A 116,193-nucleotide genomic window follows, 5' to 3' on the forward strand; every position below is an offset into this window, starting at 1 on the left:
GTACCCCAAGCCTAACAGTGAACTTTTCTGAACTCATCACAAATGTCTTTAATACCATAATAACATTCATAACATTCATAGGGTCAAAAGTAGAGTGCCCACTAGTGATGACCCGTTTAAGCTGATGGAACAGAAATCATTAGCTGTGCAGTCATTGACAGTGTTGAGCAGTGTGTCAGCACTCAGACTGAAAGGCTCTCTGTTCCCCTCAAATCTCATTTTTGTATTGTGTTCATCTGGATGCTTTTCCAAGCTAAGCCTGGGACAGGCCTGGATTTCCGGAGACCAAAATGTGAGCCCAGGGAACTGGGCTCCTTCAGAAAAAGGGGGGAGATAGAGCACCACTCAGAAGCCAAACAAACCCAGAAATCAGAGGTTTATTTAAAATCCCCTGTCTTATATTAACAGCGGTGCTACAGGCTAGTGATTAGCCACACATGGGTCAGGGGTTCCAAAACCTCACTTAATTTCCTTTGGAATACATATTTTGTGTTTATTTTGAGATCCATAATACGGGCATGGGTTGGACTCATATATGGTCATTAAAAACATATTATTGGTATTTAATGCTATGAAACAGACTAAAAAGTAGCTTTGGGACAGATAGAAGACTTTTTTGTTTGTTCAGTTTTTTTTAGTAAGTAAATGGAATTGCATGTACTGTAGATACTATACCATAGTATAGTATCTACAGTATAGTAGCACAGGTTATTGTCAGCACCGAGCATATGATCTCTGCAGTAATCTTTGACATTGAGGGATTCACACTTGTTTGATGTCATACAGTTTAAATGCCCTGCGCAGGAAGGAAGTGCTCACCCACTGGCCGTCTGTTCCATCTTCGGGAGCTCTATGGGAGGGCGGGAGGATTTCAGTGCAATATTTACAGTGACCTTTTCCTCTCACTGGCCAGGGGCCCATGGGAAAAAACTGGAGAAGACAAACAATGAACAATAGGGTTCGGGGATGAGCAATGGTGCCAGCGCAGCATGTGCCATTACGAGATGTAGATTACAGAAGGTTAGGGGTCAAAGCAAGGATGGGGGCACCAATCGTCTCCCTCAGGAGCACACCTGCTCAGAAAGCCTGCACTATTTAAAAACGCAACATGCAATCGCATGTTCCTCATTAAATAAATCATTTTGAATGGAGAGTATATTTCTTTGGCACTTTGGGATATTGATGAGAAGATCAATACGACTGATATATTCCCAGATGGGAAACAGCTAGTCTGACATCTGAACCAGACTAGCTGTTTCCCCGCTCTTTCCAGTTGTTATGCTGGGCACACACCACCACATGCTGGCATGACCTTCATCTTTAACAGACAGACAGGACAGTGGTCTTCTCATTTTATCACTGAGAAGCAAAAGTTTATTCCCCAAGATTGTGAAATATTCCTTCAACTAAACATTTGGTGCAAAATTGTGAGTATATTAATATACATATTAATTAATATGTACAAATGCACAACATTTATATTACAAAACATATATAATATCTGTTCAATAACACAATAAAATATGTGATATATACTGCCACTTATTTCTGTATTCACCAGGTGATATGTGTGATATACTGCCAATGTAGTCAGTCATTGGCAAAGACTGTACCACTGAGACTGAGATCAAAATCTTCCACCATCATTGCTTTAAGTAGATGTTTATGTAGACAAACAGCCTCTGTGTTACATCAGCATCTGTGCAAACTCCCCAGTCACAGTTTGATCCCTCAATTATCAGATTAGTCAGTCTAATTGGACAATATGCTTTCCCTGGGGATTGGGCCTTGCCTTATCACAGAAATTCTTTCTGCCCTGCACAATTTGGTGAGATAAATGTAATGCCATCAGTGTTCTAGTGTGTGCCTGGGTGGTCTCTGTTGCATTTCTAATGATGCTGCGCCTTTCCCAGAACAAGTGGAAATACCTCAATGATGCACCGTGAAAAGAGAGATGAGGAAAGGAGCAAAGCTCCCAATGGGCTTCAAAATTCTCACACAATGGACAACCAACACTTCAGAAGAGCAGGCTGGTTTTATTGCTGCATGGAGACTTAGATCCACCCTGGATACATGATTACATTAAAACCTTGGTCAGCAAAAAAAATATTATTTGTGTGTGTGTGTGTGTGTGTGTGTGTGTGCGTGCCTGTAGGTTTTCACAGGTAATTAGGATATCTGCTGAGAGACTAAAGTGGCTTCTATAAAGATTTTAATGAATCTGTATGATCACGCTGTTTTCTTACATTTATCCTTTATCCCGTTCGTTTATCGATTTTATTTATATAGCACATTTAATTACAACAGCAACGTTGACCAAAGTGCTGTACAGAAATTCAAAATAACTAGTACCAAAGAACTTTATTTATTTATTAAAAGGCCTGAAGTGTATAAAACAAAACATTAAACTCACTATGTTACAGAAGCTTATTTGAAGTTATGGAGATCGCTGAGTTAAACACATTTATAGTCAAAAATATAAATGTGCATTTACAAAGTAATTCGTTTTATTTTGAAGGCTGCATGAAAAACGGAAGACCGGAAATAGTTAAACGATACAGGAAACACCGCAGAAGGCAAGCGACTGTAAGTTAAATATTTCCCTTTATATCTTCTACTTTTTCTACCCCAAATAGCTCGCTATAATTATGCTATGTCCTTTTGAAATCTAAGCCCTTTTTGTGGTCATGACGAACGAGAATGACAGCCTCTAACTCCAACATCATTCTAGCATAACAAATCCGGTTAATGACAAACGCTAGCATAAGCTAACTGCAGCTGTCAAATTTCTCAGTCAACCTTGTATTCTTTTCTGTAACAAAACGAAAGAGCTATTTAACTATTGCAGCAGTTGGCTTTAACGTGTCTGACGAAAAAAAATAACTGGGAAATGGCCTATTTGTGTCATTCTGCAGTGTTAGCGACATTACGATTAGCTGTGCCAAACTCCGTTAAAATTTCTGTCTTATTAAAGTAAATTTGGTGTTGCGTTGTGTATGTAGCGATACACGTAGTGATGAAACTTCTTACTAGTAATCATTGACTTCTGGTAAATTCGGGAAGGTGATACTACGTTAATAGCTATAAAAATCATCTTCTTGTCTTGCTTAGCTGTGACCCCTCCTTTGTTTTGTTTACTTTTCGATTAATGCTGAATAACAGCTGGGTTGTTCATAAAGCAGATGTATTATTAAAATGAAAACCCGTGTGATGCTCAAAGCACTAAATTGGCACTTCATTTACCAGATGCTGTAATAAACAGCGCTATATTCAACGGGTGCTATTCTCTGCAAATATAGAAATGCTTTATGAAGATTTCATTCAGAAACCGCCTTCTTTCTTACGTCGACCCCACCTTGCAACTAATATCTTCGGTTTTTGTTTTATAAATAAATTTATAAAATCTGCAGTAGTGACTCATTGCCAGGTGGTATGATTACTCCTAATTGCCTTTGAAGTAGTAAGAAGTGATTGGTAGTGTGATGAAATTACACTTAAAACACCTTAGTGGTACTTGGAGAACAAAAAAGAAAACACTTGGAGAGTGAAAATAAGAAAAAAGAAATAAAGTGATCACACTCAGTTACCTCATGTGACAGAGAAAGGCACTGACTGGAAAACAAACTGATAAGACTAAACATTAGTATATTTCAGATTAGGTAACTTGACTTGTTTTTGAGAATTAATTTGGTATGATTGTTACGTTCTCTCAGAATGCTCATTCAGTTCATGTGAGAATCATATTCCCTCATTACCCCTGCATGAATGGCACACTTATCTTGGATGATTATGAGGTATAATTACATGGTAATGTGGCGCATCAAAGATAATCACTTCTTGTGGTTGAAGCTACTGTTAGTTCTGATTTAGGTCAGTGCACCTGTGAGGCTTTTATGAATATTTTCTGTATAGTTAATGATTATTTATTATTGATTTGTGTACCCATTACAGCTTTTATATTTGAGAGGGTGAAATCAGTGAATTTTTGTTTGTTTCCTGAAATAGACCACAAACACACTAATTCTCGCTGAGTGGATTGTAAGATGAACTGATTTAAGTGGTTGTATTATGAAAGCACATCTTGAATTTCAACAGCTAAGCAATTGCAACAATTTGACCCTTAACAGGAAAACACATTGTTTTACTACAAGGCTGTAGTGCTGAAAATTCTCAACGCTCGGGTCTGAATCAGTGCAGGATGTAACTGACCTACGATATATTTAGTGTTTATTCCTAATTCTGCTCGTCTGTCGCACTACAAAGTTACAAAGTGAAAAATCACGTTGTTCAGAATCACTTTTGTCATTCACCTCAAGAATCCTTAGCATAATGCTGCCTCAATGATGAGCATTGCTTCTTTCTGTTTTCTAAATATTCTAACCAGTCTGTGTTAGTCAGAGATCAAGAAAGTGCATTTCAACATTTCAAGCTGTGGCTGCACATACAATCACTCCTAGTATATGTAAACAGTGAGATACAACTTAATATACATAAAGACCTCCCAGATATTATGTAAACACTCATTAAGTTTAGTGTTTTCAGACAGAACACAGTTTAAGCCTCTGTAATCCTTTTTCTTGTGTGCTTTTTAATGTTGTTACACATACTTTCTTTAAATAGCTCTATCGCAGGGAAGCAGTTCTTTACCATGTGTGTTAGTTTAACTGATTGATTGTATGACAGAGTGAATGAGAGCAATTTGATTGACAAGTCAACAGCAGGCTGTTGCCGTGTCTTAGAAATAAGATGTTGATCATTCGAGTTGAGGTCCACGGTAGCAATTCTACAGTTAGAGCCTACAGAGCTCTGTGTATCACTTCTCTTTCTTTAGTCCAGAGTCAGCATTGGTGACAGGGGAAGGTGGGGGGTGGCTACACTGATCCATTTCCTGTCCCCTCCTGGGGCTCTAATTGAAAAATTTGGGTGGCCCTGTTGTTTGTTTTGGTGGAATGTGGTGGGCTGCGTTTTTTCTTTTTTTTCTTTTTCTCTTTAGAATTTCCTGAGTGACGCTGCTCCGTAGACCTCGGGGTGAATCAAGTGATGGGGGCTGGGCTAGACTTTGTTTGTAGCCGCAATTCTTGCTTACCCCTTTCTGCTTTCTGCCCCACCTGGCATTACCCAGCCTACACACAGAGCTTGCTGGGCCACTGGTCTTCACTCTGGGGTTTCTGTGACCTTGTCAGATCTAGACAGGCAATGGGGCTTTGGCCCCCCGTGAAAACAAACATGACATAAGTTCTGTCAACTCTTTTTTTTTTTTTTTTAAATAATTTTTTTACGTATTTTAATACAAAATGAATAGGTCAATGATTATTTGTTAGCTTGGTAATCAATTTTGTTGCCTGCAACTTTTTATTTGGACTTTAATATATATTAGCTCTATGCTGATTTTTTGAGATTTTAATTTATTTTAGACTGAAATGATATAAACTCTTCTTAAACATCATATGAGACTACAACAGAGGTGAGTAACATTATTCTCTAGAATGCAGATAAAATCCCAAAGGCTCTCTTATTGGAGAAGTGAACTGAAACCCGTTTACAGGTTACAATTGTATCATAAAAAAAACCCAAACACTCAACAATGTATGAACATTTAAAGGACCTAAAATCATGCCAGTTGTCTGACATGTACACCAACATAGATGAAACACTGGAATCACGTCATTCAGACTTGCTGCCGTCATTCACCTCAAGATTGCTTACTATATTGCTGCTTCGTTGATTTGTTTATTTTATGAGGTTTATTTTACTTTTTTTTTTAACTAGTACCAGCAGTCACCAAGTGTAGTAAAAGTAAAGTAAAATAAATGTTAGCTACCCTGTATAATTGGTCAGTTTGGGGGTTGTTTTGTTTGTTTGTTTTGTTTTTTGACAATACACTCCCCAGCTAATGGGGTAAAACGTTTAATGTGAGTTATGATTTGGCGAAAAATATAACTTATTATTATTATTATTATTAGTAGTAGTAGTAGTAGTATTAGATTACCTGCATGATTTTATAAAATGAAGTCTTCCGTCAGTATTCACAATATAATAGAGAAATATATATTAATTTAAACATGGATTATCATCACAACATCATTTGCCCTAAATTCAAATACAAAAATGATGACTCAAAAACAGGAAATTGGTTTTAAAGAGTAAATATTGCATTTTTGGGACAAAACATTAGACTTATTTTATTTATTACATTAACTGAAATGCTACTATTTTGGGGAAAAATACCCTAAATTGCACTCTTTGAAAATTGCTTAAGTGGATTTTGTTTTTAATCATGATTTGGCTTTGAAATCAAGTAATTGTTCAGCGTTGTTCTGTGGTACTAAAATAAATATTGGTTGTTTATAAGACAAAATATAGGTTTAAAACTTGAGCATAGGGAAATAGTGATAGACATATATCAATATTCATATGCTAGACCAGGGATGTCAAACATAAGACCTGGGGGAAAGAATCCGGCAAAGACTCCAGTCCCACCCGCTGGACGGCTTTGGGAAATATGATGGAGGGGGTAAATTTGTGGACTTCTAACTATATATTTGTATCATTTTTACAGCTTTTCCTGCTGATAATGACTTCCCCACAGCCATTCATAGTACACCAAAGTAGTCAAATAATAAACAAGTAAATGGCAAAAAAGTTCATGTTTTTCACTGTGTACAGAGATTTCAGCTTAAAAAGTATTCTTTATAAATACACTTTTACTGTAATTTTACACATTTTCATGTAGAAAAACTGAGGTGTGCTGTTTCACTCATCTAGCCCATTTAAAATCAAAATGTGTGGGGCAGTCTGTTGTCCTCGAGGTAAAAATGAGTTTGACTGTATCCCTGTGCTAGACAGACCGAGTGTAAATTCAACACAATATTGGCAGCTTTGTGAAGCATTAGACATAGTAAATGACTTGATGCTGTAAACCTTAATAATTAATTACAAGCCCACCAAAGTGCTTTAGTGTAAACAGCGGTCTTTGTATAACTCCTGGTAGTATATGAGTGGATGTTTCTCACGCTGGTGATGTGTTGTTTTTAAATGTGAAAAAGCTGGGGCAGCAGTGTTATAACCTGGCTTATGAAGGTTCAAACTGCTCAGTTTCGCCTTGTCATTGGGCAGAGCCGCCTGTCTCCAGCCTGTTAATCCTCTGAAAACATTGTCTTGCATTTGCAGGCCTATATTTCATGTTTGTGTTTATTAGTACAGGATTTTTATATGGGAAATTGGGGACTCCGCTTCATTAGGCATAACTTAGTAAAGCACTTGAGACTGACAAACAAATAAACAGATAGCCCTAAAGATAACAGACCCTGTAGGCAGACATCATGATGCTTGGCCAGTGAACCAGAAGCACACATCTGATCATTTGCTCTCCTTCTCTGTCACGGAAAAGTCTCAGTGAGGGCTGAGACTGGCTGCTCGCAGTAGAAGTGCTGACTCATTGTCAAAATGACTGGTCAGTAGTTCCAGCATTTGTTAGCATTTGGTCCCTTTCTGGCTTTGAGCTGCATGGCCCTATCTACACCTTAGAGGTATGCAGTAGCCTGGGTGTGAGCAAACACCGAGGAGGTTTTTTTTTTCAGACTCCACCCAGGCTGTGTGATCAGGCCAGTCATCTCAAGCTGGGTGATGTTTGGCCGGCTCTGTGCATTCAGAGGAGTGGGGGGGATCTTTGATGGAATCTGATGTTTGGGTTACGTTAGAGAGCACAGCGTGAAATGGTGAATGTGTGTCTGGAAGAGGTACCGAGCCACTAGAACAGCCTGTTAGATTTTCTAATGATTTGGGGGGGGGGGGGGGGGGGGGGCTTTGAGTGTGATGAGCTGTCTAAATGGGACCCTTTGTGCCCACTAAACCTATCACACTCTTCCTTTGACACACACATTCACACACCAATCACTGCCATATGTGGATCACCTTTAAATACTCAGTAGCTAATTATCTGCGGTATAAACGCTGTAGTCATGACGTGTTCATATGCCTGGTCAGATACCATAGATGGTCACCCATGGTAGACATAACTGTTCTGCCTTATATCAATAGCAGTTATGTCGTCGTTATATCGGCCTCGTTTAGTGATATTGGCATATCTTCAAATAATTTTTTTGGGTACCGGCACCGGATATCCCCTCCAAATTATTTTTAATATCTATATTAGCCCAGAATTTTGCAGTCATTTGTAAAAATGTTCATACCAGTCATTCAGACGTGAATTAGATGGTTTCACATTCCTTTGTTTGTGTAAACCAGTACCACCAGTGTAAAATCCAAATATCACAGAAAAGCTACAAATCCTCACTTTTGAAGAGCTGGAATTAGCCAATGTCTGTTTTCTGTTTTATATTTGCCTTAAAACAACTTCCTGTTTTTTACCTGTATTGTTTATTTGTGTATATATATATATATATATATATATATATAGACAAATACACATCATTTACAGGCTAGGCTGATTTGTAATATCAGTATCAACAATAAAAACAGACAATGGAGCACTTAACAAAAAACTGAAGTACAGTGAAACTATGTCAGTTGAGAAATTCTTTTCGAGTCTATCTGTCAGACTGATTCTTTACATTTTGAGCTCATTACAACTACACGTCAGTTCTAAGGTTCTAGTGACATCAGATGACAGTTTATGAATCCATTTCAATGGATTCTTTTTTCCACTAATTTGAAGTAACAGTAAAGTGTAGTCAACATGAGTTGGACTGTTTATGCTTTTAACTGTAATTATGTTAAAACCAGAAATTAATTCTTTAACTGTTATACATTTGATCATAATACATAATAAAACCCGATTTAATCCTGTTTGAAAAATACTGGAAATAGTAACATACTTGCTGGTAGCCTGTTGATTTAATGCATCAGATCAGAACGTGCACCCAATAAAAAATATCATTCCATTGGGATTCTAAAATGTATATCTTTTCCGTTTTTTTTTTTTGTTGGATCAAGAAATGTTACAACGAAATGGTTTTATCTGACAAAACTATTTTAGAGATTTAATGGAAAGTCTTTCATTTGTGTCTGCATTTTCCAGCGCTGAGCCAAGGAAGGGTGGTCACTTGTTAGTGGTTCTGCAAAAAGATCCTAAACCTTGAAGTTCCACAGCTTCCATACAGATTAGAGCCAACCCTGCTGTTTGTTAGTGAGCCTCCAAGGAAAACAAACCTGCCTTTTAAGTACTAGAGAGAGAAGGGTTGGAGTTGGTGGTATTGAAGGCGGGGAGGAGGTCATGTTGGAGGAGACTCGAGCAGGACGAAAGAGGCTAAATCTGTTAATGTATCATCATTGTTTGTTGGCCTCACTTGTTAGAATTAAGTGGGGTATCATCTTAAGGATCTTAATGCCCCCTAGAGGCTGATACCTCTGCAAGTCTTGCAGAAAATGTTGCCTGCCTCATAAGTTTCCAGTTGGAGATTAAGATTTTGTTTTTCTTTTCATGCTACTTTAAGGAAAATCCATTCACAGTAAAGCCTCTGCCCGTATGAAGTTATAGTTTCTATTACCTTGTTTGCAGTTTATTTGTAGTGGTGCATGACATGAGACTTGTGCAGAGGTCTCCGTAGTTTCTGTGTGACTCTGTGCATCGCATGTGTGTGCGTGCACGCTGCTGCTATAGAGAGGGGTCTGGGCAGTGTTCCCGTGTCCATGCACAGCCCCCAGAGTAAAGTAAACACAGCGGCTCTTTTCTCATCCAAGCCGTCAGCAGGCTCTCCCCAGGCCCGCGCCAGAGACCACACACCCAGACCACACACACACATGCACGCACGCACGCACACACACACACACACACACACACACGAGCTGCTTGGACCTCTTTTCAGATCCTTCCACACACTTGCATACGCAGAGACCACACAACACCAGCTCGGGCCCCTCGCACGCAACCTAGTTGAGCTGTCATTCTGCCCAGTGTGTGTGTAGGTGTGTGTGTGTGTGTGGGGGGGGGGGGGGGGAAGGCTATCAGTGTGTTTGTGCACGTGTATTTCCAAGATTAGTGGGGAAAGGATAGAAACACTCCTGAATGCAGAATTAGAATTATAGAAAATAAAGAGCTCTGTCCTCTGCACCCTTGCTGCTCCCACTCTAAACATGTGGGATTGATGAAGGATATACCAAGCTCTTGTTTTAGACCTGTTAACCTCTTATCTTCTGCATGTCACACCCATAGCCCCTCCATTTCCTCTGACAAGCACAGGGCAGCAGCAACAACATGAGGTAAATCCCGCTGGAGGTTTTATGTTAACTGTTCGATGTCAGGGTAATTGGGGACAGGGGCTGTAGTGTGTGTGTGTGTGTGTGTGTGTGTGTGTGTGTGTGTGTGTGTGTGTGTCAGGGGGGTGAGATGAGGTTGCTTTGTGCTCCTGTATTTTTGCTTTTTCATGAGCCATTTTTTTAAATATAATTTCCTTAAACCCTAGTGTTACATGTCCAATATTCAGCAACTGTTGAGTTGTGAGTTGCATGTGATTAGTACTGCACTGATGCGTCTCAACCGTAATTGCTGCTACAGAATATTTAGACATTAATTTAGGTTATTGATTATTATTATTATTATTATTATTATTATTATTCCAGGAAGTTTCACAAGTTTTTAATGCTACATGGGCATTTTCCTGAGTTGGTCCAAAATATTTTGCTGTTCAATGTAGGACTGTCACCATGTCAGATTTTTACTCTAAGTAATTGAGTTTGAAAAAGTGCTTGGATGTTGCAAAACGGTCATTACTTTACTAAACCTCATCAATTATACATTTATTAACAATATTTAATAATAATTACTGACACTGGCTATTATCAGTACACACATGAAGCACATGTTGAAAGAAAGGTTTATTTGCACTCACCATGTCAAATCAAAAGCTATTGTGAATGTAGATATAACTAATGATAATTGATAAATATGTCTTTAGTTGAATTAAATTCAACTAAATGAATAATAAAATTAATTTAGTTGAATTTTATTATGTAATCTTTTAAAAGACAGCAACTTGATTGGGTATCTTCAGCATACATATCAATAGCATATTATTATTTTAGGATGGTTTTAGATTTTCAGATTTGAATAAAGAAGTTTGCACACTTTAGATATTTATTTATGGTTATGACTGGAGGGGTGAATAACAATATAAATTACATGAAATTATTTAGTTAACTAAATCTAAAGTGTGCAAACTTCTTATTCAATAAGATATTAATAATAATACCTAAATATATAAATATATATATATATATATATATATATATATATATATATATATATATATATATATATTCATTTAATATATTCATTAAATTCATTTAATATATTCATTAAATTAAGATAAGCACAAGCTGCACCCATAAATGTAGTTTATGGTTCCTGATGTAGGGTTTCTGCCTTTTTTGGCCCCGTGCCAGGATTATGTGTGAATATTTATTCATGTTTTTATTTTTATTTTTATTTAGAACAAAACTACAAACATTAAATTTAACTTATCTTATTATCTTGCTATTCTTGATAAACTGAGGTGAATAAAAAAACAGCTTTAAAACTTAAAGAAGTTAGAAATGGGATTTAAAAAACAGGCAGATGTTATTTTATGTAGGCTAACAGAATAAAGTAAATGCTGGAAGTGGGAAATCATCATCTTGTGTCTTAACAACTAATAGTTAGCGTTATAGTCATAGTTAGAGTTAAATTATTTGAGTGCAGTATTAAATCCTAGCGAATCCCAGCCCATTGCCCCTTGGTGTTTCAGGGCTAACAACTTTTCTGTTGGAAACCTTGTGTCATATGCAGAGCCTGCTGCAGGTGTTGAAAGTTTCACTTTTTTGTTGTAGTCTTTGTAACAAGCAGAGTAACCAAATGTTGTGCTCTGTCGATTTTTATTTCCTTGACTTTAAGAGCCTCTGTTCATTCTTGGAAGCCTAACTTGTACACCTACAACTAATTATTGACCATATAACTGTGCAAAGGGTTACCAGCATGAACACACTGAAGGTCCAGTCCGTGTGAACTCCTGAATTGTTTGTGGAGAACGTGTTTTGGCTGCCGAGCAAACGGGCGGAAGCCTTTCTCAAGCTGTTTCAGAGAGTCTTGACTGGTCAGCCTTTTTGAGACCTGGCAGTAATTTATTAGCAAACATCTGTGCTGCTGAAATACATCCTTTCATATCTTTTTTTCCTTCATTTGGAACCTTTCCTTGTCTTCCTTTACTCAGGCCCAACATGAACTGATTTGCATGGGTGCTCCTTCTTTGGTGCCATAATCTGTTCAGCATTGTGTGGGCTTATGTGGAATGATTGGGGAGGCCAGGTTTATTTATCCTGTTCTGTGAGGTTTACATTCTTCCTTTCCTCCCTGCTCTCTGTCTGCTCCTTCATTCTTGGCTAGCGTCTCTATTTTTCCTATTATCTGAGAGATAACTGCTGCAATGCATACATTGTTTGGAGAAGTTCAGGGTGGAAAATGAACCCTAGCTGCCAGCCAAAATGTTACTCATATTTTACCAACTCTAGTCAGTACTAAATAACATAATATTGGGTTGCCTGGAAATTTAGTAAGAAATGTTTGGGGAATTTCAGAAAGAAAAAAAAGCTTAAATTTTTTGTTATTAGGATAATGTTTTTACATTCACTTGCTATGGTTTTATGTTGACATACAAAGATGTTTTTCTTCCCCTGATCTTCAGATTCATGCTGGGAATGCTTGTACATTGCAGTCATTTGACAATACTTTGCCCAGTCGTGGGGCAGTAATTATTTAGTATTATAAATTTTTTCAGTCAGTTTAAATCAATATGTTATGCTTTAAATATGTCAAAATGATAGCGGATTGCTTTTGCTGTACATTACAAGCTGAAAAGCTATAAATGGTTTTTATGATGAATAAACAGTGGTTTAAAAAAAACAAAAAGGTGTCAGACTAACAGTAGAAAATCAGGCAAAAATATTCACATGTTTTTACTTTAACACTGCTTTCATTTGAACTAATTAACTGATTGTCTAAACCTCTGTTTAATGTTCTGTCTGTAGGCTGCTTCATTGATTTTTACACAGATTGCTCTGTCAGTGTGCAGCGTTCCGTGTTACTGACCTCATTCTGTTGTGTATGCCTCTTTCTTTTGCCATGTCCAGGTGCTGATTGACCCAGATTACCTGTTCACCTCAGGTCAACATGTCTCGTGCCCGGCAGCCCCCGCTCGTCACGGGCATATCGCCCAAAGAAGGTGCAGCCTGGACCAAAGTCACGATCCGTGGAGAGAACCTGGGCACAGGCCCAGCCGACCTCATCGGTAATCCATTTTCTAACCACATAGCTAACCACACAGGCGGCTCTGTCTGTACTGTACTGTGTAACATAAATGTCTGTTACACAGTATTGATATTTTTATGGGGAGTGACATCCGTATTTAACTTGGTCCTGTTTTGCATGCTAATTATCCATATTTCTTTTGTTTTTTTTTTCCATACTCAAATGTGCACATGTGTATTTCTACAAATTAATATAATACAGAAATATACAGTTTATCAACATTTTTAGATCTGTACACAGAACTGTCTACACAAGATATCAACACATTAACTAATTAATTAACAGGAGTGAAAATAAAACTATAAATAATGAATGATGACTTATTTTCATATGTTTATTTACTATTTGTATTACTATGTGGTTCACTGAGAGAAAGTTGCTGGTTTGAATATTTTGTAATTAACACTTGCATTCACTTCTTTTATTGATGTAGCCCCAATCCCTATTTTTAAAGCAGCTGCTGTTGAGTTTGTTTTGCATTATTTATTATGTAAAACAGGAACTATACCTGTTTTTTTTCTGCTCTGGAATAAGAAATTCATGACCAGTTCACAACAGTTTCATAAGTTGAGCACAGAGCTGTTTAAACTTTACTCAGATAATCCCCAAATATACAATCAATATTGTATCAAATTTTTAACACATGTGAGCAACACTCAACTGTTAATTTCTGACAAATATTGAAAGCATTGAAAAATATGGAAAAATAGAAGTCTTTCCAAAAGTTGGCCAACACCGTTCATAAAGTCCTTAAAATATAATACTTACTAAATTAGTTTTCACATTATTTTTCATTAAACAAAAAACATAATTCTACAGCTATTCAGGCAGGTGGGCTACCACCATCTTGTTGTCATCGCACCGATATCCTACTTCTGTGATTTTACTGGGGGTGAGGAAAGGAGGGGGGCAGTCCAGAAGACTCACACACTTGGCAAGCCGTGAACTGGCCAGTGATAGAGGTCTATTTCTAACCATGAATGCCCCAGGGCCTGGAATTATACAATTAGATATGCACAAATGTGTATGAGTGCTTATGTATTCAAACAAAGTGGCCAGTAGAGAACAGAGGCAGGAAATGGGGCTCTAATGGGCATATTATTCACGGTTTTATGGACTATTTGTTGATCGGCTCTTGTGGGCTTTTGTAACGTTTGATTATACACACGTGAAGCTTTCTGAATCCCCTCAGCTGGAAATATCAAACTAATCCTTGTGTATTCCTTCTAGTGCCTAAATAGTATTAGTAAGGGGTTTTAAAAAAGGATGACAGATGCAGGGGCATAGTGCACATTGTGAAAGTAATGAGCCACTTAGCACTGAAGTGGCACTCATTAGCTTCAAGGAGCTGAGTGAGAGGAAGGAAGATCAAGGCCACCCACACCCATCGCAACCCCAACTTGAACTTTGACCCCGGGTGACTAAACTCGCTGATAGACGTCAGAGCTGCCTAAAGTGAGCTCCTCTTGTTTTAGATTGTGTGTCTGCGTGTGCTGCAGTTTGTTTGTTTGCCCTGTCACTGCATGTCTGTATTTTTCACTCCTTCCACCTTTTCCCTCTCCCTTCCATCTCAGGCCTGTCCATCTGCGGTCACAACTGCCTGCTGACAGCCGAGTGGATGTCGGCCAGCAAAATAGTGTGCCGCGTGGGACCTGCCAAAGACGACAAGGGAGAGATCATCGTCACCACCAAGTCCGGAGGTCTCGGCACCTCTACGGTCTCCTTTAAACTAATAAGGCCAGAGAGGATTGGTAAGATTGAGATATCACCCTCATGGCATTTGTTATGTGCGAGCCTGGACAAAAAGAGCTGATGCAAGTTTAAATAAGGGCTGCAGCTAATGATTATTTACATTAGTTTAGCATTAAATTCTCTTTATTCATTGTGTTTCTCTTCTTGTATATAAATGTCAGAAGATATTCAACATTATTTAGCCACAAATGGCACTCATTGCTAAAGCATTTGAGTAAAGCTAAAAACAACCTTACATGGAGGAAAAATGAGTGACCTGAGGGAGAGGACATTAAAAAATAGCCATAACTGAAAAAAACATAATAATAATTTTGACAAAACAATTAATGATTTTTAAGAAAAAAAATAGGACTAACTGAGCATGTGTGATTCTCTAAAGCCAGCCACACATCAGTGATGTTTTTTAGATGAACTCACATTGTTTATTTAACTTGAAACATTCTGACCAGAAACTGATGAAAAGGCACAGGCACGTGTGATTGGCTGAAGTCGACCACACATCAGCGATGTTGCTCAAATGAGCAGACTGTGTTTATTCTTTTGGCTGTAAAGTTGGCATTAGCGTTTAACTAAGGCCGGCCATGTTCGTCAGTTTTTCATACCACAAAAGAATGTGTGTTTTCAACACATGCTTTGTGCCATGTATATGTTGCATGTTTTTAGTGAAGTTGCAAAGTTTTGAGTCACTATAAATTCCTTGACAAGAGCCTCCAAGTGTACTGTGTAATTAATTAGGTCAGGTACTGTATCTTCAGAGTACAGTGGTCAGAATTTGCACTAAATTTAAGTTAAAATAATTTACAACTGAAAGATAAATGCATATTTGTCGTGCATTTGCTTGTTTGAGTCACTGTCTTTGTGTGTGAGTACATCTGTAGTATGGAGGATATCTCGGTCACAGCGTCTCGCCTGTCCTGTCTCGCAGGTATCCTAGATCAGTCTGCAGTATGGGTGGATGAATTAACCTTCAGGACAGACCGCAACAAAGGAATCTCTCCACTGTCACTGCGCCCCAGCAACCCCCTGGGCATCGACATAGACAAGTATGAACCAAGAGCGTACAAATACACACGCAGAAAAATGGCTCGGCACGATCCCACCGCCATAAACACAAGTGCTCCAGCCATTGAGTCATGGTTTACATCCCTAAACAGAAACAAACTCTCCCCATATGCCAGCGTTTGAAATATTATGCCAGCACAGCAATGGCTGAACAGCCTCTAACCGCTCACACAGGCAGTGGAAACACAATAATTGTGTATAAAGCAGACAGGACGACGATAAAGAGATAAAAGCTAAGGCAGCAAACCCACACATTTGTAGAGCGCCTGAGAGCAGCGAACATGCTGCTGCCTCCCACGTGCCTGGCAGGGAATACACAAGTTGTAATGTATAGTTTGCGTTGTCATGTTCTGGCATTTCTAGCTTAGTGTTTGTTTGGTTTAGGGGCCGGGGGCAAGTGACCGCTCATGGTCAGGAGCAAGACCCCCATAAACAGGCTGTAGCATTCACTTGCTCCTAGGGATGCATTAAGCAGGCACTATGTGAAGCATACAAGTTTCTCTTTGATTATAATATACAAACACGCTATTGCTATCTGTGTCCCAGCAGTTGCTCTTAATTTGTTACACAAAGGCACTCAGAAGGTAGAGATGTTTTTGGTTCATCATAAAGCATCACCCTGTTGTCTGTCTGGTCTGTGTGTTTGTGTACATTTTTGTGTAGTGACATCCCTGGAAGGTTACTCAGCTGGGCTGTTTGCACCAGCTGTTCATAACGTAATTCTTGGACTAGTTAAAACTTCCAAGTGTTTGAACAACTTCAGACAGATTGAGCATTAAATGGTTACACTCACTGAATATTAACTGTTTGTTATGTGTGCTGTATTTCCTACCAGGGGTACAATGCTTGGGTAATACCTGTTAATATCCAAGCTTATAAAAAGCTACCTGTGGAGCATTACAAAGACCAGTAAATTAAGGGTTCACCAGCTTTGTTGACTGAGCATCTTGTCAACATATTGTCAAATATAACATTTACTGTTGTCAGTGGTGATATTTCAAGGTTTACTAACAAAGTTGGCCCTAGCTAAATGTTCAAAGGCAACTTGATGAGGAGCTGAAAAACTGCTTGTTTAGTGTTTGCTTGCCGCAAAAGATGGAGAAGTTACAAAGACAAAATAAAAGAAAATGGTGTCGGCATCTGCATGTGGTCAGATTCCTGCATACTTAAATATTAGCATTAATAGCAGAAGTAAATTACAGTAAATTCATTACAGGATGAGCACGGTTTATCACAAGTTGAAGCCAGAGCTGCTGCAATCCATGCTCCGAGTGGAATCAAGCAGGCTAGGAAGTAATTCAGTTTTATGTAGATGTCATGCCCGTTCACAGCAAAAGTCCTCTCTTTATGAGAGATAAAATTTCCCAAGCCATCATACAGGCCCCCAATGAGCAATGGATGGTGCGAAGGGAAAAACCCCGATTTACAGGAAGAAGGCTCCAGCTGAACTAATAAAAGAGGTGCATATAAGGACAACAAACATGACAAAACATCAACTACAGCAGAGAATAGGAAAAAATTATAAGACATGCAAAAGAAGCATGTATATTAGATTTAAATAGGTGCATAATGAGAGCAACACTGGAGTGTGTGTGTATGTGTGTGTGCACGTCTGCGTGCGAGTACGTCACCAAGTGTGTTCTTTTACATGGATTTTGTGTTTCTGTTACTTAAATGCTGCACTGTTTATGTGGGTTTTGTACATATGTGTGACTGCAGAGTGGGTGGTGGTGGTGCTGGTGGTGGGGAGGGGTTTAGTTTGTGTAGGCCACAGGTCATTAGTAAAGATCAAGCTTCCTTAATGAGTACTGGGTCCTCCAGGGGGAACCAGGCGTCACACACTGCACTTCCCACGCCAAGCTCTCCCAGCCACAGTACATCCCCGCCGGATACTGCCCCCTGCTGGAGAACTTGATCTCCCACACGTCACATTTAAAAATGACTTCAATTGTTTTACGAAGGTCTGCTCACACACAGTTTACTATAAAAACATTTATACGGGTATTTTCTTTATTTTAATTCCACCACAGTTTTTACTCTGTTCTTTTGTTTTATTTAACTGTCGAGTTTTATCTTCGTCTTTTTTCTCTCGGTCTTCTTTCAGAGGCAAAATCTTACCTAAAGATTTGGAGCTGACATTTCCAGGAATGAGCGCAGACTTCACCAGTGAGAACTTCTCTGCGACCTGGTATCTCATAGAAAACCACGCAGGCTCCAGGTACACAAGCTCCTACTTTGTCACTCATGTTAAGCTACCATCTCTCATAACTAACAATAGGAAGGAGGAAAGGAAAATAGAAAAACAAGCAGTAAAATATCTCTACCTTTCACAGAGGTCCACCAAAAATTGAAGCTCATATTTTCTTTAACTCAATTAATTAGACACAAGACAGGAGCTTACAGCGTAATACATAAGGTGCATCAGTAAAACTCACACTAATCCTGGTATAGGAGCAAACTCAAGGCTCGTATATCATTTTCAGCAACTGCTGCTGGTTTTGTTGTGCCTCTTTGACTGAACTCTTCCAATATTACTCCTTGCCAATAGGTGTGATTAGTGCTGCTATGATCTTATGACTTTACTAACTACTGACTTGGATAAAATAATCAGAGGGCCACACATTACTAACACTAGTATGTTAACAGCTGATTTAAAATATGGTTGCAGGTTACAAGGAAAACTATAACATTCCAGTGTAACAATCTGATCATTATGTTGGAATTGAGTTAAGTAGCAGTTCAGGCTGGATTTAGGTTGTCTGCAGGCTAGTCCCAGACGCCATCATGTTTGACAATTAGCTGAAACAAGTCAAATATTCCTGTATAAATCAGTGCAGTAATAATAATCATAATTTATCACCATATAGTGCAATCTAGGGGATGGCAATGAATAAACTGAAAAATGTACACATAGGCTGAATCTGAAGTCATTCACTATTTACTATATAGTCAGTTTTGTTAAATAGGTTTAATGTACTGCTTATCACAAAATTGCATATCTGTCTTTTCTCTTATCTGTTACGTTCTAATTGTGTGACAGTAACAACATAATTATTATAGAGAAAATTACCTAAGAAGATGCAAAAGTGGGGTGGGTTGTTTGTTTTTAATTTTACAGATGAAATCATCACAGAGTAATTTACATAAATAGGTAGTAGTTGTTTTGTGCCATTGAAATGAGGTTATATTTTCTTCACTAAGTTTCTACATGTAGACAAGGCAGCCTGCTGACCCAAAAGGCTGTCAGGGCAGAGAAGAGGAGAGTTATTTTGGACTCTCCTGGCTTCCTCTCCCCCTGCTTAGCCTTCCAGTAACCCAGACCCCGGGATTCAGCATTAGCAGGGGCCTCTGTTTGGACCTCACTGGGTGACTGTTTCTTCCTGCGGAGGAAACCTCACCGAGGAGACTGACACACAGACACACGCACTCAAAGTGCCCCCAGATGTGCGTGTGTCTCTGCGCATACAGAAACACACGCACGAAGTTTCAAAAATAAGACTGTATGTTTTGGACTGTTGGTTGCACAAAACCTTCATGGTTTATGTCTTTATTTAAAAAAATGGCAAGTAATCATTAGTTGTAGCTTTGATATACTGACAGTGTCATTTTGTTGTTTTCACAGCTTCGATCAGTTGAAGATTGCAGCCAGTAATCTGAAGAAGCAGGCTACTAAGAAGAATGAGGGGAGTCTAGCTTATGTGAAAGGAGGCCTCAGTACATTCTTTGAGGCTCAGGACGCTCTGTCAGGTGAGGGAATTAACACATTTTTGTGTGCTGTGGAAGCGCCCCAAATGATGTCTGATTAATACACTACATTACAAATCATCACTCTTCACTCTCCTCTTAGAAAATGGCTCTTGATTTTTGGAAGAGTGCGTCTTTGGATTTTTTTTTTCCCAACATGCGGTTTAGCAGCAGTTGATTAAAGAGGCTCATTTGGATGCCGTGTGAAAGCCCTCTACTTGGCACTGAAGTTGCACTGGCCAACCACAACACAGTTAATTCACCTCCATCAAAATGAGATCAGCTCTCACCTGTCACACACAGTCTCTCGCTTCACTCTGAAAAGTCGGCGTAAACACACACACATGCACACACTCACTGACCTCTGCATGCAAAAAAGATTTCAAGGTAGCAGAGACCGACAGCTGTCGCTCTGCCAGGTACCTCAAATCGATTGTTCACTTCATCATTCATACTTTTGTCTGTTTACCCTTTGCTCCCGCCTTAGCTGCTCAGTTACTTCCCCTTACTATTTATATGTACACTTTTCTGCCTCCATCATTATTATTATTGCTTTCCGTATGTTTGTGCCGCGGTTGGAAGAGAGGCAATGTTTTCATTGTTAGTGGCTGAATCTAAATAAACGGAGCAGCTCAACACAATGCACGCCAGAGTATTAGGACTGATAGTGCCGATAACAGACCCAATATGACCAATGGCAACAATGCGCAGCCATTCTCACGTTCAGACTGAGCGTGCCTACTGTGTGCCCACTGCACCAATGGGAAATGTACAGTTTCCAGGGGTTGAAGGGAAGCAGTGCTCCATGGATGGACTCATGTGACCTGTGACTCACAAGCACATACTATTGTGATGCTTTCTGGCTTGTGTGAATTTTCTGAGATGGATATAAGGCAGCACCTACCAAAGACTTTGTGTCAACTGTATAGAAAATTCATTTGCGTGGCGCCAACAGAGAATTCAGGATGACTAAGTTCCCCTAAACATTCTTCAGATGTCTTAAATGGACCTTTAAAATCTTAAAAGCTTGTAGTATAGTCACATTACCACATGAATTTCCAGCACATATTACCTTTTTAAAACAGAAATAGAAGAATCTCTTTATTGTCATTGTATGACATTACGGGTGGTGCTCCTGGGTGGTGCATCAAAACACATTTAGATTTCCCAGTAGGACTGTGTTGTTAAGCTCATACTTCATAGTTTGACTAACTCTTTCTGGCTTTTTACTTATAAACAGAATTAACAGTTGGCTGACAGGATAGATTAGCCAATTAAATGATTGTAGCCAGAAAATTACCCCCCAAAATACTAAAATCCGTCATGATTTGGTTTAGTGGGTATCAATAGGCCTCTGAACTTGTTTGCCACCTGCTTGCTAATCTGTAGAAATGAGAAGCATCACATTTAATGACAAATGTCTTGAGATTAACAGTTACTTTTGTTGGTTAAAATTTTGAAATGCTGAGTAAGGAAGTTGCTCTTTGTGCCAGCCAATGATATTTCTGTTCTTTGATATTTCTATGACTCCCCAAAAATGTCACAAGTTCAATTTAAAAAGTGCTTTTAATAAGTCTTAAATTTGACTTGGTGGTGACCTTTGGGCACCCCGGGATTAGCGCGGGGCTGTCTTCATCTCCAGAGAACTGAAGACGGCTCAAATTATTCAACTCACCCGACGGTACGCCACATGGCCAACCATTTCATTGCATGCAGACACACCAAGAAACGAATTGCTGAATGTAGTGGAGGATTTCTAAGCTAACAGAAGGTCACAGGTATTTCACTGCGGGAGTATGTCTGTGAATGTAGTATATATAGTGTTACATAATCAGATGGCATGAAATGTGTCTTCAAATTACTACTAATGGTGTTATTGATCTTCCTAATGTGTAAACTAGCAGTTTTTGGTTTTTGTCATATTAACTTTCTTCCAGTTGAATAAAGAACCTTTTTTTATTAAAGAAATTCAACATCTGTGTAGATTTTTCAAGCTTTGCTTAGAGATATTTCTTTATGTTCAAGCTGTGTAACCACTGATTTTCAAAAGACATTTTTAGTGAACTAAGAACAGAAACTGTCTCATGTTTGAAGAGGAATTATGACTAAAAATTCATTTTTCAACTTCCTGAATCTTGTCTGCTCACTATGACTCATTGCAGGCCTGCAGCATCCTTTTTATGCCAAAATTTGACTTTCAGTCATAAAAAATGAAGTGGAGGCCCAAAACGGATGGCTCAAGTGGAGCTATTTTGTACATTATGTATGGTCAGCCAAACCGACATACCAGCCAGCATGCTGCTTTAGAGCCTGCCAGCTATACTGCCAGACCTCGTTAACACAGCTGTCAGAGCAACTGTGAATCCTTTCTTTGTCTCTCTTCGATGTTTGGCAGCTCTCTGCAGTTCTGAATTGGTCCAAATGAACCTCATCTGAAAAGTGTCCATTAGAATTAGAAAAAAATTAACAGTGAATAGAAAAACTTAACAGGGCACTCATGTGTTCTCGTAGTTCAGAATGTGCTGCATTAGAAGTTGCTGAATGCTTCCAAGCCTCTTCGTCACCATTACAACATTCTCGTCTCCTCTCCTGTTTATTTTCAGTTCTGCTTGCATGTGAGATTTTTATTGATGACTTTAATAGGCGACGTCTGGAGCTTTTTTTTTTTTCTTCAGTGTAAGTGTACTGCTGCCGACAAGGTGGAAACAACAGAGAGGAGCCAAATGTAGGCAAAGAAATGAGGCAGCTAGAAAATGTTTAGAACAAACAGCAGGATTCTGACTTGAACATCTGTGGACTTTCTGCCTCTCCCTCTCTTCTTCTTGTCCAAAATAATTGCCTCTTAATTGCTCTCCAGTACAGCTAAGCTTCTCCAGCACAAATGGCAAAATAAAATCTCATATCACCTTATCTAATTTAGACTTTGGCAAATCAAGAAACAAGGTTACCCAGCAGAAAACGAGCTGAGAAGAACATCTAAACAGTGATGACGATAAGTGAAAGCTGAAAAGTAGTCCTGTTAGCTTGTTGAAAACAAAATGTTTCTTTAAACTTTACTTTGGATAAACGTCCTCCTTCACACCTCTGCAGACTAATCAGACAAGCAGCAGGTTCAACTCCAGAACCTTTTTGTTATGAAGCAGCTGTGCTGCACACTGCACCACCGTGCTGCACTAGCATATTGCATGTTCACTGCACAAAGGAGCTAAAAAAAAAGCTCACCAACACATAACAAGACCGAGCGCCGAGAGAAATCTAATGTAAATAAAATGTATATAAATAGATTAAACATGTTTTTAATTTCCATTCAGTAATACTAATTTGTGAAGTCACAACCAAATAAAGTGTCAGTCAGATGCTGTTTAAAAAAAACAGATTCATGTTTGCACTTTTGAAACAAAGGCCTTTGAACACTAGCCCTGGGTAGACGTAGAATTAGGTTAATAGGGTATCAGACACAAAGTCATGCTTAACTTTGTCAAGTGTGCTTGTTACCAAGAAGTGCAAAGGTAGAAATCTTACGTTCTGTAAAGGGAAAATTTCAGTGCCTCTGAAAAAGGCTTTACCAGCTTCAAAGGTAAATATCTTCCTCACTTAATGAGGAATAAAGATTTTCTGTTTCTTGTCAGAGGGTCAGAAATGACCAGAAATTGCATGGATTCCTGTCACATAAGCTAACAGTCTAATTGCTTTTACTATACTTGTTGATCAAGCTTACTGCCAGATATACTCAGCCCTGCCAGTCCTGATGTTGGAGGCCACTTGATTTGGAATGCTGCAAATGTACATTTTTAAGCAGCTCTAAACCCTTGTAAATTTGTATGTTTCAAATTCCTTGACATGTATGAGCTCTGTTTTATAGTTAAGGTAGTGTTTTGTGTTGGTGTTATTTTTATGCTGCTGAAGAAACCCTGTTCACTTGTACATGTTTGTTTGTTTTTTGGGGTTTTTTTCTATACCACCAAATTTCTGTGGATTACAAAGTATTTTGTTTATGTTTAGAAAGAAATTGTTTAGCAGTTTAAAAAAACAAACAAACAACAAAAGAAACCCACTGCTTGTGAACCAGCACACACCGGTGAAACACATGGATGGGGTTTGGCTGTGGTGAACATTTGGTCATGGAGTCTCAGTGACAAATGTGACCAAGCCATCAGCCAGACACACACAGTCAGCCAGTTTGTCTGCGTGCTTCTGGGACGCAGACAAACTGGCTGATTGACTGACTGACAGTCCGTCAGGGACTCTGGGGTTGTTGCCACTAAAATGTTGAAATTTGTGGTTTTTCATTGTTGTGTGAAAAGGAAGTCTCCCATTGACGCAGGAAGCGGAATAGCTACCGTGTTCCAAAAATGCACGATTCCCAGGGCCTATTCCCTGAGTCCCCATCCCCTGCTGGAGTCAAAACATCTCCGACTTTAGAAACCAGGGACGCTGTATTTTTATTCTTATTCTTTTTTTTTGCCTCGACGGTTCCAGGAAGTTAAGCAGGAGCTGCAGCTCTTCCTCAGGTCCTGGCTCGTGTGTTATCCGGACCCTGACCTAATGTTTAGGTTAGCTGTGACGTCATGAGATCTTCAGTGTGCGACACATGCAGAGGACACGCAAACTGGCAGTAGGGCAAGGAGGGGTGTGGAGACATGAAGCAGACCTTCAGTGTATGCGTGTGTCTTCTTTTGTGTTTAGTCCTATTAATTCAGCCATCTCCCATATACACTCCCACGTCTCTGAGCTTTTGACCAAACCGGCATCTGGCCTCATTTTCTGCTGCTCAAGAGCAAGAAGCCAGTGACGTCCATACTGATTAGGCAATGGCATGTTTGAACTGGGTGTTTTTAGGAATACCTCGGTCTCTGCCTTGAGGCTTCTGTCTGTCAGAACGGACCCATATATTTATTTTCAGAACGCTCCCCCTTCACTTTGCCTCCCGTTCCCTCTGCTGTCAAGCTCTGCTAACAGCCAGCATCAGAACAACAGAGGGAGGACAGAGAAACGAAGAGAAGGAAACGGAGAGGTGTACTGTCCTTTTTTTGCCATCCGTTTCTATCTTGTCTTCATTCTTTAGGTGTCTGCTTGTCACATATTTGAGTTGCTTCACAAGTGTGTATTAGAAAGTCTTATAAACCCTCTCCAACTCTCTTCTACTCTGTCAATAAACCCACACTGCAGCTCTCACCACCCAGCTGCCCACTTCTTTATTTATATACTGGGGTAGCCCCGCTGCCTTCTCTCCCTATTTTTTTTTTCTCCTTTTCTCCCCACGTTCCTTTAAAAAAAAAAAAATCCCTCTCCTGCGTAAAGCTCTTCTTGCTAAGTGATTGATACAAACCATCAGAGATTTCCTGCTCCCCACCACGCTTCCAGTACAGTCATTTTTGGTATACAGACCTCAAGCTCTGCTCTTCCCAAAATTGGAAACATTTTAAGATTCACATTACCTCCAGGTCAAAGGGCTCCAAATGTCCCAAGACCACCACACTTTGTTGTTGATGGCTTTGGTTAGGTGAATTGATCCAATACAGTCGTTCGCTGGGACAAGGTCAGGTCCTTGTTGCGTGGGAACAACCATGGGGGTGTGTGGCTTCAGTAACAGCATCTGTGGGTGGAGAACCAAGGCAGTTATCTGCCATCTACCACGGGGGTAGGGCATGTTTATTTGTTTTACCTTTGGTTCCTGAAATCAAAAATGTTCCCGGGGATTGGTTACTCTGCAGCGTTGGGAACGTAAAACCAGTCTTACATTTCTCACCCCTCTATGCTTTAAGGTATGATTTTTAAATTTTGTGAAATAAGCTAACAGTGATTTATTTATTTATTGCAGCTATCCACCAGAAGCTGGAATCTGATGGCACAGAGAAAGTGGAGGGATCAATGACTCAGCGGCTAGAAAACATCCTCAACAGTGAGTGTTCAATCAGTGTGCAGATGAAAACTCCAAAAGGGCTTTTCAACAGAGCGCTGTGATGCTTTTTGAGGGGGTGTTTTAATTTAGAAATCTTAATATTACAATAAAAGTTCCAGAATTTGACAACATCTCAGTGACACGGGGCTTTGGTAATACTGCCCAGGAATAGCCTACATTAAAATACAAATCAAAAAGAGAATGAGTATGCGACGAGCAGTGCTGTAGATCACCCACCACCACAGACTCTGATGCACTGTGCCGTCAGACCAAACACGTCTACATTGTTTCACCGTTGCAGATTGTTCTGTTTTTAGCGTGCAGATCCTGCGTGTGCGTGCACGTGTGTCCGCCATTTCATGTCACACATGATAATGGGACTGCTCTAATGGAGGGTCAAGAAGCTGGTCCTTTCCCCTTTTCTAGTATAAATAAACCTTGTAGCCGGACATAGCTTTCATCCCAGACTTGAGGGCCCATGGCCCAATGGGTCCAGTCTATCGTTCACCCCCAAAAACCAAGAGATTCAAACTACCATAGGCGCCAGTCAGACTATCACGAAATAGTCTTGTGAAATGTCACAGCTAAGATTGGTGAGGGAAAAATGTTAGATGTTCCCCTGTTTGGTCTCGTGCTGTTTTTCCTTCAGGGATTTTGTTTTTGTGGGTGGAGTTTTGTTTTGATTAGAAGAACTCGAGTTTTTTTTCTATTTGACGGCACATCCAAGGCCACCCACGAAGTAAGTCAGCTGTGCAAAGGTCCCACCAAGCAGCCTGACTAAGAGATAGCCGTCACTTTCTCCTTAGCAGATCAGTCTCTGCTCCTGCTCCTCTCTCTGTGTCAAATAACATTCAGAGCGGGAAGAAAACCAGAGACCAGCAATAAGAGGGAAATGTGGTATCAGCATTTATTTATATAGGATCCTAGTTTCTCATTTTCTTCAGCCTCCTTCACTCTCTCTCACTCTTTCTCACTTTGTCTTTCTTGTAGGAGCGAGCAATACTGCCGATACTCTCTTCCAGGAGGTCTTGGGCCGGAAAGACAAAGCTGACTCCACACGCAATGCACTCAACGTCCTGCAGCGTTTCAAGTTTCTCTTCAACCTGCCACTCAATATTGAACGGAATATTCAGAAGGTACTTAACCCTGTTTTCAGGTGTTAATGGGCACATTTTAACCTGAACCGCAATCATTTCCTAAACCAAGTACTCTTTAGTTCTTAAACCTAACTAGTGAGAGAAAGAAAAGGTAAAAAGCCTGTGTGGACAATGTGAAACAGCAAAACAAGTGCAAATAATACACAGCTCTAAACAGGACGTGAACCATCCTCTGGGTGATAACCCACCTTTACTCAGTTTGTCTGCCCTCAGCACCAACGTTTGTTTTTTGTTGAGTTATGGATTAGATGAAAATCTGTTTTATAGTCTGCACCTGAAAACTCTGGCCAATGTTTAGGACTGGTTATTTGTTATACCATTCATTTAATCCTGTTTCAGTTAATGTAGCTATCAAAACGTAACAGTCCGGTGACTTATTATTGTTTAGTTGGTGGAAAAATAAAAACTAATGCCCCCCATGAGATGCGCTACCTCATTTCACTTCACTTAAGCTACTTCCTCAGATGCAGCCCTCATCAGATAAGCTGGATGTGGAAACACAAGCGCCTGACTTAATGTATGCCATAGCAACATCATCACCACAAACTCCTCTAAAACCCTACAGCGTAACCTAACGTGCACCTCTCTAGAAACGTAACTACACGTTGGGTCCAGGCAGTGCACAGCTATTGGGATTAGCCTGTTCACCAACATCAATTCTTCCTGTGCATTTCCATCTGCATTTTTTTTCATATATCAGTGAGAGAAGCACAATCACCATCTCAATTTAAAAAACTCAATATCAAAAAAATGTGGGGGCTTACAAATGTTAGCATATTCCTGGAGGGAGATTGTTGAAACTATCAGAATATATGTGAGGAAGTGTACACAAGCACAGGCGTGAATGCTGCCAATGACACAGTGCACTCACATGGGTTACATCATAGGCACTATGAGGATTTGTCAGGCCGTAGTTGAATCATACATTAAATGATCTTAAAGCTGCCAGCTGTTAGCACATCTGGAGATAGAGAAGGTGAATATCAGGAGAAGTCGCAGGAAGCCAGTGGGCTGAAGATTTTTCTCCCTTAGCCTCTAATCAGGCAGTTCCTATTTCTAAAACAAACAGAGTACTTGGCACAGTGATGCAGTGGTTAGAATTGTCACCTCACAGCACTCGCACTCTGTGGAGTTTCCATGTTCTTCCTGTGCCTGGATTTGGATTGGATTTGGTGTGGATGTGACAAGAATAAAGCAGGGAATAGCATAAAGTGCTGTAATAATGTGTGAGTAAATGCTGCTTGTAGAATAAAGAGCTTTGAATGATTAGTAAGAGTAGAAACGGTGCTTCATTTTCACTAGTAAGTGTGGGACTACAGCACAGTGTGCCCTGCTGTTTTCTAAATGAAAGAAAGGACAGTTTGGGACATTGTCCTGGTTTGGTTCTCCCGAAAAGTTTGAGTTGAGTTTCTGTGGAAATGTCTGTAGTAAGCAGCACATAAATATGTAGAGCAAAACAATGGCTCTTCAACCGTTGAAGCCACATAATGGCACAAAGTACACAATTTTTTTTCCTCTACTTCCTGATTTCCATTTTTTTGTATAAGCAAAGGTTTTAATTAAAGCAGTTTTGATCTTTACAAATGTTTATTATTATTATTGTTATTATTATTGTTATTATTATTAGTAGTATTATTATTATTATTATTATTATTATTATTATTATTATTATTATTATTATTATTATTATTATTATTATTATTATTGGGGTGTATAGGTGTCTGAATCTGATTTCTAAACTCTCCACAGGCCTTAACACGCAGCTTAAATGATTGTCAACCAGAGGGTGGAGCTAGAGAGGCTTAAATGCAAAGTGTGTCTCATGATTGATGGGTTAAAAAAACTGTACATTATGAAATGAACTATTTTTTCTTTCCAGGGAGATTACGATGTTGTGATCAATGACTATGAGAAAGCAAAGTCTCTCTTTGGCAATACTGAGGTCCCTGTTTTCCAAAAAGGTAAACTGCTTTAACTTCAACAATTGCATGAAGATCATGGCTTTTTCTAAACAGATTGTTATGGTGATTACCAATGTTTTGACTCTACTTTTCTGCAGTGTACGCTGAGGTTGAGACGAGGATTGGAGCTCTACGGAGTCTCTTGTTGGAGAAACTGCTGCAAACTCCATCTACGCTTCACGACCAAAAAAGATACATCAGGTCTCTTTACAATTCTATGACCCTGTTCAAGTTTGGATATTTTTCTTTACACGTCTACTCTGTCAGCATCCAGCAGAAAGTCATGACAAGTCCCTCCACTCCCTTTGGTTTCTTTGATGTCTGCTTGTGTCATCGTTTACCAGAACTTCAACCTCCTCCCCCCACCCTCTTTCTTTTTTTTCCCCTCTCACTTTCCTCAGTTCACCAATCATATTTCTGCTTCTATTTTTCTCTCCCCCTGTCTTTCATGTCCCTTTTTTTTCCCCACTTCATCCATCTGTCCATTCATACTTGTGGTCTCTGCCTTTTTATTATTGTGAAGACCAACCTGTCAGGATCACAGAGACCAGCTCTCAACCACATGGCAAATGGCAACATCTTTCATCCTGGTACATTAGGCACAGCTCTGAACGCCCACTCAGCTCCTGTTTACTCTTCACGTGGATGGTGGAAGCTGTGTGTGTTTGTGTGAGTGTGAGTGTGTAAGTGTGTGCGCTTGTTTTGTTCTTGTTCCTCAAACTTTTGAAAGATGCCCTCTAATGAGAAACAAATGAACGGCTGGTTTTTAGAGTGACAGCAGAGGGGGTCAGGCAAATGGTAAATGGTAAATGGACTGATTCTTATATAGCGCTTTTCTACTCTCCCGGAGTACTCAAAGCGCTCTATACAACATGCCTCATTCACCCAATCACACCCATTCTCACAAGCACTTTATCTGTACTTAGTGCTTAGTGCTTTCTAATGACATTCATACACATTCATACTCCGATGGATGCATCGGAGAGCAAGTTGGGGTTAGTATCTTGCCCAAGGATACTTGACATGCAGACTGGAGGAGGCAGGGATCGAACCACTGACCTTCCGATCAGTAGGTGACCTGCTCTACCTCCTGAGCTACAGCCACCCCAGATGATTCACCCCCAAAGCCACAGCTTTGGGGGTGAATCATCTGATGTCTTAACTTAAAAGAGCCTAGCTATTCAAACCCCCCTTTGTTTTAATAGAGGATGATAAGAGCACATGTTGGTGTTAGTCTTTTGGGTTTTTTTTTTTTTTTTTACACATATACACACATATACATATATACACATATATATATGTATGTATGTGCATATATATATATATATATGTGTGTGTGTGTGTGTATATATATATGTGTGTGTGTATATGTGTGTATATGTGTGTATATGTGTAAAAAAAAACAAAAAAAACCAAAAGACTACAATTTTATTCTGAGAGACTGACCTTGCGAGCACCAACATGTGCTCTTATCATCCTCTATTAAAACAAAGGGGGGTTTGAATAGCTAGGCTCTTTTAAGTTAAGACATCAGATGATTCACCCCCAAAGCAGAAAAGTGTGTATATATATATATATATGTATATATGTATATATGTATATATATATATTTATATGTATATATGTATATGTATATGTATATGTATGTATATATATATGTATATATGTATATGTATATGTATATATATATATATATGTATATATATATATATATATATATATGTGTGTGTGTGTGCGCTTATGCTCATCTCATTTTCATTTCTGGACTCTACCAGTGTTGCTCTGCATGATTCAGAGTTCAAAATGTCATGATGGTGTTATTGTGAATTTTTTTTTTTATTCTGATAGTCGAGAACTAAAAAACGGATAATGGGACAGTCATATCTTATGCTTAGTACTTCAAACAGCTTTTCATTTAAATGCAACTTTCCCTTTCTTCCTGCTTGGTGAGGAGTTTGTGGTGTTTGTGGAATTTTTTTTTAAAAGAATTGTGATTTGAATTAGCCGTCTTCTATGCTTTATGCAAAAAGACAAAGTGCAGTAAAACCTAATGGAGATTTTAGGCTGACATTAGTGGGCTGTCCTGCCCCGACTTCAGCCAGAGCTTTTATTGTTTTTGGCCACTTGTCTGACCTTTGACACCCATTTAAGTGTGGATTTTAATTTTGTTGATCTTTTTGTCCCATCTCATCTTCCATCTCCCTGTCCCACGCTTTCGTAGGTACCTGTCTGACCTACACGCTCCAGGAGATCCAGCATGGCAGTGCATCTACGCTCAGCACAAGTGGATCCTGCAGCTGATGCAGAACTGCAGAGATGAGTTCATCAGTGGCCAGAGAGGTGACTAAAAATGCACATTTGTCTGAGTTGACTCGTTTTGCACATGTAGTGAAAAGCCCCTATTTAGCATTTCCAATCAGGCAGCTGGTGGATGTCGTGAGCTTAGGGAAGAGAGCGGTGTCTCAGTCGTTCCAGAGCTCTGCCTACATTCCCTGCTCCTTCGCCGGCCTCCTTCACCCCAGCCTGTGCTGCTTGCTTGAGGCCTGTGTGTTTATTTTTTCATGAATGTATGAATAAGATGAAAGTGATGGAGCACTGGCTTTGGATTTAGGTTTCAGCGCTTGACATGTTACTGCACACACACAAACCCGCTTTCTCACTCACACACACAGCTTCACAGATGGATTGGAACAATTAACCCCAATTAAGCTGTTCCTCTGTTAAATCAGCCAGCAGAAAAATGTGGATCTGAAACCGTCCACTCAGGAAGACCAGTGATTCGCCAGCATGCGTGCACACTCACACTGAGGCACCCGCACAAATGCATTGTGGGGTGGGTGGCTGCTTCACATAGCACAGCTGGAACATAAACATGTCTAATGCTAAAAGTAACAGTGGTTTCCGGGGCTCAGGCTTGATGGATCTGGGGATTGGTTCGTTCCCCACTTCTCCACATTTAAATTTCATCTTGATGATTATGTCAGGGATGGCCCCTTTTACTTCACACTTACATTCCACTGCAGAGCAACATGTGGTGGAGAGGGAGTCTGAAATCTCATCCAACTCAACTGTGCAGAAAATTGCTAGTTTGCAAAAAAGAAAAAAGAGCACAGAAACACACATGCTGGCATGGACATGTATGGTAACTTATTGATAAAGTCCTCATACCTCAAAGCATCACATCAATTGTCAGTGTGTCAGTGTCATTTTTTAAAAACCAGGCTGTAAACAAGCTTCTTAGTGATGTTAGTGAAGTTGGGTCTTTTAATATTGAGGTCTGTAGGATGGCTTGCTTATTGAACCAGCCTCAAGTGGTGATTCCAGGAACTGCATTTTTGGAGGCGAACTTTGAGAGTGATGTCTGTTCTTGAGGTAACATCATTTAACATTACCGTCTGCCTCTGAGAGGACAGTAGTTACAGTCAGCATGTGACCAAAATGACCTACATTTAACTGTGCAGTCTTCTCATAGATGTGCACAGTTCTGTTGAGAGTTGGTTGAGAGCCTCCTGCAAACCCAACTTTTTGTCCAACCTGCATTCTTTAAATCCGTTTTTACGTTGCCTAGAAAAGACTTGCATGTCTGCTTGTTCCTAGTCCACTGCGATTGGAATCAGTGAAATGACAGGCAGCACTTGTGTGCAATCAGTTAGGGTTTGTATTTTTTGGGGAACAGATTTATATTGAAGATTTTGAAATTCCAGAAAAAAGGTCTTTACCTCAGCTTTTGCAGGTAATCACACCAACACCCAGTGTAACAACCTTTGATAAGGTGGAGGTTCATTTGGTCACAGTATCACCTGCAATTCAGACTGTGGCTACTGAATGCCTAACTCCTTACAAGCGCGGGGATATATTGAGGCTTGGTTAGGGTGCCAGCAAAGCACACGGTCCAAACAAGTGGAAAGCCAAGAGCACCACTACTGTGAAAAAACACTCCGTTGTGTTTAAACAAATTACCCATGCTGTCATTCTTCTGGTGAGCACAGTGTTCACACAGACATGCTGAAAGGTACACGCAATCTTTCCTGTTTTTCTCCCTGCTCTTGTTCTTTGTTACAGCTGTCTCCTGTCTTCTCTGTTGTCACACAGCGCGCCTCTTCCCCTCACATACACCTCTGGCAGATATTCAGCATCTCTGGTCTTCTCTGCTCACTTCTGGCCCAAGTGTGAAACCCGTGCCTCCACCCAGGCAATGCTTCAGCAGCCATCATTATAAAAACCACATCCACTGCATTCCCCCAGCTTCACTCTTCCTCTCCTTCCTTCCCACCCTTACCCTTCCTTCTGTATAGGACCCCCCCCCCCCCCCCCCCCCCCTTCAATGGTACCTCACAGCTACCCACTCTTCTGGTGGCCTCCTCCTCCCTTCATATACATGCATTCACTAGCTTTTTTTATGCTATTGTCAGCATCACACGTGGCAGAGATTATTCCGCTGTAAGCATCAGGCATATTTGCAGTAACTGGTGTCATTTTCTCTTTCAACTGTTGTTCCTAGTCAGGAATATAAGGCCAGAGGTCGTTCTGGTGTAGTCACGATTCCATTAATTACCCTATAAAATGCCTTAAATGTGAAATAAAACCATCCATCTTTGTTAGAAACAAAGGCCTGAAAGCTGAAGTTTTTTTTGTGAGGGAGCATAGCAAGTTGCTTCCGTATGTCTAAACACTCCCATCGTGCCCCAGTGTTGCAATCTGACTCTGCCCGATCCAATTAGAAGCTGCAGTATTTTTATTTCTTGAGCAGCACTTCTTCTGCCAATGTCAACACAATTAACAGGAGTTTTTTTCCCCTCTGGAAAAATAGGTTTTCAGTGAGTAGTTAGTGGGAATTCACTGTTCAGACACTTTGACGGTGTGTTTGGGATTTTATGCTGCAGAAATGCTGCTGTAAGAGCAATGCCGTGATAATACTGGTTAACGTCTGACAGGTGTTTGCATGGTCGTATTGACTGATTGATTCATTAGGGAACATTTTTACTTGTATTCAGAAATTTTGTGATGATTGACATCATGTACATAAAGCCTGGAATTTCAAAACTTTAAGTCACAGATTATTAATAATAGTGATTTTATTGTAAGTCCCATCTTGACTTTTCCTGACAAGATGTCCTGTTGTCTGTGCGCACATAAAATCTGGGTGAAACACTGGGGCGTTTTTCAAGAGAACAGTGGTGAAGCTTTTGTATTCTGTAGCGTGGGAATAAGGTTTGTGTCCTCTTAGACAGAAAGCAGGTATGTGTGCGTGTGGTCAAGGTCAGTGACCCCTCTGGAAGAGGAACCCATCCAGCCTGCAGAGAAGCCCCAGACCCGATGAGGAAGTGTGTATAGATGACACACATTGTCTCAGTTTATTCAACACGCATACACAGAGGCTTCTATAGTTTCCCCCTGTAAATTTGAGCAAGAAGCAGTGCAGCAGTATAGTAAATCCTTTGAACGTACAGAGCAGCAAAACACATGCACTCCTCAGAATGCAAGTGCTTGTCCATTCTGAGGATTCGGCGGCCACCTGGGTCAACAGCAGCTCTCATCCCTGTAAAAAGACAGGAAAACTTCAGAGACAGAGCCTGTATTGCACCATATGGTGTGTGTGTGTGCGTGTGTCTGTCTGTGTGTATTTGCGATATAAGAAAGCCTCGTCTGTTTACAGATAGTCTGACTCAAATGAGAATTTCCTTACATTTTCTGGCCTGGATGGGTGTGTTGTGTGCACAGCCACCTCAACCACAATTTTCTCCTCTGCTTGGGGATTTCTCAATCTTGCTTACACACTACATTCAACATTGTGACTCACCAGTACGCTTTTCTGTGTATGTGAGTGTGTGAGAGACACATGTTTTGGAAATGTGGCTCATCAGTCTCCATTGATTTAGACAAACTGGTGTGGGCGTAGTGCAGCGTTGCACGAACCTGTCCTTAAAGTTTCATTTTCATTGTAGCAATTTTGATCCTCTTAGCACCGCAGTCTTTCACTTTCATTCCTTTTCGCCACCCCTTGTTCTGTTATCATTAAGTTATCTCACAGATTCAATTTGCTAACGTTGTCTCACATGCAGAGATAGGAGTGTGTGGTTGCAGAACTTTCTCATTCATTACCGCTGCATAGCTCCCTGTTGCCATCTAGAGGAGCTCTTAAGAATCAGATGTGACAGAGCACATTGTGGCCAGCGTAAACCCACTTCACCCCAGCACTCGCAAAGACCACTGCTCTGTTTCCCCACCATGAAAACAAGGGGACATTCTCTCCGCTGAGATGGATCAGAACACAAATAAAGAAAGTAGGGAGGGATTGTTTGGTGTGAAAGCCCGTTAAGCTTATTGAGGAATGTGGAATTATGAAAATGTGATTATTTAATATGTGGAGTATGTGTTTCTTTTCCCTTCAAGCTCATTTCTCATCCCTCCCCACTTTCGTTATGTTTCTCAGTGGGTGCGGGAGCTCTGGACCCAGAGGGGGATACCCGTCCACCAGCCCTCGGAAGACTCAGCCACACTGCGTCTCTGAAGAGAGGGGGCAGTCTCCGAACGCCACGATCCAGCAGTGAGTAGTGCAACACTTCACAGATTCGCCCACACACTGAGTTCTAAGGGGGGGCTTCCCTGTCTGCGCTAAACTCTGTACATACGTTTGTTTGTTTGTGTGTGTGTAACACTTTTGGTCGTGTACAGTGTTTAGGGGAATCTTGCATCACACTGTACGGTAAAGGCACAAATAAAAAAAACAAAGATCTTAAGCTGTATGTGCCAGGAACTAAACCATTCTGATATGTGAATATTTGAACTGCACAGTCATTATGTCAATATCCTCTATCATATCACCTGTGTGCCTTTTTTTCTAGATTGGCACTTTGAGACCCCGCAGCAGGTGCAGTTTGTGGAGAAGCTTTCAGATGTTGTGATCGGTCAGCTGCCCAATTTCTGGAAGCTTTGGATCTCCTACGTTAATGGAAGTCTTTTTAGCGAGGTGAATACTCAGCAAGTAGACAGAAATCCTGCATACAGCATGTTTTTATAGCAACAGTGGTCACTTTGCCACACAAGATAATCCAGAGATGAACGTGGCCCTGTGGAGATGTAGCCCAAAAATGTAAATCTTTGGGTAAATATTTGATTGTGCTCATTTCCATTATTTTTGTAAATACAGGGGTTCAAGGCAGTGATTGTCATTTGGAGGGTCAAGATTAGAAGTGAGTCAGAATATCTCAAGTCAGAGGGGCAAGGCTGAGATGGTAGTAAAAAGCTTTGTGTAAATACTGGGAAAGTCACAGCACCACAAACCTCTCCATGGCGTGCTGCATTTTGATTTCACACATCACACAACCAGCTGCTTTATAATGCACAAATTATAATCTTCAAAAGTGTGGTTAAAGTGTAGTGAAAGCAAAAATAAAATTGTGTTTTTGTTGAAATTGTTTGGAAAGGAGTGCCATCAAGGGACCGTGTCCTGTCGAAAATCTTTAACCAGTAGATCGATACGCGTGCTAACACCACATTATGGACAACATCTGCAAAAGAATGAAAGGGACATTAGTTTTGTCACATAATAAATACAACAATTGAAATAAATGACAATAAAAACTGGTATAATAAATAAATTGCTATAAATTTAGCTCCATAGTTCAGCTTTGTTTCACTCATATTCATTCAGGATTATCTCATGAAATTTCTTTGGTGAGTTAGGTATTTAATTTGGGATTAAGAGAAGGGGAATGATTTTCCATGAGTCAACTCAGGTTAATGAGTTTCTACTGATAGGCCAAAACGAATGGTGTTGTTAGTAATACACAAATGTCTCTGTGAACAAGAATATTTCCCATGAAAACTTTAGGCTAGGCTAATAAAAGCTTTTTCTTAGAAACTCAGTTTTTTCGAAATCCTCTGCAGGTTTACATTCCATATCTGTGTTTTTCAGGGTTTCCATTTAAGAGAAATTATTTGATTATTCTCAAGAAAGGTTGAAGGAATGTCGTTTGCATTATCATAATTTGATCTAATGCAGGCACAGAAAGCAACATAAAATCTATTTTTCGTCAGTAATCTGGACTTCTCAGAGGTGACTAAGTATTTGTGTCTTCCCCTACAGACTGGAGAGAAATCTGGGCAAGTGGAAAAATCCAAGAAGAATGCCAGACAGAGACAGAATGACTTTAAAGTATGAGGATTTCTAACTCCAGTTTACTCTAATGTTAATTTGAGATAATGTTTTTTAAAGACAGATTCTGCAGCACATACTGTATGTTGTCTGTTTTGTAGAAAATGATTGAAGAGCTGACCAGTCGGCTCGTGAAGCTCATTCGGGGTGCTCTCTTACCCGCCACCTTGCCGCAAGGGGAGCTGAGTCTTTATGGAGGCTGGGAGAGCAAGACAGAGTTGGCTGGATCATGGCTTACACAAATCATACACACTGTCAGGTCCTCACACTTTGGCTGTAATTAATTTGCTTACATGTTTGGTTAAATGGAGGCATTTGGGAACCGCATGCTTACTTTGCCTTTAATAACAAACCTCTGTTCTCTGGTGTTTCTCATTCAGGGGTTGTCATGAGGCTCTGTCTGCTATGGAGATCCCAAATGATTTGCTGCATGTGATCCAGGATCTTCTGCTGGATTTGAGAGTTCACTGTCTCATGGTGACTCTGGTGCACACAACAGAAGGTGAGAGAGCTCTCAGTAATGGACAAAACATATTTTCATCAAGATCTCCATTTTAATTGACTCCAAGTTACCAAACAGTTTATTTTGTTTTCAATGTTCAGTGTGGCAGGATCATAAAAACTAAAAGCAGCTTTTGCTGTGTCTATGCAATCTTCATGTGACAGAGCCAATCATTGGACTGAGCCCATTATTGTCCAGAACAACCATCTAGTATATAAATAATGTACAATGGCTTCCTAATGAGAGCCTTCTCATCCAGTCAAAATATCACAATTTTCAGGCAGCAAAAAACATCTAACAGTTTCATATTATATGAAGTATTGAGAACTAAAATTAGCACCAGTAATAAACCTGGAGGTAGGTAGGTAAACGACATCCAGTTGCTTTAGATTACAGCCAGATAGATGCCTGTAAATCACTCTAGTCCTAGACTGAGAGGAAACCTGCTTCTTTTCTTTGCGGAACCTAGAGAAGCTAACATGCAAGAAACCACGGTTTTGTCAAAGTTTTAACAAGATCGGTATGATATTTGAGGAGAAGCTTGGCATCTGCTAGTGTGCTGATGTACAGTGAAACATGAAACACTCACTCTGGACGGGCTTATAACATCCTTAAAATCTTTATTTCTACTGTCTACATTTTACCTTGTTTTTCTGGGTTTTTAAATTAAAGATATGTATAGTATTTATTCATGTATGTATTTGTACCTAATTTATTATTGTACATTGAAAGGCTTTTAAATGTGTTGACCGAGTGTGTTAAGAAGACGTTTACTGGAAAGTATGCCTGCTTGTACCAGATACATGGGGCAAAATATGCCAGGCCCTGCTTACCCTTGCAAATAATGTATTTGTTGGTCTAAGCAAAACAGCATTGGGAATCTTTACCAGTAGAATAAAAAAGTTGTCACCATAGACACGTTATTAATCTCCACATGAGAAATAAAAAGCTGTGTCATTCTGAAATCACACTTTGATTAGCATCCGTTACTTGTGTAATCCCCTGCTAGACAAGAATGCGAAAGGACATGAACTCAAAACCTGCAGAACACGACAGATTTTTATAAAACCATGTGAATTTGTATAATGGTAAACTCTTAGTGGTCAGTGTCCTCAAGTGTCACTTTTAGCTAATTCAACTTCCAAGTTAGTAATGGAGAAAGTGTTATGAGACTAAAACCAGACAGGCTGTGTTTCACTTGTGGTTAGGTATGGTCATTTTGAGAAGAGGGACTGTTTTTTTTTCTTAACTCCCCCCACTCACACACACACAAACACACCACACACACACACCAAATTGTGGTCTGGGAAGAAAGGGTTTGATTTTAGATCATGCGGTTTTCCCTCAGAAACCTTTAAATCTGTTCATATTTCATACGACCCCTTATGAAAGTCTCCACACTCCACATGTAAACGGCTCTGAGTTCAAAAAACTGTAGCACAGTTTCAAGTGATGGCCCTTTCGATTTGTGCTTTTTATACCCCTAGATGTCAACAGGCTTGCTGAAAAGGAAGACTGGTTGGTAGATAATGAGGGAATCACCAGCCTGGTAAGGATGGGTTAATTTATCAAGCAGCACTCTGTGTCTTCATAGAAATCGATGCTTGATGTCTCACAGAAAGTTTAATATCTATGTGTACTTTCTAGCTGGCAGCGATTCATTGCATTTGTTTAGTCCACTGAGTACTTGTGGGTCTGTTTTAACTAATCTGTGTTGAAGTGCGATGTTATCTAATGTAGCCCATGTTTGTAATCTCTGTTTTTAATGTTTTTGCAGCCTTCACGCTTTGAGCAATGTATGGTCCAGATGCTGCAGTCACTCAAAGAGCCCCTGGAAATCAAACCCGGAGAAACAAATGTTCGTTCATACCCTGCAAACATCAGAGCTACAGAAGTTTTCACATGATAATCAATAGTCATGAGTTTCTTCATCCATTAAATTAACTTAAATAGCTGACACTGACACGTGAAAGTTACTTGTCATCTGTTAGACACAGGCTGTTATGGGGCTGGCATATGCCTCCTTTCAATTGCAGTAATTGTCCCTCTGAATGAATGAATGGGAATCCTGCTGTTTCTGACATTATCACAAACTTTAGCATTGCTGAGGTGATGTTGAGTTCGATGGCAGCAGCATGTCTTACAGAAAGAAAAAGACTTCTGGATAAGAGCATAAAACCTGTGTATAAAATCTGTTGTGCCTTTCCAGATGTGCAACGTGTCAGTTCCACTGACTCTTAACGCACACCCATACTATCAGAGGTGGAGACCTTTTAAATATGACTGGTTAATCTCCTCTTTAGCTGAGAGTACGCAGCATCAGTGTTCTAATAAAATAATTTCAAATTTTCATTAGTCTGACCTGAGCTTTGTTCCAGAGATGATGGCAGTGTTTCACACAGGCTTCTTCTTTTTGGTCGATGATATTGTAAACTGTTTTCTAAAAGTGTGCCTGAGCCCATGCAGTTAATTTCATTACAGAATCATGCCTGCTTTTACTGCAGCGCCACCTCTGAAACCAAAGAGCACGAGAGTCCAATACTGATTTTCAGACTTGCCCCTTGTACACAGAGATTGCTCTGCTTTTTTGGTTTTTGTAAATGATAACACGCAGCGTAGATGATAAGATATTCAGTCTTCATAATTTTACAGTAACAAACACTATTCTGTAGTTGGAGTTGTTTTTGCAGATTGGTGAAACTTTGCCTCTCTAAGACATTTATTGTTTTTTACCAGCTAACCTAATTAGTTGCAAAATGTTCCTCCAGCTCCTCCTTTAAGTACCACTAACTTTTCAATTTTTTTGTTTCTCCATCCAAACTTTTTTTGAGGCATGTTGCTGCCATTACATTCAAACTAACTAATTTTTTTTCATAAAGTAGTAGAACGTCTCAGGTTAAACATCTGATATGTTTTTGCTGTCTTTTTGTGAAAAATGTAGATTTATGAGATTTGCAAGTCATTGCATTTATTTACATTTTACACAGCATCCAAACTTTTATAGAAGTGGGTTTGTATAAAAAAAGAAAATTAAAATTTTGGTGAATATAAATCAAGCTTAGCCACATGGTCTCTGTGACCAATGTTAAAAAATTATGCTGATATCATCTTTAGTCATGTTTTGAAAACAGCAGTCTTTGTTGCACAATGAGATCCCTGCTGGAATTGTGAAGAAAAAGGATGTAAATAGATTGATGTAGAAACCAAAACAAAAATAAAAAATTAAATAAAGAAGAAAATGTAGTTTGTTTGTTGTAGCAGAAGAACAAGTAGTGGAGGAATAACTGCTGTGCATCCTGGCCTCGGTTCAGTGGATGCTACATTCATCACTCTTCTTGTCCTGCCCTTGTGCATGTCGCACAGTGCAGTAAACTTATATGAATGAAATTTCACTCTGTGGAGTTGCTTTATGTGATGATCTTTTATTTGAAGCCACGGTACTTCTGTTGCAAACAGAAATGATATCAAAACTTGGATGGTTTTAATTCAGCACTTCGCGAAGTAGTATAGTATAAGCCCTGCTGTTAACAGAAACTATGAAATAACTATCTAGGGTTCAACACAAAGAAATCCTTTATGAATTTTAGAATAAACAGCTTTAGTCACATCAAGAAAGCATTGTTACCATTGTTCTTTTCCACAGGTGTTGCAGTTGGATCAGGTCCAGGACCAGGCTGCAGAGCTCGGTGTGAGGATCATGAAGGTAAGACGTGTACACTTATTTTCAAGAACATGCATAGGATTTCGTTATGAGCAAAGACTGTTTGCATAGGATGGAAGTAGCCACCATGATGTCTACCACTGGTTTTGATTTCCACATTTTGAAGCCTCAGCCTTCATGTGTTTATGTTGTTTATCGAATACAGAAGTGGCCAAATCTGGATGAGAGTCGGGTGTAGTCAGCTACTCCTAGCAAGCATTAAAGAGCAGGCAAATAAAGAGATACATATAATTAGTGCTAAATAAAAACAATAAAATTCTATAAATGAACTTACTAAAACTTACCTTTGATGATCTGTATCATAAGGCAGGTATATATTTTTAGACAATTCCTTTAAAATGCTTTAAGCAACAGCAAAAACGCAACCATCTGGCAGCTACCAGTCACAGAAGGCTTCCTGGCAGCTCTCGCTTTGCGACTACCAGGAGCCTCCACCAAACGGTCAGGAAAGACATCATTTTCCTCTAGTAGTCAGAGGTTGCCGGGGGCGTTGCTAACCAGTCTCTGGGCCTGTTTGACTGAGGCCTACTGTACTTGGATTAGTTGAGGTGGGTCCTAGCAGGCAGCTGTAAGCTACACGTCACTGTCTTGGCTCTCCTGTCAGTCAAAGCAGCCACATCTCTAACTTTGAACATTTAACACTTGAGCACTTTACATGAATAGAATATAAAAAATAAATCAGCTACTTGTTTGGAAGGAAGAGAATATCCTTTTAATGCTGTAAGTTGGGCATTTTAGCACAGGAGACTGGCCAGTGAGGAACTGCAGTTCATTTTCTGTGTGGAGTTTGCATGTTCTTCCTGTGTCTGTGTGAGTTTTTCTTCAGGTGCCACAGATGGTCCAGAGATGTCCACTTAGTGGGTTAGGTTAAATTGGTGGTTTTAATTTGCCCATATGTGTGAACATGGTGTGCAAATGATTGTCTGTGTTACCCTGCGACAGATTGGTGACCTGTCCAGGGTCTACCTGCCTCTTGCCCTGAGGCCCTGTGCACTGATCACCAAAGTCATATATAGACCTGAAAACCTATGTGTTCTATATTTGTCTTACATCTGTTCAGTCATAGAGCGGTTGCTAAGATTTTATTTGGTCTTTTATTTACTGTGAGGTGAAAATAAAGCTACATGTTGACATGCACACACTGTCCACTTTACTGTGTTTCAGTGTACCTTAGATCTAAGTCTGTACTAACCTCTGTACTCACAGAGTAAGATATTAGTGATGCACCTAAAATTGTCTTTTCACATGTCTGATAAATGCGTCTCCATAGGTCTTTGTAAACAGTTTGGAGCAGCTGAGTACTAAGACAGATGGAGACATTAACACATCTCAGTAAGTATTTGGATGATTTTTTTCTCATCTCTGTGGTTACTGTGCTTCACTTGGACAACATTTTAAAATCTCCCCCATGTGTACAGCAACATTTCAGTGGACCTGTCCTCTCCTGATCGGTTTACTGGCATTCAAGAGGGCTTTACTCCAACATCTGTAAGCACAGTGTTTTTCTTTATTACATTCTTTAAATCGTATGAGGTTTAAACACTCGAAAACGCACATGTGGCAACTGCCAGCGTCACACCAGAGCGTGGGCTCCCTCCTTTACACAACTAGACAAACATGTGTCACTCATTCGAACCACGAAATGTTATCAGTCTGTTTCCTGGTTGTGGACAAGAAGTAGAGACGTCCTTATTTCCTGTAACTTGTTTGAGATGTTAGCAAAGGGGGTTAAGCGCAGGGGAGGACGAAGAGGAGGAAGAAGAGCAGGGCGTAGAGTGCTTCTGGTAAGGGGAAATGGAGCAAGGTGCAGAAGGGGTTTCCCCAGCCTGAATATGCCGCCAGACTTGACTGAGAGAAGATGACCAGAGTTAAGACTGGTGTCAGTCATGATACAAACGGGTGTTTTTGTGAGTTGGCAACTAGCAACCAGCACATGCAAACTTGGACAGTGCCTCACTGCTATTAACACAAAGACATCAGTTTACTTTAGGCCACTAAGCTGGTTGGTTTGCTTAATTTGGACAGCAAACTCCTGCCAGTGATGTTGTAGGCATCAGAATGTCATTCTGACAGTGTCTCTGTGCACACGTTTAATTGGCATGCTTATTGTGTGTTTGTAAGGGTGAATATAAAAGGACGGGCATTTTAACGAGTGAGCGCTTGTTAAAAGTAGTTTCAGGTTCCTACACTATGGTAGATTTGTTTTGCAGTTAGGAGGCCAGGCAACCATTCTACCAGACATCAAACACAGGCACTAGACAATATTCACAAAGACATTGTGAGAAAAAGAGTGCTCCATGCTTCACTGAAACCACAACTTTAAACCAAGGACATATTTTGGAAAGCAAAGCACATTGTGGTTGTAAGAACCTCTCCAGAATTGTACGAGGATTAAAGGTTTGTCATAGGTTTCAGGTTAGGAAGTTTAACCACAGGCTACAGAGCTCAGCCTGAGCATCACGGTGGTAAGAACGCCACATACACTGTGTATCTTTTGAACATAAATGATGTGGATTGCAACTGTCTTTGGTTAATGATGTCCCCTTGAGTCAATTGTTGCTGGTTTAGAGTTTTAAACCTTTATATCAGGAGAATGGAGTGAATGTCATGATGCTCAAATGCTAGTGTCCCAGCCTAAAGTGTACCCTGCTCACTGGTCCTTGAGCACAACCATTATTTATAAAATTAACGTCGTGTTGTATTCAGTAAGACTCGAAACTAGCAACTGAGACCCGAAACTCATCAGAGAGTGTTTGCTGAGGTCAAAGAGCGAGAAAGGTGAGGACTGTTTTCCAAGAGATGTCTATGCATTGGGGCTGCTTTATTCAACTAGAGGAGTCGCCCTCTGCTGGCCAATAGAAACAGGCTTGAGGCACTTCTGCATACACTTTTACATCCAGAATCCAAATCCAGGTCTACAGTCTGTAAGTTGAACCTAAGCTGTGACAATGTTGTGTTGTGGCAGACAAAGCATTCAAGTGTGTGTGTGTGTATGTGCGCGTGTGTATAGGAGCAGCGTCTACTGATCATCCTGAGTAACTGCCAGTACCTCGAGAGACACACATTCCTGAACCTGGCTCATCACTTTGAGAAACATGGCTTCACGGGGACAGAGAAGATCACACGGGTCAGTATCAACACTTCTAATCTGCAACTGTGCTTTGAAAAAAAGACTTCACACGAAGGAAGGAGTGCTCAGTGTTGTTGGCGAGAAATGCGTTGCGGTGTCATTAACAACAAAGCTGTCCCCTGGTCTCTTCTAAGCAGAGAGATGACTCTTCTTTAAAAGAAAAATACAACAGAAAAAATAAAGGTCGTGGTCTTGAAAGCTCAGTTCACTGTCACCCTAGTTTTTTTTTCTTTCACACGTACACACTCATCCAGCTGCACACAATGACTAATGACTGAATCACAAAGCAAAGAAGCATTCTGTTGGTTTTCCAGTAAAAACAGTTTACAGCTATTTTCTTTGAAATATCATTTTTAAACCGATTCTCATGTGTCATTTATATGTAGATACGTATGGGTGACAGTTTGTCTAGATTGTAATCTTCAAATGTTAAAATAGCTGCAAGAGCAAATCTGAAAAATAAGAATTCCCACATAACACATCTGCCACACAGCTGCCCCCTCGTGCAATCATACTGTAAAGAGTTAGAAATGCAATAAACTCTCAATGAATTCATGTAAACTTGAGAAGTCACTGATATATGCACAATCTAAATGTATTCATGCAGTTTATGAAGGATACAGGATTTCAACATGGACTGCAAAGTAAAATTACTCACAGCTTCCACACTCCATAATAAAGCCTTTAACGCCACAGCCTGCAGTTTAAAACAATAGGCATGGAAATCAGAAACTTCAGTGTTATGTGTTGATGTAAAGCAGAATCATGCATCCTGTTACAGCAGGTTTTAAAGTGTTTCTTTTGTTGTGTGACTTTTTAATGTTTTTCAAAAGTAAAGCCATGAGATAGGCAACATCACTGGCTGTGGTAGTTAAATATTGATGAAGCTCTTGAGATGCTTTTACATCGGTGTTCCTCACTGCTTCAATAAAACATATCCGCCACAGAGACAGAGAAAACTTTGAGCAAAAGCCTTGTTGTATTTGTAACGAGTGAGCAACAACTCCAGTGAAGAGTAGCCACAATTCTGAGCACCTATGAGCAGGAGCATGAATCCTTGAGGAGTAGTTTCATCTTCTTTCAGACTGGAATTGTGGGTTTGTGAGATAAAATGCTACAAAGCACTGGTTATCTCTGTTTACGGGGAATTTTCTAATGCACATGTAACTTTAGGCGTCTGTATGCATTCAGACCACTGTTAAACTGATGCATACGGCTCACAAGACAACCTTGGCAAGATTGTCATCGTGACTTAAAGTAAAAGGCAACAGGAGACACTGACATCTTCACGTTATCAACGTTTTAGTGTTAATGTTAGAACCTGCTCACAGAGATGGAATCAGTTTAATTGGCAGGGCCGGTTTCTCGGCTCGCAGCTCTGAAGCTAAAATTACAGGCATGTAAATAAGCTAACACAGCAAAGATTCAGCTAATCTGTACAACTAAGATAAAAAATACTGCATTAAAATCCAAACAAGTAGTCGTCATTGCAAAGAACGCTGAGTAAATAGTGTATTATAATATGGATCTCTTCTTATTGTGTTGTGCATGTCTAATGATGTGTGGATTGGGGATAGAGAATCTGTTACCTAGTATCTAATCATTGCAGTAACATCGTGTGTTCTTGACCTGCCAGGTAAGCGTGGACGCAGTACGGGGGCTGGACCGGAAACTCTTTGAAGCCTACATCGAGAGACGAGCTGATCCGATCGCAGGCTCCCTGGAGCCCGGCATCTACGCTGGCTATTTTGATTGGAGAGACTGCCAAACACCTACAGGTACCCAGTTACCCTGCGCTGATAAAACAGAGCAGGAAATCACCATCAGCAACCACTAACTGACCCTGGTAGAATCATATTTAAGCCCCTAGCAGGGCTGTGGGATGACAGCTCAGAGTCTCTCATGTCTAATCTTTCTAGCTGTGGTTCACATGTGTCATGTGTAAAGTACGGCCCTTTGATGACTTACTGTAAACACCACTAACATCATTTAATCAGTCTTCCCAAGGCGCTCATGGCCTTTGTGTCTAGCTGTGGGTGTGCAGCGATATGTGTGTACACTTCAGTTGTAGCTTGACTTTTTTCGCTCACGCAGTGCACCCCAAACCCAGGTGAAACTTGACTGTGAATGTGTGGTCTACCTTAGTACAGGATGTGAAGCAACATGTCAGACTCTGTGAGAGCTGCGCGAGTCGTCTCAGGTGGGCAGCAGTTCATAGCACGGCGCTTAATCTTGATGAAAAGTTGTGAGCGTTGATCTGGTTTGTCGCCTGTGAGTTTGTGTGTTTGGACTACATGTGAAAGAGGAACATTTTGGACAGAAAACCACAGTTCTAGGATATGATACTTTCACTTGGTGCATTTTTTTGTGTGGGATTCAAGTTTGTGTGTGGGGTGCTGCAAAGCATTAAGAATCCGGTTTCAGTACTTTCTTTCTGTTTTTGCCTTTGACTGTTTCACCGTCAACGTAATGTTATATCTTGAAGCTTCCACACAGCACACTAACTCATCTGCCCCTTATCCTCCTCACAGATGAGGGAAATTAAATAATGGAAAACGTTGCACTGGCACAGTGTTAGCTTGGCTAATAATGAATCCTGTTGGCACATTTCTATCAGAAATCCAGATGGACTGTTAATCAAACAGCCACTTGGCTCTGCTGTGGATGGGACTGTGATCTTAGAGAAACATGGATTTGCAGTCTTGTTGAGTTCAAATAAAGAGAGAAAGATGAGTTTTCAGTAGTCTGTTCTGCCAGAGATATAGTGTTAGAATTAGAACAGATGTTCATCTAAACATGGCCAGAGTTTCAAATAACAAGATCAACAGTATGTACAAATGCTCAGGCTCACACTGCTGAACATGCTCTCTCACATTTTCTTTTTTTTTTACTGTCGCTCTATATGATGTCAGTGAGAACAGATATCCCAAGCACACAGATGTGGCTGTGAAGCCCCACCCACCTGCTGGTTAAACCTTTTGTTTATGAGGGGCGACCAATCTGAAGAAAGCTGGCTTAAATTGAGAGGGAGAAAGCTAAACGTGGGGTTAAACTGAGGAAACTGTGGCCAAGTATAAGATGTATAGTTAAGATGAAATATACATATAAGATATAAGAAGCTGGAAATAAACAAAACAGATCCACTTTCCTTTCATGGCTAATTGTTACATGTCTGATGTTTTGCTTTTTATCTGGATCTTTGTTTGTTCACTTTGTGCCTTCTTCTTTCACAGGTGTAAGGAACTACCTGAAGGAGGCTCTGGTCAATATTATTGCAGTTCATGCCGAGGTGCTTGAATGCCATTAAAACTCATCACTCATTTGTCAGACACTGCTTCTACTAGGTGCTTTTGCCACCTCGTCCCCCATCATGACGTTTTTTTTTCTTTCTTTCTGTGTCAGGTGTTCACAGTCTCGAAGGATCTGGTTCCTCGGGTTTTGTCTAGAATCGTTGAGTCCGTTGCGGATGAAATGTGCCGTCTTATGCAGTGTGTGTCCTCCTTCAGCAAAAACGGAGCCCTACAGGTAGGTACACAGTCACACGCACATACCCGCAGTCGCAGAGCAGTTTCTCACTCATAGTAGGACCCTGACTCATAAGTCGACCACTGCACTTGGGGGGAATTACCTGTCATTTTTGATAAAGCCATATTTCAGTTCAAGGTACCATCTGGTGTCAGTTGATGATGATTACATGATTACATCTCCGTTGTTGCCCTTTTTCTGTAAACCCCCATACAGGCTCGACTTGAACTGTGTGCTCTGAGAGATGCTATAGCCACATACCTAAACGCCGACAGCAAGTAAGTGCGACAAATACAGATCCACACAGTGGCAGAGACAGGAAGTCCCACATATGTGCCCAGTGATTTATGGCTGTGGATGTCACGGACATAAATCTTAGCAGTCACACATCCCTCACTACAATCCCTATTTATGTTAGTTGGAGAGTTTTGGAAAGGAAGTGAAAGTAATCTGGTTCTGTTGTGTGCATGCACTGTGATGTGTGCCTCTGTGTGTTTGGGTGCGTGTGTATGTTCATGTATGGCAGGTTAGTGTGCCCGCATACACACACAGACCCATCTTGAACTGTGTTTTCTAGTTCTCTATTGTTAATAAATGGGTTCCTTTATGTGACATTTTTAACTAAGCTTCTCATTTTCAGCGCCAGCTTCAAACTGGCTTTGGAGTCTCTGCCTCAGTTGCACAGCGGCGCCGATAAGAAGTGAGTCTGATTCCGGTATATGTTACTAATTGGAGGGACTGTGACCTTTTGGCGTTTCCTTTGTGTCTTTGAGATTAATCTTTAATTTTAATATTATCTGCAGGTTACTGGAAGAGCTGCTGAACAAGTTTAAGAGCAGCATGCAGCTCCAGCTCACCTGCTTCCAGGCCTCCTCTGTCCAGCCCATCAAGAGATAAATCTCATCCACTCCACCACCCAAAACAGGAGTCTGTGTCTTATCTATTAGCTAATGAAATGAACTTTGCCTGTATCTCTTCAGTTATCACTTTTTTGTTTACTCATCACTTTCAATTTCTGCTTTACTCGATTAAACACAAGTGTGTATTCATCTAATCTCGAAGACACTAAATGAGTCGATTTCATTGTTACTGTGCAGGACAGTCCCTGTTACGTTGGGTATGCTAATTATGTACGGCCACTCACGTACTGACAAGTAGTGAGTGAGTGGCTAATGTGCTTGTTTCTAGAAAGTTCAGGAACAGTCTGTCAGTGGGATGTGGAGCTGCAGACTCTGAATGAAATGTGTGTCAAAGTAACACGATTTTTTTTAAATGATGACAACAAGATGGTTTTAATGTACTGTGCCATCTGTATTGCTCAGTAAGTTAACTAAACATAAGCCTTCAGCTAGGGCTGTAAAATCTCAGTCTGTGAGCTACATGGAACTGGATCAGATCCTGATCCTGTCAGGATTTTTAGACATGGTTGATGGTTTGTTTTTTTGAAAGCATTGTACTGCTTGAATCCTTTTCACGCAGCCTTATTGTCCCATCACATTTCATTGAAATCCAGCATGTTTGTCAGTAAGCTTCATCTGTGGAAACCACACTGATGTAATTGTGAGTCAGTTATATTGATGCTTTTCTTCTAATAAAACACCATCATTGGAATTTACCATCAACTCATTTTTTTTCTCACCTCATGAGACATTAATACAAAAATGCTTCTTTAAGACTGCAGTAAATTCTTTTGTATTACGCTGCCGAAAACCCAGTAATACATGAATGCTTGATTTAACATGTGTTTTAAAGAGGATGTACTAAACAGCTTTATTTAACTATGTATAAACACAGAACCTGCATGTGGCACCATATACATAGACTCGTACAAGCTAGTGGGATCAGTGGGTTATAGAACCACCTTGAGAAGCAAAAACTTGATATTTTCTCTTTATCAGTGTCTCATATCATTGTGGAGGAAATTTGCTGCACTCTTCTTCCTAACATTGCTTCAGTTCACTGATATCTGTTTACGCACAGCACTCTTAAGGTGAAAGCATTACAGTAAGGTTGAGGTCTGGACTTTTGTGTTTCATTGTAACACCATGATTCTTTCCTTTTTCAGTCATTTAAAATACTTTTTGTGCCCAGAGTTCTTGGTTGACTCAGTTTCTGCAAGGTACCTGGGTCCTGTGGCTGCAAAGCAAAACAAATCCAAATCAACACCCCTGCACCACTCGGATTTGACAGTTGGCATGAGGTGTTTGGTTTTCACTAAACATGGTGTTGTGCATTATGGCCCAACACCACCACTTTGGTCTCATCTGTCCAACATTTTTCCACAAGTCTTGATGCAATTTTGCAAGCCTTTCTTCACAAGCACAAGAACCTCACGTTTAAGCTGTATATTCAGTTTTGTCATAAACGGCAACCAAATACTGTTGAGCTGCGTACACAGCGACTTAGGTTTGACACAACAGACAATCAGTTATAAAACATTTATTTTGAATTGTCAGAATGATGTCACTCACTGTATAAAAGGAAACAACTTTAACAACCGGTGAAATACATGTCTATATACATCGTGCTTACCATATGCAAGGGCTAAAATCATGAAATTCATGCAAAGTTTAAATGAAAATGTACCAGAGCTTTCATGTCTTTAATTCATCTGACCAGACTGACCAGTTCCTTTTTTCAACAATGTCTTTATTAGTGTTTTAAGTAATGACAAAATGAGAACAGAAATGCAAGCTACACCTCTACAGATGCATGGACAATAGCAGGTGCGGCAGAAAGGCTAAACTCACATGTAACTGTTCCTTTAAAAGGTGACCAAGCATGCAGGCATGTTTTACAACTGACTTCATAAAAGCTGTTGTTTTTTTTTCTTTCTAAAAATAGAAATGTCTAAGGAACATTATTCTTTCTTTATTTAATCTTTGTACTGTGTTTGTAGGAGGTAAAGAAAAATACCCTAGTGGCCACTATATAATGTTTTAAGTTTCTTAACCAATGCCATGCCTTTTCTGCCGTATTGGATGTGATACAACTACTGGGTGCTAAGTATTCCCCAACTGGTTTGCAGTGGTTCCTGGACGTTGCTGGGTGAAAGTGGTTGCAAAGAAGCTGCGCCACTAAAAAACTCCTAGTGTTTGCTATAATTGCTAGCAGATTGCCTGTAGTTGGTCTGCAAACATTTGCTAACTACTAGTTGAGTGGCAATTTGCTTGCCTTCAAAGTTGTACCCCAGCACTGCTGCCAACACAAAAAGGCACAGCATTTATTTTGAAGGCAAACAGTCTCTATTTATTGTTTTTGTTGCACTTTTCACAGTTTAACTACAGCTCAGAGAGCAGCTGCGCAGGGTTTGTCACAAGTCCATCATTTCCATTTAAAAGACAGCTGCAGCAATATGCTAGCAACTAAACTAATCACAAGGGGTCTTTTATGAACTGATTAGGAAATACCCGTTTTCCTTTGCAACAGGTGGGTTGTTAGAGAAAACAAATGGGAGTTCGCAGACTGCCATCAACCTCTAGCAACTAACCAGTTAATGAATACTCTGCCTTACCACCCCAACTGGTTGTTGCCAAATGATCAAAAACCAGTCTCTAAGCGTTTGTGACTGGGACCTTATTAGTTTGACCCAACAGTGTCTCCGTGATTGTCCAAAAGTGGTCTGCAAGTTATTACATGGTTAGTTGTCAGACATCTGCAATATCTCCATATGTGCTGTGCAGGATTTTCCCACTCAAACTTCTCTAGGGTTTAGAGGGAATGGGTAAAAAAAAATGTCAACGTCAGAGCTCATTACAACCAAGGAGTGAATGAAGAAGCACATCTCTGAATGCACAACACGTTAAACCTTAAAGCAGATGGGCTACAGCAGTGAAGACAACTGGGCTAACAACAGGAAACTAAGGCTACAGTTTGCAGAAGTTTACCAAAATTAGATAACTGAAGATCAGAAAATCATCTCAATTACTTCTGCAACATTCACAGAATTTGTCCTATATAACATCAAACTTGGATCTACTCTATTTTGTATCAGCGGTTTCTTGGTGCACACTGAGCCCCTCAATACTACCTGAGCATTGCTTAAATGCTACAGTCTGCCTGAGTGTTGCTGCTTAACATGTCCATGTCTTCTTCAAGCAAGATAACATGCAATGGCACAAAGCATTGAGGCAATTCTGAAGGCTACTGCAAAGTGTCTCTATAGACAGTTCTCTATTCAGAATAAACCTCTACTGAAGTTCTTTAAAGATAACATCGTTGGAAGGTGCAAAATCTTTCCACTTAATTGTAGGTCTGTGAGAATGAAGGGACTTAACCTCGATTTTAACCTCAAGAGTTCATGCAATATTTTTTGTTAAAACCCCCTGAGTAAAAGCTGAAAGTTTACACATTAATCATATCTTCGTTTTGTCATTTCGATCCACTGTGGTTGGGTATAGAAACAAAATTGTGACAACTATGGTTCTGTAAGACAAGTATTTCTGAATCAGTCGGTATTGATACCCTCAGCTACAATGTAAAACAACTAAAAGCACTGCAAGGGAGGACTTGATTGCAAAAAGCAGCTTGCTGAGCAATTGTTGGCTTGGAGATGAGATTGTAAGGGTGTGACGGATATTTTTGGTCCAAACGTGATGTATGGTGACTGTTCAACTATAGTCGTTAAACTTATCTGCAGATCCAAATGTCACGCTCAGTAGTGGAAATTCTAACGAAGGCACACTTGCAGACAGTTGGTTTGTTTGCACCATGGCTCAGTAGCGGGTTTAGCTATTCATCTCTGGAGCTGCAGCTCACCAGTTCACTCATTCTGTCTGGCATGTCAGCATCTAGCTGTCAGGGAGGAGCATGAACACAGGGCGTATGCAGGGTGGGGACGGAGTGGGCCGTTACTCGGGGCAGCGAGCAGAAGACACAGATCCCAGAGGAAGAGAGCGACAACAGAAAGTGTGGTTCTGTGTGGGTGTAGGGACCTAAGCGAGCAGTTGTGGTAGGTCTAGTCGCCCGGGCAGACACGCCCACAGCTCACATGAGAAAGTTTGACGAGACACAAAGGGTTAACTGAGGACACTGTCGAGATCTGCTGTTGTGTTTTCTAGCAGGAGATGACCCATTACATTTCAGCTTTTGAATGTACAAACCACACCTGTGCATTTCTGTCTACGTTCATCGACCTCAGACTTTTTCTCTGACTTGGTTTCCCATCTACAAGTAGGGGAAAGCCGTAGAGAGCAGGCAAGAGTTGTTTTGATTCTCTGCGTTCTAAACTTAGCACTCTACCTCCCACGGATTCATTCACAAAATAAGTTCAAAACCCCAAAGCCTTATCCGCTCTCCACCAGCTCTCTGTTACAGTAACAGAGGTGAGAAAGGGGAGTTTTTTCTCTTTCTTTTTTATTTCTATTCTGTTCCATTCTGGAGACAATATGACAAGACCTGCTTTAAAAAACAACAAAACCATTTTTGATCTGCAGTTTTCTTTGCTGTGAGTGGGTAAATAAAAGGATGGAGAAATTTGACACATCACAGAAAAGTTGTCCCCTCGATTGTACCTGTTTTTAAGACAGATGTTTTACAGCTGAGCTCAAAAGAAAACATTTTATAGAAGTGGCCAAGATTAGTAAGAAGCAGAAAAACACTGGAACAAGACTGGAAAAGCGTGGCATTTAGACGTGTCCTACTTTTTGATGTGTTTTTGTTCCAGGTAATAAGATGCTGTAGCTATTGTGATTGACATCATGATGTTGGCCTATGTACTGTACATAATTTTATATATAATGTGATGTGATATTTTAGCCCGTCACAAAACCTTTCACTGATTACAACCTCCATCGATTCTATGTTAGGATGGTGTGTAAAATGTGATGGGAACTTTAGCAGTCTGGACTGTTTTTGCAACAAATGCTGTGCCGAATACATGTAAGTTGTTGCATACATGGTCTTGCTGAAACAGAAATATGTTTGACCGCTAGAGTTTGGACAAAGTTGATCATGCAACAGGACAATGATCTCAAGCGCACCAGTTAATCTACAACAGAATAGCTGAAAAAGAAAATCAAGGCGTCGCAATGGCTTAAAGGCCAGACTGCCACCTGACTGAAATGCTGTGACGGGACCTGTGCATAAACAAATGCCCGCAAATCCCAATGATGTGTAGTAAAGAAGAGTTTCACAAAATTCCTCCATAATGATTTGAAAGATAACCAACAGGGACTTTGCAATTAACTGATGCATCTTTTGCTGATACATTTTTTAAAAATATTGAAATCAGTTAAAATTGCATCAATTAAACTGAACTATAATATCTTTGGATTTTAGAAGGGAAAAAAAGATGCAATCAAAAAGATTGAGTCCAAAGCCGTGTAATTACCCACCCTGCCCTTCCTGCTGAAAAGGCATTTGTTTTCAAAGTAAGCTTTCTCAGTTGTTTTTAACCTCAAACTGATGACATCTTCCTTTCTTCCTTGCTCTTCTTCAAAAATATTTTGTGGCAGTTACAGAAATGTTGTTGTTGTGGGGTTTTATGGTTGTTTTCCATGAAAGTGGAAACAGACTCTAATCTATGAGCAGAAACCAGGAAGGCTCTCTCGAGCGCTGCACGGAAAACCAACCTCTTCCTCTCTCTCCGCCCCTCTTGATGTCATCATATTGTTTGTGATAACCAAGTGTTTGATTAACCAGTCACATCCTGCATCTGAACCACATTTCCTGTTCAGACGCTCACGCGTAGTGCTGATGTTACCATAGAGCTCACACAGTTATGAAGAGATCTTGTCACTTGTTACGTTTTTAGTCATTTATTTATTTTTGAAGGAAATGACACTTTAAAAAAAAACAACAACAAATGTTCACTTTAACCCTTTCTCAGATCTGCTATATAACAGTCACATTTAACATCACTATTTGATATAAAATTGAGTTAAAAAAGCTTATCTAAAATCAGCTCCCTGAGTTGCTCTCTCTCTCTCACACACACACATACATAAACACAGCCAGGCACAAGACTCCATTCATAATTTACTAAATGATGGTGATAGTGTCTCCTAACAGAAATGTATTTACAAGGAAAAATGTTTTTAAAAATTAACTAAAAAATACAAAAGCTCTTTTGCTTCACTTTCTTGCAGACAGTCAAATGAAGAAGTATGATAACAGACAGTTGAATACAAAAACAACAACATCAAACTGGAGCCAGTAGCTCCTTAGCTAGCAGGGGCTAGCTATGGTTTTGGTTATTAGCTTATATTAGCTTATATTACCTTAGCACAAAGTCTGAAAATTCTTCCATAGTTTTGTCCAGATATAAAATTAGATTCTTGAGTTTAATTATTTGAAAGTTATGGTCCAGATTTACTAAATGTGACAAAATAGCACATGTGCACAATCTCCAAATAGACACCTCATTGGTGTGGTTAGTTTTACAGGTGATTTACAATTGTTGTGCTCTTCTCTGAACATAGGTGCAGTTTCTGCGCTAAATAACATGTTTGCTGGTTTTCATTAGAAAGTAACAGAAGGTACATTTGGTAATTTTCAAACAGAATCTGTTTCTCTTATTTTTGTTCCTAGTCTATAACTAAGCCAAGCTAGGCTAATCTTAGCTAACCAGCTACTAGTTGTTGCCTGGATTGGAGTGGTTTGTGAATGCTAGAGATCTAATATAACTATTGGCATAGAAAGTGATTAGGTTCATTTGCTAATTTTTTTTTAAGGCACAAAACCTTCGCTCACAGTTTTCTATGATACAATCACCTCAGCTGTCAGTTTCATTTGCATAGTAAGCACATAGACAGTACAAAAATACGACCTCTGGGTCCGAAAAAATGAAGCTAAAGCGCCAAGTACCTTAAACCTGCATTCTATCTGAAAGGCACCAGGTGGCAATACTTGCGACTGCAAAAAGACTTCCTATTATATCAAAGTCTTTGGGAAAATTGCTTTCTGTCTTGACCTCTGGAAACACTTTCCTGATGTGTTTATGGTCCTAGTCACTTATTTTGGTTCACATTGAATAAAAAACACGACATTTTTTAGAAATCTTGATCACTAGGTTTAAAATGGTATGCTCATTGGCTAACAGCTTATAAGTGACAAGTCGTTAGCAAACCAAACTAGTGATAATGAAAATGTTCATCGCGAGGTTTCAAAATGGAACTTTAGAAACCGGTGGATGACATCACAATCATCTTTAATACTTTAACACCTTCATTTTTAATACTGTCTACGAGTAAGCATCAAAATACTCATTATGCCCAAAAGAATACAAAAAGGGAAAAAAATAACACTGCATTTTTGACTTAACACACACACACACACACACACATGCACACACAGATACAAAAAACATACAGGGCAGATGGTTGCTGACTTAATGTCCATCATTTTTTGTATACCACTGTCCACTTTGTCCTCATCTCAGAGTTTTCTTGCCTGTCGTGTAAAATGTCATCGTGACATTTCCAACAGTCACTTAAACCCGCAAAGTTCACTCCTGCAGGCTGCTGCTGTGGTGATGTGTGATGGCCCTCTGGTAGTCCTCGGAGGCATTTATGTGCTCTGTGACTCCTGGGTGCTCATAGCTGCGGTAGTAGTGGCTGCCCGGCTGCTGTGCATAGTACAGGAGCTGCCTGGTGAACAGAGGCTCCACCTGCAACACATGAGAGCCAAGGAGGTCAGCAAAATCCATTCAGCATAGCACTATTTTATACAGCACTATTTATTTATTTCTTTTTCAAATTCAATACACCCTTTCATTTTTCATTTAGGGCAGGGGTGGAAGTTTGCAAGTTTGATCCAACACAGCTGATATAAATGGCTCAATGGCCTCCTCAATATGTCTTGAAGGTCTCCAGAGGAACTAATCATTTGATTCAGGTGTGTTGACCCAGGGTGATATCTAAAACCTGCAGGACACCGGCCCTTGAGGCCTAGAGTTGGACACCCCTGATATAGGGTGTTAGAGTTTGGGATATATTGAAGCTGTTGCAGTTCTGTGACACACTCCCAAGCTGTTTGGCTTTTGATAGTTTATTATTTATGGGCGTTCGACTATTGACAGAGATCCAGGAAGGTTGATTCGCTATTTCAACTTTCCCAGCTTTGTTTTATGAAACCATTTTGAGAAGTCAAACTAGAGAAAGGCAAACCATTCCTCGTTTGGTTAAAGCTCAGCTACGTGGTTAGTTTGATTGAAAGTGTGTCAAAAATCTGTAGCTAAAAGGCATGAACCTTCACTTGGCTCATCCATTTTCACTTTATATAGAAATCAGAGTCTCGGGAGGGTGACAGTGGAACCAGGCTGGCCCTGAATCTCAGTGCGACTTATTTAGAAACCAAATTTTGTTATGAAGCACTGTCAACGTTATGACTATGAACAAGGTCCTACAGACTTTCAAATCTTAGGTTTAAACTTTCAAATCCTATTTTTCACTTTTCAGTCCATACTTTAAAGTTTCAGCACTCTACTTTGAACCTTTCAAATCTTAGTTTTGATTTTAAGAACACCAGTTCGAACTTATTGTCAGCTTCCCAGTAAATATTTGGCTTCACTGATCCTCATAAACAAAATGAGAAAAAAAAAAGAAAGATCTCTGGATCATAATCAGTGGTTAAACTCGGGGGCGGCAGTCACCTGCACAGTGAGGGTCCTTCTTTGTCTCTGTGGGTCCAGACACTCATCTCCGAAACACAGGAGGACCTGGAAGCGGGACGGCGGCCTTAGCCCGTAGCTCTGAATCTCTGCAAGTAGGCAAAAGGACAAAAATGCATCAGTAACAACTCTGACACCTAAAACACATCAGAATTGATGATTTCAAGCGAATTTCACTTGAAGTGGTGTGACATTTAGAGTGATTCGAATGGAAAGTCCTGGTCACACCATGTATGCAAATACAATTAGCTGTCACAGCTGGAGCTGCTTAGCATGTGGGCGGGATGATGTGGCTGTGTAGACTTCATGTGACTCTCGGCTTATCATAAAATACTTCTTTAAGAAATTATTCTTGGCTGGCACAGTATGTCATGAAGTGACTTCCAGAAAATCAGCTGAGTAATGAGTCTCAGTTTGTTCTACTGCTAATTACATTTAGTGGATTTAGTTTTGAGTTGAGGTGGATAGTTCTTGACTGAAATCCAAATTTTAGACCAGTTGGTGTTAGTCTATCTATGTACAGCAAGGTGCCAGCTGGTATGAGTTCTTAAGTGAATCAATCAGATTAAAACATATCAACCAAGCTCTGTCCAGTACACCATGCTGATGAGTAAGATACAGGTCAGGGACTTGGTGAATTAGGCATGGCACCATAGATAGGCCTTCATTTAAAAGAATAGTAACATACTAACCCAAAACAGTGAGAACTTTTTAGCCTTTCGAGCACAAGTGATTGTTGATCAAAGATCCTGAGCTGATTTGAGTTTGTGTCCTCTCACCTGTGAGGTAGTCCTGCGTGTGGAGCAGTTTACAGGTGACGTCTCTCTCCAGCTTGTTGGGTTTGTCTCCGTATGGCGACGGGCCTCCCTGCCAGTACACCCTGCTCTGGCACAGCCTCCGGGCATAGAGCCCATCTGCTCGCATCCACAGCAACACTCCCCTCTCGAGGCTGGCTGGTGGACTCGGAGGACACTCGTCTGGCCTCCTCTGGGATGATAGGCTGTCAACAGGCAGGGGCACCAACTCATGACCTCCAGGTGTCAGGTAGTGCTTATCTGGGTTGCAAGGAGTGATATGGCAGCCATCCGGGCTGGAAGTGGTCACCTCTCTCACCAGAGAGTCCCGGAAATATACGGATACGTGCAGACGGAAGTCTAAAGGAGGACACAGGTAGAAGTTAGCTGAAATTTCTTTTATTTAAAACTCTTTTATGGACTGTCTTTGTTTTATTTTTAAAAAATGAAGCACGTAAGGTTTTCAATGTTCACCACAGCCCAAAGTCACAGGGTGCTGCTGTATATTATTATTTCAGCGTTCTACATGCTGCTATGTCTTGTACTTCTATAGGAGCGTTTTGCTGAATCTGACAGCAATCTGCATTTTTTTTGGAAATGGTTTTCTGTGTATTGTTTATATGATCAAAATAAACACACACAAGCAAGAACGATTAGCATCAGATGCAAAATTCCTTCACATGTCACTAAAACTAGACCAAAAAACGAAGCTAGTTTGAACACGCTCGGTCGTCAGCTTTGTTAAAGTTGCGTTCCATTTTTTCCAGCCTCTAGGGGGCAGAGTAAATATTCAAAATTAGCCGCATGTCTCTTGAATCAAGCTACCAGCTTTACCTAAAAATAAATATATTTTAGATTATAGCCACCTCATGAAATTTCACTGATAGTGGCTCTGTAGTTGCTAGATATTTAACTGATATTCTGTCTGCTGTTTGTTATGGGCAGTCAGAGTACAGTTAATAAAAATGGCAGCCTGCAGCATGATACAGATCCATACACTAAATGCAAGATTTGAAATTAAACTGCACTGAATAAAGCCAAGGAACAAAGTCTCAGGTGAAATTAGTAGTTTTCTGACTTCTGCACAACATTACGCAGTTTCAACCTAATTGTACCTTTAAATGCTAAAATCTGTGTCATACCGTGATATTTTCAGCTGTTTTGATCTTATGTAAATATGCATTTGCTGCTTGTTCTATGTAGATGGATTTTTGCCTTTTTTTTTTTTAAAAAAATGGGACCTAAAGTTTAATTCTCAGCAGAGGATTCTGGTGAGAGTTCCTGATTTTATAGCGTGAGGGGAAAAAGTGAACTGAAAGTATTTGTGTACCTGAAAGTGCCTCTGCTGATCTGATGCTGGCGTCCAGTGTGAAAGGCGAGGGCTGACTCTCAGCTGGACCGTATGAGTAAATTGAGGCTCTTAGCTGGTATCCTGCACACAGAACAAACTATGTAGGCAATGCTAAAACTGATAAAAATGCTTTTATTTTGCACACTAAATAATAAGCCGTGTACCATTTTCCATGGATGAGCCCTGCCACGGCAGGGTGCGGGGCGGACAGGGACACTGACTGAAGGGCAGCTCGGGCAGAGAGGCCTGCTCCTGACAGTAATCTCTCCAGCCGCATTCTGGACTCGCCATGTACTGTGGCATCTATAGAGAGGAAAGCAGTTAGCTGAGTGCACATCTTTGATCATAAGATACCGACAAACAGTCTTTGCATGGTCCTTTTGTAATACATTACTCTTTTAGTAGGCTTATAAGGACTTTTTTGCAACTTGTTTTATATGATCATTGCAGAATTCTTTCTTCATCCATAGATTTTTGCTTAAGCTAGTGGTAAAATCCCTGCACCATAAACTCTGATTTGTTTTTGCATGAAAAGATAACGCCAACTCGCTGACTCACAAAAATAACTTAAATCAACTTGAGAGGAGAAAGCTGATTTGTTCATTTTGAGTGTGTAGTACTTTAAAAAGGATAGGTCACAGAGATTAATCAGTGCAGAAAAATCAATTATGGTGAGTAACATCTGAAACTACACCCTGTCCGAGAAACTGAGATCTAAGAAATAGACATCACATTACTAAAGTACGGATTTAAAACTAAGCATCTGCAGCCTTTGTAGACGTGTTCCATACTTTATGTAAACAAATGTAAATTATTAAGTAAAGCAGAGCATAACTATACTCTTCATTACCCAGGCAGGAAGTACAGATAACTTTACATAAACTAGGATAGATAAAGTTAAATGCAACAACATTTAATTTAGTAAATGAGAATTAGCATTTGCAGTGTGGCAAAAACATATTTTGCCATAAATTGTGTGCCTTTTTTAATCAGTTGCTGCCAAGAAATCTAAAAAGGACCCAAAAACTCCAGAGTTTCTATCAGCCCCTGAAGTCAGCACAAGTCGTAGTTGGGGATGCACATCATTACCCTTCACTTGTGTTTGTAAGGTCATCCATGCATGCACAATATGACACTGTCTGTGTCTTCAACCTCCCTCATTTTCTCTGTCTTACTTTAGTCCCGCCCCACTTGTTTCTATGTGCAGGAAAATCACCTGAGTCGGCACAGAGGGGTAGGAGGGATGCATCTGAAAGCTCCCTGGGCTCAGAGGACTGTCCTCCTGTCTGGGTCCTGCATGGAAAGAACATTTTTATTAGAAAAGCGCTCTAGAACATGTCTGAACACATTTTCTGTCAGTACATTTAGAAAAGTCCACATCGATGCAAGTACTTCAGCATGACTTTAGCTGGTGCTTTGACAGTTTGAGGAGTCAGAGAGTTTCCACTTTTTGTCTGATACACAACTAATTATCAGATTGTGATCATCTAATAATAATAACTACAATAAAACACATCAGTAAAACCCTTTATCCAGTTTGGTTATTGCCGCTGTAGCCCAATCAGCTTTCAGTATTACTACCAGCTTAATTCATGCTGCAGTAAACTTTTTTTAACGCTTTGTTTGAAGGGGGACTGACTTTTCTTGGCGCCCTCGGGGATGATGCGGTAAACTTTGTAGGGGTCCGAGATGTCCAGCTGGCTCCTGTCCACCAGTTCCTCAAAGTCATTGCTCTTGTTGAGGGCGCAGCGCAGGCGTGTCTTCCATGTCGGCGGGTCGGGTTTGTCGATGCCCTCCCGAAACTTGCCTTTGAACAGCGCCCAGGCCTGCAGACAGGTCCGCGGGGAAATGTTTAGAATACCTCCCTCAAGTTTAGAATCACACAGCCTGGTCTCTCCTAACTGCGACTGCACGGCCTGTAGAAGGACATCCTCCCGGTGCTGATAACTAGTTACTAACCCTTCAACAATAATTATAAAATAAAACTTTCGTTTATTTTCGTTAAGTGGCTTCTTTGGAGCACACAGTCATTTTAAAGAAGTTGTTTTGCGTCGCTCTCCCAGTAATGTGTGACTTTTTTTTTACAGCATGGAGGACATGGTTCAAATATTCTTATATGGAAATAATCGCATCCTAATGTATGGAGCGAATTTCATGAAAGACAGCAAAACCCTTTTTTATATAATGCATCAGAGAAGATTCAAACGCTACTAAGACGCCTAATCGAGTTAATTATTTTTACACACGTCATTAAAAGGCTATAAGAGAGTTTAACAGCTCTAAAGTTTGTAATACTTTAACACATATTGCTGTTGTTTTATTCTGAAAGTCGCAGCTCGCTTGTGGCTGGCGGACCCCGGAGGATGCGGGTCTCTTACCTTAAAAAGCGCGGCATCCTCATCCCGGTTGTAGTCCTGTTTCCCAGCGTGTTTCCACGGTATCCTGAAGATGGTCTTCTCGTCGTTCTCCCAAACCAGACCGGGATATTTCCCGCAGTCCACCTGCTCGATGAGCCACTGGCGCAGCTTGCCGTTGCCGCTGCTCCCGGAGCCTCCGTAATCCACGTCGGGGTTCATCTCTGACCAAAAAGACGCACGGGACAACTCCACTGTCTGCTCCTGTAACGTAGTAATATCACACGCTCTCGTGTTTGTGTGTGTTTTGAAAGTAGGCTTGTGTAGGTTTAGTAAAGAATGATGAAGTTAAGTAAAACTACTAAAGGTTAACCCACTGCGCTCCCACGCAGACTAACTTCACTGTGCGCTTCGCAGGCTGATCGAAGCCGTCTTACCTGTGAAACTTGAAAGCCGTCGAGTTTTGATATCAGTCAGGGTCAGAAAGTCCTCATCATTCCGGCGAGCCCGCTTAAATCCACCCAGCCTATGGTGAGCAGAGGGAGGGCGGAGCCGGGATGCTGTGGAGGGTGCACCTGCTGCTTCTGCTAGGCCCGCCTGCTTCCCTCCTGCGAAGCTTATCAGTGCGCACACAGCGGCCGATCTACAGTAATACACTGGGGAAACCCTGCCGGCGTCAACCCGAAGTGTCACACACCCGCACACGTGGAAAATGATAGGACGGAGACGAAAACAATTCTTTGAAATTATAAAGCTTTACGAAAAGTACTCTAGAGTGGTCCAGAGGTAGAAGCGACGCAGAAAAACATCGGCAGCAGTTTTCCCACTGGAAGATTATTCAGAACAGCTGACATAACGCCTCAGACAGGAACACAATACCACATAAGATTATCATTTGCCGTGTCAGAGCTTTAGGAGGCCTGTTAGGAGAATTCGACAGAGGATCAATTCTGTAAAAGCAATGCGGTCCAGGAGTCGGAGAAAACATGGTTTTGAAAAGTTCCCACTCATTTCCCCTCAGTATGATTTTCAGAGTGAGTCTGGCTCCTGTGGCAGTTTTGCAGTGCTGCAATAAATATCCATCAGTGCTTTCATTACTTAAGTGAAAGCAGTGATGTGAGTATAAGACAGATCTAAAAGTGTGTTAGTTACAAACTAACAACTCCCCCCCCTTATTTGCTTTCAGCTTTGCTGGGATAAGTACAAATACTGATGTGTTGCGTAACCTACAGCTGTTTAAGGTACTCAGTTTGTATTTTATATGAAATATGAGAGAGAAACGTGCCTAGAGAGTCATTAGTCGTTATGCAGCAGTTCAAGTCAGTCTTATGCTGTCAGCATTAATCAGGAATACACAAACTGACATTCTGGGCTGATAACCTGTAGTTATCCTTAAAATTTGTGGATATTTTTAACTTTTCATATGTTTTTTAATTATTCTTATGAACATATTAAATATTTATGAATAGATTTTATTTTTGTATGTTTTGAACATTTAACTCTTGGGACTTGTATGTGATGGAACAGATAAATGTCAGCCTCTGATAATGGCCGTTAACCAGGATACCGATATCAGTCTGATACCTGTACACGCCTATTATTAATATATGAATTTACCATCAGTACTGATGCATGAAGCGACATTATAATGTACATTGTAGAGCTTAAGCTCATCTCAGATTGATGTCTTTAATGGAGAGCATTAAAGACATCAATCAATCTCTTAATCTCTCTCTCTAATTCAGAAAAGTAAGTACAATTTTGTTCTAATGTCGTAAAGTAGAAATATAAAACTTTGAAAGTAGAATTATGAAGTAATATTAGATAGGTACAAGTACTTATTTGAAGCTTTACCTACTTATCAGCACGAGAACTGAAAGGAACTCATTATGCAAATGCTTCCCATCAGCGTTATACCATAGTTAATCCTAATCTATAACCGGTTGCCAGGTTACAGAAATCAGTCAAGTGTTTTTTTTTCTATGTAGTGTTCATCTTTAAAATGACAACTGTGTGAAAAATGCATATGTGGATGTATGATGCACTTCATCACACGTAATCTCAGTGCTGCTCTACATTTCACATATGGCACTTTTAAACCAACAATATTCAGCCGACAGCTGTAGCTGAACAACTTCTCATGTTGAGATTTTAAATAATTCAAAAATGAGCGTATAAAAGTGACCATGCACTGTTATATGTTAAGCCACTTGGGGAGGATTCACAAACACTTTCTAGCTCGTGGACCCCCACTAAAAGCTCTGGGCCCCTTGGTTATTGTAGTTCTGAGTTCCTCTGAGGAGTGGTTTCCACTTTTCAGCTGGTGTCATTTAAATAACTGAAAGAGGCTTGAAGAGGTAGAATTGTGCAATATTTTAAAGGGCAAAGACCTGTGACGCAGAATTTTCTCACCACCAGTTATCTGGTGACCTTTGAGCTGACTGCTACAATGTAGACCACTATATGAAGTAATTCAATTACTGTGGGGTCATAATAATGTCAGAATTTCATCGTCAGCAGAGATACTGTTCTCCACAATATGTGCGATAAACTTCTACTTAAGTCATTTATGACCTTTACCTGGATCTGAATACTGCTTTTATCCAGAAACCAGGTCAAAGATGGATTTTAGTCCCTCGTTTTGTTTCTAAAAGGCTTAAAATAACTTTTAAAAAAAGAAGATTAATACATTCCTTTGTTGCATTATTACAATCTAAATATTTTCACATGATGAGTTAAATGTCATCTCAATGCATGCATAATTAAACAAAATACGAAATGCAAACTAACATGAAAACGTTAACATAAAAACTCTACATATATAACTGCATTTCCACAGACTGTGCACATATCAAATGAAAAGTTTACATTTAGGAAGAACAGCACAATAGTTAAAAACAGCACATATGATAATTGTTTTTACTGTAAAATATAAAATAAAGCGTTCTTTAGCTCTCACACGCTCTCAGAAAGTAATAGTCATTTTTCAAGTACAAGACACAGCATAACATAACTGACGGGGGACGGCGGGGTGGGTGGGGGGGTGTACAGGAGGAGTATGTGTTCACACTGTGGACTGTATGTACATATATTTCCTTGGTGTCATGCTTGACTGCCCTTGCATGTTGTTTTGACAGTTAGAGGCAAGGACATGACATGACGAAGGGAACTGAAGACGGTGACATAAAATCCCCCCGTCACATGTCTGCTTAGCCACTCCACGCACACGAGACTGAACTTATCATCCCGACACTGAACTTTTTGTGAGACAGGTGTTCCTGGCGCAGTGCGAGGTCGGGGGCAAAATGATTTTAAAATGTGCACCCGGTCTCTGTGGGATTAAAGGGCCAATCAGAAGCCCGCTGTCCTCTGCTTCTTAAGTTCAGGTGAGAAATGACTGAAGATGCAGAAATGAGTTTCTTTATTTGCTGCTTGTGGCCAGCGCAGGAGTGATGCTGGTTGTTATGGCATCGCTGGTGCTGGATTTCCGGTTTAAAAGGGCCTCGATCTCCTCATCATCACTGAACGTGCTCTTCCCGTACAGCTCCTTCCACCAAGCTCGATACTGCGGGGAGCAAGTCAAAGACAATGTCTCTGTTTAAGACAGGCACTGGACACGTTTTACATCGGACAGTTACTTAAAACAACACCTCACTGCTGTATAAAATCAGCTTACAGGCTGCTGATTGCCTTACACGCATCACTGCACAGCTTACAGATGAAACGCTGCGTTATGTTATAAATTTGGATTCAAGAGTACATGCCTGCATGAATGAAGCCAAAAGTAATAAAAATCCGCAGACATTAAATACAAACGATATTTCTAATTAAAAATGCAATAATTATAATCATAAAAACTAAATCATGACTCATCCTTTTCTGTTATTTGTGTAATATTTGAGACTGTATGTACTTTTGTACACCTGCATTAGTGAACTGATGAAGTATTAGGCTAATTGCTATTATTATTCATGACTAATGCACTGTTTTGTATGTATTTTATATATAATATATTTTAATCATTTGAGGGAACTCATCATAGAGGCGGAGCATCTTCAGTTGTTTGTAATAGCAGCACTATTCATTCCTAAGTATTCATTACCACCGTTGCCTTTTATTGTTTTTTTGTGTGTGTGATGTGATTAAAGTGCAGACTTTATTTAAGGCTTTTATATTAACTGTTTATGAATTACAAAGCATTTTATACCCAGTCCTCCCTTTTTTCAGAGACTCAAATATAACTTGACACTAATATAATTTAAAGTATAAGGATTTTTTAAAAATACCTTTATGAAAAGCCTTTGCAGCTCATGTCTGCCTGAAGTGTAGAACCCACGGATATGACATCTCCCTGGAGATGCTCTGTTAGGTCTCTACTGCCACACCTTCTGCTGCTGGTTATTTGTAGGTCTTTGCCTTCAGTTTTGTATTTAATAACTGAAAAGCGTGCTCGTTACCCATTTGCACTGTGAAGTGAACTCTATCAACAGTCACATCGATATTAACCACCGTTTAAACTGGCAGCCATATGTGATGTGGTATGTTCTGGATCATGAACTGTTCTTTTTCTTCTCCTGGTTTCATCTCTCCAAAGAATTTTTTTCTACGGCTGGGCAAGTTTTTCAGATGTCTAATCTGTTCTTATTGTTCTTGAGTGTAACAAGTGGTTTGAGCAGATTGTTCATTTGGAAGCTCTTAAAGACCTCACATCCACTGAAATCTGCTGCTTTGCTAATTGTCCAGGTACTTTTGAGTCTCTGAAAATGGTGTGATGAGTACAAAAATAACTATAGTTTTCAAAGAATTTGTTTTAATTGCCCTAAATTGGAGCTGAAAGTGTCCATTGTTTATGTTTAAATACAACTTTATGTACGGCACATTTTAGTGCTATTTAAGGTACTTCACAAAAAAATTTAAAAGACTTTAAAGTGAAATGAGCAACATAACTGCACCAAAATGCAGTGCAGTTTACGGAATGCATGCTAATTTGATTTAGGCTGCTGTGAAACTTAACTGAAAAAGGCGAAGCATAACCAAAAACAGAGCTGAGGTATCAGTCGTAGCAGGGCCCAGTCCCACTGACAAGTTTATGAGAGCTTTTCGGCAGACGTTTTGTGCCCTTTATGCACACTTTCAATAAGTCTGCATTTTTGCTGACTTTGCCCACGGCTCATAGCATCTTGACTTAAACAGGGTTACTGAAAAAAGCAGAAAACAAGCATGTGATGAGCAGCCTCCTAAATGTTCAAAAATGCTACATTTATTACACACCTGATTTAGACTTTTTTTTTTAAGACTGCTCACAGTGCACATACAGCAGGGGAAGTAATTATTTGACACTTATTTCACTCAGTGAAAGTGAATAAACTAAACCAGCAGGGGGTCAGTTATTTCATTGTTTCCCCCACTGTAAGCTGGAGTTTTAGGCACATGTGGCCTGGATCCTTGTCAAGCTGAAGAAGTTTAGATTGAGCACTTTTAAAACTTATCCGAACACATCTGACATCCTTATACACAGATATCATTTTATAATACAGTTCTGCAGCTGTTCTATATTTGTTTTTGGACTGGATACTACAACTGCTCCTTTTCCAATAACTGTCCATGTGGGAAATGCTTTTGGGCCCATGTCATGTGACATGAAAGTCATTCCATGCAGGACAGCAGCAGAGTAATCGTCCAGCAGTCGAATAGGATGAGTAGTCTTCAAACAGCGGCATGCACTGCTCTCATCACAAAACGGTGCCAGCTCTAACAAGAAGAGAGGGTTAAATGGTCCAAGTAAGAGCATAAGGAAAAGTACATGTGAAGCATCTGTTTCTCAGATATGTACTTCTCACACACATCCTCATTTAGGAGCTTTACTAACACCCATATAAACCAGACTGGTTTGGCTTTTGAAGGGAGTACTTCACACTGTTGTATGAAAATGTCAGGTTTTTGTTTTGTTTAGTTTTTTTTGCAATTTCTCATGTCATAGCCTCCAGCTTTTAGACAAAGAATGCTTTGATGAGCGGTATATTGAGACCAGGCTGTACCTGAACTCACAAATTAAACCCACACACTCATCTGTCCAAATGTTTTGCATCTTTTAATCCACATAACCGTTTTCAGCTGTCCCAACATAACAGATTTTTTTTAAATGAATAATCAAAAGTGAAATTAATTATGATGACTCACTTCTGTTAGTTCTGTGTTTTCAAACTCCTCCAGCTGCCGCAGGAAGCCGAGGTTGGGCCCCGCACACGGCCTGACTGACCGAACCGCTGCCAGGGACTCTACCCATCCGTGACCCGTCACCGTCATGATGTAGGCCACCACTAGAGTCACGCTGCGGGACACTCCTGCCATGCTGAGAACACAGGCCTTCACAGCTCAGAGCAAGATAATCACCTCATATTCAGATTCTCTGCTTTAGTGTACAAAGAAGTGAAACCCCTTCTGTCCCAAAGCTGTGGTTAAATGCCTGATTTTGCATGTTTGATATGAGAAAAGATGAAAGGTAATGAAATGTGCAATGAAAGCTTTAACCAAAATTTTTGGCAGACAGCTTCTTTTTGGTGCTAGTGATGTGGTTGAAAATGAGAACGGGGTCGATAAAATATGAGGACCTCCGGTCTGCGATGGAACCCGGAGCAAATTCTCATGATTATGAAGAAAAATCTTTTAGATCTTAATGTTGAAACTTTTTACCACATCTCTATGTCAAAATACGTAATATAGTCTACCATATATCGTAACTGAATGTTTTTTAATTTAACCAAGTATCGTTTCAGATGACATGTAAAACAGGACTGAGGCGTTCCACTCACCAGTGCACGAGGCAGCCTTCTCCTTTCAGTCGGGATTCATGGATGAACATGATGCTGTCTCTGAAGTACTTAATCCTGGTGAAATGATTCACATTCACAAGATATACAACATAGTGAGGATCATGCCTTTAACCTTAAAACTGGATTATTATTTTTTTTACATTTACCATAGCTGTACAGTTTAGTTTGTAGTCGGTAAAGAGATCATGTGTTTAATTATTTAAACCAACCTTTTTAAAAAAGGATACATTTGGATAAATTTTCTATTTTGCAAGCTGTAATTCATTTCTTTTATTTATAGAAATGGGGCAAAGAGATCATACATATATGCATGTTTTATATATATTCAACATTTATTCAAGTACTCACAGGTTTTGCTTGGAATGGTCAGCTGCAGATATACAAAGGTATGTGATGCCCTGTGGGAGAGGGAGCAGCTTCATTAAAGAAGTGAATACTTTAGTGGCAAAAGTTAACGTGATAGGAAAAGGCAAGTGCTCAACTATTGAGCAGGGGTCATTTGTTTGAAAACTGGAACTAAACTCACTTCTTGTTTCTCACTTCCTATGGGACAGCCCCTGAAACCTTGCCCCTCTGGCCCTGCCCATGTGGTAGGTCACGACATAACGATGTTTGCTTGTGTTTGTCTCTGTGCTTGTGTGTGTGTGTGTGTGTACTGTGTTGTGCACCTGGCAGCTGATGGTACATGCAGTGGACAGAAACCACCTCGTCCTGGTATGACTGCACCACTGCAAAAACCCCTGAGCCCTCTGGGACAGACCGAGTCCTGGAAGTGCTCCAGACAGGTGAGATTGCACGCACAGAGCCCCGACAAATGCAGACACATTTATAAATACCAATGAAAGTGCCCATATTAAAGACGTGCCTAAGGTTCATGAAGGCTAAATTATTATTTCTGATAGAGTCAGATTATGCAAACGGTTACCGAGAAGTCCTCATATCTTCACACTATCACTCTTATAGCTCATCATGGCCTTGACTCAGTGGTACTGTTTGTAAAATCATGACTACACTCTAAGTCAAAATATATGAAAATTGTGGATAAATGCAGACATTTATTTACTTTACTTGCAAAAGGAATATTTGGGGCTTGGAATTAGTTCCAAAAGACGACCTTTTATTTTGCAGTATGATAATTAGGTTCATATACAGTAAATGGCACATTTAGAGACTTGGCCAGATGTAAATGCGCAGACCACATCATCGTTGCAAATTCTACCTTCCTCTCTCAGGAACCATCACGCTGTCTTCCAAGAAATCAATCAGTCCGCGGTTTGACTGTTAGGTATGCAAATAACCCATCCCATCTGGCCACTTGGTCTAAAACAGACCTGAGTCATCGTTTTTGCCTCAAAACTCAAAAAGTTGCATCACACATGATTTTGTATGTTTTAAAAAAGCAACTGAATAACTGTCATCGCAGTTCAGAATGAGTCCGTAGGGCCAGACTTCACTTCAGGCCCAAAACCTTGTAAAAGTTTTGGTGGTTGACCAGTTTGAGTAGTGATACTGTAATACAAGTTGCTGTTTCTCTTCACTGTTCAATGAAACATGCTAACATGGATGGAGAAAGTGTAGAGAAATCGCGGAGCGCTTTTCATGTTCGCTTTCAACAAGAAAAGATGAAAGTTGTGAAAGCGGACACTGAAGATGGCAAGCGGATTCAAGATTTTCAAGAGACGAGTCCCAGTACGAAGCCGACGGGAGGGCGTAATGTATTTAATGGGCTCAGATGAGATCAGCAGACTTAAAGTCAAATCATTCAATCTGTAAATAATTACAGGCTTGTACACATCAAAAGTGTGCATCATTTCATAAACTCGGACTAAAGGTATTGTGTATTTACAGAAAGATACCTCAGAAAAAACTCAAAAATAAAACTATTTGTTCAGTAAAACTTACATCTTCACACATATTTTATGCTTCAATCTATCAGCTCCTCACATTCACTAACACACACACAAACACACACAAAAACACCTTTCCTGCTGTTTCATACACAAATTGCCACATCTAAATGCAGCACTGAAAAGCCAGAAACTTTTTTTTGCAAAGTTCCACTTTCAAGACTTTCTGGACCTCAAGCTGCTGAGCTAAAAGCATCTCGTGTGAACAATACTGTGCAACATCCACTAACCTTGGCTTGCATCTGCCTCACAGCTGCATCAACTGAAAACAGCATTCAGATTTTCATATATATACTAGAATCCCACACAATATCGAGGACCCACAGTCAATTAGAAAATTGCTTCTCTGGTGAGAACTGGTGAATTCCAGGTCTTATGACTGAATTTAAAAAAAGAAGAAAGAAGACACATGTGACTTTCACACTAATTGAAGTGGTCTCTTTCAATAGCCTTTGATAAAGATCTGATGTTGATCATGAATGATCTGATGATCATTCAGCCTTTAAAAACACAAGGTGACCTCAGAAGATTAGAAATGGAACGATTTATTGCTATTAACTGTGTCTGTATGCAGTGGATCATTTCAAAGCATTTATGTCAAACTTGTCCTTTTTTTTCATAAACTTGTTAAGGTAATAACTATATTTGAAGCAGCTCTGTAAACATATTAAGGTGGGAAAGAGGCTCTGGGCTGACAACAATATCTCACAGTTTCAGAATGAGTATTAATCAGCAGGGGGACACAGCAACCACAGTCGTGCTCAGAGGAGCTTATGTACTTTATGGTTGGGTTAATGTTGAGGTCAGGGGGTCGTGCAATCTGATGCAAGACATTAAAAAAGGCCTCACCTCCAGAACGGGCGCAGCTGTATCATGGATGGACAGGATGTGGGTGATGTTGTGCTGAGCCAGCAGCTCCCTGTCGCGAGCATCTGTGGAACGCGAAGAAAATCGAGAAATACACAATACACCCTGCATCCAATCACCAATCACACCGTGTGAGCTCCAAACTAAATAAAGCATCTTCTGCCCAACAACAACCCCCCCTCCTGAAGTGACTTCCAAGCAAATGTGGCCTTAAGATTTCAAAGTTTTGCTCTGGTTTTGAACTGAAAGAAAAACCGGAAAACCAGTGTTTCTAAAACAGTCCAACAGCTTGGCCCAAAAGCAAGAAACAGTAATTGTTCTAATCAAATTTTGTTCTTTGAAAGGAAGCCAAATGTTTTCTACCTTGGACAGATGTGCCTTGAGCATTTTTTTCTCATATGCTTTGTAAGTTTGCAGGATGCTGATTGGGGCCACCTATACAAGAGCAAGATGAGTTTGCACTGAAACCTCCTTAAAGCTAAATTCATTCAGTAATTAAATGTTTTGTCATTGGAACTCTTATTAACTGTAGGACACAACCAACCAATTCCATCATACAGTAAGAAAACAGTGTGAGTGGCATCAGTGCACAGAACACTTGCAGAGGAAATACAACCCTAAATCACTGGATGACCGCAGCTTCACTGTTATGCAACGAGTGCTGCAGTGGGTCATGAGATAAATAGTTTAAATAGTTTTGTTGAGTGTCAGGCTGCTGATATAACAGTGAAGTGACGAGAGATGATTTTTTGCTTAGGGCTTAGAGGTTCAGTACCACTCAAGGTTTCTAGGTGCTGGCCTAAAACCTGCATCCTCCTATTCAAATCCGTCAGCTTCCTTCGTGAAAGATGAAGTTTTTCTTTTTTTTCCCATTGTTAAATATTAGTTCTCAAGGAGAGAAATGTTTCCAAATCTCTTCTGATTTCTAAAGTGCTAAATTTAAGTGTTGTCATCATGGCTACCTTTACTTCTTTTATAAAGTCAGGTTGTTATAAATTCAGAGATCAAGCCTTTAGTAGTGTTGATGCTGATGAGATTGGGACTAAAGATGTGGGATTAAGCAAAAACATAGAAGATGTGATGAACATTGAAGAAACTAACAGCTTAGTTTAGCAGACTAGCGAAGCTGAGCAGAGTACAGACTAGCTCAGAGTAATAAGAGTAGAACAGCAGTAACGCCTGTAAATATCCAAAAGTGGCATTGATGGAACTTTCGCAACCAAAAGCTCTCGCTCGCTTTATATGTGCTAAGTCATGTGGATGAATGAAGATCAAAGGCCTGCTTAAGATTAAAAAGGTGTCACATTTCCTATTTGACAGCAATTCCTTGAACATACTTTATTTCTAAAAAAGAGCTGTCTGCATTTTAAGACGTTTCCTGTGTAGTCATGATTCTTAATGTGTGCAAAGATTAAAAAAAGCAGCCCAACAATTGCATTTGGTGCTTTATGGAAACGTGTGGAATGTAGTTCACACCAAGGGACACCCCCGCGCCATGGGGCATCCCCTCCCACACCACCACTCAAATATTCACATCAGCGCTCAAAGTAATGTTTCCCCCAGCTGCTGGCAGATTTATACCTACTCAGAGGGTAAAAAACACACTTTTTTTTTTTTGTTAAAATGCAATATTTCAATAGCTCAGCTTTACACTGTGACCTCTCGACTCTATAGAAACTGAGCTCAGTGTAGCATCTCACCACATGCCCCTCCGTATGAGGAACTGAAACAAACTACTACTACATTATCCGGAAAATAAATCAATTTTTTTACACACATGACAAAAGGCACCGCAGCCTACCTTTGATATTTCCAAGATAAAGATCAGGCAGGACCTAAAAACAGTTTGAAATTGTGTAAAATGGAAAATGCAGAAGTTAAAGAAAAAACAAGATCTTGGGGTTGTTGTTTTTTTCTTTTTTAGAAAAATATCATGGCAGGCTCTGAAGGTTTGATTTCCTAGATATCGTTGTTGATACTGTACCTTGTTTATTCCGTTGCCCATCTCCGCCAAAGGTGTGTAGATAAGCACACTGAATTTAAGAGGAATTTGAAGTCATAACTGGAAAGTGATTCCTTTAGGGAGACGCTTAAAGCAGCAACTTAACCGTCTCTAGTCACTAACTGCTACTCGGTTCAAAGGAACCCTGACAACTTTTTAGTTTAACTCAAAACTGTCATGAAGACCTCAGCTCGTCCGTCTCCCAGAGTGCCACTTCATTGAGAGCACGTTTTCCTCAGAATGTGACCTTAGCACATGTTTATATTTAGACCAGGCTTTGGTCATGGGACCATGGATAGGCACATAGCAACCAGACAAAGATGGCTGAAGGCCAGAACAGATCCGATGGCCCAGCTATCACTATCTGCTGAGCTGTCAGCACCCTGCTAGGAGCACCTTTGAATGAAGCTCAAAATCAATTATCTGTGTGTTCCTGCTGTAAATGAGAGGGCAGCTGTCTTAAAACCAAGATTGCAATCAGGATTCTTTCTCTGTGTGTATCCATTCAGATCAAATTCAGTCTCTATTTCCACTAATATCTGTGACAACCTCAAGCCAGTGTTACACGTTTGTGCCCAAGAGTTGCAAACCAGTGTGGCAAAAAAAAAAATCCCCACAATTTTCTGTTTCCTAAAAACAAGTCGTACTTTTCAAATACCCGTTCTAATATTTTCTAATAACAGATTAGTGCTTTTAAACCTAATTTCATCTTCGATTTCAGAATTCCCCCATTTATGTCTAATTTTGTGCTTCTCAGTGGACATCCTCTTAATTCTAACTCGCTCTGTTCATTTCCAGTAAATCTGGCTACATCTTCAGTGCATCGCTCTGAGCCGATCGAGGTATTTTTAGCCCGGCTTTGTCTTGTGTTCCTCTGTGTGGTTCAGTATGTGTGTGTGCGTGCGTGTGTGTGTGGCACAGAGACAGGCAGGGGAGAGTGGAGGCGTTTACAAAAATCTGCCTGCTGCCTGCCTCAGAGAACTAGGTGGAACAGCTCATCGGCACCGAAAACTCAAAACCATTGATAAACAAAACAGCTCACACATTAGAAACCATGATGATACATTAAAAATACACCTTGATCAGAGCTGAGAGAGTGCGCGTCTGTGTGTGTGTGTGGGTGGAGGGGGTGGGAGATTGGGTTTCACAATAAAATTGTCTTTTTAACAAGAAGAAGAGGAGTCTTTCGGGTTTGAGGAAGGTTTGCGCATCAAGCCATCACTTTATCGAAAGCCCTTTTTGGGCTCCAACTTAATACTTACTTTTTAAATTTACTTAATTATTAGTTTGCTTATTAAATTGCCTCTTAATAGTGGGGAAACACGTTGTTGTGTGTGAAACAGTCTAAAACCTCAAACTATCTCATTTATGGCGAAATAACTGAGAAAATCATCACATTTGAGAAGCCGAAACCACAAGACCTTTGTGTCTTTAGCCACAGGTCTTTGTAGCCACATGCAAGTCTGTCTCTCTGTGGTTGGCTGTGTTGTTGTGCTGGCACACCGCTTCAGTTTAATATTGCAACAATTATTCCACGAGTTTCTCTAAAATCCTATACAGACGTGTACAATCACCAGAGGTTGAAACCTACTCATTTTGGTGAATTTGGGACTTGTCCTCTACAGCTACCATGAAGTTTATGGTAGTGGAAATATCTGAGCAATCACAAAATATTCAGCGTCTCTTAAGGATGAATTCCAATAACTTTGGTGCAAAGTTTTCCTCTCCAGAGGGTCAAAGATGTTGCTTCATTCATTCAAGCCAACATCAGATAAGGGGTCTCGTACACGTATTCATATTTCCCTCTCAGTCCATCCCCTGACTTTACCTTGAGGTTGACATTTGACAGATATCTGATTACACACCCATGAAATTGCGTGAAATACTCAAGCTCGCTCAAGGATTAATGTGGGCCTTTCGTTACATGAACAACAGTAGAAAGATGGCAGGAAATGAGGGGGGAGAGAGCAAGAAGGAAATTGATATGCAACAAAGCTTCCCGTGAAAGGAGTGGTTTCAAAGGGCTGTAACATTTCAGATGTCTCACAGGGATTAACCATTCTGAGGTCTTACTGATCCAACACACAGTAAGTTCTGTAATCAAGTAAAAGAGGTTTTTTTTGTCATATCACATATAAAATCTGGAATATTTCCATATGTAGTGTAATGTTGATGCTTTATGGTAATTTTTAAGTGTGTCACTTTCCTCAAATAAAGTCCATTAAAAGGCAAAGGATGAAAAAGGAAAGAATGCTTCCTATAAAACAGAAAAGGAAAACCCCATATGGATTCTGAGAGTATATTTTGTCGGGCTTAAAGGGGGGAGTCTTTTTTAAAGAAAAGCCTCTTGAAATCTATAACTGCTTATGAAGACAAACTGTACAAAATAGTGCTGAAACCTTTGGAGCTGAATCTTTTAGGGACTGAAGTTAGACATCTGTATCTGTCCACTGCGATTCTTCTGGCATCAAAAATGTCTATGATTATGCTATAACTCATAATTCCCACTCATTCTTTTAATATCATAGGGGTGTTTACGCAGTACTCCAGAAGGCATTGGGCCCAAAGAAGCTCAAACCCAAAAATGTCAATGTGGTGGAGTAAAGATTTTTTCTTCTGGAAATTTAAATTCAGCATGTTTCAGGCATTGAGACAATATTTGATACAGTTCCATTTTTTATAGGTTTCAGTTGTAGGAAAACACCCTTCTGTAAGTATTAGGACTATTAGAGCACTATAAGGCACAGCATCCACCATCTTGATTGGATTGTAGCAGCAGCTTCAAATCACCTCACACAGCTGCTTCTAATACACATGTGGAGGCTTCTGTTGCGGTTCAGCTACGTTTTTAAACTGTTATCATCAGAGGAGTTCTCGTTGTAAAACCTTAACCAATCAGCATGTATATACAACACAATACCAGCATTTTACGGACAAAACTGACTTCAGAAGTCAGAAAAACCAGAAACAAGTGTTTTATTTCCATTCTCTTCCGCTTATCGATTCAGAGTCGCGAGGAGGGCTGGAGCCTATACCAGCTAGGACAAGAGGCAGGGTACACCCAAGACAGGCCACATGGGGCCAGTTTGTACAACTGATCAATTCTGTATTTTTGAGAACCAAAAACAGATTATAGCCATACACCTCTATTTGCATCTTTGTATTTAGGAATATCTCACGAGTACCCCCTGCTGCAACCCGGCTTAACTGCAGCTAATTGCTGTACATTGGCGTTAACAGGATGTGGAAAAGCTCTTGTTGACGTGTTGAGTTTCTTGGTTGTAAAAGCAGTCAAATGAACGCTGCAGAAAGACATCGTTCAGTTAACTTGCACCATGGCTGGGACTAACGACAATATCGAGCGGATCTAAGCCAAAGTCCCTGACATCTCTTTTGGGTGGAGCGTCATAGTTTCTCTTTTCTGCGCTTCTTGTTCATGTCTTTTCTTTTCTTTACAATTTGCAAAGCTTCTATCCTGACATTGAATTGAAAACATGTGAGACACTCAGTCGCACACTTGGTCTTCATGGGACAATAACCCAGACATCTTGGAAACATTCACTTAATGACCTCCTTTTCATGAACGAGTATATCTCACAATGACTGCGTGTGCTGTCAATATCACTGAAAACCATAGTTTGTATTTACTTCACTCCACTTGTTAGCTCTAAAAAAAAAAGAAGAAGCAGATTCCAGATCTGAACAGTAAAGCCAATGTATTCCGCATTCTTTATAATGGCCAGCAGGGGGCAACTCCTGGTTTCAAAGAGAAGTCTGGATAAAAACAGCCCTGGGCTCTCATGCATATGTCCTCAGTTCACAGTCACATAAATCTCTTGATTGTCACGTCCATTCTCAAAACAACAACGTGGTGATGACTAAAGTGATCGGCTTGAAATTTCACAATAAAGCATTACCAAACAACTGGAGGTCCATCTTTTATATACAGTGTATGGCTTCACCCCACTTCTAAACACACAGCAAAGCCAGTATCAAAGCAGACATGCTCAGCTGATTTCTATTCAGATTAATAACATGCTGATCCATGAGAGGTCATGTTAACAGAAGCCTGCTAAAAATCTGCTCTGCCATTATTTAAGACCTGCAGCCTGCGCTCAGACTGGTGGGTCACCTACTTCACTCCAGTGAGCCTGACATGTCAGAGTGACGACGGAACAGTACAGTTTTCAGATCAGCTTGTGATTTTGGATTCGCCTTCGTACTTTCGCCTGAAAATATTCCACTGGATAAACGGCGACGTTGAAAGTGCCACACTGATCCCAGCACTTCCTTTAAAAACAAACACGCAGGGCTGGAAAGTGTGGACTTTGGTCCACTTCGGAGAGAGACTGTACAATTTTTAACGAGCCAAATCAAACCTGCGGACTGACTGAGGACGTGCTGAGTGTGCGCACCGATCATACATGGCGCTGTTTTTACTCGGGAGACGTGGCTTTCACAGAGCCATGACAGCGATCCGGCCGTACTGGTAACAGTTCTTACTGTCTTCATACTGTGTGCACTGTGAAATGACACGCACGACTCTTCAAAGACAAACTGCACAGAGCTGCAGAGACCACGCAGGAAATGCGTTTGGTTTTCTTGCAGTCGTAGCTTTTACCTCGAGGTTTGTTTGATTCCAGTCCACTAGATGGTGTAGTATGCCCACTCACTACAACATAGTGTTTATGAACCGACTGTGATATTACGACAGTATCGATGTTATATATACCTATAAAAACAGATGTAACAGCCATTTATATTTAATGCGAGTTTAATGTCTGTATTCGTCTTCATCATGGTCATATTGTGTCCTTTATCTATCACAAATATTACATAAATATAATATTCTAACACGTTTTAATGTCGTAAATTATACTTTGCTAATATTTTAAATGCAGAAAAGGGAGTTATATTATATTATATTATATTATATTATATTATATTGTCGATCTGGTGAATAACTGTTAGGGATGTTTTTGTTTAATAGCAAATAATAACAATAATGTCCTTTTTCATCCTTTACCCTTCCGTGACTGTCTTTCAAATTAAAGCTAAACACCTTGCTTGTAGACGGATAATATTTAAAATGATCTCATCGTCATTTAATGCATAAAGTGTTTGCCTCGAGGCTTTTGCAGGAGTAAATCTTGATACTATAGATGTGTTAGACTGCAAAACATTACCTTTAAAAAGATTACTGCGGGGTTTTTTTGTTGTTGTTGTTGTTTTTGTTTTTTTTAAATGATGAAGAAATATCACAGTCGCGCATATAAATATATGACTGCCATCACGTGATGGTAAATAACCACCAGCAACTATGAGCTCTTGCAAACTCTGAACATGTAATTTGCCAGTAGGTTAGTTTTATTCAGTAAATGAATAATTGCTGCTTCTGAACTGAGTGAGTTCATGTACCCCTTTTGTTTTATTCAAGTACCGTTGTTGGTGCACTTTACTTGGAGCCTTTGATTTTCACAGCTTTGAAGCGTGTTCAGCAGTAATGTAGGTAGAACCTTTACATTTATAGTTCATCCCAGCAAAATAGCTTTAATAGTAACAGAGACCAAGAATAAGACCGTGCCATACATCAGCATTCTAAATCTACAGGAACAGATGCTATCAATGAGGGTTAAGCTGAACAATGGTTCCACTTTTCAAACCTGCTTTTAAGGGCCCACAAAACCCAAGATTCTTCTATTCCCATAAAAGGTGGACAATGTGATTGCTGTAATTGTCCTAACAAAGGACGGCTTTGTTATCTTTGGTTGTAACATTCAAAGTAACTATCCCACCTTATTCTGTCATCCACGGCTCATTTTGACTACCACCGTATCCTCGTGTGTTTCCCTGCAGCTCTTCAGTGGCCTCAGGCAAGAAGCCTGTTAATGGAGTGGATCTGTACTATGAGCAGACAGGCAGAGGAAAACATGCTGTGCTGTTGCTTCCTGGTGCTCTGGGTAAGTACAAGCACACGCTTCCTTTTAATGTAGAAAAAAAGTTTGGCTATATGGGAAGACATCAAAATCTTTTTCTATACTCAAAATATCTCTGTTGTAAGAATAGCATATCGTTCAGTACAGTTTTATTGAGTCCTTTAAGCATCTAAAAAAAACAAAAAACTGCTATATTTTCCACAGGAAGCACAAAGACAGATTTTGGTCCTCAGCTTAAGTCTCTGGCCAAAGAACGCTTCACTGTAGTTGGCTGGGATCCCCGCGGGTATGGACAATCCCGTCCCCCAGACAGAGACTTCCCCCCTGACTTTTTTGAGAGGGATGCGAAGGATGCAGTTGATCTTATGAAGGTTTGCTGATAAACTCAGGGTGAAAATGATTACCAATCTGACCTTTGCAGGTTCCAGAGAAGCCCCTTCTCTGGGGGACATGTGAAAGAAAGGAACATATGAGGACTGATAAACTTCATGCTCAGTTCAGCGTGTAGTAAAATGATAAAGGTCTAGAATTCATTCAAAATGGAAAATAAGTTAAATTCTGCAATCCAAAACCTGCTAGATTTTATTACAGTCTAATATCTGGATAAATATTAGAAAGAAATACTAATTTTTTTTTAGCCACAGATCGAGTTTTACCATTTATGGAAACTCCCATAACAAAACAGATAATGTATTGGCAGGAAATTACCTTTAAAAATTACCTGGACCTTTTCTTTTTGTTCTTTCTTTTCTTTTTTTTTTGCGCAGTTTTATAAGAGAAAGTGTTTAAAGCACAATTAATAAATTATTATATACAGTTGGTGTATATGCCTCCTCTATTCTCTGCTTTGTGTTCTGATCAAAATTTAGGCAACCCTGACTTAAATGATGTCTGATTCTAATACTAAGACATGTTATTTTCATACACCAATATTAAAATTCCTGGTTTATGAAGCTATATCCTTCTTTTACCCTTCAGTAATCAACATGACAAAAAGCCCCTGTCTGGGGTTTTAGTTTCCGGTATGAGGCTACAAACAAATCCCCCTCCTTTCAGTACTTATTTGCTGCAATATTTTGTATGCCAATCAAATTGCTTTTTGACCATCATCATAACTCTTATGCAAATATACATTTCAAAATCACTGGCAACCTATGAGCTACACGTACAGTATGTGAAATTAGAAGGCTGCAGAATCCAACACAGCTGTTGTATGTTGGTAAGCTTTAATAATATTTTAATATTCTCTTTGATTTTTCTCTTTGATCTTGTTATTGTATACTATATGTTCCAATAGTGGATACTCATGTTACACACAGCCAAAGTTGCAAAAAAGATTGTAAATACTAGATGCATACAAGTAATCTTCACAGGCACATTATTCTGGCCCCGCCCACCTGTTATTCAAATTTGAGTGATGATTCAAAACAGAAAATTTAAAGGCCACCCCCACCCCCCACCACCAACCATTTGCATGCTTCACTGTTCAAAATGTCTTAGAACCGTGAATCACGCAGGAAGGATTCTGTCAAATAGGTTTCTCACAATATCTGTACATTCAGAAGCATGAAGACTAATTGTCTTCTGCATTATTTACTGCATTTCATGATTTATATATCACAATACACACACAGATAAATGTACAACTGTCTAGTCTTGCAGTTAAAGAAAGTTTTTGCATTTTTTACAACAGCAAATTGTGTTACTGCTTTGACACAACCTACCTTTTTAAAAAAAAAAATCATTTATTTGGCAGACACTGGGATTTGGCAAGTTCTCCCTGCTTGGGTGGAGTGACGGGGGAATCACGGCTCTGGTTGCAGCCGCAAGGAACCCCGATCTGATCGACAAGATGGTCGTGTGGGGAGCCAATGCTTTTGTTTCCCAGCAGGACCTCAAGCTTTACAATGGTGTGTCACGCTTTATTGCCTTGGACAAGTGGCAAGTTATTCAAGCTACAAACTGGCTTTCACTTGAATATGTGCGCGTTGTGTCTTTGTGTGTGAACGGTTATGTTGTGGGAACACTCAGAGGTGCGTGATGTCTCCAAATGGAGTGCGAGGATGAGGCAACCCATGGAGGAGGTGTATGGGGTGCAAGTCTTTGCTAAACTGTGGGAGGCCTGGGTGGATGGAATGGCACAGTTCGTCCACAGACCAGAAGGTGATGGCTCTGTGCTGTTGCAGGCACACTAGACAATCTGAAAAGACACTTGTTAATTTTGTCTCTTACTAATGCATAACAGCAGATAATCTGAATGTTTCCTTTTTGCTCTCTGGTTAGGAAGCATCTGCATGGAACATCTGCCCCTGATCAGCTGTCCAACCCTCATCATCCATGGAGAGAAAGACCCCATGGTGCCAAATCTCCACCCTGAGTACCTCCTCAAACACATCAAAGGTTCACGGTGAGAATGCACAATGCACAATAATATTACCACAAATTGATGAATTTCACTTTTAGATACAAGCTAAATCAAGATTTTCATCCCCAAATCCAGATTGCATTTAATGCCAGAGGGGAAACACAACCTCCACCTGAGGTATGCTAATGAATTCAACACACTGGTGGAAGACTTTCTAGAAGAGTGAAACCACGGCTTCATTATTCGACTGTGGAGAAAAAGAGTTGGTGTTACTTACTTTAAAAATAAAATGTAGAATGTGAATTGTAATGTTATTTTGATTACTTTATATGATGCAATCTTCATTTGGAATGTTAGATTTAATAAAATATAGAAATATGCGAAACAGCTTTTTACACTAATTAAAGTTACAATTTAATGTCAATAAATTCCATTTGTAACAAAATCTGGGTTCCATCCAGCTACAGACCTGTGACAACTGTCTTTAACAGGATGCTCTGAAGCAAAGTTTACTAAAAATGTGTCAAGGGCTCAGCAGGTCAAAGGCTTTATTTGAAGAGGAGAAACATTATTACCATCTCTAAATATTGTACATTTATTTGACAAGGAAAGCTCAAAGCATCACCTTCAAGGGCTGAAGCAAAACTTCAGTGGTAAAATCCCAGAGGCCCCAGTGTTAAAATGCTTAAGCTCACAGCAAAATAAAGATTTTTACAGTCCGGTACAAGAAAACGTTTTGACCACAAGAATAAAATATTTACCAATAACATTCTTATAAAGTCTCTGCTATTTCATAGAAGGTGCCACTGTAAGAAAGTGTCATTAAAAGCTAATATATGTGTCTTAATTCACACTGAATGTGTAATATAGGGATCTAGTGCGGCACCAAGATCGGTTGTGCTGGATTCTCACTCTAGAACATCGATGATCGATTGCTTTGGCCTGCCTTTTTTGCTAAACCAGGAAGTATCCCATGCTGTTTATAGTTAAGCTAACGCGGCCTTTTAGATGTTCATCCAATAAAGAGTGAAACAAAATTGGCAAAATGCAGAACGGTGCGGAATTTGAGGGAATTTCCGTTCACAATTTCTCTGAAAAGATTCTGGAGCAGGTGGTACACTTTCACGTCATGAAGCTCAGCGGCGGGTTTTTCCTTTGGGTCGGTTCGGCTCCGGTTCTGTCCAACTTAGCAGTGTCTATGAGCAGCAAATATGTAAGTACCGCGCAGCACACCTTCATTCACCAAGTACTGGTAAGCTGTTTTCCAGAAATAAAGAATATTGGGTATATTCGTGAAGAATAAGAAACTCGGAATTTAAAAGCGCAGGTCTTCAGGGTTTTTTTTTAGGAGGATTTTCAAAGTTTTTCATAAAGAATATATATACGTTAAAAATTAATTAAATATGAATATTGTAAAACAGCATAATTTTTTTTTTTTAAAAAATCTTATTTTGCTGGGCTTTTTCCTAAATGTATGTTTACAAAATTATTTTTTTTTAAAATTAATTTGGCGGTGTTTGTACACATACAAGATTACAAGTGTTTCTCTATTTCCCTGAGTTGTAAAAAAAATTGCCTAGGCATATAAACAGGTATTAAGTCACTTACATGTTAATTTGGAAAGGGAAGCTAACAGCTTATTTGCTTTTGTCTGCAGGATTCAATGCCATTATCTACATTAGTTATGGGGGACCCATCCAACACAGCACCAAATTCTTTGGCACAAAGATTAGGTAAACACTAGTTTGCAATATGTGTTGTATGTAGGAGATGGCTACAGCAAAGTCTTAAAACGCTCATTTAAGTTGCATGTGCTTCTTAATTGTGGATTTCTATTATATTTTAGAATTGTACCATTGATGTAATTTTGAACCCAGAGTCACTGGCACGCCTTTTTCTTGCATGTGTTTTGGTGTCTACTTGATCTTCCTTCCTGAGGGTCAACAGAGAGAATTGAAACTTGAGTAGAGTGATGCTTCAAAGTAGCGTATCTGTGTATGGAGTAGTCAGAGTGTGTGTTAGTACAATAACTAGTGTAACCGTGAAACGATAGGTTTGAAATCAAAAGTGATATTGCATTTAGTTACAGAAGCAAGGCAAGTCTCAAATCTCCACAAATTCTATCGTCAAACTTAATTACAGCTGGCTTGGAGAAGTGTTTCACACCTCTGATTTGCTGTGGAGTGTTAAATAAAACACTACATTTAACTTGGTTCAAAACACAGCAGCAAAGAATAGCCATTTATCTTTGTTTTGTGAAAACACTTAGCTAATCTCAGTGTCCACTGTAATTTGACGTCCACACTGGAAGACACTACGTGATATCACTGAAACTCAGCAGCTTGCAACAGGTGAAACATTGACAATGTGAAGTGAGTAGGAGGCAACTAACCTATTTCAGTTTTGAGGTGACTGGTTAATGTAACTACCAGTGTGAACAAAGGACTGCTGGTTGACTGTTGACTCAGTGTCAACTGAGTGTTGACTCATTAGCAGTGTACCTACACAACGAGAACCTGGTATGCTAACTAATGTTGTAGTATCTATTCCTGGAAATGTGCAGGGTGATGCAGAGGGCAATTGTGAGGCTGAACATGGACGTCTTTTTACCTGCCAGCTCATGACTGGGTAGATTTGTCTGTGGAGACTCTATTATACAATACGACAACTTTGTTTGTACACATGCCTAATGCAAAGTCTACAGAGATGACTACTCATCTATGGTGTCTTAACCACATAATGTTGCCTTGACAACTAAACAGGAAACATGGGATTTTTTTTCTCACCCACAGCCAATGAAATTAAGGAATTGACTGGCTGAGGCATGCTTGTAAAGTCTGCAGGAAGGCAGAACTATAAAATATGTGCATAAAGAGCTCAAATTGTCTGCCAGGGAGTCCTTGTGACAGTGGGACAGTCCTTATAGGCGTGTTATAGTTTCATATCTAACTAACCAGAAGTCGGGATTCCCGAAAACAATTTTGTGACTATTCAGACTCAATACACGTTGTTCAGCCAAACTGTAACCAGACCTCAGAGAACAATAACAGGATTGTCTGCAACTGATGATTAAGTCCTTGTGGTCTTTGCAGCTATGTGCTAAGTTTATAAGTCTCTATAGACATTAGAGTTGGGCCACTGCTGACCTTAATCTATTTTTACCATTTCGTGTTTTGTGTGAACACAAAGTTAACCAATGTTGTGTCTCTCCATATTTCAGCAAAGAAGACCAAAAAGCAAGTATTTGTCAGTTACAGTCTTCCAATGACAGATTCCAGCCTCAGTCTCTTGGTGGAGAACAGGATCAAAAAGGAGCTGGAGCTGCACCCTGAACATTTTTGAGCACATGTGACCCTTTGTAGGAGGAGGGCAGCAGTGTAGTACTGGAGTCATACTCAAATGCAATAATCAGGACAAACGGTCACATCAAGTGTTTTTTTATTGACAATAAATTAAGTAGTTTATTATCAAAACATGTACTATAGGCCTGTGGCTTTGTCTGTTTGTTTGTTTTTTTACAAATCCATATTAAAAAAATAACACTTAGAAAACAGCATTAGTGGTTGAGTTTTTTTTTCCTTCGGTTTTCTTAGAGTATTTTTTTTACTGTTGAAAACATACAAACTACCAAACCATACTGAATGTCTAAAATATGTGCTGTGTACTAAATATGACTACAAAAATGGAGGATGCTCGGGTTCTGGTGTATCTGCACAAAAATGCTTCATGGGATGGTTAGTCTATTCAGTGTGCTTCACAGTCTATAAAAGTAAGGTTATGTTCCATATTTTATAAATGAATGGCACATGTATACATACCTTAGATTTTTATGCAGTCCTAAGGGATACCTATATAATAAAGTGTATAATGTACACCAATCACAACTAAACCAGGTCTATGCAGACTATGCTGCTCTATTCTAATCTTCACACATCTCAAAAGACTGTAAAATATTGTGCTTTCTGTCTAAAGTTACACACTCTAGGAACAGGATTACAGTATTAGCACAGTACAGAGAACGAGGAGTGAGTTTGGAAATGTTTGCTAATTAAGGAGGTATTTCAAGCAACAAAACTTTCCCTTGGCAGCATGACAAAAAATAAATACAGTTTTTTTTTTCTTTCATTACATCGTATCTTCTCTGTTTTGTTAACAGAACAGAGCGATAAAGCCATTTAAATTGCTGAGGTGCATCATAAGACATACAGTAGTGCACTAGCAGGTCACGCTCATGTCCATTCAGCTCTCAGATTTGTTTAACATTATGCACAAAGTCTCTGTAGGCTACACATATGGTCTGCGAGAAAGGTCTCCGGCTGTTCGTCTTCCAACAACCATCATACGCCAGCATCAGCAGTAGTAACGCTTCTTTAAAAATCAGTGTCCACACTGACCTCTCAGCTGAGGATAAAGTGCCACATTGGACTTCATATAAAGAGACCACAAATGAGCAAGTACTTGTAGCACTTCACAATACAGCCCGCAACTTATTGTCCGGTTTCCCAACATTTACCATGTATTATTTAGTGAATTCAAAGTGGATTTTTTGTGTGTTTGTGTGTAAGTCCTTGGAACTGGTTTGGGCATGGGCATCATTAAAGGAGGGTTCAATATGAGTTCTCTTTCTTTTATAGGTGCAGTTCCTGGCACCTTGGTAGTCTCTTGCAAACCGGGCAATAGCTCCAATGTTGCCTACAAATACTTGCTGGTTCTGTAAAATGTTGTTACAGTAGATTAAGGGAGTTTAAAGGAAATGAGAAACAAATTGTACATTGAGCATTTTAATCTTTGAGTACCTTTCAAGTGTTTTAACAGTAAGGTCGAAATTTTATCTTTATGAAATGACAATTGGGGGTGTTTTAGACTAAAGGCCAAGCGTGTAATACCTAGTATTACACTGGGTATGAGGTATATTAAAGAGTAGCCTAACATCCACTTATTTTTTGATAATGCAGTATTATTGTGGGTATAGGCTATGAGATACAGTATGCTGGCCTCCACTTCTGACACAACAAATACCTAAAAATATCCACAGTGTAATTCATCCGTCTTTGTATCCACTTACAGAGGGGCCTGTCCCAGCTGTCATAGGGCAAGATGCAGGGCACACCCTTGACAGGTCACCAGTTTATCACAGGACTAACACAAAGTAAATGGTAAATAGACTGGTTCTAAAATAGGGCTTCTCTACTTGAGAACATCACTCTTTCATATTCACACAGGGACTTTTTCTCTAGATCTAAGTGCTTTCTATCAAACATTTTTTCATGTTAGGAGCAACTTGGGGTTCAGTATCTTGCCCAAGGATACTTCGGCATGCAGACTGGAGCAGCCAACCTCCAACCTTCTCTACAGCCACCAGACAACCATTCACACCTAGAGCCGATTAAATTTGCTGATTAACCTAACCCTATGTGTGTATGTCTTTAGGTTGTGGGAAGAGTTCCCAAAGAGAGCATGCAAATTCCAGTCAGAAAGGTCCCAGACTGGATTTGAGCCTAGATACTTCTTGCTGTGAGGCAACAGTGCTAACCACCCCACAGCCTGTTTAGTTTTTTCCTTTAAAACTGCTAACTGTTGACCCATAGTTTTACTGTACCTGTTGGTAAGTATTGTAAGGTACTGAAAATTACACTGTCAATTGAGAATTACTTGATAAATGCTGGGAAATTGCACAGTGAGTCACATGTTGTATTAACCAATGCTACAGAACAAAACAAAATTAAAAAACAAAACAAAACATTTGTGCCCTTTTCATGCAAAAAGATAGTGGCTTTAGCCAATCCCTGGATCTCCAATGTGTTGGCTGCAAATCACAAACACTTGATTGTGTCTCTGACATTTAGTGCAAAATAACTTACCTACAAAGAGATCTAAGATGTAGTGAAATCCAGTTTCAATGAGTCAAAACTACAGACAGTAAACTCACAGAGCACACGTTATTGAAAGTTATTCTGCTGTACTTTGTCTCTCCACTTGTGTCTGCTTGTACCCTCGAGCAGAAGGTGGCTCAAGAAAATCACCAACACCACTGAAGACGCTCATATTATCTGACATACACTGACTTCAATACAATATATTTTTGGCAACTCCTGAAGGAATCATAGTCACTACAAATGACACAAATTTACTATCATCATCATCTGAATCCTCAACATAAAAAGAGTTCATATGAACAATTAGTTTCCCTTAAAGTACAGGAAGTTCAGTCATCACTTGCTCAGGTTAGTGCTTGGAGCAGTTATTAGCACAGAAGACAACTTGCAAAGCTGCTCACACTCCATTGGCTATGGCATGATTCCCGATCACCTCCCCACCAGTTGCAAGGGCGTATGAGGCAGGTACCGCTGCCAGAGCGGTGGCTGCTGCCACTGTAGCGCCCCCAGTGGCTGAGAGATGTAATGGTGTGTCATGAACACGGGAGTAGTCCCTATCACTCTTGGCGAGAAGGAGGTGCTGCTCTCCCGGATGGAGCAGGGTCTGACGGGTAAAGGTCTCTCCATCAGCCAGGCTCTCCGGCAGTGGCTGTCCCCGTGGCTCAGGCAGCAGCAGGAGGCAGATGATGCACAGCAGGGTGCAGCAGGCAAAGATCACATGATGCAGGAAGTAGCCCTTCTGGTTGTGGAGCTCCATGATGGGTGCAGTGAGCATGCCAAAGCCAGCGCTAGCCAGGACCAAGCCCAGTCCTCCACCCCTGCAGAAAGAGAGGTCAGAGCTGATTTATTTCCAAGGTGTTCTGACGCACCTTAAACTAAAAACAGCAGCATTCTATAAGCATTCTTCATACAACAGGATTGGGACATCATTAAAAGTTGACTTCTTATTTTTTGAGATATAAACATGGTCAAATAATGTTAAATGGACTGCTTCTTATAAAGTAGCTTTCTACTACAGGCCTCACTTAGCTTGTCTCATGCAGCACTTTTTTAACTAGGCTTTCTAACCTCCTAAATTACCTAAATTACTTCCTTAACATGTCTTGAAGGTCTCCAAAGGCCTGGTAATGAACTAATCATTTGATTCAAGTGTGCTGACCCAGTGTGATATCTAAAACCTGAAGGACGCCAGCCCCAGGATACATCCCACTTAAGAGTATTAAAAATGGCATGCTTTATCCAGCCACTTTTATCACTTTCTTAAGCTGACAACGGTCTTCACTCAGCATCTGGTCAGATCTGTTGATCTGAACCTCCTTCATAACCTCTTACAGCCCTTTTTCCATAAAGCCACATTTTCACCAGTTTTCCGTGGAGCCATTGTAATCAATAATGTGGCACACATTTTTCTTTCCAAACAGCAAACACTTGTCAGTCATAAACACACCACAAGAGGGAGCGAATATGCAATTTAAGAACAAAAGCTATGTGCAGACACTGTCATAATAGACAATATATTTTTTTAAGTAATAAGACTGTTTGCTTTCATAAGGTGTGTGTTGTGTTTATGACTATGCAGGCTCACCTGATGACAGTAGGAGTGATTTCAGCACAAAAGAAAATGCTGAGTGTGCTGACAGCATGAGAAGAGAACATCCCAATTATGGAGAAGGCCACAGAGAATTTCCTGTTAAGAGTGTCTCGCAAAACTGTTCAAAAGAGAGGAAACAAGCCATAAAAATCAGCAACAACAAATGTAACATGATTCCAGGGACATAAATTACATTTTAATTGTTTTAGATGATAAATCTCGTAACTACAAATGTACCTGTGTCATGGCGAAGGCTGTACTTCCCAATCACTGGATTCCATTAGTGAGCATTGGAGAAAAGAGAGATGTCATTAGTAAGCACGAAGAGCAGCACAGCACTGACTCAAAACAAGCAGAATAAAAGCCTTCAGGAGAACAGTTTACCGCCAAAGCCTGAAATAATGACTACATGCTGCAGATGTAGGTCAAAGAGGAAGAATGAGGGGAAGCTCCTATTAGAATCAAGGTTGAGCTGCAGTTGGTACTGTTTTAATGACTAAGGGAAGGAAACCGACGTGTTTGAGAATTTCAGCAAAAGTCTGGCTAGCATGGCTAAACCTTTTCAGTTACAGTTCTCAAGCTAACTGCACGCACAGCATGTCTGACAAGCTTCAAAGTCGTCAAACTGTCAAATAAACAACAGGAGGAGGGCACAACTAATTTCAGGATTAAAGCCGATCCAAAGAGTTTCAAGGATATATTCATAGTATTTTCACCAGTAAAAACAAGAGGTGAAAAGTGTAAAGACCGGATTAACAATGTTTCTATTAGTTTTGAGAAGAGCGGCTAAAGTTAGCATGCCTAGCTAATAGCTTGCTACTTATTTAAAATATAGTTTTACTTGGAAGGCAACAGGATAGTATAACATTACAGTCATGGTGTCTGTACAAAGTTGTTAGTATTTTAGACCTTTACACCAAAGTTTTGTTTGAGTCAAACTTTACAGTAACTTTAGTAGCTATAGAAAAATTCTGAGTAATCACTTTTATCCTGTGATAAAACCCTTCTGTCATGATGGTGTTGCCCCCCCCCCCCCAAAAAAAACAAAACAAAACAAAAAAAAAACATGGCCGTAGATGCATTACAGTGCATCTATGTAACAAAATGTGATTGTGTAACAAAGGTGATTGTGGTTTGGAGCTATATAAATAAAGTTGATTTGAATGGTCTACTTGTGCATTTTTTTTTATTACTTACAGTTAAGCAAACCCAGCTGCAGCAGTGATGCCAGGGCTGTTATGATCATGAATGTGAGCAGCCCTCCACGCCGACCCATCAGCCCAACCGCAGGGCATAGTGCTAGACAGGTTGCCACGGCGATGCCAGCCATGGTGTAATAGTCAGCATGGCACAAAGCCGTGGGCTGAGCCTCGGGGTCCATCATACTGCGAGCGAAGCAGTGGTGAATTCCATAACCTGTCAGACTGTGCATCAAGACAAAACCACAGAATAAGAGAGTGGCCAATGAGGTGCACCCTAAAACATGCGTCCGCCACAGGGCACGTGAGGTTTGAGTATGTCTTCATTCTCTGGAGACCAGCTCATGTGTAATTCATGCTCTCAACACAACGGATGTTGGCTGTTATTAGCAAAGGAACTGTACAAGCCGGGACGACAAACGCAACACACTTACGAGTTGACACACAGCACCACAATGTTTTTCCACAGGTTCCTGGTGCTCATCATCTTGACAATGCAGCTCCTCTGGGGTTTCTTGTGCAGCTCCTGCTCCAGCTCTGGTAGGAAACATGAAATGCACACCTTGAGACCTTTCCTTTTCAGGTGGTAATGAGCACCCGGCCATAAGGGATCTCTAGCACGGAGAAGCTAAAGAGCTTTGGGGGGGCTTTAGATAGATGTAGGACATCCCTGTGATTACATCATCATCCCTCTGACTGCTTGGCTACTGGGAGAAGCAGCGACAATGAATCAAACACCAACTCGGGGGAACAAGAAGTGTCGTGGCAGATAAAGGTGAGACACGTTAAATCTGTCGCAAGACAATTAATAGCCAGGGATCTCATTTATAAACATGGCGCATGCCGAAAATGAAGTCTGAAAAAGGCCTGTGCAACTTCCCACGCACAAGTTGGGAGTTTTCAAAGGCAATCTTGACGGGAGAATGTGCACACTGGTACAGAGTCCGACCCACACTTATGAACATTTTGGAGACAGACAGAAATTAGCAATGCACATTGTGAGGTGCTAAATTAAAGGCATGATGTAAAAACCAATACATAACACTTCCTCATACGTTAAGTATGATTTCCTATAATGTAGTACTTATGGATCTACTTTATCATAAATATTGAAATGCCAGTGAGCCATGGCAGCACTGAGATGAGCAGAATCAAATATTTCTCCAACTCAACATCATATTTTTCATCATCCATTACACTAAATATCATCACAAGTTATTATAAAGTGGGCCAAGTTCACCACAGCAAAACAGCTTTTTGAGGGCAGAGTAGAAGACTGACTGAAGTGCACACATTTCTATACTGCCCATGATTTATAAAGGGAAGCTTCTGAGCTGGTGAGCATAGGCATGCTCTATAATTATTGTTGTTATTTTTTGTCCACACCATCTCAGCTTCTCTGCTCAGGTATAGTATGGATCCTACACATTCTTTTTAAATGAGACCCCAGGTGCTTTGTACTCAACTGAGATTTACAGGATAACAATGTTGTTGTTAACTGACAGTGCACATGCTCTCAGCACTATTTGGAAGTCAGACTTTGTGTATATTATAATAAAAAACCATTAACAACCTAAAGGACTATGGATCTTCACCTTATTGCGTTTGCATTTCATCATATCAATGGTCTGAGCAGTTTTATATGCATGTCAGTGTCTTTGTATTCGTTGCTTGCTCATTTCATCACACCGAGCAGCAGCTGTAATGTAACATGCTGCAGACAATTTAAATATATTGCAAAGTGAAGAGAATTGAAGGAAACCAACAGAAAGAATAGAATTCGTGGCCCAGTGGTTGTGGGATCTTTCATCTTCTCGCTCCCTCTTGAATTCATCCTCACCTGTAAGAACTCCACTTGGCTCAGTTGTCATGTCAACTTGGTTCTTCCTGGCGATCCGCAGCATCATGGCTTTGGACCGCCGGTAATGCTGGGTGGCCAGCAACCAGCGCAGGGATTCGGGAAAAATCCTGTAGAGGGAGTGAAAGAGGGGGATAGCGAGGAGAAGCAGACAAAGGATGAGCAGAAGATTTGTAAACGCAAGAAAGAAACAAGTGAGGGGCAGAAGAAAACAAGAGGAGAAAGAGACTATTGTTTGTAAAATCAGAGCGAGCTTGTGTGGTGCTGTGTGTACTGTACAAGCCATCGCCTGGCTCAGAGCTGTGGATTTTCTTCAGAGGGCGCGACTCACCAGACGTATGGCAGCATCAGAACGAAAGGACTGATTATGACGATCTGCAGGACCTGCCAGTCATCCCGGTTTGGCCAATGGCGACACAGAGCGGCCACCCCTGGCATCAATAGCTGCCCGCCCACCATAAGAAAACTGGCCACCATAGTCATGGAGAAACGCCAACCTGGCAAACACAGCTCGATCCCTAAAATAAAAAGATAAGCACGAGAACAAAAAGACCTCATTTTACAGAAAACATGGCTTCCTGTGGTGTCAGTGCGCCACGAGAGGCGAGTAAATTATGTATGCGCTCCGTGTGTTTGGATGTGATTACCATTATAAACTTGCAGCTGTCTTAATGGCCTGAAAGAGCATGTGTTTGTTTAATGGTGAGGTAGGCACTGAATTTCCTGTCATGAATTATAGAACACTTATTGCTGATCCTTCCCCTGAGAGCGCACTAGTTTAACACCAGACCTCTTCATTAAGTTAGGATGGACTGCATGTGGAAGCGTGTGAGTGAGTTCAGCTGCTCGGTGAGCTTTTCGCTGGAACCGTCTTTTAAGTCCTTCCCACGTGACTGGGCTCCTATCCTTTCCCCTACTGCCTGTAACATGGAACAGTCCAGATGGCCTGGCCCATATGGCAAGGGCCTTTTGAAGGTGACCATTGTTGGTGGATGAGAAGAGAGGAAGGGGGGGATACTCACTATACTCACTAACCTGTACTGTCACTTGTTATTGTGAGGCAGAGAGAGAAAGCTGGGCTGGGGGGTTGACAGAGTAAAGAAAGTAGAGTAGGGACTGAATACAAATTACCTAACCCTTCAAAAGTCCCTCCATTCATCAGTGGAATCACCAGAGGAATGATAATAAAGACTGGTGTGAGAGAGAGAGAGAGTGAGAGAGTGAGAGAGAGAGAGTGTGTGAGAGAGAGAGAGAGAGGAAATACAGAGAAAAACACAATGAGGAAGAAGGAGGCGGGATGGAAAGATGACTAAGATTTTCAGATAAAAGAATGAAAGGAAAATGATTCAGCTAGAGTTTAAAGGTATTACTGAAATTCCCTTGAACTGTTTTTCTTCCTTAGACCTGAGTCAAAAATCTTCCCACAAAAGGACCAAGACAGATGAAGGAAACTGCACTGACCCATAATCCTTAACCTGGCCGTCTGCTTCTACTTTTTCTAGCCAAAAAGACAGTGTGAGCCTGTCTCTGGCCCAGTGATGGGAGCAGTATACAGCTTTTCACTATTTTTTAACGTAGTGGTCTAAAAATATAGCATTAAATGTAAATAATCAAATCCAAATGTTTCCAATGTAACATAATAATAATAATAACTTTGTCTCAAATCACAAAAAGGAAACTGAGAAGTCAAACCACGAGCCAGCGTTGACCCAGGATGTGAATGTGATGGATGCTTAGTTACACTTCTGCTGATCGGCTTTATTTTCATATCGGTTTCTTGTCCTGTGTGTTTAGTAACCACACGCTGTTCCCAGATCTCGGTCAGTCTGTACAATTAAAACTGCACAAATCAATAATTTACTCAACAGCAGATCGAACGACTGAGTCTAATGTGAAAGAGGTCGCTAATGGTGACAAACAGACTGAGAAAATCACCCAACTCTGCTTTTTATATCCACCCTGCTGAGCAATTGGGCATTGTTTATCCCAGAAAACTCAACCCTGTATAAGGCAGCAACAGGTGGCCATTATTAAGCTTCAGTTAAGCTCTGTGCACTTCATAGGAAACAAGACCAAATGACAAGGATGATGCAGCTAAAAATACAAGTCGCTGACTTTAAATAAACAAGCTTTGTTTCAGCAGGATATGTATACTGTACGATAACTCATTACCCAAAACAACAGTGAATGCAACTTCAGCTTAAAGCATTTGCCTTAACCCATGTCAAGCCATCAGTGCTAAATGTGTCTAATATGTATTAGCTTCTTCTTCTCCTTGACTGTTTCTTAATATCCAAGTATGCAAGTTTTTACTTGTTTACATGCTAGTTTGTACCTGGAAAGTTCATTCGGGAGTCCAGACTTCCCGAGGACGGGAGGATGCAGTGCGATCATTCACAATTGGAACGGCAGTGATGGTATTACAGTTCAGGTCCAGTGTGTTTTTACCACATTTTCACTTTAATTTCATTGTGATTTTTATTTACAATATACATTTTTCATGATACACCTAATTACTAGATTTTAAAAAAAAAAATCATGTTTAAAAAACTGGCTTTAAGCAATCATGCAGAATGCTTGGCTATAAAAGGTCCATCCATGTGAAATTATTTGGCAAGATTGCAGTAAAAACTGGACTGATTTCTTCATTAATTTACATTGGAGTGATCTGAGAACATGGTAAAGAGTTGTTACATGCCAGAGTACATTGCTCTCTTCTTCTGTTGCTCCTGTCTTGCAGGTGTCAAGCCTCCACCTATTGGCCAATTCAAAGTTAATTGGTCAGGGGGGACGCAACACAAATGGAGGCTCGTCCAGGATTTGAACCCAGGATCTCTTGTACCTGAAGCGAGAAGCATACACCTAGACATGATTCTAGGGGTATGCCACTGTTCTAGACATGCTACCTACTATAATATAAATTTTGTCTTTAGCTAAGCACAAACAAACAGATCATCTGACTCCATCTTATCTTGTTCTTTGCATCCTTTTCTGTCAAATCAAACCCTTCGCATTTTGTATTCTACAGGTGTGTCGAAATACAAAAATTCGCTTTTGTAAGGTTAAAAAGTTTTGTTTGTTAAACCTTAATTTGCTTTACTTACAGACAACACTAAACACCAAACTTTATCATCTGGAAACATAAAATTATCATTGCATTTTTACTCAGCTAGTATGCACATGTAGTCAGTTTGAGCTGCAGTCACTCAATATTACCTCTGTCAATAAGACTGAATCACAATCAAAAAGAGAAAATCAACTGTACTTTGGCAAAGGCAACGTATCCCTAAAGTAACCTCACAAAAAACAGGAAAAAAAAAACCTACCCAACTCTCTGGGGAGGTGCCTGATCCTGCTGACTCTACTGGGATATCAATACGCACACACAAACAGGCATGCTGGCAAGGACCTTTTGTTCCAGCTGAGTGGGTGAATGGCTCTCCTTGTGCTGATTATCTCACTGCCCACTGCCACCCTCCCTCCTGTGTGCAACCCCCCCACCCCATTCCCTCTAGCTCATCAGTGTGGTTGAAGTAGCTCTCACACCCTCCATAAAAGCACCTCCACCCCCAGCACCACCACAGATTTTTTTTATCCCCCCACAGCTTCTCATACTTTGCATCTAAAGTGAACAGTTATACAGAAAGAGAAAGGGTCTGAATAAAAAGAAGCTGATGGAATGGTCAAACTAATTTTCAATGACGAATGGTTGACAGAACTACCACACACACACATACACACACTTTTATGTTGTCTGCTGCTCCCTGGCTAACCTTGCCTCCGGCATGAGAACAGCATGGAGAGACAATTAGCTTCCTAACAGCATGAGCTCAGAGTGAGAACCACAATCTGTGTTTGCGATTATGACGAAGATTTATAGCTCAGCTGGTGATGGGAAAGATATTGTTGAAATTTTGGAAAAAGGGAGTGTCGTGTTCCTGAAACAATAAGCTATACTGGAGCAAAAAAAACAACAAAAAAACAAAACAAAACACCCAAAACGATAATAACAAGCTTTCATTAACTGTTCTTAATTGTTTAACTTACAGAGTTGCTATAAGTTAAATGCCACTGTCAGTATGCTAGCTTGCTCACAATACTGCAAGCTAAGATGCTAATTAGTGCTAAGCATGAAATAGAACCAAGAGAGATGGGATTTGTTAGGTTGTAATTGAACACTAAGAATCGCAACAAACATTACAAATCGACATGAGGCGACCATGCAGTGAAAATGTATGCTATGCCATAATGTAAACAGAATTGGTCTTAGCACTGAACCCTGTGGAACTCCATAATTAACCTTGGTGTGTGAAGAGGACCCTCAGTTTACATTAACAAATTGGAGTCTATTAGATAGATATGATTTAACCCATTGTGATGCAGTACCTTTAATGTCTACAGCATGCTCTAATCGCTCTAATAGGATATTATGGTCAACAGTATCGAATGCTGCACTAAGGTCTAGCAGAACAACCACAGAGATGAGTCCACTGTCAGAGGCCATAAGAAGATCATTTGTAACTTTCACTAAAGCTGTTTCTGGCAGCACGGTGGTTAGCACTGTTGCCGCACAGCAAGAAGGTCCTGAGTTCAATTCCACCATCAGGCTGGGGTCTTTCTGTGTGGAGTTTGCATGTTCTCCCCGTGTTTGTGTGGGTTCCCTCCAGGTACTCCGGCTTCCTCCCACTGTCCAAAGACATGTAACTTGTGGTGATAGGTTAATTGGATAATCCAAATTGCCACTAGGTGTGAATGTGCGAGTGAAAGTGAGTGTGAATGGTTGTCTGTCTCTGTGTGTTGGCCCTGTGACAGACTGGCAACCTGTCCAGGGTGTACCCCGCCTCTTGCCCTATGACAGCTGAGATAGGCTCCAGCGCCCCCCGCCACCCTGAAAAGGATAAGCGGAAGCAAATGGATGGATGGACTAAAGCTGTTCCTGTGCTGTGATGAGCTCTGAAACCTGACTGAAACTCTTCAAATAGTCTATTCCTCTGCAGATGATTAATTAGCTGTTTTAGAACTACTTAAAGAATTTGTTAGATAAAAAGAAGGTTGGACAAACCCCCCAACCCGCTCGGCCTCTTGATTAATTTAAACTAACATAATCATCCTGTTGCAACCAGGTTTCTAACAGGCAGAGTAAATTGATTTGTTGATCAATTATTAATTCACACTTAGTTTTTAGTTTATTTTTTGTCTGTTTGGGAGCTGACACAGTGGGGACTCTGCGAGGATGGGATTGGGGGGGGGGGGGGGTAACAGGAGGAGAGAAGCAAGAGGAAAGAGGAAAGACTGCAATTCTGCTTCCTGGTCCCAACTCTGGATAGTCACGTTTTGGGTGTTTTAATAAATTTGGCCAAATTTCTAGAAATGAGAACTGCTCCATCCAAAGTGGGATGGATGCCGTCTCTCCTAAACTGACCACGTTTCCTCCAGAAAGCATCCCAATTATTTATAAAGCCCACATCATGTTTTTTGGACACCACTCAGACAGCCAGCAATTAAAGGAGAACATACAGCTAAACATGTCACTCCTGTCCAATCAGGGAGGGGACCGACTACAGTAAACTACAGAGTCCAACATTGTTTTGGCAAAGTAACAAACAATTCAATATTGGTTTTAGTGACCTCCAACTGACATAACCCGGTGTCATTACTACCGATGTGAAATATAATGTTATAATTTATTGGATTTATGTTTACCCTTAGCCAGCAGTTTTAAATTTCCCTCAACGTCGCCTGCTCTGGCCCCTACAAGACAACTGACTATGGTTGCTGGTGTCTCTATCGTCACGAGCCCTAGTTCGATCCTGGGAGGAAGCACAAATCCCTTTGGGTTGCGTCAGGAAGGACATCTGCAGTAAGGAATTTGCCGAGTCAAACATGCAGAGCTACCCACTGTTTTAACCCTTTGTGAATAGAAGCAGCTGAAAGTAGCTTTTACTCTACAGTGTGAAGATTTGTGACTCTGCTTTATATGCTGTTTTTTTTGTAAATGGACTGGTACTTTTATAACACTGTTCACCTATTCACACACACATTCATTCAGCACTTTCTATTTTTTTTTAACTAATACATACAGTCTCTCTCACAATAATGAATGTTTTGGGGGAAATGTAGGGTTCAGTATCTTGTGCAAGGACACTTCAACACGAGACTGGTGGGGCTGAGGCTCATACTATCAATCTTCCACCTGAATTTCAATTCAATTCAATTCAATTCACTTCAATCCAGTTTTATTTATATGGCACCAAATCATAGCAGTTGCCTCAAGGCCCTTTATACTGTAAGGTAAAGACCCTACAACAATAAAAAGAAAACAGAAAACAGTCATGCTGTTAGCATATGAGGATTTAACTTAAAATAAAATACCAATTGGAATTTGGACAGACCAAACAAGCACTATGTAGACACCATATGGGGCTCCTGAAACCCCGCTAGGCATTTTTGTGGCATTTTATAGACTAAACAATATTAATCAGTCATGGCACAAATCTGTTTCAGCCTAAGGGGGTGACTTCATAGACAGCTTGACAAGGGCACAGCATCTGAGTCAGCAGAAGTCCTCACCATGAGCTCAAAACTGCACAAACCTGCATAGTGCTTGTCTTTGTCATTTCCTACAAGGAAATCAAGGGGCAGAGACAGAGAGGAAAAGGCAAAGGCATTAACCTTGTTCCACTACTCTAACGCAACTGCAGCCTAATTCTTCTGGGCCCATGCAAATTACATTCACTGAAAATCTTTTGAGAAGGAAATACCAATCCCACTCTAGTATTCAGTAGTGGTACTAAAAATTCTGCAGCTTTCTACAGTTGCTTCAGCGAATCTGCTGGGATTCATATGTTTGATTCACATGTTGACCCAGTTTACGGAGAAAAAGAAACTTACCAAATGTGTCTGTATAAACTTTTCAAATTACTCCTGCAGCATAAAATCCACTTTTCTGCCGCAGTATGCTGCAAACCAGAACATTCAAGTCAAGTCGGAGGTTCGTCAGTACAAGAGAAACTCTTTCGTGTCGAGTCTGAATCAAGTCTGGAGTCCTTATTTTTACTTGAATGTGGAATAGACCTTCGGACACTTTGGGGAGGGTAAACAAGTTATAAATAGAGCTGACTATCAGTCATCATTGGTACTACTGAACATAAATGTATTTCTCCAAGCTTAATTGCAATGCAGGAAGGAACAGTATGTGAAACAAGATATACAACGGCTGTTTAATCAGAACTTACATCTATTAAAGGTGAAATGAAGTCATCGGGCAAACTTAATCAGGAAATAAAGCAGGTGTTAAAAGGAAGAACACGAAGAGCAAATCAATGATGAGAAATAAAACTAAACTAAATAAAACTCTCATAAGCTTGTTAGCGAACATTTGCTTATTTACACATCCAGTAGATACATTTTAAAACTGTGTCTGTGTCCAAAGAGTCCTTGGGGAACTATATCGCTCTTTAGCTGTTAAATGGTGCAGTGTGTTCACACAGAGTGTGCCAAGGTTTTGTTGAAAAAAACCTGCCAGCTGTGGCTAGAATTTGCACTTTGATACTGAGCTAAAACCCACACAAGGAAATGTAGCCTGAAAACAAGGTGAAAATACTTTTTTCAGTACTGTACTGAAGTACCATTGGGCTATACGAGATATCAAAAAAGTACATGTAAATACAACACACCATGAGGCACCGTGCGTTTTGTATTTGACAAAAATATAAAATCCCCCTACGTGCACTGAAGGTGCTCTATATTTGGATATATTCAGGGCTATATGAGAACTACATGGAATGTTCACATGGAACCAACCAGTGAATTTTGTCAATAATTACTGCTGTAAAAAAGCATATTTTTGTACACTTTTTCAAGAAGACTATGTCTCCAGGATTGTTTTCAATGTTTGAGCAAAAAGAAAATAATGCCTGAATTGTAAGTCCAAAATGTAACATCTGTGGATGTTGGATGCTTGGTGGGTTAACCTGCTAACCAGAAAATCCAAATTTCAAATGGAAATACATCATGATGTTACGCAAAACTGGAGGAAGGATCCCACTCCAGTAGGCTGGTTATTATAACTATTAGAGACTTATTGTATGTAAGCATGAGTTGGAACCAAGTCCACCAGGTCTTGGATTCAAACACCCAGTTTCTTAGTTTTGGGTGGCTTACAAATCAGTAACTGCATAAATGGTTTGCAGGCTCTTATTCCCATCAGGTCAGTTAGGTAGTGTAGGGTGTTAGTGTAGCTTGTTACACAAAAGCGGACACATCAAGTTATGGCGTCAGTGTTGTTCTCAGCGTGTAAGCTTAAGCAGTGAGTGAGAAAAAAGGAAAAGGAAAGTGCAAAACGCAAAGGTAACAAAGCGCCTGGCGTCTGACTGAATGCCTCTCTGGCAGTGAGTTGACATGCTTCATTAGATTTTGTTGGTTTTAAAAAGACTGTTTCTCATTGGAAGTATAGCAGCTAATGTAAATATAACCATCTCCTGAATAAAATCCATGGCCCACAACTCAAAAGTTTTAAAAAAAAGTGTGGAACAGAGGTCTATTTTAAATACTTTGTCCAGAGCGTGCATAATGGTCAGCCATGTTTTCACGATGAGGCTCAGCGTTCTCTTCTGAAACAGACAGAATAAGAAGGAAAAAAACACGAGGAAAAGGAAACACTATCCCCTGCAGTTCCCAGAGGACAACTCAGACGAAGGTGCCATATTACAAACTAATAAGCCCGTGCAGAAATTGTGAAACAACCAAAAACGCACTACAACGTGCACGTGAACACATTTATATTAAGCAAGCTTCACGGCAGCTCAGTGGATTTTATTATGTGCTGTGTGCTACAGAGAGATAACTAAAAGATGAGAGATTTTAAATGAGCCTCCAGAAAATGAGCGCGCGATTGTGTGAGTGCTGGTAGTAATAAGGATGATGGGGTGAAAGGGTGAGGGAGAGAGGGAGGAGGAAGAGGATGGTGTGAATGGGGAAGTTGAGGTAAGCAAAGAGGGGGGAAATGGAAAGGGCTGGAGAGCTGCTGGATTTAGAAATTGGAAGTCAGCGCTGCATTCACAGCAGCAGAGGGTGAAAGGAGGTGGAGGATGAGGCAGGCAGAGAAGAGTGTTTTTAGACACGATAATGCAGACAGAGCAGTGCATCCACAGCATGGACAAAATCATCTATAATACAGAGCACGCATGCTACATGCTTATTTCTGCATTTCTTCTTCCTGCTGCATGCTATTTCCAACTCAGCAGTCCAACAGACACTGCAATTATGTGCCTCTGTTGTTCCTCAGCATCTGTTTTTAACAGCACGTTCAGAACACTGAGACACTCTCTATTATTTTGCTTCCCTACTACAGCTCATTGGGTTTGAAATGTAACATGACTTTGGGATTAAAATATTGCCTCTGAGCTTTAATTTGAGAATGTTTACATCAATGATGGCTGTAAACATCTGGCCCCTTTATGCACACGGTTCCCCTGTTATGGCGCAGTGCAGCTGGATAATAATACTGAACATTACAGAATAGCCAGCCATAGGGGGGTTATGATAGAAAAGGAGCGTTCTTGACTGGTTAGTTCAATCACATGACCTTAATTTAGTTTCACCTGCCCCCAGCCTATCAGTGAGCAGTGAACATAGACAACAACTCACACTCACATTCACAGCTAAGGGCAGTGTAGAATCACCAGTTAGAATAACATGCATATCTTTGGACTGTGGGAGTATCAGGGTACTCCACAGAAATTGCTGTTATAGTTTCCGTCTGCAGCCATAACTGATGACTGTTTAAGTGAGCGAGTTAAAACTAGCCTTTTGAAAAGTTCAAACAAAATGAAACGAAATGATTTGTAAACTTGGAAAATGGACGTGTTTATTGAGCCTCTAATTGTCAGCAGTTGACTGAGAGTAAACCATTTTCTAAAGCATCCTTCGCAATAAAAGTTGTTAAAAAAGCAGGAGCTCAGCCTGAAAGCTGTGTGGAGACAGTTTGGATAATCGGTTTGCTTTGACTGCTTTCCACATAAGATAAGATGCAAACTTAGAAAGATTCCCAGCTTGTCCGATCGCCTGGCTTGCTGTGTTTCTCTTGCCCTGCAGGACGTCTTTCCTAGATCTCAGAGAAGATAGCACAGTCACGGCATCATTAAGCTGCCTGGGGAATACCAGGTGCTTCGATGATGAAACGAAAGGAAACGGCCACTTAAAATTAAATCCAAGGTAGCGATTACAGGCAAACGAACAAAACAATATGTCGTTGACTGACTTCACTATTTCTGTCCTACTCTACCTCTCTTGGCAAACAACAGATAATGATACCAGTAGAGTATGAAGAAATTTTCTATTAACAGTTCCACCTGCATGTATGTGTTTTTAGCTTGCAGTGAAGACAACTGCAAACTGTGTTCCACTGTTCTGTTGTCAGGTGTAAGTACAGTATGTAGTCTTTACTGTTAATGGGATGCCAGCATCTATTTTCACTGTCATAGTCTGAGTTCACTTCAAAGAGCACCAATCTGTGGCGGGGAGCCGACTGTTCCTCCTACTGCATGCATCCACACCTCACACAAACACCTTTTTTGTTGCACTTCAAAGTGCATACAGACAATCTGTTGTCTCACACACACAAAAAAAATAATCCCACACACACAGTTACTTATCCCATCATTGTTAGCTTGGAAAACACAAACAAGTGAAACACAGAAAAACTGCCCCACACTACAGACATTTTTCTTTAGTAAGCAGACTGTGAAAACAGCAGCGAAAGGGGTGAAGCAATTCATTAGCCAAGTATAGAAACAGAGGATCAAATGTATGCTGTGTGACATTCACAATGTCAAGTATGTGAGAAAAAAGTGCAAAAATGATAATGAAACAAAAACAGGCTTCTGACTTTTTAGGAACAAGGTGGGAAACAACATCTTTTTTTTAAAATGACATTTTTAAAAATTTGACAGCCCACGAACACGATGCCCCGAGAAAAAGCTGAGCACATCCTTACTGCTTCCATAGGAAATACAAGTATTAAAGCGGGGATCATACTTTCCACGGCTGCGAGTCCACTAGGGTCTGCTTGGGTCCCAGTGATGTACATTTAGTCATCAGACTGTTAGTGCAAGGGTTAGTGTGAAGGTCTGTACACCTGCCTATTTTCTGAGACTACACAGATGTTTCCTCTTCTCTGGAACAAGAACTTGGCAGCATAGCTTAGGTTTGTAAAGCTGCAGATGAACAAACCACAAAACTTGTGAAACAACGTCCTTTGGACAAACAAGACCACATTGGAGATTTGGCCACAGTGCACAGCACATCACCACAAACACCTCATACTAACAGTCGAGTACAGTACTGAAGGAGTGAGGAGATCATATTCTGTGGCCTTTCGTACATTTTCTATTATATCATATTCTTTGTAACGACCCAAACTCCAAGTGGTTATCAGTAATATTAAAGTGAAACCTATTATGTTCATTTCCATTTACACATTTTTATTCTTGGACTTGTTGATTCACTCATGATTCATAGTTCAAAACAACCCTAATTCATCTTATACTGGGCCTTCATGCAGCCACACAGTTCATCTTTTAGCTCCCTTCCCCTCCCTTTAAGACTTTGTTTCCTGATCGTGAGGGGCTTCTGTGCTCGCAGCAGAGCCAAGAGTACAAAAAACTACCCGAAAACAGCATTTTAGAGCAGCCTGAAGCCCGAGCTGTTGTTTTACAGGGATTAATAGCATAGGGACTGATCTCGCTATTTAAAACTTTAGTCATATTTACAATATGATCACCCCCCATTGGAACAGTATATTCGTGCAAATAAGAAGAAGCACAATAGGGAATCCCAATGAGTGCAGTTTTCCCATTTCCATGTCTCCCTCACGACTCCCAGTGTCTTGGATTTAAAAGCCATAAAAACAAATATTCTCATATCCATCACAGATTAAATCTGATTCCTCACAAGGCTCTTGGCAGACAGCTCAGGGGAATCTATTTTGCTTGTTTGTTTTCAAAAGCAGTTCAGATGAGATTTATCCAGGACCCCTGCAGAGAGGGACAAAACCCACCCCAAAGCCTTATCTTCATAATGTATGACTAATCTCACTGTGGCCTGAGAAAGAGGGGGCCAACAGAGCAATGAGAAAGAGTGAGCGAAGCGGTGAAGAATGCAAAGGGGTCAAATTGAAAGTATCTGGTGTCGGTTTTAAAAAACCTCTGACTCTTCTGCAGAACGTGACACAAGGAGAATATGTTTGGAGTGAAAAAACAACCTGACTGTAAAACATATTCCCCTTTAACATTGAGCAACAGAGTATCATGGTGTGCTGTAGCAGCTAACTTTAACAATAAAAGCATATCATACTTCAGATTCAGCCACCAGATCCACTAATGGAAGCTCCTAATAGAGATTCAGGGCCAGGGTTAGTGTTACTACCTATGATGACTTACACCTCAGAGAGCTAAGTAGCCGAGTTTAAGTGCAGTTAGTTTTTCTAAGCGTCAAAGTTGAGTTATATGATTCCCTTGACTGTGTGATGTTTTCCAAAGAGGTCAAGGTGGAGTGTTTAGAAAAGATCAGTTATGCTAGAGTATTTAAACTTCCACCCAAGATATCAGTCAATACATTTAACTGTTGCTGAGTTATGATCAAATTCATTTCGGCTTTAGCAGATTATTCTAGGCTTTCATAATAGCATTACTGCCATTGCCAAACACAGCAAAGGATACACCAGGAAAGAGAACAGAACAGAAAAAGGAGAGAAGAAAAAGACCAAGCAAACAGGCATGAGAAGGTGAAGGCTTGTACTTACTGAGCACGTAGAGGGAGAGAGCAAGGCCCGCCAAGCAGAAACCCTCAAAGAAGCGCAAGGTGCTGAACATGGTGACATTTACAGAGAAGGCAACACTCAGACCAAACACCAGCATGAAAAGCACCGAAAGGATCAACACTGGGTGTCGACCAAACCTTAGAAACAAGAGAGAAAGACAGGGAGATAAAGATGTAGCAAAGAGCTTAAAAACCCAGTCAAACTGAGAAAGAAACGTTTCATGTAAAGTCCGGAGAAAGATAACATTGCATTCATCGTTTCCTTCAGACTCTAAGCATGTCCTGGTCTGGAGGGGCGGGGGAGGGTTAGGAGGTCACTGGGTCAGGTCCCAACTGAGGCCTCATGGCCCGCGTGCTTCTTTACATTGTTTTCTTTACATTGTTGTGCATAGTTGCTGATCCCTAACACAATGCAGGTGCTCATTTTCCCACGATGCCACTCGGGTGGCTTGCAGACGGCAAAAGTGACCATAATTAACTTGGTGACAGTGGCATTTTGCTCAGTTACAAAAGATATTGTAGCATTTAGCTTTGCAGATAGTTCGATGTTTAACCATTAAGGCTCTGCGATACTGTTCTTTAAGCTTCCTACCACTCCTAGAGAAGCTGTCAGACATTTCTTTTTTCTTATTCTCGATAACTCTGGATAAACCACTTTTACAATCTGGTTAATGCCAATTCCACTGTTTGTCTTTTTAGTTTGATTTTGTTGTTATTGATTTTTGAATGGCTTTAAAATCCTCCTCACACAATTTTAGACATTTTTATATATCTAGCCAGCTAAAGATTGATATCACACGACAGTCAACAGCTGATGCTGATCTTCACCCAATCAACTGGTCCGTCCTTCAATAATACACTCACTGGCCTTTTTTTTGTCACCTCACTAGTTCCAGGTTGGACCCTTACACCACCACCAACCTGAGCCATTACATGCAGGATGGATCTTTGCTTTCATGCTGCTTATGGGAAATTCTGACAAGATTTGAATGTAGCAACAGAAACAGGCTCATGTTTCCATGTTCTATTGTTTAATTTCGGGAAATTGTAGCCTCATTTTCCTGTCATTTGCTGACAGCAGCAGTATTCAGCGTGGTCTTCTGCCCGTACAGTCCATCTGTCTCGAGGTTCAATGTGTTATTCAGAGATGCTCCTCTGCATGCCTTGGTTGGAACGAGTGGTGATTTGAGTTACAGTTGCCTAATAATAGCTCTAAGCACTCTGGGCATTCACCTCTGACATTAGTAAGATATTTGCACCCAGGTAACTGACCATTTTCTTTAAACTCTACAAGCTGTGTGGGGAAAGCCCAGCAGATGAGCAGTTCTGACAAGATAAACCCATCTGCTACCAATAGCCAAAAGTCACTTAAATCACCTTTCTTTCTCAATTTGAACTTCAGCAGGTCATCCAGTCCATGTCTAAATGCACTGAGTTCCTGCCATGTGATTGGTTGATTAGATATTTCAGCTAACAGTTAAACAGTGGTGCCTAATGAGTGACCGATGAGTCTATATTCTTTGAGTTTATTGAAACAATAATGCAGCACAAAGACATACTGCAGTGTGTTAAAGGGAAAGAAGCAAGGTTTTAAAAGAATGGGCATGTTTGGTTAATTGTTACTTACACTTTTTTTTCCTTCTTCTAGATATGTTTGACTTTTCTTTGGGAATTTTTTTTCAGCCTGCCTGACCATGTTTTTCTGATTCCAAGCAGTTCAAGCAGTGCGGAGAACACTGTTACCATACTGTTACCACCAAATGCAGATCTTAGTTGTGACACCTGGAATTATCCTTACAGTCTAACAAAACAGACAAAGAAGGAGGCAGCGTACCAGTCAGCCATGACACCCATCACTAGGTATCCAAATATGGAGCCCACAAGCAAAGAGAACTTGGCAATGTGAACCTTCCAGGCCGAGTCACACACTAGGTTCCACTGGAACAGAAACAAAAAGAATGAGAGAAACATAAGTCAGATATTGTTTTCAGAGAAAGGCACTCCCAACATGTTAAAAGGGAATAAGACATCAGGAGGAGCTGAGACACTTATAATATGAGCGCTGCAAAGAAGCCAAAAAAGAAACGTGGGCTTCTCTCATCAGAATCCTGTCAAACTCTTTTCACTCTCTGACTCACTGTGTTGATAATTCATGAAGTCGGACGCATCTGCAAACATGCCACAAACACTTCTGAAATATTCAAGCGTTCATCCCACATCTATATTTATGTGTGTTTCTGAGAGACAGCAGACACAGTGCATGTGGGAAAGCAGCTGTATGTCTGTTATAACAACAATCAATAGTTTCCCACTCTTTTCTCTAAGCCAGTGGGTCAGTGCACACACCGCTGCAGCACTCAGCATCTGAAGTTTAGCCAAGGACACATGCAGAAGCACTACGTGTGCACCGTACTTGTGCATAGAGTTTATTAAGTCTGGGCTTTTAGCACCGCTTTTATCTGAGAAAGCAGGTGTCATTAATGCACAAATGCAGAAGCAACGATCAGCATTGTTGCTTATTAACGTTCAGCATCTTCTTGTCACAAGGATTCAGTTTGGTGGGGTTTTTTTCTGAATTCTGTCTCTGGATTCCAAGAAAAAATAAATAAACTAAGGTTTGAACATAAGCACATGTCAGAATTATCCTGCTTGAGGACCCCGGGGCAAATATGTCAAACAGAGTCTCATTATGCTTCTGTGTTTATTGTGCTTGAATACTGCCTCGTCCCACTACCTGTAGAATAGTATGCTAATGTGATCATTAATGTATTATTTGTGCGCTGTGCGATATAAATGAGTCAACCAAAGTTTTCAGCTATTGTGACACAAGATATGGCTTCAGTATTAGTTTATTGCCATAAACCAGTTGACACTGGCACCAGCAGAGCTCTGGGTAGGAATACTAGTCTTAATGTGTGTGGGAAAACCTCCCATGATGCACTGAGCACTTCTCCTTCATTGGCCTCTTTTGACTCCATCTGTTTATACACAACTTCTGCATGTCATTAACTCTTTTTCAGCTCTGTCCTGTAGTTTGTGTATGTGTTAGGCTCCCCAAGCTCCTATTTTCTCTCTTCTCTTTCTCTCTCTGCACACTCCACTCATACACTCTGGAATTCAGGCGCTTAAGTGTAAGATGTAAAAAGAGTCTCATTATTCTCTTTGAACTGATGTACCAGGCAGCACCAGCTCACTCCAAAGCACAATAAATAAATAAATAAATAAATAAACAGTACGCGGTCAGTGGGTAACGTGTCAATCAACTGTCTGAGGCTGGCAGTAGTGATGATGACGGCAATCCCACCCCCACCCCTGAATAACACTATGGGTTTATGGCGCTCACTCGTTACCTTGGTAACCACATTCTGACTAAGTCCCGTCTGCAGCTCCAGCCTCCACTCCTTACAAGCGCACAGCATTCCGACGCCGTCGCCGTATCCGTGCCCGGTGCCGTTGCCTGTGGGCATCAACGAGGGCGCGATGCTGGTGACGGTGACCGGCGGGGACGCCGCGGTCCAGTCGCTTTCGTTTGCCAGTGGCTGCACGCAAGTGCCATTGGGCTGCGCCAGAAGGAAGTAATCCGAAAACTGACTAAAGCCGATGAACAACGCCGGTATCCAGGTCAGGACCACGAGCTGCTTCTGGTGTTTCCCGAAGCCCCCAAGAGACGGCAGAACGGAGCCGTCGATGTGCGGCAGCAGCCGGGGCGCCGGGCGCTCCACCGGGGTGAAGCCGTTCTCAGGCGTGTGGTCCTGCGCCTCCGGCCGTCCCGCTGCCATTACGACCCGGCACAAAGAGAGCAGCTGTGCGCAACAGCGGGCGAAGCGAAGCCCCCGCTCTGTCGCCCTCCGCGCACTCTGCGTTAAGCCCTTTGACACAAAGGAAGCTCGCCGCACAGATAAAGCCGGTGTACGGCCAACAAAAGCACAAACCCCAAAACACACACAGACAGAGAAAGAGAGACACAGAGAGAGAGAGAGGCGAGGGAGGTCTCCGGTCCGTGCGGGCGCGCAGATGCACCGAATCACCGAGCAGTCGTCCTCATGGCGACGGGACTTGAAGTGACCGATGGATGTCCGAGTGGAGCGGCTGTGTCAGGAGGAGGATGACGCTGTGGAGAGGCTCCCGGAGAGCGGTGGGCTCGGACGGGCATGCTCACGGGCACGGGCTTTGTATTCCATGAGTGCAGCCGGATCCATCCATGCGCCAGGCCCGGTGGTTGAATGGAAGTGTGATACTGAGCTGCATTCAGATCTTCGCAAGATCTGCCGGTTCCTCATCCGCGAGTGCCACAGGTCTCATACCTGTCCAAAACGCGACCCTCTGCAGGTGCGCGTCATTTATCTCCTCGAGCCCAGAATGCGCGTCCTCGCAGACATCACGAGTCCACTTTTGAGAGCGCTGAGTTCAGAGACGCAATGAAGCACGCTGCTCGGTTTGTCACAGTGTAGTCAATGGGACGCTGTGCCAGAGAGGGGCTTGGAGCAGTAATGGGGGACGGAAGACAAACCCCGCCCTCCTTCGTCGCGCTATGCGCTGCGATTGGAGAGCCTTCAAAGAGCGACTGCACCACTGACGGGCATCTGCAGGCAACAATGATCCCCTTTGTGCAGCCTGTGCCCTCTGCACTGAGCAGAAAGCGTGTCAGGATTACGCACTCATCATGTTTTCCGCTGATTCCACATGATTCACGGTGAAGGGATCAAGTAGAGGGCTCAAGTTTGTGTCTTGTGTTTTTTTAGTCGATTTGTGCCGAAGTGTCCGCCGAACAGCCCACTCAGGCAGTTTTGCGTCATACAATCTTTTTCATAACCGTCATATAAATAGGCAACGTTACTTACTGGTTTGGGGAGACAATAGAAGAAGATGGCAGGGGATTGGAGGAGTGATGTGCTGCACCTCAGACGCGAGGGGGCGTTAGACGATCGCAGGTCGGTTATATCAGCTCTAGATCAGACAATCGGCAAAAATCCAAGAAAGGGAAATAAAAAAATAGCCCGTATTTCATAAGAATGGTGCACGTTGGGACATAAATGAGGGCCAAGGCTCTTTGGTCTTCAGATGTGGCTGCCGATATGGTGATGTGCCAGCGTCTGTCGCACATGTGAGTGACCTTGAGATTCCAGCGAGTGACAGATTTTGTCTCAGGACTGGGAAAAAAAGTGTAATGTGTGAAAACTAGTGTGACTTGCGTGAAGCTGTGAGCAGTGTACTCCTGAATGATTTTGAGTGACATGAAGCTGGTGTTCAGGCTGCGGCTCACTGAGGTGACAAAGAGGTGACAACTTGTGCTCAGCCCCAACTCATTTCTCACCTCCTTCTTTATCCCCAGAGCACTTTGTTACGGCTCGACGCTGAGGAGAAGGAAGAGACTTAAAAAGAACCCAGGAGGCTGTTTTGTCGTGTGTGCGCGTGTGTGTGTTCCAACCACACCCATGTTGTACCACATACCAGAGCTGACTTGTGCTCTGCCCTTATTAGAATGCAACCCCATCAGTACATCCAAAAACAGCAACAACAATAATTATTGAGTTTGATTTTGCAAAACTACACCGTGTGGCTTAGTGAGTTGAACTTATGGTCATTTCATTTAAAGTAATGCAGAACCCCATCTATAGAGGATAACCTTTGTTATTTTGTCACAGCTACAGCTGGCAGATGTGCGGTGCACAGGGAATTGCCAGGTTTCTGTGACTCGCTGGTATGTAACTGTGCCTGTGTAAAACGCGCGGCTTGCCGTTTTCTCAAGGAGTGCTGATCCAAACCACCCGAGTGAGTGACTGAAGTCACATTGTGACACATTTGTTAAATTAAAGAAGAGAATAAAGAATAAAGAGATTTTTTTTTTAAGTCAGTAAAAGCTAAAGGAGTTTGCATGTTCTCCTCACATCTGTGTGGGTTCTCTCCAGGTACTCCAGCTTTACTCAAAGGTGTAAATGGTTGTCTGCCCAGGATGTACTCCGCCTCTCGCCCTGTGGCAGCTGAGATAGGCTCCATCAACCCTGCAGCCCTGAACTGGATAAGCAGAAGAAAATCAATGGATAGACGGTGCTTTATTGAGACATTTAAACTTAGAGTAAGTCATGAGAACATATCACCATAAACAATTTCAGAGTTAAATGATAAGAGATATTGATCTAACAGAATGAATGAATGAATGAATGCTTTATTGGCCATATGCAGGTTGCCCTGCAGAGGAATAGGAGTGTCCTAGGAGTGTCTTTCGCCCTATCAGGCTAGGTAAACAGTCTGCTAGCCAACCCAGGTGGCGTTGCATGGGATGGGAAGAATAGTCATCACACAGTCGTTATCAGGGAGTTGTTGTTGTTCGGCACCAGCCTTGGGCCCGCAGCTGGCGCCTTGGTTTCTGCATGTTGAATTCGTTGATTTTTCTTTTATGCGAGCAGCACAGGAGAATTTAAAGCTGTTCTTTAACACTCTGACGCTGGTCTCTCAATCTCCCGTTGGAGCATAGGAATGGTACAAGTGCAGTAAATCTGGTGATTTCTAAAGCACTTCTTAAATTTATCAAGTATCAAAACAGTCTCAGCAGTCGGGTGATTAAGCAGACTGTAACCAAGATCATTTTGGTATTTTTAGCAGCTGATAAAGCATCATGTGGTGGGATTACCAGCTTTTAGTTCTAGGACCACACACTTCTTCAAACCTAATCTTCATTTTATGTTAATAGCAGGCTTGCAGTTTTATTGCATGGAACTTGGATTGTTGTAAAATCTCGCCACTACAGACAGACACACCTGCCAAAGCAGTCAGAGTCACCTTTGTGATTGTTCCTGCTGCAGTGGTTTTCATTCTCCAGCGCCACTTTTTGCCATAATGAAATGGAGACACGTGAACAGACACAACCACAGAGTGGAAACATTACTAGCTACACTGTGTTAGGTAAATATTACATCTTCTCACCCTAGATGACAATACTTCCAATGAAAAGCTACAAATCCATTAATAAATGTAAAACTGTGAGATCTAAGCCAATGTCATGATGACCCTGACCCTAAGTTCATGGTAGTCAGTCATCATTTTAAGTGACAGACATCAAGTAAAGTCAGGGTTAGGGTCACTAATGATGATTTAGATTCGAAAAGGTTAAAAGGATGTGGCACTCGTGTGCCCTCTTCTTCAGGTGCCAACCCAGGGATTGGACCACACCTGCGCATTTTCATAACACTCCAAGGCGACATTTAAATGCCTGCCAAAGTGCTCAAAACTCCCTCTGTTGTAGTCCTGCCAAAGGACATTTCCCAAACACAAGGAGAGATACAGAAAGACTCACAAGGCGAAAACAATACCAGCAACACTTTCATAGCTAGTTAACAGAAAACCTGTTGGTGATTTTCCCATCAAATCCAGCATTAACAGACAGTCATAATCTGTCAGTCATCTCATTAGGCTGACTCTTTACACAGGTAAGAAAGATGCAATCAGCACAATCGTGATCACTTAAAGTAAAACACAGGCCCACTGACTCCAGCAAAACTGTAGCTTGCCTCAAAATAGAAATGTAAAAATTTTTTAAAATGATTGTGAATCAACCACAGCTTGCTTTGTGAGGCTTCCCACCTAACATCAGCTTGCTGAGGTGGGAGAAAAGGTTAACTGTTTGGATTTTGTGGAGGAGCTGAATCGGAGCGTATTTGAGCTGGCGGTTCTCACACATTGACCGTGAGACTCGGGGAACTTCAGAGAGTACTTTTCATGCTTCCTCACATCACACATGAATGCAGGCTGTTCAGTAGGTTATATGTTATGTAATTGCTGAGTTGTGTGATGCTTAGTGCCACCTAGAGGTAATTCTAATAGACCAAGTTGCAGAAAAATACTTTAAATTAAGGCTAATTGGTCTTTTTAAATAAGGGTGGCTGCAGTGTCTCATCCCTTTCTGCTTGTGAGAGAAGTGAAGAAAGCAAAATGATGTTTACACTGATGTTTAAGTATTTCTTGAACCCATTCTTCATTAATTAATGAAGGTTGGCAACTGGCGTGACTGCTTATGTTTGTTGTTAAAAAGTCCAACAGTCTATCACAGCCGCATGTTTATGAGGTAAAGTTTGGAGCTAATGACTCAACTCACAAGTTCCAGTCAGGTCTGTGCTGCCTTTCATAAGTCCCTAGAAACCAGTGACCCACACTGGCTCAGGTGTCAAGTGGCATTAATCACCGGCTCCTCCCTCTCATTCATCTCTCCCTTCCCCAGCCCTGTCTCCATGCACCCCCCCCCCCCCCCCCCCCCCAGGAGGCATATCAATGTCAGCCTGCTGCACAGGTACACCACTGTCACAAGATGACTGAGCTGCAGCAGACTGCTCTCCTACTCTGTCCTCCCTTAAGGTAGACAGCAAGCTACACAATGTACTACATAATATTATTCAAAGCTGCAGGTTTATACCAGCTTAGATTTGACTGTTTATGTGCAATCTGAATGTTTATACATCAACCTGCAACCTTGCATCAACCTGAACAACAGGTTGATGCAAACTGCCTGAGGCAGTCAGTTGTGCTTTTATCTTTTCCTTCCTTATATATTCTCCATTTTATTCACACACATCTGCAGAGGTGCAAACAGAAGAACACGAGAGCTTTCTTTCACTTCCTTGCTTCCAAGTCTCTTTTTAACATCGATTCAATGTCCTTCATTAAAAATTTATGGCTGCCAAAGCCTTAAGAATAAAACCTAATTCTTCTCTTTGAGTGTCAGTTTGTGTGTGTATGTGGTGTGTGTGCACGCCCATGTGTGTGTGTGTGCGGTTGCCACATATCCAGCTGCACCCATAACTCTGCACCAGCACTTGTATCAGGAAATTCAAAGTGTGTGCAAACAGAGTCTGCACACAAAGCGAATCCAAACGAGCAAAAACACATAGATGAGCCATGCACTAAAGACATTTCAATTCAGCTGCTCACTAATGTCTCTCTATTGTATGTGTTTGTTGCTGTGAGGCTTGCCTGGCTCTTCTTTTGGCTTTACTTGGCATGAACTAGACTAGGCATTTAGGATTTTTACAGCCTGGGTGTGAAAATGTTCTCAAAATGAAGTGAGTTTCTGAGAGCTGCAAAAACAAGTCTGCTTGGGTCTCAAACCCATCTGTCACTACTTTTCTATTACAAAAGCAGATTTTCACTTTTGGACTTGGTTCCAGCAAAACTATTTTTAGAAGTATTTTTGCAGAAAGCTTCGGTAAGAACAAGGTGACCTGACATGCAACAAAGTTTCCCAGCAAGTATCAAACAGTGTGTTTCAAACATGTGATTCGGTATATAGATTCCATTTGTAGTCACCTCTATAATGATTTGCACTTGTTTTGCAGGCACAGGACCTGGGCACCTTGTAGTCACTGAGTTGACCATGAACTCTTCTGTATACCAAAGTACTCTAAAGACAAATGTGAGACATATATCTGACAGCTAAAGCTTTGTCTAAAGGTCGGTGACGGGACAATGATCCCAAGCACATCAACAAATCTTCAACAGAATGGTTGAAATAGAAAAGAATCAAGGTGGCACATTGATCCAGGCACATTCCAGACCTCAGCCTAATTGTTGCTGTGGCAAGACTTTAAGAGAGTTGTGCACAAACGAATGCCAGACTTAAATGAACTGTAGCAACAGAAAAAAGAGCAGGAAAATATCATCCACAGTGAAGTGAGAGAAAGAAACCACTTGTTTCAAGTTGTTTCAAGTTATTGTTGAGAAAAAGCGGTTCTACAAGCTACTCCATCATAGCATGCGCTTACCGTCTCACATGAATGCATAGAATCCAAAGAAAACTTTCATTCTCATGGGAGAGTTTATTCAAAATGTCAAACCATTACTTCCATTTTCAGCTCATTTAGTTGAACTTAGTTTCTCCTCACAGCACATTTGACCACACAAATACTGAGTTATTCATTAGGATGATTTTTTTAAGGGGGGGGGGGGGGGGGGTCAGCATTTGGTAGTTTCTTTTCTCATTTTTTAAATGTATTTTTTATTTATGGAAATTATTGCTTTCACTTTTGCATAAGTCCACTTTGCACCAACTTGCACAAGTGCAGGCTTTAACATGTCACATGACATGCCTCTAGCCTGCAGGGTGCAAAGCAGAGGAGGTGTTGCAGGGCCACGCCCGTGCTTGAGTCCATGATTGGCTCTGCACTTTGGTCTTTGTTTATTCTGTGAAGTCTTATATCGACAGCGCAGCTTGACACATACTTGACATCAAGCGTGTGAACTGCAACAACATTTGGTGTCAGTTAATTTAAACGTAATCAAACTTCACACGTCTTACTTTTAATCTGCACTTTAACCTACCATGGAAAGCACTGATTTATGAAATGCAGATCAAACGAAATTCAGATCAGATTAAATTACACTGATTTCCTAATTGCATATCCTAATCGTTGCTCCAAACATTGTACTTGTGTACTTATATAACACTATTCAGTGTGATGCAGGTTCTAACTAGAAAATGAAATCTAGTCACAAAGACAATTTTCTTCAGGTTCATCATTTCTAGTAATAACTCGGAGAGCTGAGAACAATAGTCAGCCAGCAGACACACCCTGAACTCTGACAATTATCAACATTGCTCATCGCCACTTTTAATCCTTTATCGTGTTGACTGAAAACTTTCCCTTAGCACACACAGGGATGCACACTCACTCACATACACAGATGAGGACATGGAACACTGAAGATGGGGCAAGATGAGACAGCCCCTCAGACAGCAAAACAAAAACAAAACAAAAACAATTAACATTCTCCTGTTAGAGTGTGTCAGTCAGAAGGTATGAGCTGTTTGTACATGCTGTGTTGGCATGCCAAGCAGAGATGGTTGTGTCTGTAAAACCCTTGAAACCAACCATACCTTGGTGTGGTCCTGGGTGTGGAGTATGTCCTCCCCTGGGCGCTTCCCAGAGC

At 40.6% G+C, this 116,193-nt stretch overlaps 6 protein-coding genes across 10 annotated transcripts; 3 read left to right on the plus strand and 3 right to left on the minus strand.

Moving 5' to 3' along the window:
- Positions 1–2,487: 2,487 nt before the first annotated feature.
- Positions 2,488–49,529, plus strand: exoc2 (exocyst complex component 2). 2 transcript variants are annotated; one of them, XM_085137326.1, is made up of 28 exons: positions 2,488–2,586; positions 13,123–13,280; positions 14,875–15,051; positions 15,978–16,095; positions 18,219–18,332; positions 19,737–19,861; positions 25,680–25,760; positions 26,751–26,896; positions 28,797–28,878; positions 28,977–29,079; positions 31,100–31,218; positions 35,312–35,425; positions 35,724–35,848; positions 36,968–37,036; positions 37,138–37,295; positions 37,417–37,538; positions 39,026–39,087; positions 39,316–39,396; positions 41,182–41,241; positions 42,530–42,591; positions 42,678–42,747; positions 44,270–44,386; positions 46,026–46,167; positions 47,623–47,678; positions 47,792–47,914; positions 48,131–48,192; positions 48,555–48,614; positions 48,718–49,529. In XM_085137326.1, the coding sequence occupies exons 2-28, from the start codon at positions 13,163–13,165 to the stop codon at positions 48,809–48,811; spliced, it is 2,760 nt and encodes a 919-aa protein (XP_084993452.1). In that variant the 5' UTR covers positions 2,488–2,586; positions 13,123–13,162; the 3' UTR covers positions 48,812–49,529. The 2 variants fall into 2 exon arrangements, with proteins under 2 accessions (XP_084993452.1, XP_084993453.1); XM_085137327.1 differs by lacking the exon at positions 2,488–2,586 and adding an exon at positions 8,973–10,221.
- A 5,183-nt stretch (positions 49,530–54,712) lies between these two features.
- LOC146499014 (interferon regulatory factor 4-like) lies at positions 54,713–62,628 on the minus strand. Its single transcript, XM_085137329.1, has 9 exons — positions 62,461–62,628; positions 62,048–62,287; positions 61,309–61,495; positions 60,886–60,962; positions 59,834–59,972; positions 59,649–59,750; positions 58,304–58,678; positions 57,507–57,613; positions 54,713–56,522 (listed from the first exon to the last, which is right to left on the minus strand). The coding sequence occupies exons 2-9, from the start codon at positions 62,243–62,245 to the stop codon at positions 56,361–56,363; spliced, it is 1,347 nt and encodes a 448-aa protein (XP_084993455.1). The 5' UTR covers positions 62,246–62,287; positions 62,461–62,628; the 3' UTR covers positions 54,713–56,360.
- A 2,077-nt stretch (positions 62,629–64,705) lies between these two features.
- Positions 64,706–77,601, minus strand: LOC146499015 (dual specificity protein phosphatase 22-B-like). Of its 3 annotated transcripts, XM_085137334.1 has the most exons (7): positions 73,615–77,601; positions 73,432–73,465; positions 71,613–71,695; positions 69,205–69,254; positions 68,836–68,910; positions 68,204–68,375; positions 64,706–65,588 (listed from the first exon to the last, which is right to left on the minus strand). In XM_085137334.1, the coding sequence occupies exons 1-7, from the start codon at positions 73,633–73,635 to the stop codon at positions 65,445–65,447; spliced, it is 579 nt and encodes a 192-aa protein (XP_084993460.1). In that variant the 5' UTR covers positions 73,636–77,601; the 3' UTR covers positions 64,706–65,444. The 3 variants fall into 3 exon arrangements, 2 of the variants coding, with proteins under 2 accessions (XP_084993460.1, XP_084993459.1); XR_014870108.1 differs by lacking the exons at positions 73,432–73,465; positions 73,615–77,601 and adding an exon at positions 67,038–67,774 and having other exon boundaries at positions 65,480–65,588; positions 71,613–73,422; XM_085137333.1 differs by lacking the exons at positions 73,432–73,465; positions 73,615–77,601 and having other exon boundaries at positions 71,613–73,422.
- Positions 77,602–77,782: 181 nt separating this feature from the next.
- On the plus strand, positions 77,783–82,311 carry bphl (biphenyl hydrolase like). Of its 2 annotated transcripts, none has more exons than XM_085137331.1 (7): positions 77,783–78,121; positions 79,489–79,592; positions 79,773–79,939; positions 81,325–81,478; positions 81,600–81,731; positions 81,852–81,975; positions 82,069–82,311. In XM_085137331.1, the coding sequence occupies exons 1-7, from the start codon at positions 78,057–78,059 to the stop codon at positions 82,157–82,159; spliced, it is 837 nt and encodes a 278-aa protein (XP_084993457.1). In that variant the 5' UTR covers positions 77,783–78,056; the 3' UTR covers positions 82,160–82,311. The 2 variants fall into 2 exon arrangements, with proteins under 2 accessions (XP_084993457.1, XP_084993456.1); XM_085137330.1 differs by lacking the exon at positions 77,783–78,121 and adding an exon at positions 78,130–78,259.
- Positions 82,312–82,858: 547 nt separating this feature from the next.
- psmg4 (proteasome (prosome, macropain) assembly chaperone 4) lies at positions 82,859–85,486 on the plus strand. Its single transcript, XM_085137335.1, has 3 exons — positions 82,859–83,146; positions 83,591–83,666; positions 85,154–85,486. The coding sequence occupies exons 1-3, from the start codon at positions 82,979–82,981 to the stop codon at positions 85,273–85,275; spliced, it is 366 nt and encodes a 121-aa protein (XP_084993461.1). The 5' UTR covers positions 82,859–82,978; the 3' UTR covers positions 85,276–85,486.
- On the minus strand, positions 83,420–109,743 carry slc22a23b (solute carrier family 22 member 23b). The gene is made up of 10 exons (XM_085137328.1): positions 108,627–109,743; positions 107,111–107,214; positions 105,260–105,414; positions 92,789–92,975; positions 92,440–92,567; positions 91,034–91,136; positions 90,598–90,824; positions 89,638–89,670; positions 89,395–89,518; positions 83,420–88,627 (listed from the first exon to the last, which is right to left on the minus strand). The coding sequence occupies exons 1-10, from the start codon at positions 109,053–109,055 to the stop codon at positions 88,207–88,209; spliced, it is 1,911 nt and encodes a 636-aa protein (XP_084993454.1). The 5' UTR covers positions 109,056–109,743; the 3' UTR covers positions 83,420–88,206.
- Between the last annotated feature and the right edge of the window lie 6,450 nt (positions 109,744–116,193).

This window comes from Neolamprologus multifasciatus, chromosome 17 (assembly GCF_963576455.1).
Source record: "Neolamprologus multifasciatus chromosome 17, fNeoMul1.2, whole genome shotgun sequence".
Lineage (NCBI taxonomy): Eukaryota > Metazoa > Chordata > Actinopteri > Cichliformes > Cichlidae > Neolamprologus > Neolamprologus multifasciatus.

What these genes read in the sequence shown, in the direction of transcription:
- exoc2 (XM_085137326.1), top strand. Translation starts at nt 13,163, where the DNA reads ATGTCTCGTGCCCGGCAGCCCCCGCTCGTCACGGGCATATCGCCCAAA. An exon ending in GAAAACCACGCAGGCTCCAG is followed by an intron (nt 18,333 to 19,736) that starts GTACACAAGCTC and finishes TTGTTTTCACAG; the next exon opens with CTTCGATCAGTTGAAGATTG. An exon ending in ATGGAAGTCTTTTTAGCGAG is followed by an intron (nt 35,849 to 36,967) that starts GTGAATACTCAG and finishes CTTCCCCTACAG; the next exon opens with ACTGGAGAGAAATCTGGGCA.
- LOC146499014 (XM_085137329.1), bottom strand. Translation starts at nt 62,245, where the DNA reads ATGAACCCCGACGTGGATTACGGAGGCTCCGGGAGCAGCGGCAACGGC. An exon ending in AGGATGCCGCGCTTTTTAAG is followed by an intron (nt 61,496 to 62,047) that starts GTAAGAGACCCG and finishes ACCTGTCTGCAG; the next exon opens with GCCTGGGCGCTGTTCAAAGG. An exon ending in ACCCCTCTGTGCCGACTCAG is followed by an intron (nt 59,973 to 60,885) that starts GTGATTTTCCTG and finishes TCCTCTCTATAG; the next exon opens with ATGCCACAGTACATGGCGAG.
- LOC146499015 (XM_085137333.1), bottom strand. Translation starts at nt 71,786, where the DNA reads ATGCTTTATTTAGTTTGGAGCTCACACGGTGTGATTGGTGATTGGATG. An exon ending in CAGCTGCGCCCGTTCTGGAG is followed by an intron (nt 69,255 to 71,612) that starts GTGAGGCCTTTT and finishes CCTCTCCCACAG; the next exon opens with GGCATCACATACCTTTGTAT. An exon ending in GAAGGCTGCCTCGTGCACTG is followed by an intron (nt 68,376 to 68,835) that starts GTGAGTGGAACG and finishes CTGTGTTCTCAG; the next exon opens with CATGGCAGGAGTGTCCCGCA.
- bphl (XM_085137330.1), top strand. Translation starts at nt 78,162, where the DNA reads ATGACACGCACGACTCTTCAAAGACAAACTGCACAGAGCTGCAGAGAC. An exon ending in GTTGCTTCCTGGTGCTCTGG is followed by an intron (nt 79,593 to 79,772) that starts GTAAGTACAAGC and finishes TATTTTCCACAG; the next exon opens with GAAGCACAAAGACAGATTTT. An exon ending in ATGCAGTTGATCTTATGAAG is followed by an intron (nt 79,940 to 81,324) that starts GTTTGCTGATAA and finishes TTTATTTGGCAG; the next exon opens with ACACTGGGATTTGGCAAGTT.
- psmg4 (XM_085137335.1), top strand. Translation starts at nt 82,979, where the DNA reads ATGCAGAACGGTGCGGAATTTGAGGGAATTTCCGTTCACAATTTCTCT. An exon ending in TGTCTATGAGCAGCAAATAT is followed by an intron (nt 83,147 to 83,590) that starts GTAAGTACCGCG and finishes TTTTGTCTGCAG; the next exon opens with GATTCAATGCCATTATCTAC. An exon ending in TTCTTTGGCACAAAGATTAG is followed by an intron (nt 83,667 to 85,153) that starts GTAAACACTAGT and finishes TCCATATTTCAG; the next exon opens with CAAAGAAGACCAAAAAGCAA.
- slc22a23b (XM_085137328.1), bottom strand. Translation starts at nt 109,055, where the DNA reads ATGGCAGCGGGACGGCCGGAGGCGCAGGACCACACGCCTGAGAACGGC. An exon ending in GTCAGAATGTGGTTACCAAG is followed by an intron (nt 107,215 to 108,626) that starts GTAACGAGTGAG and finishes TTTCTGTTCCAG; the next exon opens with TGGAACCTAGTGTGTGACTC. An exon ending in TCTCTCCCTCTACGTGCTCA is followed by an intron (nt 92,976 to 105,259) that starts GTAAGTACAAGC and finishes TTTTTATTTTAG; the next exon opens with GGATCGAGCTGTGTTTGCCA.